This window comes from Hylobates moloch, unplaced genomic scaffold (assembly GCF_009828535.3).
Source record: "Hylobates moloch isolate HMO894 unplaced genomic scaffold, HMol_V3 SCAFFOLD_6, whole genome shotgun sequence".
Classification (NCBI taxonomy): Eukaryota; Metazoa; Chordata; class Mammalia; order Primates; family Hylobatidae; genus Hylobates; species Hylobates moloch.
Genome location: NW_026652281.1, coordinates 39,286,115 through 39,430,293, shown reverse-complemented (window position 1 = coordinate 39,430,293; position 144,179 = coordinate 39,286,115). Strand labels below are relative to the sequence as shown.

Genomic DNA, 144,179 nt, shown 5'->3' with positions numbered 1-144,179 from the left:
TGGGTGTCAGCAGCGGTGGCTGCAGAACAGCGGATTTTCGTGAGACCACAAATTCAGCTGTCTGATAGTTCGTCTGAAAGTTTTGTCTCAGAGGAGTACCCGGTTGAATGAGGTGTCAGTCTGTCCCTACTGGGGGGGTGCCTCCCAGTTAGGCTGCTCAGGGGTGAGGGACCCACTTTCGGAGGCAGTCTGTCCGTTCTCAGATCTCCAGCTGCGTGCTGGGAGAACCACTACTCTCTTCAAAGCTGTCAGTCAGACAGGGACCTTTAAGTCTGTGGAGGTTCTTGCTGAGTTTTTGTTTGTCTGTGCCCTGCCCCCAGAGGTGGAGCCTATAGAGGCAGGCAGGCCTCCTTGAGCTGTGGTAGGCTCCACCCAGTTCGAGCTTCCTGGCTGCTTTGTTTACCTAAGCAAGCCTGGGAAATGGCGGGCGCCCCTCCCCCAGCCTCGCTGCCGCCTTGCAGCTTGATCTCAGACTGCTGTGCTAGCAATCAGCAAGACTCCGTGGGCACAGGACCCTCCGAGCCAGGTGCGGGACACAATCTCCTAGTGTGCCGTTTTCCAGGCCCGTTGGAAAAGCGCAGTATTGGGGTGGGACTGACCCGATATTCCAGGTGCCGTCTGTTTCCCCTTTCTTTGACTAGGAAAGGGAACTCCCTGACCCCTTGCGCTTCCCGAGTGAGGTAATGCCTCGCCCTGCTTCGGCTCGCACACAGTGTGCTTCACCGACTGTCCTGCACCCACTCTTAGGCACTCCCTAGTGAGATGAAACCGGTACCTCAAGCAGAAATGCAGAAATCATCCATCTTCTGTGTCGCTGGGGCTGGGAGCTGGAGACCGGAGCTATTCCTATTCGGCCATCTTGGCTCTGTATAAAGTATTTTATTTCTCCTTCACTTATGAAGCTTAGTTTGGCTGGATATGAAATTCTGGGTTGAAAATTCTTTTCTTTAAGATTATTGAATATTGGCTCCCACTCTCTTCTGGCTTATAGAGTTTCTGCTGAGAGATCAGCTGTTAGTCTGATGGGCTTCCCTTTGTGGGTAACCCGACCTTTCTCTCTGGCTGCCCTTAACATTTTTTCCTTCATTTCAACTTTGGTGAATCTGACAATTATGTGTCTTGGAGTTGCTCTTCTCGAGGAGTATCTTTGTGGCATTCTCTCTATTTCCTGAATTTGAATGTTGGCCGGCCTTGCTAGGTTGAGGAATTTCTCCTGGATGATAATATCCTGCAGAGTGTTTTCCAACTTGGTTCCATTCTCCCCATCACTTTCAGGTACACCAATCAGAAGTAGATTTTGTCTTTTCACATAGTCCCACATTTCTTGGAGTCTTTGTTCATTTCTTTTTACTCTCTTTTCTCTAAACTTCTCTTCTTGCTTCATTTCATTCATTTGATCTTCAATCACTGATACCCTTTCTTCTAGTTGATCGAATCGGCTACTGAAGCTTGTGCATTTGTCATGTAGTTCTTGTGCCATGATTTCAGCTCCATCAGGTCATTTAAGGACTTCTCTACACTGTTTATTCTAGTTAGCCATTTGTCTAATCATTTTTCATGGTTTTTAGCTTCTTTGCCATGGGTTCAAACTTCCTCCTTTAGCTTGGAGTAGTTTGATCGTCTGAAGCCTTCTCTCAGCTTGTCAAAGTCATTCTCCATCCAGCTTTGTTCCGTTGCTGGCGAGGAGCTGCGTTCCTTTGGAGGGGGAGAGGTGCTCTGATTTTTAGAATTTTCAGCTTTTCTGCTCTGTTTTTTCCCTGCCTTTGTGGTCTTATCTACCTTTGGTCTTTGATGATGGTGACGTACAGATGGGATTTTGGTGTGGATGTCCTTTCTGTTTGTTAATTTTCCTTCTAACAGTCAGAACCCTCAGCTGCAAGTCTGTTGGAGTTTGCTGGAGGTCCACTCCAGACCGTTTGCCTGGGTATTACCAGCGGAGGCTGCAGAACAGCGAATAATGCTGAATAGCAAATGTTGCTGCCTAATCCTTCCTCTGGAAGCTTCATCTCAGAGGGGTACCCGGCCATGTGAGGTGTCAGTCTGCCCCTACTGGGGGATGCCTCCCAGTTAGGCTACTTAGGGGCCAGGAACCCACTTGAAGAGGCAGTCTGTCTGTTCTGAGATTTCAAACTCCATGCTGGGAGAACCACTACTCCCTTCAAAGCTGTCAGACAGGGACATTTAAGTCTGCAGAGGTTTCTGCTACCTTTTGTTCAGCTATGCCCTGCCCCCAGAGGTGGAGCCTACAGAGGCAGGCAGGCCTCCTTGAGCTGCAGTGGGCTCCACCCAGTTAGATCTTCCTGGCCGCTTTGTTTACCTACTCAAGCCTCAGCAATGGCGGGCGCCTCTCCCCCAGCCTCACTGCCACCCTGCAGTTCCATCTCAGACTGCTGTGCTAGCAATGAGTGAGGCTCCATGGGTGTGGGACCCTCCGAGCCAGGCACGGGATATAATCTCCTGGTGTGCCATTTGCTAAGACCGTTGGAAAAGCGCAGTATTAGGGTGGGAGTGACCCGATTTTCCAGGTGCCATCTGTCACAGCTTCCCTTGGCTAGGAAAGGGAATTCCCCTTGTGCTACGAAAGGGAATTCCCTTGGCTAGGAAAGGGAATGACCCCTTGCGCTTCCCGGGTGAGGCAATGCCTCATCCTTCTTCGGCTTACGCTTGGTGGGCTGCACCCACTGTCCTGCCCCCAGTGTCCGACAAGCACCAGTGAGATGAACCTGGTACCTCAGTTGGAAATGCAGAAATCACCCGTCTCTGCATCGCTCATGCTGGGAGCTGTAGACTGGAGCTGTTCCTATTCAGCCATCCTGGAACCACAGTCAGTCCTCTACTTCTTAAGGTAAAGTGCTCTCTACACTGATACCTATATTGTTATTCTTTATTTCTTACGCAGTATATATTTCTGTATATTTTCATAATACAATGGGGGTTAAAAGTAATAAGGAAAATAAATTGTTATAAATTTGTATGTTAGAACAATTTTTCCTGTGCTGAGGCAACTAAAGAGACATTTTATCAGTTTTCTTATATAAAATATTTATTGGTTTAATAGTTTTCCTATAGAGACATAGTGCCTGTAGTACCTTGTTTCTCTAACCAGTGTTTTCTATCTGCAGACAGAATGTTCTACTGAAATGGGACAGCAGGCCCATTAGATGGCGTGTTCTATGTCTAAAATGCCTTTTAGGGAACCATCTCAAGACTGCCATTCACATTAAAAAGCACTGTCTTTACTTGGCTGGCATAGGGGACAGACAGGAAACTTGGAAGGGCTGCTCTTTATCTGAAAATAATTCCACCTCCTTGTTTTATCTCAGCCATGCCAGAGCTTTGCTTAAATAGCAAGGTTCAGAGTGTGAAGCATGATCCTTTGTTGACCTTTATTCCAACACCCAGGCTGTAACATGTTTGGCCATCTTAGTCCAGCCAAGTCAAAGTGACTCCAAGAGGCCATGGAGAGAGTGCACAGAGGCCTGGAGAGTGCTAAGCGAATGTCCTGGTTTGGACAGCTCACAGGGGAGAGTTTGGCATTTAGCCTTACTCCCCACTTCCGCATCCCCTGCCCAGAAGTCTAGACCTGTGTCATCTACTTGATTCCCATGAATTTGTCCATCTTTCCACATTTATTTTTAAGCTGCTATTTTGCTCAGCTGCCATAAAGCACCCTATAGCCCTACCTCCTGGAAGAGACCAGAGGCTGAGGCAGGTTACAGGCTGGGATGAAAGTCATGAAAATGGTGCAATGACGGGAGTGGGAAGCCAGGCAATTATGAGTCCTGTCACAAATACAGTCATGCTACATGTAATGACATTTCAGTCAACAAAAGATTGCATATGCAACAGTGGTCCTCTAAGATTATAACGCCATATTTTTACCGTACCTTTTCTATGTCTAGATATGTTTAGATACACAAATAATCATTGTGTTCCAGTTGCCTATTCAGTTCAGTTACATGCTGCACAAGTTTGTATCTAGGAGCAACAGGCTATAACGCACAGCCTAAATGTGTAGTAGGCTATCCCATCTGGGTTACGTCAGTACACTCTATGATGTTCACACAATGACACAATTGCCCAATACACATTTCTCAGAACATATTCCCATAATTACACCATGCACGACTATACTTCTCTGTCAAAAGTTTACCTGATCCAGCTCACTCCCTTCTTCCAAAGCGTTAGGCTGCATTTTTCTAATTACTATTAGAAAGTTTGTTCAATGATCAAATTCACATCTAATGAAAGAAATGAAAATACAAACTGCATTGAAATGCCATTCTTACCTAACAGATTGGCAAAATGTCACACTTAAAGAAACAACGACAAGCAGATTCTAAATAGCTGTATGTGTGAAAATTTAAAGGACCTGGAATATCCAAAGCAGTCCTATCAAAGAAGAACGAAGTAAGAAGACATACAGTAAAGTGTAGTATTGGCATAAGTATCGACAAATGAGAAAACATTTGGCTAAAAGATCTAAACAATTCACGAAAGACGATGTATAGGAATGGTGAATAAGCACTGCAAAGCCATTCAACATCATCAGTAATCAGGGAAATGCAAATGAAAGCCATAATGAAATTCTGCCAGACATCACTAGAATGGCTAAAATTATAGACTGGCTGTATCAAGTGCTGGCAAGGATGTGAAACAATTTGAACTCTCATCTGTTGCTGGTTGGAGTGCAAAATGGTGCAACTACTTTACAAGACATCGAAGTTTTGAATAAAAGCAAACATACACCTACCCTACAACCCAGCCTCTCCTATTTACCCAAGAGCAATGAAAACATATATCATATGTCAATAAAAAATAGTTCATGTTATTCATAATAGCCAAAAACTAGTAAAAAAAAAAAACTGGGTGTCCATAAACACAAACATGAATAAACTTGTATGTGGTATAATGTATCCCAATGGGATCCTATTCAACAATAAAAACGAATAAATTACTGATCAGAATGAATCTCAAAAGCATTATTCTACATGAAATAAGTCTTACATTAAAAAGTAAGTATTACGAGATTCAATTTTCATGAGGTTAGGCAAAACTGCTCTGTTGTGGAGAAAAAATCAGAACAGTTCCCTCTTGGGTGGGAACAAGGAATGAGCAAGAGACACATGGAACCACTGTATGGAAATCATGATGTTTTATGTATTGACAGGGATTTGGGTTTCACAGAGACATCTACTTGTAACAATCAGTGAAAATTTGTGCACTTCCTTGTTTATAATTTTACATCAAAGGAAAAGAGTACACAAATATTGAACTCTAATGATAAGCATACTGAACTATATTAGGACATAATTTATTATCTAATTTATTCTGAAATACAGTAAAAACTATGAACTGATGAGAGAATAGAGGAATGGAAAAATGATTAGATATGTGATAAAGTATAGGACAACTCTATGTATACAACTGTAGATATATATATATAATTGTGTATATGTAATTGTAGAATATAGGTGGTAGGCATATGGTTGATCTTTGTTAAAATCTTTCATCTCTTCTGTTTGAAATTTGTAACTTTTTTTTTTTTTTTTTTTTTTTTTGAGACAGAGTCTAGCTCTGTCACCCAGGCTGGAGTGCAGTGGCACAGTCTCGGCTCACTGCAAGCTCCACCTCCCAGTTTCACGTCATTCTCCTGCCTCAGTCTCCCGAGTAGCTGGGACTACAGGCGCCCGCCACCATGCCCGGCTAATTTTTTGTATTTTTAGTAGAGATGGGATTTCACCATGTTAGCCAGGATGGTCTCGATCTTCTGACCTCATGATCTGCCTGCCTCGGCCTTCCAAAGTGCTGGGATTACAAGTGTGACCCACCGTGCCAGGTGTGTTGTAACTTTTTTTTTTTAAGCAAGGTGCAGAACTATATCTATAGTATATTATCTTTTATTTAAGAAACAGGAAATAATATATATCATCATTTGCTTACATTTGTCTAGAGAGATACTAGAAAGATAACCAGGGTAGATGGGGACTTGTCAATATGTACTTTTGATATTATTTTACTCTTTGAATCATGTAAATATGTAACCCATTCAAAACTAATTTTAAAAAGACGACCATTTGCTCAAGGAAGGAATTAAAGACTTAGGGAGTCTAGTTGACCAGCTCTTCATTTCTCCTGCCCTCTATGCTTGAAAACCATTCATTTTTAGGTTTTTGGAAGAGAAAAGGCAGATGGTTGAGCTCCTGGGAAGTTTGCCTTGAAAACTGTAGAATTTAACAACAAAATTACAATACTCCCTCTCTCTGTCTCTAATCAGTTCAAAGTGGGTTTTCTAGCACAATTTGTTTTAGCCAAACCTTTTTCCACCCTCCTGTCCCCACCCCACACTCACACACACTGACATATATACTCACCCGTATAGGGCTAGGCTGAGTGATCTCAGGGAGTCATCTCCAGAGTGTCCCTGTGGCCTCCTTTCCTCAGGACAACATTTTTCAATCAGGTACACAGGATGGCAGTGATGGTGTGCAGATATCTTCACATAAATGCCCCCTCTAACCCACCTCATCTAGTTTCTCAGGCAAGGATCCTCCCTAAGGGAGCTGCTGTGTAATGTTTTGCTCAGAAATGAGGTGGAGCTGCAGTGACAACATGACACTAGAAAGGGAAGTCATCACCAGGGTGTACAGGAGTTTTCCTAAAGCTCAGCAACCTAAGATTGATATGATTATGTTCGCCTGTATCATGCAACACATTGTCACATCCCTTCAAAAGTGAGCACCCAGCCCAGCTGCCAGCCCAGATTTGCCAGAGAATGCTTGAACACCGGTGAGGCACGAACCTCAAGGGCAACCACAGTCGACACAGTCGGCCTCAGTCAGGGCTCAATGGTCTACCAGATGCCCACAGCATATAATGGAACAAGAGATTAGGAATTTATGAGACTAGAAGATGAGAGAGAAAGCATTTTTCTCAGGTGGATGGAATGCTTGTTGAGACCAATTACTCTGAGGAAGGGCCAAGGAAGGGCAAAGACATTGACCCCAGAGCTAAAAATTAGAGCTATGAACAGCAGCCAAGAAAATCCAACTGATTATCCTGCCTGTAAAGCAGAAACATCAAATGACAGATTAAATTAGAGCAGTGAATTTAAAATTGAGGATGTGCTATCTGTCTTTATCAGCTCACATCACTAATGAAATCCAAATCTCCGTGGAAGGCAGCCAGGAAAATACAGGAATAGGAAGAATGTTAAGAGGAGGCTGGGCTTAGAAACGAGCATCTTGGGAGGGGTGAGATGCTTGAAATTAATCAGTGAGCCTTGCCGTAACCAGCCCCAGTCTTCTGCTTCCTCTTTCCTGGAGCTGAGCCTGGGCTCTGGGAGAGCCAGCGCCCATTTGGGAAAGACTGGGGAAGAGAAATCACTGGAAGGAAGGAAAGGAATTAAAGAATGAGGAAAAAAATGATGAGGGCTGCTCTGGAGATTGTTCTATACACATGATGGGGCTGCCCCACGTGCTGTGGGACAAAGCAGCTCTCTGCAGCACCCAGACTTCAGGTGGGGTGGGGGTCCTCCTGCACCCTGCAGGGGTCCCACATTTGGGTCTTCTCTGGCTGTCAGCCTGTGGATTACTGTAGAGCAAAGGTCCCTCAGTCCCTGGGCCACAGAGCAGTACTGATCCATGGCCTGTTAGGAACTAGGCCACACAGCAGGAGGTGAGTGAGGGCAGCTTCATCTGTATTTATAGCTGCCCCCCATTGCTTGCATTCCCACCTGAGCACCATCTCCTGTCAGATCAGTGGTGGCATTAGATCTCATAGACAGGCAAACCCTATTGTGAACTGTGCATGTGAGGGATCTAGGTTGCACACTCCTTATGAAAATCTAATGCCTGATGATCTCCCACCACCTTCGGAAGGGACTGTTTAGTTTCAGGAAAATAAGCTCAGCGTTCCCGCTGATTCTACATTATGGTGAGTTATATAACTATTTCATTACATATATTACAATGTAATAGTAATAAAGTATACAATAAATGTAATGCACTTGAATTATCATCCGAAAACCATCCCTCTACCTTGCCCCTTGTCCATGGAAAAATTGTCTTCCATGAAACCAGTCCCTGGTGTCAAAAACGTTGAGGACAGCTGCTATAGAAGATGCACCATTCTGTCCCAGCCTTCCTGTTCAGCCAGGTTGGGAAAGCCTTGGCTCTCACGAAAGCACAGCTGTGGCAGCCTAAAGCCTTATGCTTTGGCCTACACTAGATATTATCATTCCTTTCATTTCTGCCAATCTATGTAAAAGAAACGATATATCCATATTTTGTTTGCAATTTCATATCTTTACCTTTAGTCATATTCATTTCTTCTTCTGAGATTTGCCATTTTTCTTTTGGGTTGTCTCTTTTATAAAATTAATTTTAAGAAACTATTTAATCTGTTAATGTTTAAAGGCATAGAAGTCAGGAAAGTTAATCAATTTTGTTCAGTTCAATATCCTCACAACTAAGAACAGTGCCTGACATATAGTATACATATTTAATATGTACTGATGAATATAGAATATTAAACCTTTTTCTTATGTTAAGAATGTTTTCTCTTAGCCTATCAATTTCTTTACAAGTCTCTAGCTATATAATGATTTTGTTGTAGATGTTGATGTTTTTATAAGGAAATAAATATCTATTTTCTTTATAAAAAAGAAAGAAAGTACAGCCAAGTCTCAGCACACCCAGTGCTAGCTCTGGTCAAAATAGAATTGTGCCAGGAGAAGCAGACAGTAGACCTTCCCACTCTTTCATTCTCTTGAACCCTTCCCAGGGCTTTTGAAGCCTGCCACTCTGACTCTTTGTCTATCTTGGCAATGTCTTCTATCAGGGAAATTCAGCTCTCAATTATTTTCACCTCAATATAAATGAAACAGCAGAGCATGGTAAAAGCACATGAAGGGGAGGAGCAAGGGGTCAAAAAATTAAAAAAATTAAATATGAAAAGCACATGAGCTTCAGCATCAAATGGACCCGAGTTCAAATCTGGCTCTTCCACACACCGTGAAGCATTGAAAAAATAACACAGTATCTCTTGAGCCTTGGATCCTCCATCAGCAAAATAAAGATAATACCCATCCTATTGCTATGCACTTTAATTAGGAGCGATGTGTGTAAAAGTGCCCAGTGAAACAATCACCCACAAGTGCTCCTTAAGCGTTTCCTCTCCTTCCTCAACTTTGTCCAGAGATTTCCTCTTCAAAATGCTTGTAAATGTCATCCATTTATCTCTGTTCAAGGAACCATAGCCATCAGTAACAGATGAGTTATCTTTGAGACAAGGTAGGATGCAGTTTGGCTTCAGGTCACCCCTGCTAGAACATTCTTTCACACATCCCCACTCACCACAAAACCCACACCACTGCCTCACTGATGCCATGTTTAATCATGCCTCTTACCTAAAAGAATTCCAGAAACTGGCTTTAGAAAATCCAAATATCAAACAAAGTCATGGAGTGTTTCACCTAGGGAAGGAATGCTGAAGAATTGCCTTACAGCATTGGTGCTGCTGGCCAGACCATCAGGTGGTTCGTTACTTAAGATAACCATTGCAAACCGACCCCCATGTCAATTCCCACACTTTGCCTAATCAAAAGATCCCTAACTGGCTTTTTTTTTTTTTGAGAATCTGCCAGAGGATCCTTGCACCTCCACTGTCTTCCTTGTGCTCAGACACAGGTGCTGAAATAAAAGTCTTGTCTGGGACATCTGCTTGGCTCCATATTAATTTTCATTACATGAGGAGCCAAAAACCCTGTGACCTATGACATCATCAGCCCTTCCAAAGGCCATCACACCACATAATGTCAGGGCCGGAAAACTGGCAGACATAGGCTCTGTCCTTGGTGACTTTCAGTCAAAATCCTACCCATAGTAACATTGTATTCCAAGTAGGTTTTTCAAATTTTTGAGTTTGAATAAGTTTAGATAGGCTTCCTGATCTCTAAATCTCTAGTGCTCGTTTTTCTAAGCTCCTTTACCTGATACTAGAATTAACTGAGGGATTGACACAGGTGCATTTGAACATTCCCTGCCTCTCATTTCTTCCTCTCAGTTTCTGCTGTGATCTCTACAGCCTGGGTATCTCTGAGGCTTCTGGGCCTTGACACTTGTGGAAGACTGAGAATCGTCCTTCAATATCTGTTATGACCTGAATTATGCCCCTTCAAAATTCATATGTTAAAGCCCTAACCTCTGATTCCACAGAATATGACTATCTTTGAAGACAGTGTTTTAAAAGAGGCAATTTGGTTAAAATGAGGTAATGAGAGTAAACCCTAATCCAATATGACTGAAGTCCTTCTCAGCAGAGAAAATTTGGACACAGACATGCAAAGAAAAAGAATGCCTTGTGAACATGAAGACAGCCAAGAAGAGAGGCCTCTCAAGAAACCAACCTGCTGACCCTGGATCTTGGACGTCCCAGCCTCCAGAACTGTGAGAAAATAAACTTCTATCATTTGAGCCACCCAACCTGTAGTATTTTGTTATGGCAGCCCCAGCACACTAGTACAATATTCATTCTCTCCTTCACTTTAGAAATAGAGTTCTTTCAGTTATAGCTAAACATATGAAAGACTAAATTTCCCAGCCTTCCTTGCAGTGGGGTTGGGCCATAAAACTAAGTTGGAGCCAGCAGGATGTGAGGTGTGAGTGGACGCTGCATGGCAGCTTCCAGGTCTTGCCTTTCAAGTAGAAGCTACTTGCACTCCGTGTGTCCCTTTGCCTCCCTCCTGCTGGCTGGGAGATGGCTACAAGCAGAGAAGCTTCCTTGGACAGGGGACAGGGATGGAAACCACATGTTGAAAATGGCAGAGAGGTCTCCTCCGACCCTAGATTACATTCCTGTGTTCTCAAGGAGTTAAATAAGAGAAACATGTTAAATCTACTGTGGTTGGGGCCTCTTTTTTTTTTTTTTTTTTTATGGCATCGTATTAGTCTGCCATTGGGCTAATATGGAAATTCCACCTCCAATGCCCAGATCTTCGAATTCCAGGTTCCCTAGGAATGCCTGGCTCTGGGAAGAACAGAGAGTCCCAGAGCTGAGCTCCAAGTGGAGACTCTCAGGGATTGGCTGGATGGAGGCTCGGTGGAAATTTATCTTCTAACAACTTAGTAGCTGTTTGACATAAAAACACACATAAATTGAAGGAAGAAATATTTTGGTTTGTTCCTAAATAACCACAATTACTTAGTAATGGGATGTGTGCATGTTGGGCCCTGCACAGCTTCTCAAACTTTGGAATCGGATTGGACTAACCACCCCAATTTCAATACTTTTTATTGCAGCAACCACTGAAAACCCAGTTTTACAAAGATATGATCTCATCAAATGGAATATAGTATGATTTAATATTGAAACTAAACCACATTGAGCTAGTCATTCACACAATACCCAACAGAGGTTTTCCTCAAAAATTTAAAATGTTCCATGGAAGTGCCTGTGAGTTTCTGCAGCACCCCAGGGGTTTGGTGGGGAGCTCAGTGCACAGTTTGGGAACCATCGGCCTAGTCATAATTATTTAGTTATCTGAAGTTTACCAGGGCTCAAATCTGTCAATGATTTCCACACTGGTAAAACCAGTGAAATTGTGGTGCCTACTTCTTATGGTTCTTGTGAAAATTAAGTGAGATGATCCATTTTTAAATGTCTAGCACAGGATGTGACCGAGAGAAAGCCCTGGCATTAGTTTTCTGTTGCCATAACAATCACCTTAAACCTAGAGGCAGTAAACAACATCTATTTGTTGTTTCTAAGTTCCAAACATTGTTTCCAGCAGGAGGCACAGCTTAGCTGGGGCCTCCGCTCTAGGGGCTGACTGGGCGGCAATGCCGGCGTCAGCAGGGCTGCAGCTTCTTAAGAGGCTCGAAACACAGTCTCTCATCGTGGACAGAATTCGTCCTCTTGCAAATGTAGCACCGAGGCCCAGTTTCACTGCTGGCTGTTGGCCAGGGACCACCCAGTTTCCTGTCATGCTGACCCCCTCCACAGCAGTTTGTGTGGCAGACAGCAGCTTGCTCCTTCAGAGCCAGCAGCAGGGTTTCTCTCTAGTCTGAGAGGACAGTGTCAGAGTGAGATACAATCATAGGAGCGGCATTTGCCAGATGAAGTCATCTAATCAAGGGAGCGGCATCCATCAATTTTGCCATATTCCATTGAATAAAAGCCAGTCGCAGGTTCCACCCACACCATTATAGACAAGGTTATCAGACAGCGGCACGACTCATGGTGGTCATCTTAGCTTATGTCTGCTGCAGCCTGGAAAAGTGGCATGTCCCCTTCAAGAGTTCCCTTCTCCATGCTAAATATGCCCAGGTGTGTCAACTGTGGCCTCTGTGGCAATGTTAAAATTCTTGGCACTACTTCTGTGCCGGCCTCAGAAGACATTTGCTCTGGGAAGAAATGGGGGCAACACTAGCTTTGTTGTTTAGGGAAGATGGGTCCCATGAGGAAGGGTAGACAACACATGGGAGGCGCTTTCTGTTTAGTTTACTCACTTTTACACGCACTTACTCCACACATTTTACCGAACAATTTCTATCATCCAGCCCCTCATCTGGCCCTGAATGGGGACCAGAGAGTAAGAAAGAACCTCACAGTCCCTGCACGGAGCTCCCTAACCACTCACACTGGGTACGGATGCCAGCATTTGAATCATTCCAGTGCAACACAGCCCATTTCCCAGCCTTGTACCTCCTTTGGGTCAGGGAACTGCAGCTCCTTGGGAAGAGCTGTGGTCATCCATTTAATGCAGATGTGGCCAGGAGCAACTCGCCCTGGGGAGAGGGAGAGGGAAGTGGCAGAAGCCGGTGACGCAGAGGAAAGGGGTGTGTGTGGCCAGGCATCAGAGCCCTTGCGCTTCAGGCCTCTCTCCCGTTGTGTGTTCCTGGATTTCTCTAAAGCTTAGTTTCTTCATCTACCCATTCTGGGTTGTCTGAACTAAACTTCCACCACTAAAAACCCATTTATATTACTCCCAACACACACACACTTTGATAGCGTGTCTTTCCAAATCATGTGTGAAAAAACAGTCAATTGATTTTCCCATGAAATCAGCAGTATTAAACTAGAGTTGATATCTTTCAGTCAGACACTGAGAAGTGAATGTTTTGGCCTGGCACAGCCAGCCAGGCTGTATCCAGCTGAAGGGAAGACATCAAGAATTGAAGAAAGCTGATGGCACCCAGTACTATTGATGCGGCCTTCCGGGCACACCTGATATTTCTTCAAAGTGGTATGTGAGCTACTGGGTATTCCTAGAGATGATTCAGGTGGTACATCAGTTTTATAGGTGTGCATTTATTTTAATTTGTGGTAATAAAAAATTGCAACTAGCCCATCAAACCAAAGGGATCATTTTCATTTATAATAAACAAAATGAATTTTGTTCCGGGAGTAAATAAACACAAGTCCAGGTGATAGGCAGCTACGGGGCACTGTCAGGGCCAAGTGCAAATGACCGGCATCTAGGGAACCCTGGCTGTTACCCCCAAGGACACTTCACCCCTACATGCTGTGATGCTGTAAGATTCCACTTTCTTTCTCAGGAACGCCACACACATACCCATCCCAGTGACTCTCAGCTTCTACAATAAACAGGGCTCTTAGACATGCTTGGAGAATGGTGCTCAGAACAGCCTCTCTGGTTCTCCAGCCACTCGACTTCTATGGGCTGGATTGATCAGCTTCACACGAGCATGAGCTTCTCATCCTTATGAGTTGCCATCAAGTGTCAGACTATAGACTAAAACATGACAGTGGTCAGGAAAGTTTGGTCTTGAGATTTAAAAACTAACGATACAGTTTTCACTAACAATCAAACACAAGGCTGTTTCACTCAAAACCCACTGATTGTTGCCGTGATGTGACCCCTGAGCCTCCTCTGGGTGATGCATTACCATGCATGCTTTAAAGACGTTTTTTCAGAATTTTTCCTGGCAAGAATTTGACAGTGAAAGAGTACAAAATAAGCCTGGATTCTTGACGCTGGAGATAAAAGAAACAAATGAGGTCTGTCTGGGGCACATCCACAGGCCCATTGCCAGCTCGGCGCACGCTCAGGCTCTGAGCAGAGAACCATGTTGTGCTCTCTTGATTGATTTGCACTCGCTCTATCCCTCTGAAGCATATTTTTAAAGGGAGGAAATTGGTAAATTTATATCTCTTATGGATGAGATATTTTCTATCTATAATAGTTTGGAAATACTTTTTAACAACCCAGATGATGAGGTAAAAAAATAAATCTTTCTTTTGGCCTTAGAGTTCCCCAAGAGATTGGAAATGAATAAGGCCTCACAGAAAGTCCAGGAGAACAACGCCACAATTTCACATGTCCAGAGAGATTGTGCTACCTCATTATCATATGCACCTCTCCGGGAGGCAGGGAGGGTGGGCAGAGGGGATGCTCAAGGCTGGTCATCTGGAACTCAGCCTCAGCCTGGGGAATAAGAAGAGGGAGATTCGCATTGCACAAAGGCAATGGCATTGATAATGGCTTGTTGACAATTGACATCTGCTTATTTATTCCAAAGCAAAATGTGCCAAAGTTTGAGAAAAATAGAACTGGTAACAGGAAAGCCACCTGGCTTAGTTCTCTGAAAGATGTGGAATACTTTTTACCCTTCCAGTGCTTAATGTCATTCTGGAAACTTCTTCCACCATCTTTTCTCCTCTAACCTCCATGCTTCTAGGATTTGCTTTCAGCTTCCTAAATTCTAAGCTCCCTGAAGCAGCTCCGGCTTTCAGTGTCTGTTGGTCTAATGTGTCGGCCCTTGGGCTCACAGCTCCTGTTTTGCCACATCCCTCTGGGCACCTGGACGCCCAGGAGAGGAGGAGAGCAGTACGGCTCACAGTGGGAATGAATATTCTGTAAGTCCTGGGAGACAGGGAACCAAGGAGTTGGAGGGGGAAGTGGCTGATGCGCTTTTTCTTGGGAACCTTTCCTTTCATTTACATCACTGTTGGAATTTTTTGGAACATATTTGCCTTATGAAGGTAATTTACAGCTTTTTAATGCTAGTCATAATAACAGTTACTGGAATATTTTATACCAGTGCAGCTTGAGTTAAATTTCAAGGACCTATCCTATCCATTAGTTTCATTTGTCCAAAGCAATTCCAGCACGGACACTTTCAAGGACCTCCCTTATTTGGGAATCTACGAGGAGGTGGTATGAACTGATGGAGTCCGCAAGAATTAGCCTACCTTCATGGCCACAAGTGAAGCCATGTCTTCAGACGGGTGGCCCACAGATGACAAACGGATGTTGGGAAGGTGATTGGGAGGGGGCCTTAAAGGTTTACGGGAAAATACTGACAGTGAAAGGGGACAGTCTTCATAGTCAAGCTGGGACAACAGGACTATCCCAGAAGTATGGTCACCGGTTCAAAGTCACAGGAACCCTGCTCGACTTTGCTTCCCTGCCTGTCTCAAAGTCTTTTTTCTGCAACAGATTTATTTTGTGATGTTGGGATTATACAAATTGAGATTTATTTAGGTGCATGCAATGCACTTGGGATAAGAGGTGCAGCCTTCCAGAAAATTCATCTAAAAAGGCAGCTGGGGAAAAGAAATGTATTGCTCATTGAAATTGAACTATATGAAAAGGTATTGGCAATGTAATTCAAAGCCAGAAATGTAATGCTGTTGAAATACAGAAATAGTTCACTATAAACTGCTTTGCCTTCAATATCTAGTCAGCCCAAGGGCAGCCATCTTGGGCTACTTTGTTCGTTATTGATTATAAGGCAAGGGGCTGCTCAGAGGACTTGGCACACCTTGCTGGTTGAAGGTAGGGGCAGAGGGGGCAAAGCGGGTGAAGAGGTTGGCTAGCACAGGAGAAAGATAGTTTGCTGTTTGGGGTAGGGGTGCTGTGAGCAAGTGACACAGTGTCCCAAGCATCAGTGTCTTACCTGCATGTGGCAGGGGTCACAGATGGTCACAGTGCATCTCCTGTAGGATTTGGGCATCAGCTCTAGTTCAAACTGGGCCCCTAAAAGACTCAGGCAAATGTAGGGATAATTAGAGGACTGGTGAGGCAGGACTGGTGGGGCAACCCTAGTGGGGCTCTAGTCAGATGATTAAAGAGTCATGAGTTGGTGCCGGAGGATGGAGCGATTTCAGGTTCCACAAGTCTGTCATTCAAATGGTCTCCAATTAGTAGAGCCCACCCAGAGGGGCCAACTTAGATGCCCATTTCTTTTTATGAATACCAACCCCATGGCAGTGTGGAAGATGGATTTGAAGGGTAAGGGAGCCAGAGTAAGGGACACCAATGTTACCTCTTCCTATCTCCTTTGCTGGGCTCCAGGTAGGCTCTGGGCATAGCTGTGACTTCTATTTTTTCATTAAACCAATAACTAAAACCATTTGATATGAGTCAAGAGTTTTCTAGGTGCAGGGGATAGAAAAAATTGAGACAAAATTCGCATCATCAAGGAACTTTCAGTGTTGAGAGTGGCAAAGATGAATCAACTATGATTACCAAGTATGAGAAATATCAGAGAAGGGCAAAGAACTTTGGGACTTGGCTGAGGGGCAATAGATCAGAAGGTTTCAAAAAGACTTAATGTGTGCTCCTGACCTGAGATTTGAAGTGTGGGTGGGAGGTAGTAAAGGAAGAATGAAGAGCAGCCCCAGTATAAAGAATACCATGTCCAGTAGCAGAGAAGCCTGGCACACAGGGTAGCTGGAAGGGGTTCCATAGATCTGGTGAGGGCCTTTGTGATGGGGAGGCAATGAGACTAGAGGGAAGATGCTGGAGAGATCACACACAAAGGGCTTTGCATGCTAATATGAAATATGCGGATGGATAGAAAGTCCATCTGTATTAGTATCAGTCTGAGTTCTCTAGAGAAATGGAACAAATGGGGGTAGGGGAAGCAGCGGGGAGAGGAAAGGGGAGAGCGGGAGAGGGACAGAGTGTGAAAGATCATCAATCTATTTATCTAGAGAGATTTACTATAAGGTATTTGTTCATATGATTATGGAGGCTGAGAAGTCCAAGATCAACAGTTGGCAAGCTGGAGACCCAGGAGAGCCACTGGTATAGTTTCAGTCTATGTCCAAAGGCCTGAGAACCAGGAGAGCTAATGGTATAAGTTCTAGTTCGAGTCCAAGTCTAAGGCAGTAAAAGATTGATATTGCAGCTCAAAGACAGGCAGAAATAATTCTCTCTTACTCAGGCCTTCCAGTCAGGCCTTTAACAGCTTGGATGAGGCCCACCCACACTGGGGAGGACAATCTGCCTTACTCAGTCTACCAATTCAAATGTTACTCTCTTCCAGAAACACCTTCACAGATTCATCCAGAAGTAATGTGTAACTAAATATCTGGGCAACCTGTAACCCACTCAAGCTGACACATACAATTAATCATCACACCAACAAACTTTGAAGAATTTGAAGCAGTGCTGGACGGGACCACATTTTTGGGGGGGGAAGAAACAGAGCATTTAGCACCCAACTCTTAAAGTATGACTGTGCAGATAGAGAGGAAGACAGGACTTCAAGGCACATCTGAAGGGTAAATCTTCAGGATTAAGTATGGAAAAAAGTAAAATGAGGGCATGGAAGATGATGCTGATGTCTCTTGTCTCAAGACTGGCAGGGCTGTGGGCATCACTAAGATGGGTATGAGGGCAAGCGAGGAACAGGTGCGGCAAAAAGCAATGAGTCCAATCTGGGGCATCCAAATGGGAATGATCAGGAGGCAGTTGGGTATATGGGTCTGCAGTTGGGGATGGAAATGTAAATTTGGGATTTATCTGCTTCCTGAGGGTAAGGGTAGCTGTGGATTTGGATAAGTTTGGATGAGAGTCCCCAGAGAGCAAGGGTGTGGTGTGAGAAGAGCAGGAGGCAGAGGGTGAAATACTAAGCCTCATGGATGCTTAAGGTGAGGAAGAAAAGAGAACCCACGAAAGAAAATGAAAAGGAGGTAAAGTCAGAGACGTGCCACAACATCCAGGGGACAAATCAAGAAGCATGTTTGTCAAATGTCACTAAGAAGTAGGATTACCACATAAAACGTTGATTGTACTAGGCAATATAGAGGTTAAGTTTTTGTGGTCGACCCAGGTAAAGGAGACTTATAAGACTGCAGTGAGCTGGAGAATGAATGGGAGGTAGGAAATGGCATTAAGAGGAGACGTATCTTTCAAGAAGCTTGCTAGTAAGAAGACAGGAAGTATGGTAGCTGGAGGGAGGAAATGTTTGTTTTTAATTGGGAGAGACTTGATGACGTTTAGCCTGATGGTGGGAGAAAGCCAGACAGGAGTGACTATCAATGGAGCAAGTCCCTGAAGAGTTGAGAAATGATGGAACCAAAGGCCCAGAGAAGGGACTAGCCTTGTAAAGGAGGAGGGACCAGAACTCTCCTGAGACTGAAGGGCAGGTGCAAAGAGTATATGCCAAGTTCAGAACTATGAGAGTCTAAGATTCTGTCCTATATGCAAGTTAACAAGACAGCTTGCCACATTTCATAAATATTGGCAGAAAACACAGGCTTCTGGGTTTAAGGCAAAAAACAGATGATTACTCTCAGCAAAAATAGTAGGCAGAGTAACATCTGGCACCAGTTCCCCAAATCCCAATTCTTACAGGGTAACATGATCAGGGCTAAGTGTTGCCAGCACATGTGGCGGGTTGCATTGTGGGGAAGGAGCCTGAGACTAGGAAGCCCTGATCTCCTATAAGGGTTTCTGGAAAACCTGCCCATCTTCCTTTCCAGAAAGAGATATCTGTGTTACCCAGAAATATAAGCAAATCTGCCCTGAGGAGGCAAGGGAGATGTCCCTATTTTTACTAATTTGTAATGTAAGAGACATTTCTATCTTTCCAAGGCTCTTGCTTATCCTAACATTCTCGGGAAGACAGTCTAAATCTAATTGGCTGTTGGTGCTTAGACATCTAATGACTTGAGGGATTCGTGGAGAATCATTCCTCATATGTATGCCAACACTGATGAACTTGTGGCTGGCTGAGAAAATAGCTAAGAACGTTGTTATCCAATGGTCTCCATTTTTCTTTTCAGTAAAATAGCAGGTAAGGTTATCTGAAAAGAAAGGGTGCTGCAGTTGGAGAGGAGGCTTTTAAAAAAGCAATTGAGAATAGAAAAATAACCGAGGAAAATGTGAGGGGTCATTGGCTGAAACCCATGGAAAGCTTGTCTAGCACCAAGGGCTAGTCAAGGTTGGTGACTATGACCCACATAAAAAGTGGTGCCTTGCTGGGCATGGTGGTCTGCCTGTAATCCTAGCTACTTGGGGGACTGAGGTGGGAGGATTGTTTGAGTTTGAGGATGCAGTGAGCTAGGACTGTGCTACTGCACTCCAGCCTGGGCAACAGAGCAAGACCTTGTCTGTCTCTCTATATAAACATAAATAAGGCTTCCTAACCAGTGCTCAGTAGTGGGAAGCAGCAGAGACATCAGGCTGAAGGTGAATAGAGGGGCTGGGGGTACTGGAGGGCAGTCACAAGGGAAACTATGAGGGTTGAGGGCAAGACGGTTTAGAACAAAAGCCAGGGGCACTGAAGTAATAGACCGTGAGATCCAGGCAGTGCTTCCTAACCTTTTGTACCTAGCGGCACACCAGGTAAATGGACTGCATGCAGCTGGAAGCAACTGACCTAGGGGCTCCAGCTGCCCCAGGAGACTGAAGGAATTTCTATTGCTATAAATCTGTAGCTCTTTCAGAATATCTTGGAAGGAAAGCTTAGAGCTAGGACAAGATGACATTTGCTAAAATTTTGTAAAGAATTTTTGTGTCTCTGACGAGGGATATCAATCTTTTGTTTTCTTTTTCTTGTAATGTTTTGGTCTCAGGCTTAAAAGTCAGGATGTTGTCCCTCATTTCATGAGCTGGGAAGTGTTCCATTCTCTTTTATATTCTAGAGCTTGTGTAGAATTGGTATGGCTTCTTTAATGTTTGGTAAATTTCATCAGTGGATCTATGCTGACCTACAGTTTTTGTTCGTGGGCAAGCTTTTAACTACAGGTTCAACTTAATAGATACAGGTCTATAGATTAAAAACAATTTCAATAAAAGTCCCAACAGGATGTTTCTGGTAGAGATTCACAAGTTAAGAGTAAAATTGATATGCAATTGCAAAGGACCTACAACAGCCAAAATAATTTTGAAAAAGAACAAAGTTGAGGCATTCTTACCATGAGGTTTCAAGACCTGCCCTAAAGCTACAGCAATCAAGACCACGTGGCATGAGTGTGAAGGCAAAGATATAAATCAATGGAACAGAAGAGAGTCCAGAAATAGGTCCACATATATATGCTCAATTGATTTTTTAAATGAAGCTGCTGTGGCAACTCATTGGAAAAAGAATAGCCTATTCAATAAATGATGTTGGCAACAACTGGACATCCATTTGCAAAAACCAACCACCCCCCCTCACCAAACTTAACTCTTTTCTCACAACATTTACAAAAATCAACTTGAAATGGATGATAGATCTAACTGTAAAAATTAAAACTATAAAAATTCTAGAAAAAAACAGACCAGAAGAAATATTTGTGGAATGTATATCTGATAAAGGACTTAATCCAAGATACATAAAATAACACTTATAATTCAATAACAAGATAAACAGTGTACATTTAAAAATGGGCAAAAGGCAAAATATTTGAAAAGACACTTTCCCAATAAAGGGATACATAAAAAGCAGCTCAGTATCATCAGTCTATAGGGAAATGAGGTCTACAACACACCTACTGCAGTGGATCACAAAAAACAAAAGCTGGACAATACAAAGTGCCAGCAAGAATGTTCAACAACTGGAACTCACAAACATTGCTTGTGAGAATGAAAAAATAGTACAGCACATTGGAAGACATTTTCGTATCGTTAAACATACACTTACCATAATACTCAGCAATTTCTCTTCTAGATATTTACCCAGGAGAAGTGAAAACACCTGTTGTCACAAGTCTTGTACTCAAGTCATGTACTTGTATGTGTAATACCTTAAAAACTGGAAACAGCTGAAAAGTCCATCCAAAGATGAATAAATTGTGACCTATTCTTACAATGGAATTCCACTTGGCCCTAAAAAATAATTAACTATTTGCACATATAAAGCATGGATAAGCATCAACAGCATCATACAAAGCAAACGCAGCAAAACACAGAAGGCTACCCACTATGAGTCCACTTATATGGCATCCAGAAAAAGGCAAAACTATAGGATTTGAAAGGGGAGGAAAGGATGGACTAAAAAAGCGGGGGAAACTTTGAAATAATGCTCTGTCACCCAGGCTGGAGTGCAGCAGCGCAATCTTGGCTCACTGCAACCTCCGCCTCCCAGGTTTAAGTGATTCTCCTGCCTCAGCCTCCTAAGTAGCTGGGGCTGCAGGTGCCCGCCACCATGCCTGGCTAATTTTTGTATTTTTAGTAGAGATGGGGTTTCACCATGTTAACCAGGCCTCGTGGTGGTTATATAACTGTATGCATTTGTCAAAATTCAAACTGTATACCTAACAAGAAAGAATTTGACTACATGTAAATAATACCTCAACATACCTAAGAACACTGCTGAAGCAATTAAGGAAATACCTAAATAAACAGAGATACGATGCTCATGGACTGGAAAACTCAATATGGCTAAGACGCCAATGTTCCCCAACAAATGTTGGTTGTATTCCAAGTGTGGAAGGTTGGTTGTATTCCAAGTGAGGAAAGAAGCTATGAGAAGCCTTTAAGTGTGGATATATCTCTTTTATATATTTCATGGCTGCTGTGTGGAGAACATATACTTCAGTGGAAGAGGAGCACAGAGCTCATTCAGAAAGCTTCTTCAGGTGGGGCCTGATGGTGGCTCAGGTCAAGAGGGTAGCAGTGGAGACGTAGAGGAGGCCAAAACTGGGATATGTTTTGAAGATGTAGCTGACAGGACTGATTGACTGGTCTCTAATAATTTCAGAGGTTGCCGCTCATCCCTTTCTACATATCCAGAGCTCCTTGAGGTCATGGACTCTCTTCTCCTCCCCAACAGTTGCTCACTCAGTAGCAAGCAGAGTGTGCCGGGGTTCTGTAGGCACAAAGAGACCCAAAGCTCCTCTGCTGATGGATTTTTGACTTTTAAAATAATGGCTATCATCTCAACCTTCATTCAAAAAGTCAAATCTGTTCAGAAGTCTGGTGCTCCCATTGACAGAATCATATATGTGCACCTGTAACTTTCTCCCAAAAAATCTTTGAGAGTTCCAATAGAGGACAGAGCCATTGTTCCGATCCCAACCACACCTTCTCCTTGCAAGCCCTGCTCTTGTCTCCTTGGTGGGTGACAGGAGCTCACACCTCCTGTTCCTGCAGCAGTGCCAAGGTGGTGTGGAAATACTGTTCACACCCTGGGAACTTTGTGTGTCCAGGAGCTGGCTCACAAAAATGCCTGGGGTGGGGAGGGGCACAGAGGTCCTGGAGGGGAGCAACAGGGAGGGCAGTGGTCAGGGAAGGCTGACAACCACTGAAGGCTCAGCTGCCGGGCATAGCTTTCCTCTCAAAATTGAATTCCCCTAGGCCATGGTGCCCTAAAGTCTACCTGTCAGGTATGATGGAGTCCTCCCATTCCTAGCCTGTCCGCTTGCCACCTCTGGCCTGGGTCAGACAGGGCACAGCAAGTGTCCTTGCTCTGAGATCTGAGTTCTCCCAGGAGCCTGGTTGCTGTGAGAGCAGGTGGTGGGTGCAGGTGAGCCGCAGCCCCAGGGGGCAGCACTAGAAATGCCCAGGCTTGGGAGACTTTAGTCTTAATGCAGCCTCAACTCACTGGATGAACTTGGTGTGTCCCAGCACCTGTTTCCAGGGGACAAGGAGTAGGAGGAGCAAGGACCAATCTACTGTGGGTTCTCACCCTTCATGAAAACGTAGCTGATGCCTTCTGGAGACCTACAGCATCGCCTTCATGGCACTGGCTGACAGAGTTTGGATATCTGTCCTCCACCCAAATCTCATATGGAATTGTAATTCCCAACTTGTTCTGATTTTACAGGCTTATAGGTGTAAGGAACTCATCTCCAGATGTGGCTTGGGATTGAGGTAATGCTGGAACGAGTTACGACTTTTGGGGTCATTGGGAAGGCATGACTGCATTTTGCAATGTGAGAAGGATATGAGATCTGGGAAGTCCAGGGGCAGAATGATACAGGTTAGATATTTGTCCCCACCCAAATCTCATGTTGAGTTGTAATCCTCAATGCTGGAGGTGAGGCCTGGTGGGAGGTGTTTGGGTCATGGGGGCGGATCCCTCATGGTTTGGTGCTGTCTTCACAATAGGGAAGATCTGGTCTTTAAAAAGTGTGTGGCATCTCTCAAAAAAAAACAAAAATGAGATAATGGGCATTCACAGCAACCTGGATGGAAATGGAGACCATTTTTTCAAGTGAAGTAATTCAGGAATGGAACACCAAACATTGTATGTCCACACTCATATGTGGGAGCTAAGCTATGAGGATGCAAAGGCATAAGAATGTTACACTGGACTTTGGGGAGTTGGGGGAATGGGGTGGGGGGGGTGGTGAGGGATAAGACTACACACTGGGGCCAGGCGCGGTGGCTCACGCCTGTAATCCCGGCACTTTGGGAGGCCGAGGCGGGCAGATCACGAGGTCAGGAGATCGAGACCATCCTGGCTAACATGGTGAAACCCCGTCTCTACTAAAATTACAAAAAATTAGCCAGGCGAGGTGGCGGGCGCCTGTAGTCCCAGCTACTCGGGAAGCTGAGGCAGGAGAATGGCATGAACCCTGGGGGGCGGAGCCTGCAGTGAGCCGAGATCGCGCCACTGCACTCCAGCCTGGGAGACAGCGAGACTCTGTCTCAAAAAAAAAAAAAAAAGACTACACATTGGGTACAGTGTACACTGCTTGGGTGATGGGTGCACCAAAATCTCAGAAATCACCACTAAAGAGCTTATTTCATGTAAGCAAACAGTACCTGTTGCCCAAAAAACTATTGAAATAAACATTTGTTTAGAAAGCATGTGGCACCTCTCTCCCCCAACTCTCTCTTGCTCCTGCTTTCACCATGATCACCATGACCATGCCTGCTCCCATTTTGTCTTCCGCCATGAGTAAAAGCTCCCTGAGGCTTCCACAGAAGCCAAGCAGGGTCAGTGCCATGCTTGTACTTTCTGCATAACCATGAACCAATCAAACCTCTTTTATTTATAAATTACCCAGTCTCAGGTATTTCTTTATAGCAATGCGAAAACAGCCTAACATACTGGCCATGGCCTGGAATGATCTTATTCCTTTGTATGCTTGTTTATAGTCTGTCTCCACAGTTAGAATGCAAAACCCACCTCATCTGCCTTGTTCACCACTGTCCTCTAAAATAGCGTGGTAGACAGAATTCTAAGGTGGTCCTCCCAGATACCCAGCACCCGATGCACACATACCACCTCCCAGTTATTCAAGCAAACGCCCATCTGGATGCTGCTGTGAAGGAATTTTGCAGATTTAATTAAGGTCCCAAACTAATTGACCCTAAAACAGGGGCCTGACCTAATCACAGGAGCCCTTTAGTACAGAGAGCTTTCTCCAGCTGGTTGCAGATGAGGAAGAAGAGGGTCAAAGCTTGAAAATGAAGGCAGCCACAGGGCAAGGCATGGGAGCAGCTTCTAGGCTCTGAGAGTGATTTCTGGACGGTGGCCAGCAAAGAAATGGGGACCTCAGTCCTACAACCACAAGGATCTGAATTGTGCCAATGAGTGTGGAAGCATATTTTTTCCCAGAGCCTCCAGACAAAAGACTCATCCCAGTTGCTCAACACCTTGATTTAAGCCTTGTGACACCCTGAGCAGAGAACCCAGCCACACCGTGCTAGACATCAGACCAACAGAACTGTGAACTGGCAAAAGAGGGTTGTTTTCAGCTGTTAAAGTGTGGTCAACCTTATGTGGCAAAAGAAAACTATTACAACTGGTCATTCCAGTATCCAGCATTTACAAGGGGCTCATTATATATTGCTTGAATTACAGGAATTATCAAATGACTTGGAATGTTTATGTCTTGTTTGATATTGTCTGTAAATAGGAACAATAATGCTTTCTGAATGACAATGTTAGGATTAAATGAGATAATACATTGTAGCATGTATAAAACTTAGTCCACAGACAATTTTTATTTCAAGTCCTCATTTTGCCAGTTTGCAGAAACTTAATCTCAGCCAATTTTGAGGGGGTAGGAGTGGTTATGGAGAAGCACCTTTGTGTCGGGGTAGACAGAGGAGCACTTGGCCCTCCCCTGCCACATTGGTGTCCGCTGGGCCATACATTACCTGGCTGTGCCTGCTGGCCATGCCACACTGGAATGTTACCATGTTCCTTTTGTTCCTGTCTGAAAGGCACCTGCAGGCCTAGAGGTGTGGGTACTACATGTCCTTCACAGCCTACTCCCCCTGTGTGCCCCTAGCTCATCCTCTGATATGGTTTGGCTGTGTCTCCACCCCAAATCTTATCTTGAATTATAGTTCCTATAATCCCTACATGTGGTGGGAAGGAGCTGGTGGGAGGTAATGTAATCACGGGAGCAGTTACCCTCATGCTATTCTCATGATAGTGAGTTCTCATGAGATCCGATGGTTTTATAAGCGGCTTTTCCGCCTTTTGCTTGGCACTTCTCCTTGCTGCCACCATGTGAAGACAGACTGTTTGCTTCCACTTCCACCATGATGTAAGTTTCCTGAGGCCTCCCAAGTCATTCTGAACTGTGAGTCAATTAAACTTCTTTCCTTTATAAATTACCCAATCTCAGGTATGTCTTAATAGTGTGAGAACAGACTCATACACGTGGGCCATACAAGTCTGTTACTGCTGCCCCGGGGGCAAGATGTCTTTGTTCTCAAATGCCTCTAGTTTATGTACGTATCTGTTCTGGTGGATCTTGGAGAGGATGGGGGTATAGTTGTGGGGGTTCCCCCAGCACCCACAAACCCCTTTTCTTCTTGCTTCCTTTCACCACTCAGGCTCAAAGTTGGGAAGCTCTGCCCTTGTTCTTCACACTTTTTCCCGATTGCCTTCAGGGACTGGATTTTTGAAACAGAAGTTTGTTTTTGGTGTGTCAACTCTCCTCTGGGGCAGACTTCTGAGTGGAGAGTGAGGAGAAACATCAGCAATGTCTTGAAGATATTGATCCCACTACAATTGCCAACCTGCAGGGCACAACACTAGCATCCAGCTGGTGCTGGTGACTTGAGGCTCCTGCTTCTCCCCAGTCCCCTTCCCATCTGAATTGCTTTCTAGATCTAACATTGTTTCTCCCCATCAGTTTGTCTTTCCCTCCTAGGTTCCTCTTCCGGCAGCTTTCCCCTCCCTCCTTCTCCCTTCCCGTCCTGCCTGGTGGCTCCCACATGAATTCTGCACAGGATTCACACAAGAATACAGGTCAGCTGGGAAATTCTTCTCTCCACTGGGCCCCAGTGCCATTGCCATCTTTTTTACTTAACCATCCATCTTGTATAATTACTGCTGAACCCTGGGCTCAAGTTCTCTTGTGGGTCCCTGAATAAATCTGAACAAAGCCCCAAGGAAGAATACTAATCTCAAGATGAGTCGAACCCAATTGCCTTTGCAGAGGGCATCAGCCTGTTAATGTCATTTGGCTTCTCTCAGAATGAATGATCCCAGTTACAATCCAATTGTTCAGCTGAGAACAAAACTGTTCTCGGTCCTTGCAGTTTTGTTCTGTGGGAAGTCATGGGCTGCCCTGGCTGGGTACCACTTCTTCAAGACTTCATTTGTGACGCCAATCTTTCCTCTTCAGAATTCTGAAATACTGAGACCTGAGTTTTATACATAGCACGGGTTAAATTTGAAAGACTAAATTAATTTCTTTGAAGATTCTTCTTCAAGGATTGCTCTATACTCAGCAAATCTTCCAACTTGGTCTTTAAGCCTAGTATGGGTTTCCTAGCTAATGAAGTGGCCAGGCACCCAAGCAGCAGCATTTCAAGCAGCAGGAGTGGGACGGTAGCACAAGTAATGGGTCTGAACATTTATCTCCACAGAAGAAAGCCCATGTCACCACCATGAGACACTGAAGTGGGTTAGAAACAAGTATACACAGAGCTTTATTGTTTATAAGGGGGGTCCCTATATGCTGTTTTATGTGTTTACTCTGGCATTTGTACAGTTTCTACAAAGCTCTAGAAAGAATTATGAGCCAGGGCCGGGGCCTGAGCTCTTAGCTCTGCCACTGTTAAGTTCCTAATGGGAGTTGAGAGCTTGGGTCTTGATCCCAAGATAATGACGAACCTGTCCTTCTCCTGTCAGGCTGCACCTGGGGGAAGGTGGTAGTTGCTGGGGTCATGCCCCTCTGTACAGCCTTGAAATCTTTTGATGTTCCTTTCAGGCCCCCTTATGTTCTCCAGAGATGACCAGTCATCTGGCCAAAGCATGAGGGCGAGGAGCCTGGCCAGAGTGACCCCCCTGACCCGCCTGCCCTCAGGAAACCATTGACGATGTCCCATCTCCCTCCGCACAGTTCACCCTGGCCACATGCTATGAGTCAGCAATGGAAGAAACAGGATAAAGAAGCCAGGATTCTTTCTAACAGCTGTAGGATGGTCTCACCCAGCAGCAGGTCTGACCCTCCTGCTTCGGCTCCTGACAGCCAAGGGACACATTCCAGGAACACATTTGGGTGGAGATAAATGTGTTCAAAGGTTCCTGAGGCTATGGAGGGAGCTGGCCAAGCTCACCAGAGTGCACTCATCACAATCCTCTTCTGCCTGCCCTCACTCCCAGCAGAATCTCCTCAGCGGCCACCTTTCCATGGCAGCTTTCAGGAATGGTGGCTGGAGCCGTGGGCCCCCAACCAAGGGTGTAAGTGAATCCTGGCCCAGACAGATTTGGAAACTCCAACTGTACCCCTACCATACCATGACTGAGTAGCTCCATTGCCTGAGGCCTTGCACAGATGCTGGTATTGGCATTCCAGCACCCCAAAATGATTTGTTCAGAAGGAACCCTGAGTCAGCTGGTGTCAGCCAGAAACTGAAGTCCTCTTCGGTCTGCTTGGCCCAGAGGGGAGAAACAACTCAGCTCAACCTGGCCATTTTCTTTCTTATTCAAACCTTTCTCCCTCCTCTCAGATGCCTCTACTGGTATAGAAACCCAAGTGTTACTACAGCTTTTTGGTTTATTGGCTTTGAGTTTGATGCTTCTGCCTTCCAATTAGACGTTAACGATTTGATTTTTCCTTGCTGGTTATATTGTTCTAAGGTGCTTTACTTACCCCTAGAACAGTGTATTCATATCTAGTTTTCTGTGTAAAACTTCTCCAACAGCATGAGGCTTCACGCTTACGCTACCCTCAAATGTTCCTGCCCATTCCCATTGTTTTGGGGGTGGATGGCTGCTGTTGAAGAGTCTTTTGGAATTGTTGAGCTGCCTTAAGGTTACCACTGCCTTCTTACCCAAAGCGATCTCAAAACATTCATGGGAGATTGTTGATTCTCCTCCTTTTGGTTCTCTGAGAAATGGCAATGTGACCGTCTCAGCCCAGAAAGGCATCAGGTATTTGTGTGGCTGCAAACCCCTGCCTCGCCCAAGCAGACAGCGATTCCAGGAAAGGGAGACTCACTTGCGTTACTTCCCAGGGGTGTGAAAGCTATGGGAACAGCCTGCCACGAGAAGGGGCCTGCAGCAGAGCTGGAAACAGGCGTTAGATCCAAAGGGAGAATCAAGTTGCTCTGCCAGGACCCTGGCTGATCCCATTCATCACAGGAGATGGATTTTTAATATCTATTGCTCAGCTCCCACAAGAACCTTGTCTGAGACAGTGCACTCACTATCAGCAGAAAATAAAGCAGCAGGGAGTGGGAAAAGTTTTTGCTCTGTAAGAGCCAAACACTGTTCAGGATATGCACAAATAATGCAAGCTTGTTTGAAGCAATGATTTCAAGGGCTTCGCCTACTTTTGACTGTACAAACAGATGAGGGAAAGGACAGAGGTCATAAAAAGCAAGAGCATTGAGAATATTAGGTCTTAGTCATCCATTTGGGAAAGACTAGGAGTCAGGAAGTGATCTGCAAATGCCTGGAAATGTCTGCAGACAGTTGAGCAGTAAGATGGCATACGAACTCCTGGAGGAGTGGAGGGAATGAAACTTTGGGCTTGCAGAACACCTGGCCTTGTTTGAACACCTCCCGGCTCTGAAACCATCAGGATGTACCACTGATTCTACTCTGTTCCCCAAAATAACTACAACCTGAGCCAATGAGATTATCCCCCAGGCATGCTATAAAGAGTCTGTGGGTAAACACTGAAGACATGATAGCCAACCAGTACCTCTTGACTTTTGCAGGGTGAATGACCCCAAACACAGCTTGGTTTCCCTTCATTTCTCCTTCTTCTCCCCTCTACTCCTCCATTTCCCTTGCAGTGCTGCTATTGATGGTGTAGTTCGCCATCAGTTGGTAAGGTTGATTTGCAAACTCAGCCCTCAGGAGATTCATCTCCTCACACCCGTGGCCTGTCTCCAGGTGCTCTGTTCCAGCCTAGAATGCCTTGGGATGATGTGTTTTTGCTTCAGGTACCCACGAATGCAAAATGCATCCTAACTCAAAATGCACTGAGTGTCTTAAGCACTAACTTCAGTGGAGACTCTCATCCCCCCCCAACCCCCGTATCACCTGCCAGGGACTGATACTAGTCCCCAAACCACGTAGTCTCAGTGTCATTTTTCGATCTGTGGTCTTGGGGAAAAGTCTATGCTGCTGTTTCTCATTTGTTTTGTAAAGCAACCTTTCTTGGGGGTTCTAAGAGTGAATTTGACATTGGGCAGACCATCATCACTCTGAAGCAGTACAGTGAAACCACCTTGCACTGCCGCCTCCCTGGTGTAACTAGGATGTGGTTTCAGAAACTGCAAATGTGGTGGCATAAACAAGGTAGAAGTTTACTTTCTCACATACAAGTCTGGAATTAGGTGAGCCAGAGCTTGTGTGGGGGTCTCAGCCAAGTAGGGCCCAAGGCTCATTCTGTCTTACCACTCTGCTATGTGTGGCTTCCATCCCCAAGGCCACCAATCAAGTTGTTGTGTTCACGTTTCAGTCCCAAGGAAGAAACGTGGGGATCGGGAATGCCCTCTCCTATGAAGATGCTTCTCAGAAATGATGTGCACCTCATGCCTCTGCCCACATCTCTGTGGGGGAACTTTGTCACAAGGCCACAGCAGCTTCAAGAGGGTGGGAAATACAGTCTTTTCTTCTGGGGAATCCTCTGCCTAGCTTAAAAAAAAAGTATGGAGGGAATTCTTTTATAGAATAAGGATGAGCAGATATTTTTTAGAACATTCAGTAGTGTCTGCAACACACCCTTTCTTCCATTCCCTACAAAATACGTGTTTTTATATTATCACATTAAATTATCTTTAATCATTATTGTGCGCAAATCCAATCCATCACAGAGGCTGCATCCGCATACAGACTCCAAAACTTCTAAATTGGATCAGAATCTCTTGAAATTTCCCCCAGTGTCTAGCATTGCATTTCCCACTGAAACCCACAAGCCTTTTTTTTTTTTTTTTTTTTGAGACGGAGTCTCACTCTGTCACCCAGGCTGAAGTGCAGTGGCGCGATCTCGGCTCACTGCAAGCTCCGCCTCCCGGGTTCACGTCATTCTCCTGCCTCAGCCTCTCCGAGTAGCTGGGACTACAGGCGCCCGCCACCACGCCCGGCTAATTTTTTTGTGTTTTTAGTAGAGACGGGGTTTCACCGTGGTCTCGATTTCCTGACCTCGTGATCTGCCCGCCTCGGCCTTCCAAAGTGGCCTTTCTTAATCAGATAACAGTACTAGCAGTCTAGTTCATAATATCTTCACTCAGACAGCAGATACACACACACAGGCTCCTGAATTTCTTTTCATTCTTCCAAGAAAAAAGAAAGATATAACCAAAGATGTGGTTTGTTGCTAGAATGCCTGTGGTTTTCTTTTTTAACCAGAAGGTAGTCATTTTCCAGTCTCCAGTTTAAGAAGAGACAGAGGATCTTCCTCTAAACAAGAATTACCAGAGCTGTGTGCCTTGTGACACATTTGGGCTGTCTAAAAACAGTACTGACTTATTCTTTTAAAGGGAAACTGCTTTTTAATCATAAAAGTAACAGTATAGATAGAATATGGGGAAAATGGTTAAAAGAAAAATATGAACTATGTATTATCTATAAGCCCATTAGTCTGATACAGGTACTCCTGCCACTAGGAAAATCTTTTCAAATAGGAATAATTTTATAAAGCATACATATATCTTTGACATTATTTCTTAATATTTTTTGTATTTCCACATTAGTTTTCAGTGAGGCCATTATTTAATAACACCATAATGGAGCCAGTATATCATAACTGATGTAACTGTTCTCTGTTGGGGACACGTAGGTTGTATCCAGTTCTCTTCCTTTGAGATAGCAATAGGCATCTTTATAAAGATTCATTGTATATTTTGAATTATAGGGATTCAGAGTTTTGTTTTCTAAACAAGTATTTTTAAACGAATCTGTTTTTATTATATAATACATTGACAAGTTAAAAACCACTAATTATAGAGTAGGGCATAAGATGATCTCTTCCCAGTGTTATCTTTCTGTTCTTATTCCTCTACTGACCTTTCATCACAACTTTAAACAATGTTTATGTGACTTTAAATATCTACAGCTGATGGCTCCTGAATTTACATCATCCTCTTGAGGATTCTGTGTGCATAAGGCCTAGCGGATTTGTTTTGATTTCCTGCTCTAGTTTTCTTCACGTGCCTTGCCTCATATTCCACTCTCTCCATCTAGTTTCCAATGCCATTAATCTTCTAGACTTCTTGCGTTTTTTGTGGGGGAGGGATACCACCTCAAATAGTTTTTTTCAAATGACTGTATGGGGGAAGGGGTAGACTTCACAAGTGCTTTCATGTTAAAACATGCACACCTTCCCATCCAGCTCATACACACACACTCTTGATTGATACTTTGACCGGGCATAAAACTCTAGGACTAAATTCATTTTTCCTCAGGACTCTAAAGACAGTCTTGTAAAGACACATCTAACATTGGTGCTGAAAACTGACCTAACAGTCTGATTCTTTTTTCTTAAGATCCAAGAGACTCACTTGACAGCAGAGTTTCTTAAGCTTACCATTATTGACATTTTGGGCCCAATGGTTCTTTGTTGTGGGGGTCTGTCCCACATATTGTGGGATGTTTACCACCACCCTGTCCTTAGCCCACTAGAGGCCAGGAGCACCTCTTCCATTGTGACAATCAAAATGTCTCCAGACATTGTTAGATGATCTCTGGGGGGTAAAATTGTCCTCACTTGAGAACCACTGCTGTATAGCAAAGGGAAACCAGCTGGGGCTATGGTAGGCTCAATAATGGTCCCCCAAACACGGCCACACCCTAATCCCTGGGGCCTGTAATATGTTACCTTAAGTTAAGGATTATGAGATGGGAAGATTATTCTGGATTATACAGTGGGCCCAGTGTAACTACAGGGCTGCTTATAAAAGGGACGGCAATGGGATGATGAAAGCAGAGGACAGAGAGAAAGAGTCCTGCAGACGCTATGTTGCCAGCTTTGGAGAGGGAGGAACAGCATAAGCCAAGTAAGGCAGGAAGCTCCTGTGGGCTGGAAAGAGCAAGGATTCTCCCCTGGAACCTCCAGAAGGGACAATAGCCATGAGGACTCATTGTAGACTTCTGACTCCCAGAACTGTAAGGTAATAAATTCGTGTTGTTTTAAGCCATTGTGTTTGTGTTAATTCATTATGATGGCAACAGAAAAATTCACATAAGGTCTATGACCAAAACAGCTACTGGTTGTATCAACATGCTACCTGCCCAAGATACCTGCTCAAAGGCAATATTCTGCAGAATGCAGTACTGTCCATACAGCATGAAGTATGTGAATTGAACCAAAGATTTTATATGGTTCTCTGCCCCCAGTAGGAAGACTATACAGATCGAGGAACCAAGAGGTAGAAATAGGAATGGTCCCACTAACCATCACTCCTCATAACTTCGAAATTTGTACTTCTCCTTCCTACAACTCTGGGTTCTGCAGGGTAATAAGTTCTAGTCCCCAAAGGGGCACGCTTTATCTGGAGAGCATGAAAAGAGTCCCATTGAAATATTAACTACAGCTGCCACTTGTGTATTTTGTATTCCTTGCATGCAGGGAGCAGCAAGCACAAAAGTCAAGACCAGCAAGTCACTGTCTTGGCAGGGATAATTGACCCTATTTTCAGCAGAGAGCAGGGTTCCTGTAATATATGGCAGCTGGGAGAAATTCCTGTGGATCCCACGTGATTCTCTTGGGCACCTCTTTGTACTGTATTCAATTGTGAGTTCAAATGGACAAGTAGAGTAGCTCTCCCCTGAGAAGAGCAGAGTTTCCAGCATGAAGATTGGAATTGTCCCACCTGTAAGACCTGAGGCCAGTGGAGGTGGTATATACATCTGAGATTGTGAAGAATTCTGAATGGAAGAGGGTATTGGTGAGTATACATTGTGTCCTCAAGACCAACTGCAGCAGTGAGGGTACATCTGTTCAACTAACCTGTTTTCCCTCAGGAAAAGAGGCCCACTAGGGTCCTGCTGTCTGGATTTATATAGAGTGAACCGAGGTGGCCCAAGGAGTAGCCTGTGGCAGACACTGAGATAAGCCAACCAGAGTTCCCATCAGGAAAGGACCTGCTGCCAAGCTGTGGGGACTGTAGTAGGCAGACAGCTCCAGCTGTCTGTGTCTTCCAGATCTACTGCAGCTACAGAGGGGGCCACCTCTCTAGAGGTTACATCCTCCTCCTCCTGTGTAGCCCTTAGCCAGTAACTGAATGAGGCAAAGGTACTGAGGCCTGCCTACAGACCAGCATGGACAGTCTGATAGATGATACAGTGGGGCCAGGGAATAGGATGAGAGGCCCAAGTGCATCACGTGGGTTCTACATGCATTCCTCCCTAATCCACTGGGAGTTCAACTTCTTCCTCAGCCAAATCGTGCTCCTGTCCCCTTTCCTTTTCTTCAGGTATTGATGCTTAATAAACATCTCATATCTCATCTGCTTCCAGAGAACCCAGCCTGTAACAAAAACACGGGTCCACAACAAGAAAGTTCATGGCAATCTTATTCTTACATTCAAAATCTGAAAACAAGTCCAATATCCATGAACAAGTCATGATAAACCAATTGTGGCATATTCATAAAACTGAATACTACTCAGCAATAAAGTGAAACAACTGCTGATATGTGCAGCAGCATGGATGAATTTCAAAAACATTTTCAACATGAAAATGAGCAAAACGTGCAAGATACAAAAAGTACATATTGCATAAATTCATTTATATGAAGTCAGATGACAGGCAAAATTAATCTATGGGGATAGAAGCTATAAAGTGTTGCCTGTGTATGTGCCAGGGGGGTGGGGTAGGAATTGACTAGAAGAGGCCCCAGACAACTTTCTAAGGGGTTCTAGATCTCATTTTAAATGGTGGTTACATGGCTGTATACTGTTTCCAAAACTCATTGAAAAGTTAGTATCTGTGGATCTTACTGTATGTAATTTGTGCTTCAAGTATAAATACATTAAGTAGACCTGGGAATACTGAATTACAAATATATACTTAACATATGGCTGTAAAAGAAACAGATCAGTGGAATTTTAGAAATTATGAATTAATAACAGAGATAGTCATGATGGTGTTATAGCACAGATGAGGGTCTTTATTTAATCCATGGTGATAGCAGAGAGGTAGGGAGCTGCAAGGTGACATTTGAGCTGGGTATGAAAGGAGAAGAGGGAGATAGCCGGGCAGAAACTGGGAGACCATGTTCCTGAGAGGAGGAACACAGCACAAACACAGAGTCCTGAAATCAAATATCACACCCAGGAGACTGAGCAGAGCTGTGTGATAGGGGCCTGATGGGGAGGAGGCTATGAAATGAGATGGAGAAGGATAAAGGGCCAAATCTCAGAGAGGGTCCTGCAAAATCTAGGACAAGGAAACTTAGAATTTGTCCTATCAGTTCTAGGGAATATGTTCATTAGGACTTTGTGGTTGCAGATAACAGCAAAATCATCACCTGCTTTCCTCTCCTTCTTTCTCCTCCCTCAACCCATATTTCCTTGGTCTTGGGGTCTTTCTCAGATAGTTGATCCTCAAGGGATGGATCACTCATAGCTCCAGTGAAAGTCCCAGAAGAAGAGCTGGATTCACCCTGGTGGGGTTGGCAGGGCATCCCTGACCCAGCCAGTGGGGATGGAGTAAACTGGGACAGGCCTGGTCACAATGCCCACCCCTTGAGTTGGGAAGGGGGTGGCAGATAATTCCTCAAAGTGAAACTGAGGGGCAAAAAACATTTACTCTATAGGGAACTACTGAAGGGATGTATTACTGATGGTTTTAGAAGGATGGTTGCTGGCAACAGTGTAGAAAGTGGATGGGATGGGGGAAATGGCAGCTAGATAGATGGGTTTGAGTCTTGTGAAGTCCAGGTATGAACTGGAGAGGGCTGTGAGGCTAGAGGAGAGAAGTCACACTGAAGAGGTGTGTAGGAAGAAGAATAAGCATGCTGTAAAAGCTACTTGCATATGGGGAGGAGGAGAGGGGCATCTAAGTGGACTGGCTGATTCTAGATTTGGGGATGGTGGCCCATTGCCACGGTACTGCAGCCAGAATGTCACCCAGCTTTCTGCAGCATTTTAAAGTAATAAAAAAAACACAAAGAGCAGAGAGAAAACACATCTGATAGAACAAAGAGAAGAGGATCAGAAGAGCCCGAGTTTTATTCCCTTCTCACATTCTTGTCAATGTTAAAATAGAAATGTAAATTTTTTAGCAAGAATAGTAGGGGGGACTCTAATTGAATCAGCATGTATTAATTATGCATTAATGAAGATTATTCCACAATTCATTGCAGTCCCCACAATCAGTTTTCAAGCAGGAAGCAAGTGTGGAATATGATGTTTCATGATAATATCTATTAAAGAAAGAGTCCTCAGCACCACTCTTATTAGAAATCTAATCAGGAGTAAAGTACTTGACACACTGTTAGGGGGCTGACAAACAGCCAGTTGCTGTGGCCAAACAGAATCATGGGCAGAGACTGACTCCAGGCCACAGTGGGCCATACAGCACCTGCAGCCTCGCCAAGGTCTGGAATGGAAAACTAGACATTTTTCCAGAAACACCTTCGACTTCTCTGTAACTCAGGTTTCTTATCTACAAGACGAGGTTAGTGATACCAGCCTTGCATGGGGGCCATGTGCATTAAATAAGAGGATGCATGTAAATAGCTGGCCCTTGGGGATTCCCAGAAGTGGGGTATTGCTTTTGGTTTTCTATTTTGGTGAAAGAGGGACTATGCCAAGGGCTTCTATTCTCCTTACCTAAAAATAAATCTTGCTGCACAGGACAGATAGCCAATACAGAGATTCTGCCTGCTGCTGATTTTGTCTTTTCTTACTACACACTCAAGAGCCTTGACAAAAACAAGAACTTGGACCAAAACATCATTGTTTGTTGATCCCCACCTTCTGACTGGTAGACCACAGCGACCTTCTAAGAGTCAAAGACCAGTAATTCACTGAATGGCTATGCATTTCCTTCTTCCAGTGCATGGTTCTCTTGGTGAGTGGCTACAGGCCCTTGAGGAAAAGGCTGGGGGTGGGAAGGAAACTTACAGGATCCTTTTATCATTGGGTCCTTGCTCAGGAGTATGTCACACCTCTCTGCTCAGGAAGTTCTGGATCTGTGACCCATCTGAGCCCCGGGCACTGGTGGGGGACCTTGATCTATGAGCTTGGCTCCTGTTTGTGAGGCACAGAGCTTTTCCTGCTTCACAACCCATGCAGCACCTCCACGGGCTTCCCATCCATCTTAGTCCTAGGGATACTGGGACCTATCAACTGCCAACAAAGGTCCCTGAAGGTCAAACATTCTATATGCCACCTGGCCACATACTCATGAGAGACCTCACCAGCTTTGCCTCTAGCAGATAATTGCTGCTCCTTGGCCTCTGCCACTCAGGAATCTAAATATCCACATTGAAATCATTAAATAGGCTCTTTCAATGGCAGCAGCTCCCTTCTTTGTCCTGGCGCTCAGAGGACAGCCACCTCTATGCTTTTCCAAGATGTAGGCTGTCGGAGTTCAGGTTCCCGGGAAATGGAGCCAGAACGGGGTTTATCTGTGAAAATCACTTACTGGGGCCTGCTCATGGGAGAAGGAGAGTGAGGGAAGCAGGACAGTGCAGGGGGTGCTGGACACTCATTCCTGCCTGGTCCCCAGAGTGCTGGAAAGTGAACTGTGCCACAGAGCTGGTACCACTTTGAGGCAAGGGGGCCAGGTTAGAGACCTTGGGTCAGTCTTTGGCCTCTGTTTGCCTAGGAACATGATTGGAGTGGCACGATCTCTGGTGAATGGCTCCTGTTTGGTGGAAGGGGATTCTATGGAGAAGGCAATAGCACTCAAAACAGCTGGGCAATAGAAGCTTCGGCCTCACGAGGGGAATCTTGGCACAGCACCAGCAGTATCCACCATGGGAACATTTCCTTACCCATGCTGCATGCTGTGGTAAAAGAGAGCTGCATCCCTTACTCGTGCTCCATGCTGTGGTGAAGGAGTGGCCTCTGGTTCCTTCAAGGGACACAGAAGCACGTGAGCTGGGAGCAAGTGATAATGTGACTCCAATATTCTTTCCCATATCCTAAGTCTTTGGAGTCTCCCTCTGCATTACACCAAGGCATATGTATCATCTCATTGCTGCTTACTGCAGACCACTATGCCCAATGGAGAGGAGAGGAGGAAGTGTTCCAGAAAGAGGAAAACAGGACTGTACAAAGACTCAGATCCAACACCACATGGCAAGTTCAAGGACTTGGAAGACATTCGGCATGACCAGCTTGAAGAAAGGGAGGGGGGAATGGGCGAAGATGAGGCTCAAGAAGTGGAGGCCGTATCATATGGGGGCTGGAGGATGGTAAGGGGGTCAGACTTTATACAGAAGCACAGGGAGCGAGTCAAGGGTTCCAACCACGGAAACAGCATGATTATACCTCGTCTTCAGTAGTTTCATTCACTGTGAGTCAAGATTGGATGTGAACTGAAGGAGGGCAAGAATGATCAAGGGGAAAGCAGTCTGGAGGCTGTCAGGGTCACCCAGACAGGAAATGATGGGTATTGGCAGAGGGAGCTGTCAGTGGAGATGGAGAGAAGGCATTAGATCCAAGAGACTGAAAGCACGATGTTTTTCAAACTGTGGGTCTTGCCACATTAGTAGGCATAAAGTTTACTCAGTTGTGACTAGAATTTTAGTGAAACAGAATGAAATAAAACCTGAGAAGTCATTGCATGTGGGAAGAGTAAGTATTGCTTCATACAGTATTTGTTTCAGGTATGTGTGTATCTGCACATGTTTTATGGTATAAAGGGTCACAACATCAAGCTTCTCCCTGTGGGTCACGGACGGATTTCAAAGCTGCTGAGGCAGAGGAAGCTCTATTGCACCTGATAGCTAATGGGATGTGAGGACTGAAGGAAGTCCAGGAGTGGTTCCCAGATCTCAGGGTCCCCCAACGTGGTGGCTGCATTCACTGAGGCAGGCATAGAAACTACTGGATGGGGAGGGGGGGATTAAGATCCCTTTATAAAATTGTGGGTAGGCTAATAGGCAGAGGTTATATGTGGTATGGGGATAGAGGGTCCTTGGGAAACATGGTGCTTCCCCAAGGGGTCTCTCTGCAGTCTGGCTCCTCTGCGGTATCTCCTGCCCTTCAAAAACAGGGTTGACTGCTCCTAGGCAATGAGCAAGGCCTCGGGACCGGCCTTTGACCCAGTTCCCTCCTGGGTCTTCCCCTAGTCTGGGATGCTGACTGGCCCACACATGCATCACCCACTCTGCAAAGGAGGCTGTCGGCAGGATCAGTGCTGGAATTTCAGCCTCATATCTCATAGCCTGCTCCCGGGATGATGGATGGCTTCTGCGCGGTTGGCCATTGATCCCAGTCATAGCCGAAGAGTAAAACAACCCTTGCCGCCACATTTACATTGCGGGCTGACATGTGTCTGCAATGCGGCGCCAAGGCCCCCAGGGACTGCGCCTGGCCACCCTCTGCCGTGTCAGGGCACGGCTCAATTCCTCCTCCTCTAGCCTCTTTGTAAATGGCCTTTGTCAGCGTCTCCTACAAGAAGCTACCCTCTTCATCAATCAGAATAAATGGTCTGTTGGAAAGAAAGATTCCCCTTCCCAGCCAGCTGAAGAAAAAGGTTTCAGGCCTGAGCACTCCCTATTCATTCTGGGGCGGCCACCAGCATGCTCCCAGGTCTGGAGCTGGGCTGTCTGCCCTTCAGATCCTCACCCTTCCCCCTCCCACACACCGACCTGTTCCTGGTCTGGTGCCGCCTGCGGCCAAGGACTCACCTCCAACCAGATGGCATTTGGTCACCGAGCAGAATTCAGATTTGGGTTTATTGTAGAGGGGTCACAACTGCCCAATTTCTAGTCATAATAAAAATGAAATCTCCCTATGTGTTTAGTACTTTATGTATTCATTTAGTCTTTGATTCTTTATGCAATGCACTGAACACCTCCTTCCTGGAGGCAGGAGATTTTCAAGACAGTTTCACATCTATTGTGTTGGAGAAGACGCAGTGTGAGGCGGGGAGCATAGCCCTGGGGCCAGGCTGCCCAGGATTCAGTTTTGCCTCTGCCACCGCTGGCCAGCTGTTCAGCCTCAGGCAAGTAAGTTGCTACCCTCAGTTTTTTCTTCTATAAAACAAGGATTGTATGGGTACTTATCTCACAGAATTGGTAAGAGGATTAAATGAATAGATGTGATATACCTGAAACATGGGAGCACTGTGTAAGTGATACAAATCATCAGCATCAACAACAGCATCATTATCATTATTTGATTAAACCTGTTAAGAGAGGAAGATTAGGCCTGATTATGCCCATCTTATAGATGGAAGGACTGAGGCCCAAAGGCTTAAAGATGTGAAGTCTTTAACTCACGGACCCAAAGTTGGCAATTAACACAGCCAGAAGTTAAACACAGGTGTCCTGACTCCAAGCCTAAGGCGTTTTCCACCTCAGTTATATAGTTCTATAGAATGAAGACGGTTCTTTTATCCGCATTATTTAAATTATAAAAAAGCATACAGAATTTGCCGCCTCCCAGATAATTTAACCAGCCTCCTCTGTGGACCATCTCCTCCTCATGGGCAGGGTAAGTCATCCCCGTCCCGAAATGAAAACTCCCTAGGGATCATCTCCAGTGAAATTGCTTTCAAAGTCAGGGGAATGAGGGGCAGAGGACGGGTCACTGGCCTGAGGGCCACCACCCAGCCATTCATGCAGCTCTGCTAGGCCACCTGAACAAGTGTGCCCTGGAAAAGATAGGCTCTTAAAGTTGAGAATAGGTTCCCAGGTTGCTGGTGATACACAGCAAAGCACCGGTTCTTATTTTCCTGCAACTTGTGCTGGTGCTGACTTCCAGCACTTCCATAAAGCAGGCTGCACTGCTCCACAGCCAGGGATACAGGTGGCTTGGATTCTGCCTTCTGTTCTGCTGGGGGTGGGAGGGCAGTGTGGAGCCAGGCGACTCATTTGAATAGAGGGAACAGTTGAGCCAGGTTCACATAGGCATGAGGCACCCATGCCCTCCCCACAAGGGATCTTCTCCCCGGTCTCATCATTCTGAACTTGGCCATTGTCACAGCCAGCCCAGCTCTGCCTTGCTGCACACCCTCACCCAGGCACCTGTGGCTGCCTCCCTTCCTCGCTAGACTCTGACACAGTGTCCCATATCCCAGCAGCCAGATCCAGCTTTCCAAGGGCACTCCTTGGTTAGTACTTTTTGTTCTAAGCCTTGACCTGATGGCCCACCAAAGACAAGGAGATTGAGCCTCCCTTCACCCCACAGCCCTGGGCCAAATGGGCTTCCTCATCCCTCCAAGAAGAACAAGCCCCCTTCCTCAGGCCAGTTCCTATCCACACATGTGGCTCACAGAGCCAGTTTCTGCCTAAGGCTTTCCCCTGCTACCATCGACCATCCAATTCCCTTCCTGGCGCCCCAAGTGTCAGAGCTGACCAGTCTCTCCCAGTCCACTTCAGAGCATAATATAGTTGACTGCCTTCTGAGAGAGCTAGCAAAAATTCCTGGGCCTCTTTTTCTGGGGAGAGGGGAATGTCTGTGCAAACAGGGGAATGTTTGTGCCAAATTGTTAGCCTAGGAGAGGAACGGCAGGCAGTATTGGGAGCTGGGGTGAAAGTGCCTGTGCATACTAGTCATCATCCTCCTGCCTTTGAAACCATTTTCACATAGGATTTCCGGAAAACATTTTCCTAGGAAATTTTATGTGCCATGCTTCTAGAATACTGAATACATCAAAAGCAAAACCACCACCACCAAAGAAAGGAAAAAGGCATTTGCTTCCATTTGTTGTCAATGCTGGGACATTCTCATTAAATACCTTATGGGGTGAAGGCCAGACCCATAGAGAGCAAGGGTTCCTTCCTGAGGCACTAAACACCCCAACAAATCTCAGGAGCTAATGTCCAAGCTGTTCAAGGTGAAAGGTGATGACCGTGAAGAGTATCACTGCAGTTTTGGAGGTGGCGTCGGTGGTGACTGTGATCAGCAGAAGTAGGGGGATGGCTGCTGTCACAGAATTGTGCAGTCACACACCCTGGAGAGGGCTGGATACTGAGAACATCTCCCCAAGTGCTGGCAAAATCACCACGTTGTGAATTAAAAAAAAAAAAAAAAAATTGGACAAATGATGGTGTGGGGAAGGAAAACAAAGTACTGACTCAAGATTCATGAGTACCCAGAGTGTTTTGGTCTAGGAATTTTATAGGTTCTCTCCCCTCTCCTGCCTTCTCTCCCAGCTGCATTCAAATAAGGAAGTCCTTTGTGGAGCCAGTTATTAGCCTTGCAATATGTTTTGTTGCGGTTGGCAACAAGACAACTTAGTCATGTTCCCCCAGATTTACCTTCTTTGTATTACTTTTCTTCCACGTTCTCTATCTCAGCTCTCCCATGAGAATAAAATGTTATTGTTTTAGGTTTTCTCAGACTCAAAGCCTCTGCTCTCAGTCAAACCAATTCTGTTTCCATGCTATGAGATAGAAGTCACAAAGACAGATGTGGGCAGAGAGCTCACCACGCTCTTCATTCGCTGTCAAATACAATTTAATGCCCAGGGAGCACCCACACTGCTCTTGCTCCCTGCCAAGAGGAGGGTTCTTTACTCATCGAATCAGCACTGGCCCTGATGGTGTTGCTGCTACAGCAGTGGGTGGTGGGAGGGAGAGACCGGAGGCTGACGGGGCCCAGACACCTTCTCCTAGTTTCCTCAAGTCCCAAGCTGCGGGCTGGGTTCCATATCCAGTTTCAAAACTCTAACTTCTTTGGGACATCTAAGGGCAGATTTTTCCTATTGTTTACCAGAAACCTAAGAAGTCAGTACTTGTAATTTCCAACCCGGAGGCACTGAGTGGGGAATCTGCAGAGCCTACCTGTTCTTCTCCCATTCTGCAGACAGGGAGCCTCATCTGGGAAGAGGGCTCACGGTCCTGGGTGTGTTTTGCTTCAGGACGAGAGAGAATTCCCAGTATGTACATCAATCCCATTTGCTTTCCAGAGAAGGAAAAGCCATGACTTGGTGTCTCAGGTCCCCATGCAGGGATTGTTCTGAGGGTCCCTGGAGGGACACAGTTGTGTAAGAGGTTTCTTGTGAGAGAAAGATTTCTCTTTCTTGACACAATTGCCTCCAGCAAAAATCACTTTAGAGCTGAATGTGGAGCCGCAAGTCTAATGCTGTAGCCTTCAGTGTAAAACTTGGTTGAATTCTGTTTTATGCCGTTGGAGGGATTGAAAAGCCTCTTCCCGAGACAGATAATCTATCTGTTCCTTTTCCATTACCAGTTTTCTTCAAACATCAGTGGAAGCTCCTTATTTAGAAACACTTTAACTTTCTCCGCGGCCCCTCTTTGAGCTATTTTTGGCCCCTTACTGAAGAATGGAAGCAAAATTACATTTTAAAACCAACCATTAGTTTATTGACACAGCGAAGGTTTGTTAATCAAGTCAGACTTTTTCCTTTCTTGATCAATACATATCTGGCTTGTCTTGCTAACAGACATTTACCCAATTACCTGCTTTCTAATCGCAGTCTCCACAACCTTTAAAAATTCAGCTTGTTTCATTGATTCAGGTAACAGCTAAATTGGTATCCAGTCTCTTGCAGAATAGATTTAATCTGGCCTGCAAGATTTGATTGAAATGCCTCACCAAAACCAATGCCAGATATAATTTTCTCACTCTTCACATTGCCCTCGGAAGTTACACAGACCCCAACATGTGCCAAGTCCCAGCATGGGAGATATTTAAGTCGGATCTCCATTCATCAGTTCTCAGAGACTTCCAAGTAGACAATGGGATACACTTGCCCCATAAACATCTAATTCCAGGTGCCTACCTCCTTGAGATGAATTCTTAGAAATGGAATTCCTGGAGCAAAGGGGCAGTTCCTTAACATGTATAACAATTCCATTTGTTGCAGAACCAAATAGATGAGAACATAAATATCACCAAAATATAACTATGGGAAGCAATGTTCCCATTGTAAATTTAATAAATTTCCTGAGAATCAGTGTGATAGGGTAATAATCTTCTAGAAATCTTAAAAACAATTTGTCCTCAAGTACTCATGTTGTTGATATTTGCCAAACCATATTGTGAAAAAAATTTAATTTGAAATGGAACTGTAGACTGCAACTCATTCATACAGTGGAATCACTTACCCTGTCCTTGGGGATTAAATAATGAAGCTAAAAGCTTTGTAATCACCAAGGGGAAAAAATCTGTTATCTACATCATTAGTTTTAACCTCAGCCTTGCAAAAGGAGAAAATGCAAGTTAATTCATTTGCAATATCAATTCTGAAATTGTAAGTAGAAAACTTAGAGGGTCTGATATTTTATACTGTAGAAGTGTGACATAAATAAAAACTACAAATAAGTTACATTATATATGCAACAGAGGCCCAAACTCCTCGTCCAGTGTAATGCAAACAAGGAACAAGGTAACTCACTGTAAGATGCCTCAGAGGCCACGGGAGTCAGGGTTCCTGCCTGGACTCCACATAAATCATCCAAGGCAGCTGTACAAAGGGAGCCCAAGCCCAAAATCTGGGCTTGAAAGTATGGAAGAGGAGAGAATAAAGCCCATATGGAACCATGCTTTATAGTCTTGTTTAAACCTTGCTTATAATCTTTATACTATTGTTTAATATAGCGATATTAGAGTTATAGTTAGATGAAATGCCTTAGCTTCCCCATCTGAAAGTGGAAACAATAACTATAAGATAAATGCAACCATAATAAAGGGCTATTTACAAAAAAAAATCAGATGGCTATTTCCTTGCTGTAAAAGTCTGCATTATACAACAAAATAGAGGCAAATGCAAGGACAACAGATAAAAGAACTGTACGTCATGGAATTTTCAGGTTTTACCTTTTTAAATCAGTCCTACTGACCTGAGAAGATGACCCTCAAAAACAGCTGACATTGGTGCCTGGAGTTTCATGAAATAGGAAGTAGGAAATTTAGATAGCTCAGGGCCACACTTTTCTGGCTAAATCCCAGATACCAAAACCCAACTCCATCCTGCTGGGCTCAGCTGGATCCAGAGGGCTTGTAATTTCGTAGGTCACAGCGTGAAGTTCCTTATTGGGTGGAACTGCCCAACTGAAGCATTGGATACCACTCTAGGGTCCCAGAGGGAGCTCTAGAAATATATTCTTATTAAGTGCACATGTACCCTAAAACTTAAAGTATAATAATAAAAAAAAGACTGCAGTGATAGCTAATGCAGAGCATGTGTTTATTGCCTCATTTAATCCTCCCAGCAACCCACTGAGGTTAGTTATATTGTCCTTATCTTATGGGTGAGATAAAGCACAGGAAGCGTAGGAAACTAGAAACTGCCTGAGCTAGGAATCTCGCTCCATGACTCCATGGAAAAAGTAGCAGGATCTTTTTTGGGGGGTGGGGTGCAGGGATAATGTGTATTTTTTAAGTTGGAAATTTTTAAAGACTATTTACATATAAAATTCACCTATTTGAGTGTACAGTCTGATGAATTTTGGTCATTGTATACAATCATGTAGCCAGACAATCAAGATACAGGACAGTTCACTCCTGAAAAGTTGCCTTTGGAACCAAACCCCCATCCTCTACCCCAGGCAAACACTGATCTGATTCTGTCATAATAGTAATGCCTTATCTAGAATTCGACATAAGTGGTCTCATAAGTATGTAGTTGTGTTTGACTTCTTTCACTTACCATGTTTGAGATGCATTCATGTTGTTACATGTATTAATGTTTTGCACCTTTTTATGGCTGTGTAGGGTTTCATAGTATCAGTATGTCACACAGTGTCTCTATTTACCATTTGATGGTACTAGATCCCTTCCAGTGTGGAATATTGTGAATGATGCTTTTATGAATATGCTCTTGTCTTTGTACGGATATATGTTTTGTTTCTCTTGAAAAATTAACCAGGGTGGACTTGCTGAGTTGTATGTTAAGTGTATGTCTAACTTTGTAAATATACTGCCATCCTCTTTTCCAAAGTGGTTTACCATTATACATTCATACCAGCAGGGGGTGAGAGTTCTAGTCGTTTACATCCCTGTCAACATTTTGTGTTGTCAGTCTTTTTAACCTTAGCCATTCTAGTAGGTATATAAAACCATCTCATTATAGTTTTAATTTCTATTTATTAGTGATGATTTTACTAGTGATATGTTTACTAATTTTGACTAGAGATATGGAATACTTTCATGTACATATTGGCCATTTGTGTATTTTCTTTAGTGAGGTACCTGTTCAAATCTTTTGTTCACTTTCAAACAATGAGTTGTCTTCTTACAATTCAGTTTTGTAATTGAGTGTATATAGTCTGGATATGTGACTCTGTCCTCTACACTTTGTTGCTTCTGGAAGCAAAACCCATTTGTGTTTTAATACAACAAAAGGGAGAATAAATATAAGTCAGTCCACACCGAGGCACATCCTCAAACTCTTGAAAGCCAAAGATGAAGAGCAAATCTCGAAAGCAGCAAGAGAAAAATGATAACTACATGTGGAGGAACAATGAACAGACCAATGGCTGACTTCTTGTAGGAAAATATAGAGACCAGGAGGGAGAAGAAAAACACCTTTAAATGATAAAAGAAATTTAAAAATCATATGGTCAACCTATAATTCTATGCCCAGTGGATTTTAAAACACATGCTACCCATACACTGGGAGCAAGGTCAGTATGTCAACACAGACAATGGAGGTTTTCCAAGTTTCTGATGAGGTGAGTTAAGGTGGAGAATTGGAATCTATGGTCCCTGAATCTGCAGGAATTAAGAAGCAGCAGATAGTGACACTGCCTGCCATGGCTTTACCCTCCAATCCCTTGTGGTATTGGCTGTGCTAGAGCCAGGCCAGCTGGTCAGTGTGTTTTGAAAACATCTCCTACAGCAGCTGCCAATCCTACTGTGTGTGCTCAGACATGGGAGGACCCGGGTCTCCTGGTGAACATATGACTTCTTAGGGGACTTGAAAATGATTGGCCTGGCTGTGCTGCTGACAATTTTTTACCCAATACTCAGAGGTCATGAGGCAAATTAAGTTTCAGAGGTCATGAGGCAAACACCACGATTTTGGTTCCACTTTAAAAATGTCTTAAGCATCATCTTTTAGTCTTCTAAATCATTTTCACTGAACAGTTCAGCAGGACCTGCAGTGTCTTCATGGCATGACAGAGGCTTTAGCCTAAGGCTCAAACTGAGATTCAGACACATCTGGTATATTGCACAGAGACCCAGAAGAAATGGATGGCATGCTCATATGGGATGCTTTGAGAAGAGTTTAATAAGGCACTATTTAAAAATGTGTGGGCTGAGTGTAGGAAACTCTCAAGGATAGTGTGGTTCCCCAGAGATTATAAGAGCAGAAGCTATTTCCACCTTTTGGCATGAAGGAAAATGGGGAGGGAGCAGTTTGTGAAACCTGGAGATCAAGACCAGAGCTGTGGGAGCTGGCATTCAGCATCTCTGTCAGAGGTTGGTCACAGAGTTCTTGGAAAAAAACCTCACTGAATGGAAAGACAAAGGAAACTCAAAAGGCTTGTTGATCTTGACATAAGCACATGACTGATTCCCTTAGGAGTCTCCCAGAAATAACTAGAGGAGTGAGAAGGAAGAGGGATCGTGCCCGTGTGTGAAGCTGAAGCCACGGGCCCGTGAAATGTGAGTTATTGTTAATATGACCTAAGCTGAGACTGGGCAACCTAGAGAGCTGGGGTCCCAATTCTCCTGAAGTCCTCGAGCATGAGCAGTGGAGGCTTACATCAGAGCATCTGCCAGAACCTCAGCCAGCCAGAGTAGTTAATGTTTTTGTAATTTGAGTTTTAATACCACAAGTAAAATATTTCTCTTTAAGAAATAAGAATGGTATCTCATTTTATTTTTGAGTAGTGACTTTCCAAACAATCAGATATCTAAGCAGCTCCTTTTCCATCTTCCTCCAGGCTGTCCACCATCGTCTTTCCCTTAGCTTCCATCTTTCCTTGTGACATGAGGAATTGCTAAGGATTTAGATCACTACAAACCCAGCACTTCAACTTTCCTCAGGGGACAATTTGGCAGGTTGAGCCCTTTTTGACTCATTTTTAGCCATTGATTTCTGATGCATCCTTTCTTCTTGTTATAACTGAGGAAATGTCAGGACCTTTGTTTTGAAATCTAAATGGCACTGTCTTTCAAAGTTGATAATACCTTCAATGTAGAATTGGGAACATTGAGTGCTTGCTTTAATTGTACCCAGACTCCCAGGTTAGCATATAACCTGGAGGCTCTTTCTTGGAAAGAACACTTTTTGTGGAAATGATGCCAAGGAAGAATAAAAGTAGTTTATCAGAGGGAAGTGTTTCATGCTAATGAAGAATTAGAGTCAACTTCTCCCGAGTTTATCACAGCAGCATCAACCCAGGCTGACACAGAGTAGGTGCTGGCTGAGTGTTACCTGAACAAGTCTAACCCGCAGGAAAGTTGGGCTCTTATTACCACCGACATGAATTGTCCAGTGCTGGACCAGGGCACACAGGAGTCAGGACCATAGACGTAGGCTACTCTATTTGATGACATCTGGAACAATCTATGCATTCACAAGGTGTTTGGTGAAGTTTAGAAGTTTCTTTCTTGTCATTCTTCCACCTATGCCATGACCTCTTCCTTTTTTTCTATCTCTGTGTCACTCCAGTTCACTTCTCTTCCCAATTTTGGCTTGTTTAGACTTCACTCCCCAAACATGGCCAAAAAAACCATAGACTTTAAGAGAATGAAGATGTATTAGCAACTCTGTATTCCAATGCCTTCATTTTACAGATGAAGAAATTGAAGATTAATCATGTTACATGATTGGCTTAAGGTCATATAACTGGTAATATTTATAATTAAATGAGTGTAATTACAATTGTGATTATGTAAATAAGTGAAAAATTATTTATCATGTGCCAGACACTGCTAAAGTGATTTACAAATAACACAATCCTTTCAGTGACTAAAAAGGTAGGTATATGTGATGGTTGTTTTGATATGTCAACTTGGCCAGCCCAGTCTCCAATTATTCAATCAGATTGCTATTCTGGGAGGACTGGCATCAGGAAGATGGCAGAATAGGACTCTCTCGAGCTTGTCCCCCACAATTTGAACAACTACCCATGCACAAACATACCTTCAGAAGAACTAAGGAATCAGGAGAGAGATTACAGCATCTGGGGGTAACACAGAAATAAGAGAAGATACATTGAAGAGTGCAGGAAGAACAGTTTTGCATTACCCTCACCACCTTCCTCCCAACCCCAGGCAGTACAACATGTAGACAGAAACCTCCTGTGTCGGGGAAGAAGAGGGAGGTGAGCACTGGACTTTGCCATTGACTCCAACACCAAGTCCACCCCAGTAAAAACCAACACGGGGACATGGCAGGTCCCCATGGCCCCAGGCTTCAGACTGGTACCCATGGACTGAACTTCCTGGTTCACACCAGCTGCCATGGGGGATCCCACAGTTTCAGGCCTGCCCTGTGAATTTCATCTCCAGGCCTTTCCCATCTTCAGGCTGACCCTGGCAGCTGCAGGTTCCAAACCAACTTCAGCATTGGGTCAACCTCAGCAGCCCTGAAATTCAAGCCTACCCTAGTTCCAGGCCAACCCCCACAAACTCAGGCTCCAGGCCACCCTTAAAGCCCCAGGCTGACCCCCACAGCCCCAGACTCTTTGGCCAGTATCTGTGGACTGAGCCTCCAGGATTACCCTGGTGCCAGATCTGATCCTGCATTGCCAGGCCTGCCTAGTAGATGCAGTCTCTGGGCCTGTCCCACTGCCAGGCTGACCCCAGTGACCCTAGGCCCCAGCACCAGGCCAGTCCCAGCAGTTCCAGACTTTACGCCTTCCCCAGTGCCAAGCCAGCCCCCCATGGACTCAGACTGTAGGGCCACCTCACAGCCAAGCTGGCCCCAGTGACCCCAGACTTTGGACTGCCACCAGAACCAGGCTGGCCCACCTCAGCACCAAGCCAGCCCCTGAAGTCCTAGTCATCAGACCACCACCTGCAGACCCAGCCTCTAGGTTGTCTCCCTGTGGATACAGGTTCCAGGCTTACCTAGCACCAGGCCAGCACCTACAGCCCCAGGCTCCAGCCCAGCTCATTTCCAGACTATCCTTGAGTCAAGTTAGCCACTAGAGCCTCCATACCAAGTCTGTGCTTTTCAGTTTAAGGAGATTTTAGGCTGAGATGATCGGGTTTTCTAAATATACAATCATGTCATCTGCAAACAGAGACAATTTGACTTCCTCTCTTCCTATTTGAATACCCTTTATTTATTTCTCCTGCCTGACTGTCCTGGCCAGAACTTCCAACACTATGTTGAATAGGAGTGGTGAGAGAGGGCATCCTTGCCTTGTGCCGGTTTTCAAAGGGAATGCTTCCAGTTTTTGCCCATTCAGCATGATATTGTCTGTGGGTTTGTCACAAATAGCTGTTATTTTGATATATGTTCTATCAATACCTAGTTTATTGAGAGTTTTTAGCATGAAGGAAGACAGTGTGGGGATTCCTCAAGGATCTAGATCCAGAAATACCATTTGACCCAGCAATCCTATTACTGGGTATATACCCAAAGGATTATAAATCATTCTACTATAAAGACACACGCACATACATGTTTATTGCAGCACTATTCACAATAGCAAAGACTTGGAACCAACCCAAATGCCCATCAATGATAGACTGCATGAAGAAAATGTGGCACATACACATCATGGAATACTATGCAGCCATAAAAAGAATGAGTTCATGTCCTTTGCAGAGACATAGATAAAGCTGAAAACCATCATTCTCAGCAAACTAACACAGGAACAGAAAACCAAACACCGCATGTTCTCACTCATAAGTGGGATTTGAACAATGAGAACACATGGACACAGGGAGAGAAACATCACACACTGGGGCCTATCGGGGTGTAGGGGGCTAGGGGAGGGATAGCATTAGGAGAAATACCTAATGTAGATGATGGGTTGATGGGTGCAGCAAACAACCATGGCACATGTATACCTATGTAACAAACCTGTATGTTCTGCACATGCATCCCAGAACTTAAAGTATAACAAAAAAATTAAATAATCTAGAAGTGTATAAATTCATAGACACATAAAACCTTACAGGACTGAATCATAAAGAAATGGAACATGTGAACAGATCAATAATAAGAAGACTGAATCAGTAATGAAAAGTCTCCCATCAAAGAAAAGCTCAGAATCTGATGGCTTCACTTTTCATTTCCAAACATTTGAAGAACTAAAGCAAATCCTCCTCAAACTCTTCCAAAGAATCAAAGGAGAGGAAATACTTCTGTATTTTATGAGGGCAGCATTATGTGGGTACCAAAACCAGAGAAGAACATTACAAAAAAAATTAAGAAAAAACAAGTTAGACTGTCCCTGTTTATAGATGACATCATCTTACATATAGAAAACCCTAACTCCACCAAAAAAACTTTTAGAACAAATTTAGTAAAGTTTCAGGATACAAAGTCAACATATAAAAATCAGTAGCTTTTTTATACAGTAACAACTATTCAAAAATTAAATCAAGAAACTAATCCAATATACAACACCTACAAAAAAAAAACACTTAGGAATAAATTTAGTCAAGAAAGTAAAAGACCTATAAATTGAAAACTATAAAATATTGATGAAAGAAATTGAAAAAGAAATAGACGTGTGTTCATGGATTGGAAGATTATTAAAATGTCCATACTACCTAAAGTGAAATACAGGTTCAATACCATCTCTATCAGAATTCCAATGACATTTTTCACAGAAATAGAAAGAAATACCCTAAAATTTGTACGGAACCACAAAAGATCCTGAATAGCCAAGGCAATCTTGAGCAAAAAGAACAAAGCTGGAGGCATCACACTCTCTAACTTCAAAATATTCTGTAGACAGACAGTAACCAAAACAGCATGATACTGGCATATAAATAGGTACATACACCAACAGAATAGAAAAGGGAACCAGAAATAAACCCACACATTTATAATCAATTTTTTAAAACAAAGTTGCCAAGAACAGATAATAGGGAAAGGACAGTCTCTGCAATAAATAGTGTTGGGAAAACTAGATGTCCATGTGCAGAATAAAATTAGACCTCATCTCATAGCATATAAAAAATCTGCAAATGAATTAAAGACTTAAACATAAGGCCTAGAAACTGTAGAAAACTATGAGAACACAGAGGAAAAGCTCTATGAGATTGGCCTGGGCATTGAGTCTTTTGGATACAACCCCAAAATCATAGGCAATTAAATCAAAAGTAGACAAATGGGATTATGCCAAACTAAAAAGCTCCTGTACAGCAAAGAAAATAAAAGTGAAGAGACAACCTAGAGAATGGAAGAAAATATTCACAAACTATACACCTGATAAGGAGTAAATATCCAAAATATATAAGGAATAAAAAATACCCTCAATTGTAAGAGAATAACCCTATTAAAAATGTACAAGGGACCTAAATAGACATTTCTCAAAGACAGACATACAAATGACCAATGGTTATGTGACAAATCACTCAGCATCACTAATCATCAGAAAATGCATTTTAAAACCACAAAGATTAACTCACACCTGTTAGAACTGCTATTATCAAGAAAACAAAAGTACTGGTGAGGCTGTGAAGAAAAGGGAACTCGTGTACACTGTTGATGGGAATGTAAATTAGCACAGTCATTATGGAAAACAGCATGGAGGTTTCCCCAAATATTAAAACAAGAACTACTCTATGAAGTAGCAATCCCACTGCTGGGTATATACCTAAAGGGAATAAAATCAGTATGTCAAAGAAATATCTGCACTACCATGTTTATTGCAGCACGATTCACAATAGCCAAAATATAGAAACAACCTAAGTGCCCATCAGTGGATGAAAGGATAAAGAAAATATGGTATATATACAAGAGAGAATACTATCCTACCTTTAAAAAGAAAAAAATCCTTTAATTTGCAACAATGTGAGTGAAACTGGAAGACAAACTAAAATAATCCGGGCACAGAAAGACAAATATCACATAATCTCACATGTGGATTCTAAAAACATTGAACTCATCTATGTAGAAGAATAAAGTGGTGGTCCATCAGAGGCTGGGGACAGGGAGAGAGTTAGGGAGTGTTGGCCAAAGGATAGTTTGAAAAGAAAAGTAAGTTAAAGAGATCTATTATACAGCATGGCGACTACAGTTAATAGCAATGCATTCCTTAAAAATCGATCAGAGTAGATTTTAAGTGTTCTCACCACAAAAACAATAAATAATGTGAGGTAATACATATGTCAATTAGCTCAGCTGAGCCATCCCACAATGTGTACATATTTCAGAACATGTTGTTCCTACTATATTTGTATTGGTAAATTTTAAAAAGAAAAAGGAAAAAAACAGTAATCTGTTGCCTTGAAAGTATTTTTTAAGATGTAATTTAAGTTCATAGTTAGTTGACCTTAAGTAATGGAAATATCCTAGATTATCTGGATAGACCTTAAGGGCAGGGCTCAGGCTTCAGAGTGAGACATGGGGGTTAGGGGCAGAATTCCAAACATGGACAGGACATCAACTATGGATTTTGCACTTTCTTGGCCAGCCACAACGGCATAAGCCAGTTCTGATTAATACATGTTTTAAAAACTATATTTGCTACTGGTTCTGCTTTTCTAGTGGGACCCAACGACTATAGCACTATTGTTATTATGCCCATTCTACAGATGGGAAAACTGAGAATGTGAAGAAATTAGTTAATATGTCCAAGGTCACATAACTACATTGTAGCCAGGATTCAAAGCTAAGCACCCTGATTCCAAAATCTTGGGTCTTATCCACCACTGCCTCTCCAGGCTACAAAGTGACATAAATCATTGTCTTGCTCCTAGCTTGGGTGTTTTTTGTTTTTTTTTTTTTTTCATTAAAAAGTGCTTAATTAGTTATATATTAGCAACAGCAAGCCAGGAAGCCATGATGAACTGAGCTTAGCAGCTGAGGCGAGATGAGTAGAATAGCTCTAGGAGGGGAGAGAGAAACCCACCATTATCCCTCTGCTCTCTACTTGGAGCTGACCCAAGCTTGGCACTGGGGGATGCCTCAATTTTAAATCAAGTTCATAGTTTTTATTACAGGGTACTGGGCTTATAATTTATAAATAAAGACTGTACTGAAACTTAGAATAACTGCAAGATTTGTCACATAAGTGTGACCAGGAAATTTATGGGATACTCAGCTTCTTCTCCAGGGAAGGAACTCGACCAATAAATACAAATGGAACGTGGAAACAAAAATAGACTATTACAGTCTATCATTGTTGGACATTTGGGTTGGTTCCAAGTCTTTGCTATTGTGAATAGTGCCGCAATAAACATATATGTGCGTGTGTCTTTATAGCAGCATGATTTATAATCCTTTGGGTATATACCCAGTAATGGGATGACTGGGTCAAATGGTATTTCTAGTTCTAGATCCCTGAGGAATCACCACACTGACTTCCACAATGGTTGAACTAGTTTATCGTCCCACCAACAGTGTAAAAGTGTTCCTATTTCTCCACATCCAAAAATGTGGCACATATACCCCATGGAATACTATGCAGCCATAAAAAAGGATGAGTTCATGTCCTTTGTAGGGACATGGATGAAGCTGGAAACCATCATTCTCAGTAAACTATCACAAGGACAAAAAACCAAACACCGCATGTTCTCACTCACGGGTGGGAATTGAACAATGAGAACACATGGACACAGGAAGGGGAACCTCACACACCGGGGCCTGTTGTGGGGTGGGGGGAGGGGGGAGGGGAGAGCGGGGAGGGATAGCATTTGGAGATATACCTAATGTTAAATGACGAGTTACTGGGTGCAGCACACCAACATGGCACATGTATACATATGTAACTAACCTACACGTTGTGCACATGTACCCTAAAACTTAAAGTACAATTACAAAAAAAATAGACTATTACAAAAAATGGATGCAATGACACAATTGTACGAGACAAGCCTGTTGTATATAAAACTTAGCACGCTCAATGCCCTAGAATTTGGAAGCTTTGTTCGGAGAACATAGAACTGTTTTATCCTCTTCAAGGATTCTTTACAGTTTTAGGTGCTTGGAGCTGTAAGCTCAGAGATACCTGTTTCTTTGAAGTTACTCATGGAGTGAGTGACTATTGATTGTCAATATGGGAAGAACAAAATTCAAGCAAACAATTTCTTTGTTCCTCGACTTCTAGAAATAAAAACTCCACAAAACATATAACATAAAATTTACCATCATAATCATTTTAAAGTGTGTGGTTCAGCAGCATTAAGTATATTCACATTATTGTTAAAATAGATCTCCAGAACTTTTTAATCTTGCAAATAAACTCTACCCATTACAAAACAAGTCCCAAGCAATCACCATTCTACTTCATGTCTCTATGAATTCAACTAATTTATATACCTCTTATAAATGGAATCACACAGTATTTGCCTTTTTGTGACTGGCTTATTTCACTTAGCATATGTCCTCAAGATTTATCCATTGTTTTAGCATGTATCCAAACTTCATTCCTTTTTAAGGCTGAATAATTTTCAATTGCATGTGTACACTACATTTTGTTTATCTGTTCATCTGTCAATAGACATGGGATTGTTTCCACCTCTTGGCTATTATGAATAATGCCACAATAAACATGGAGGATATGTATATTTCTTCTTTTAGTTCTTTTGGATATATATCTAGAAGTGGGATTGCTGGATCACATGGTAGTTCTATTTTTTATTTTTTGAGAGCGTGCCATACTCTTTTCCATAGTGGCTGCACCATTTTATGTTCCTAACAGCTCAGAAGGGTTCCAATTTCTCTACATTCTCTTCTTTCCTTGCCATGTAAAGCAAGCCTCTGTTTCAATATGAGAATTTACGCATCTTTTCCTTTCCACTATGGCAAGAACACTTCTGCTCCTGTGACAAAGTGCTTCTTTCACTAATGGAAGTTTCACTGAACCACTTGCTGAGAAGGATGTGCTTTCTCTAATCCATACAGGGAGATAATTGTCAAAAGTGTAAAATGCAGAGAATCAGGCAGAGCTGCTGCTAGACTGGTAATCTCGGGTCTTGAATGTGCACCATTTAAAATTTCTTGGCTTCCTTCATGAAAGACAAAGTGAAAGAAAGCAAAACCAACCCCAAGTTCCATAGAAAGCAAAATAAGTTTCCATTAACCTGAGTGGTGAAAGAAAGCAATTGCATAGGGTTATATTTGGAAAAGCCTCTTTGCATTTCAATAGTGTGCCACCTACAAATATAACCAGCAAATGGAATTCAGGTTAAATGGATAAGATGCAGCATCTAACTGAAGGACTGCAATACATGAAAAACATGTATTTATTAGGAGATTACAGTTATGTTCCCTGTTTCTGGGAGATGGCACAAAGGTGCAAATGAGAAATGCAATGTTGGAGCCATATGTGCATTTACACCCAATCATTCTGTCGGAATTCCACTAAGTTTCCCCAAATTGCCTTCTTTGAGAAAACTGTGTCACTATTTACATGGGTTCTTTTCTCTTGACATTTCTCTGTTGGTGCTCACTGTCACAGAATGTTGTGTTTTCCTCCCTTGATTCAAGTCCAGGTCAGAGGCAGGTTAGAAACAAGTGACATATCCATGCAAAACCAACATTGCTAGCTGAGTTTTCTAGATGACAGCAACCTGAGAATCATCGTGATCCTCTACTCTTGACCAGAGACCCCTTCTCTCCATTCATATTAAGTTTTCCAGGTTTTCCTGAGACATAAACAACCATGAGTAGGTAGAAATCACTACAAAGAAACCAAAGCAAGCTAATCCTCACTGTGTCCACAGCCAGCCTAGGATCACCTTGGAAGAGTCTAACCTCATGCCATCTGGTCCAAGCAATGAGCACATTGTCGTAAGGACACAGGCTATGGGGGTGAAGGGACTGGCAACTGTGTGGCAGGACTGCCTCCCCAGCTGGCTCAGCCTGACCATCAGAGCTTCGTGAATGCACCTCAGCCTCAGGAGTATTGCGAGCACTTGCCACTGTCGAAGTCTCTGGTAAGGTGGGGAAATGGCTGGAAATATGAGAGGGGAATATTTGAGTGTCCCAGTCAGCTTTCCCATATCTTTTCATGTGCTCATTTGCCATCCATAAATCTTTTTTTTGGGAAGTACCTGTTCAAATCTTTTGTGCCTTTATTATCGAAGGAAACAAAAAGGTAACCCACAGAACGGGAGAAAATATTTGCAAACTATTCATCTCACATGGGATTAATAACCAGAATACATAAGGAGCTCAAACCATGCTATAGGAAAAAGTCTAAATATCCAATTTTAAAATGGGCAAACAATCTGAATAGACATTTACTCAAAAGAAGACATAAATGACAAACAGGTGTGTAAAAAGGTTCTCAACATCACTGAACATCAGAGAAATGCAAATCAAAACTACAATGAGATATCACCTCACTTCAGTTAAAACGGCTTTCATCCAAAAGACAGGCAATAAGAAATGCTGGTGAAGTTGTGGAGAAAAGGGAACCCTTCTACCCTGTTGGTGGGAACATAAAGTAGCACAATTACTGTGGGGAACAGTTTGGATATTCTTAAAAAAAACTAAAAACACATTGCTACCATATGATCCAGCAGTCCCACTGCTGGGAATATGCCCAAAAGAAGAGAAATTAGTGTATCAAAACAATATCTGCACCCATGTTTGTTGTAGCACTGTTCACAATAGCCAAGATTTGGAAGCAACCTAAGTATCCATCAACAGATGAATAATGTGGGATTCATTTACTAAAACAATTTTAAAGATGGCAGATTAGAGGTAGTGTTAGCATGCCTTTCCCATTTGGAAAGATAAAATAGGGAGCAGAGATTCACACTCTGAATTTTTTTCCAAGAAGCAATGCAGGAACTTAGGAAAAAGAAATGAAACCAGAATCTTTGAAAGAAGCAGCAAGCTGCAGCCTACACCATGAGCCAGGTGAAAAACTGTAAGTTCCTAGAGTGTGAGAGGGGGAGAGACTGCCTCCAGGCTATACACCCCCACCAGGGAACCTGGAAATCCAGTCCATGGGGGAAGCCTTAACCCTATCCAGTGCTGGAACTGATATAGGGAACAGTGAGGAATACAAAAGTAGGAGCAATGAGAATGGTCTTGTGCACATTCCCAGTCTCCAGGATGGACCAAGGGAAGCCATTACTGATTCTGCATCACAGGGGACCTCACAGAAGTCTGCCAACTAACTCAGGCAGCAGTTGCAGGTTGAAAGAAGCTCCCAACTGAAATTCACAATATAATCTCAAATGGGGATGAACTCCCTTGGCCAGAACTGGCAAGTGAGTGGAAAGTAGTGTGCTGTAACCACGGGCACAGGAGCTGGGCACCCCAGCATTGTAGGCAGCTGAGGAGGTGCATGGCCTGAAAGCCACAGTTGCTGTCTCTAATGGGAAGGCTTACGGCCTTGTCCATTTCAGTTCTGAGCATAAATGGCCTGGAAATTTAGCTAGCTGCTGCTAGCAAACAATGTTGGTGAGAGACCTGCCTTGCCAAGTATGTGGGAGCTGGGTGAGGCTTGCTGCCACCTGCTATACCCCACTCCTTGCGTGAACTCTTCTGTTCAGCAGAAGCAGCTACACTCCTTCCTGGAACATTAGCCCAGTGGCCAGAGAACCTCCTGCCTCCTCAACCCCCACAGGGGCCTCTGCTTGCCCTGCATGTGGAGAGCCAGCAGACCTGCCTGACCCAGCCCCAACCTGGCTTTGCCCCTTTACCCACCCTGGTAGCTTAACACAAAGAACAGAAACTTTTGGGAGCCCTGTAGTCCCACCCGTCACCTGAGAAACCAGGATACCTCCCCTGGGTAACGTATGGCAAGCACAAATCCTACCACTTCTACCACAGCTGGTGCTCTTTTGCAAACACCACCTCCTGGCTGGAGGCCAAGTGACAGAGTCCATTACAGCCTCTACAGGTATAGCAACACTGCACCCAGGAAGGGGAAAACTTGTGCATGACCTCAGCTATCACCATTGCCTGCACCACCCTGACTAACTAGGAGGTCTGAGTCTGTCCACGTAACCAGTTTATTACTAATACAACCAGCATTTGAGAAAGCCAACTCACTAAGGCTATTTACAACCAAGGAATCTCATCGAGTCTACATCACTCCCCTACTGCCCCTATCAGAGCAGGTGCTGGTACCCACTGCTGGGAGACTTAAGGACTGGTCACATCACTGGTTCCTTTTCAGATATTCCCCAGTACCAGCCTGGAGTGTGGCAGCCCTACTGCATGGCTAGACCCAGAGGAACAGCAGCATTCACATTGTCTGGCCTTAAGGGACTCCTACTCCTGGAGGAAGAGAGGGAAACATATCAAGGGAGTGCCCTTTGAGACAAAGGAATCTGGATGGCAGGTTTTGAGTCCCAGATCTTTCCACTGGTGAAAAGTTTCTTTCAGTAGAGGCACAGGTGCAGTGCTGGGCTCAGCAGGGAAAGTCTGCAGCTCTCTGCTAACGGCAGCCCTGATGCTCATGAAGTATCTTGAGGAGACTTATTTTCCACCTCAACCACTACAGCAGAAACAACTGGGGCTTCTCTCATGGGAGCTCAGCACGGGCACACCTATAGACAACCCTTTTGGAACACTTCAGGGTGACTGCATCTCCACAGACGGAGTGCCCTCCAGGTTCAGGCTTGAATAAGAGGTAGAGTCACAGTTTCTCTCTACTTGGAATATCAACATTTCTGCATATGAAAAGAGGTGCCTGTCTGATCTGAATAGCTGGGAACAGTGGGACAGGAGTGTGTCTGAGAGGTAGATTGCTTTTCTGCTGGCCTGGCAGGGGAACTTAGGTGGCTCCCACCCTTCCCCCTGAAAAGGCCCCAGTGTGTTTCACTGAGAGCTCCTCCAGCCACTGGTGACTGACCCACCATTGGGTATTGCATTTGCCAACCTGCTTTAGCCACAACTAACTGGTTTCTACCCAGGGACACCTCCTCTTACTGGGAGGTGAACTATTCAAGCCTGGACTAATTCAGCCCAGTAAATTAAATACTGGAGAAAAAATAAAAAGTTCACACCATGGGGGAACGAGGTAAGCACCAAGAGACCTCTGTCATTCTGATCCCATAGGAGACAGTGACCCTGCTCACACAGTGAGCACATTGCTGCTGCAACAATTACCTGAGAAAGCCATCATACAGAGACTTTCTATAACCAAGGAACTCATACAATACAGAGTCTTCACCCTTCTCCCCTGAAAGCACCAAGAGATGAATTCAGCTACAAAAAAATTATAAACATTAAAGCCATATATTTAAGGGGGGGAAGGAATATTTTTTATAAAATCAAAAACAAATTCAAGAATCATTAGGAGAAATAGTATAGCCAAATAAAGAACCAGAAAAATAATTCTGGTAATATGACAAAACAGGATTCTATAACATCCCTAAGAGATCGCAATAACTCTCTACCAATGAATCCAAACCAAGATGCAATCCTAGAAATACCAGATAAATTCAAAAGGTTTATTATAAAGCTACTCAAGGAGATACCAGAGAAAAGTGAAAACCAACATAAAGAAATTTAAAAACAATTCAGGATCTGAATGAAACATTTTCTAAAGAGATAGATACTTTAAAGAAAAACCAGTCACAACTTCTGGAAATGAAAGGCACATTTAAGGAATTACAAAATGCAGTGGAAAGTTAACAATAGACTAGAATAAGTATTCAGAAAGAATTTCAGAGTTTGAAGACAAGGATTTCAAATTTACCCAAGCAGACAAAAATAAATAATCAAAAGAAAACATCTAAGAAATATGGGATTATGTAAAGTGACCAAATCTAAGAATAATTGGTGTTCCTGAGAGAGAAGTCTAAAGGTTTGAAAAACTTATTTGAGGGAATAATTGAGAAAAACTTTCCTGGCCTTGCTAGAGATTTAGATATCCAAATACAAGAAGCTCATCTCTGGCTGTATTAGGGCTCTCTAGAGGGACAGAGCTAATAGGATATATGTACACATGAAAGGGAGTTTATTAAGGAGAATTGACTCATATGGTTGCAAGGTCAAGTCCCATGATAGGCCATCTGCAAGTTGAGAAGCAAGGAAGCCAGTAGTGGATCAGTCCAAGTCCCAAAACCTCAGAAGTAGGGAAGCCAACAGTGCAGCCTCAGTGCAGTCTACACCAGTCCAAAAGCTGAGGAACTTGGAGTCTGATATTTGAGGGCAGGAAGCATCCAGCACAAGAGAAAGATGAAGGCCAGAAGACTCAGCAAGTCTGCTCTTCCATCTTCTCCTGCCTGCTTTATTCTAGCCATGCTGGCAGCTGATTAGATGATACCCACCCAGATTGAGGGTGGGTTTGCCTCTCCCGGTCCACTGACTCAAATGTTAATCCTCTATGGCAACACCCAGGAACAATACTTTGCATCCTTCAATCCAATCAAGTTGACACTCAATATTAACCATCACACTGGCCTTGCTAGAGATTTAGATATCCAAAAAGAAGACACTCAAAGAATTCCTGGGAGATTCATTACAAAAAGGACTTCACTAAGGCATATAGTCGTCAAGCCATTTAAGTCAACATGAAGGAAAGAATTCTGAGAGCAGTAAGATAAAAGCACCAGGTAACCTAAAATGGAAAACTTATCAGACTAACAGCAGACTTCTCACTAGAAACCTTACAAGCCAGAAGAGATTGGGGTCCTATCATTAGCCCCCTAAAACAGAATAACTGTCAGCCAAGAATTTTTTAAATCAAGCAAATCTAAGTTTCATAAATGAAGGAGAAATAAAGTCATTTTCAGACAAACAAATGCTGAGGGAATTGTCACTACCAGGCCAGCCCTAAAAGAAATGTTAAAAGGAGTTCTAAACCCTGAAACAGAAGGTCAATATGCACCAGAATAAAATCTCATGAAAACATAAAACTCACAGGGCCTATAAAACAACACAATGAAGAAAACAAAGTATCTAGCTAACAACTAACATGATGACTAGAACAGTATCTCACATCAATATTAACACTGAATGTAAATGGCCCTAATTCTCCACTTACAAGACACACATTGGCAGAATTAAAAAAAAATCACAAACCAAGTATCTGTGGGCTTCCAGAGACTTACCTAACATGTAAGAATTCACATAAACTCAAGGTAAAGGGGTAGACAAGCATTTCATGCAAATGGAAACCAAAAGCAAATGAGAATAGTTATTTTTTATCAGATAAAACAGACTTCAACAGTTAAAAAAAAAGACAAAGAAGGTAATTATAATAAAATCAATCCAACAAGAAGATATTACAATCCTAAATTTATATGCACCTAACACTGAATCTCCTAGATTCATAAAACATTTACTACTAGAAATGAGATAGACAGCAACACAATAGTGGAGGACTTTAACACTCCACTGACATCACTAGATGATCAGAGACAGAAAGTCAAAGAAACAATGGAATTAAACTACACTCTAGAACAAAAGGACCTAACAGTTATTACAGAACATTCTACCCAACAACTTCAGAATATACAGTCTTCTCACCAGCACATCTATCTCCAAGACAGACCATAGGACAGGCCACAAAACAAGTCTCAATAAATTTAAAAAATAATTGTATCAAGCATCTTCTCAGACCACGGTGGAATAAATGAAATCAACTACAAAAGGCATCATCAAAACGATACAAATATATGGAAATTAAACAATCTGCTCCTGCATGATTTTTGGGTTAACAATGATAAAGGTGGAAATTTAAAAACTCCTTGAAATGAATGACACTAGTGACACAAGTTATCAAAACCCCTGAGACACAGCAAAAAGCAGTGTTAAAAGGAAAATTTACACCACTAAATGCCTACATCAAAAAGTCCGAAAGATCACAAGTTGAAAATCTAATGTCACACACCTCAAGGAACTAGAGCAACAGACCTAAATCCAAAGCTAGTGGAAGGAAAGAAAGAAAGATCAGAGGAGAACTAAGTAAAATTAAAACAAAAATATACAAAAGATCAATGAAACAAAAAGTTGGTTCTTTGGTTCTTTGAGAAGATAAAATTAATAGATCATTAGCTAGATTTACCAATAAAAGAAGGGAGAAGATTCAAATAAACTCAATGAGAAATAAAACTGGAGACATTACAACTGACATCACAGAAGTACAAAAGATCATTTGAGACTAGTATGAACACCTCTATGCACATAAACTCAAAAATCTAGAAAAAAAAATGGATAAACTCCTGAAAACATACAACCCTCCTAGACTAAACCAGGAAGAAATAGAAACCCTGAACAGACAAATAACAAGCAGTGAGACTGAGTCAGTAATTTTTTTAAAGTGCCAACAAAAAAAAAAAAACCCAAGAGCCATATGGATTAACAGCTGAATTCTACTGGACATTTGAAGAATTAGTGCCAATCCTACCAAAACTATAACAAAAAATTGCAAAAGAGGGCATCCTCCCTACCCCATTGTATGAAGCCAGTATCATCCTGATACTGAAAACAGGAAAGGACACATCAAAAAAGAAAATTACAAATATCCCTGATGAGCATAGATGCAAAAATCCTCAGCAAAATAACTGAATCCAACAGCACATCAAGAAGACAATACACCATGATCAAGTGGGTTTCATCCCAGGAATGCAGAGACAGTTTAACATGAAAGTCAATAATAATTGTGATACATCACAAACAGGATTAAAAACAAAAAATGTAAAACCATTTCAATATATGCAGAAAAAGGATTGATAAAATCCAGCATCCATTTTTGATAAAAACACTCAACAAGCTAGACATAGAAGGGACTTACCTCAAAATAAGAAAAGTCACATGACAAATCCACAGCTAACATCATACTGAATGGGAAAGAGTTGAAACCATTCCCCAAGAAGTGGAACAAGACAAGGATGCCTACTTTCACTACTTTTATTCAATATAGTACTAAAAGTCCTAGCCAGAGCAATAGGGCAAGAGAAATATATAAAGGGCATCCAAATTGGCAAAGAGGAAGTCAAACTATTGCTGTTCACCAGTGATATGATGCTATACCTAGAAAACCCTAAAGACTCCTCTCAAAAGACTCCTAGATTTGACAAATGAATACTATCGAGGGAACCCACCCCCAATATTTCAACGTAAGTTCTTTCTATTTTCCATAAGTGTCAGCTGGCTGAGAAATAAAGAGAGTACAAAGGGAGGAATTTTACAGCTGGGCCTCCGGGGGTGACATCACGTATTGGTAGGACTGTGATGCCCACCTGAGCTGCAAAACCAGTAGGTTTTTATTAAGGATTTCAAAAGGGGAGGGGGTGTAAGAACAGGGAGTAGGTCACAAAGATCACACGCTTCAAAGGGCAAAAAGGAGAACAAAGATCACATGCTTCTGAGGAAACAGGACCAGGGCAAAATCAGAAACTCCTGATAAGGGTCTATGTTCAGCGGTGCATGTATTGTCTTGATAAACATCTTAACAGAAAACAGGGTTCGAGAGCAGATAACTGGTCTGACTTCAAATTTACTAGGGTGGAGTTTCCCAATCCTAGTAAGCCTGAGGGTAAAGCAGGAGACCAGGGTGTATTTCAGTCCTTATCTCAACCCAACCACTTAAGACAGACACTCCCAGAGCGGCTGTTTATAGAGCTCCCCCTAGGAATGCATTCCTTCCCCAGGGTATTAATTATTAATATTCCTTGCTAGGAAAAGAATTTAGCAATATCTTCCCTACTTGCACATCCATTTATAGGCTCTCTGCAAGAAGAAAAATATGGCTCTTTTCGCCAGACCCCGCAGGCAGTCAGACCTTATGGTTGTCTTCCCTTGTTCCCTAAAATCACTGTTATACTCGTCTTTTTCAAGGTGCACTGATTTCATATGGTACAAACACATGTTTTACAATCAATTTGTACAGTTAACATAATTATCATAGTGGCCCTGAGGTGACATACATCCTCAGCTTATGAAGGTAACAGAATTAAGAGATTAAAGTAAGACAGGCGTAAGAAATTATGAAAGTATTTGGGAACTGGTAAACGTCCATGAAATCTTCACAGTTTATGTTCCTTTGCGGTGGCTCCAGCTGGTCCCTCCGTTTGGGATCCCTGACTTCCCACAACAGAATTCAGGTTATGAAGTCAATGTACACAAATCAGTAGCACTGCTATACACCAACAACCAAGCTGAGAATCAAGTTAAGAATGCAATCCCAGCCAGGTGTGGTGGCTCGCGCCTGTAATCCTAGCAGTTTGGGAGGCCAAGGTGGGTGGATCAGAAGGTTAGGAGTTCAAGACCAGCATGACCACCATGGTGAAACGCCGTCTCTACTAAAAAATAAAAAATTAGCCGGGCATGGTGGTGTGTACCTGTAATCCCAGCTACTCAGGAGCCTGAGGCAGAAGAATCGCTTGAACCTCGGAGGCAGAGGTTGCAGTGAGCCGATATCATGTCATTGCCCTCTCACCTGGGTGACAGAGCAAGACTCTGTCTCAAACAACAACAAAAAAAATGCAATCCCTTTAACAGCTGCAAAAAATTAAAAATACCTAGAGATATATTTAATCAAGGAGGTGAAAGATCTATACAAGAAGAATTACAAAACATTGCTGAAAGAAATCCTAGGTGACACAAACAAATGGAAATACATCCCATGCTCATGAATAGGGAAAAAAAATCAATATCATTAAAGTGACCATACTGCCTAAAGCAATCTACAGATTTAATGCAATTCCTATTAAAATACCAACATTTTTCACAGAATTAGAGAAAACAATTGTAACATTCATATGGAACCTAAAAACACAAACAGCCAAAGCCAATTGTAAGTATAAAGAACAAATCTGGAAGCAACACATCACTGGACTTCAAATTATACTACAAGGCTATAGTTACCAAAACAGCATGGTACTGATATAAAAGTAGACACATAGACCAATGCAACAGAATAGAGAACCTAAAAAATAAAGCCAAATATCCACAGCCTTCTGACCTTTGACAAAGCATAACAAAAATGTAAATTGAGGAAAGGACACCCTATTTCATAAATACTGAGAAAACTGGTTAGTCATATTTAGAGAAATAAAATTGGATCCCCATCTTTCATACTATTAAAAAAAATCAACTCAAGATGGATCCAAGATTTAAATCTAAGACCTGAAGCCATAGAAATTTTAGAAGATAACCTAGGAAAAACTCTTCTGCACCTTGGCCTAGGCAAAGAATTTGTAAGACCCAAAAAGCAAATGCAACAAAAACAAAAAATGGGACCCAATTAAAGTAAAAAGCTTCTGTACAGCAGAAGAAATAATCAGAGTAAACAGAAACCCAAAGATAGGGAAAAAATATTTGCAAATTATCCATCTGACAATGGACTAATATTCAGAATCTGCAAGGAACTCAAACTAGCAAGAAAGTAATCCCATAAAAAAGTGGGCAAATGACAAACAGACATTTCTCAAAGGTAGATATACAAATGACCAAACATATGAAAAGGTGTTCAATGTCACTAATCATCAGGGAAATGCAAATTAAAACCACAATGAGATACCACCTTACTCCTACAAGAATGGCCATTACTAAAAGTAAAAAAAATAAAATAGATGTTGGCATGGAAATGGTGAAAACAGAATACTTATACACTGCTGGTGAGAATATAAATTAGTACAACATCTTATGGAAGACAATATGGAGATTTCTTAAAGAACTAAAAGATCTGCCATTCAATCGAGCAATCCCACTACTGGCTATCTACCCAAAGGAAAACAAGTCAGTATATCAAAAAAACACCTGCACGCGTTTATTGCAGCACAATTCAAAATTGCAAAGATATGAAACCAAGTGCCTGGCAACCAGTGAGTGGATAAAGAAAATGCAGTCGCTCTTGCTGTTCTGTCAGAGATGCCCAGTAGCAGTACCTCACTTCAGCCTTAATTTTTTTTCTAGTTTGCCAGAGCCAGCCTCATCATTCCACCTTATAGTTACCAGCAGCAGCTAGGCAGTGCCCGCACATCAGAGCTACTCACGTTGGGAATAACGAAGGAAACAACTCGACCCACAGAGAATGGAGAAAAGCAAGGCTAGACAACAGCCCATCCAGGAGCAACAGAGCCAAGGGTACCTCCCCCACCCAGGAAAGTGATGATTGAATGGGCCACTCTGAGAGCCCAGGCTTCTCCCAAGGATCTTTGCAACCTTCCAGTCAGGAGACACCTTCGTGAATCCATTCCACAGGGCCTTCTGTCTGACACACAGCGATGTGGAGTCTTGGTAGAGCAGCCGCTCGGGCACACCTGGAGATGTGGGAGCCTTAGATACTCAGGTTCAGGGCTTCCCAGCAAAAGTAACCACAATGGTCTAGCAAAGCAGGAGGTTAGACCCCTGTACACACCACTAGGAAAGAGACTGAATACAGGGGGCCAAGCAGGGATAGTCTGCAGGCCCCACTTTCATGGCATCTTACAGGATAATACCCACTAGCTTGGAATTCCAGTCAGCTACTGGTGGCAGCCTTGTGCCTCCTTGGGTGGGAGTTTCTGGGGAAAGGGGCAGGCTACCATCTTTGCTGTTTGGGCAACTTAGCATTCCAGCCTTCCAGAGTCCAAGCCAACCAGGGGCAGAAGGGATCCCCCAGCACAGCACAGCACAGCAGCACAGCTACCCATTCCTCTTCACTGGGCAAGACCTCCCAACGGGGGTCTCCAGTGACTTCCTACAGGTGCATTCGGGCTAGCAACAGGTCTGTATCTCCCTGGGAGGGATCTCTCAGAGGTCAGGGCAGGCTGCCATCTTTACTGTTTCACAGCCTTCACTGGTGATACCTCCAGGTACTACAAAATCCAAGGCAACTATAGTGGGACTGGAGTGGGTGTTCAGCATATTACAGCAGCCCTATGGAAAAGTGTCCAGACTCTTACATGGGTACCTGTTCCCATATCTCCTCACTGGGGAGGTCCTCCAGGCCTGAGCCTCCAGGGACCCTCTGCCAGAGCTACTAGGCCAGTAACAACTTGGAAATTCCCTGGACAGAGCCTCTAGGGGCCACTGAAAGCCTCTCTGCCACTGCCTCTGCAGTGGAACCAACCTTGCAACCCTTGGACTAATAAAGGAGCAAATACCCTAAGTGCCTTATCCACACCTTCAACAAGCTGCAGTTGGCCCAAGCAGAGGGGGCCAGTCCATCTCCTATGGGTCCCACACACCCCCTATTGCTTGTCATCAGATAGGGAACCCCTGGCTTTGGCCCACAGCACAGACTCTCCATGCCGGGTCGATTGTCCCGAGTGGTTGCTGACCCACATCTCTCTGGGATAGAGCCCCCAGGAGGCAAGCAAAGTGGTAAAGCAGCAAGCCAGCTGATGTGGAGCCCAAAGGGTTTGGTGCAGGAGCATCTGTAGTGGAGCATGGCCAGGGACAGTCATCCTTTTAGGCTCAACTTGCTCTCATAAGAAACTATGACCCTAGGGGAATGGTCGAGCCTGATCTCTGCAGGGCAGTCTTGGTCATCAGTCTGGGCTGGTCTGACCTGAGCACTCCTTGGTCTGCTGGCCTCTCCTGGGGCCCCAGCCTGACCATGCCTGCTTACAGGGTAGTCTTGGGTGTCCTGGGGCCCACACCGTAGCTTCTGTGCCGGTGGACCATGCCTGAGCAGTGGAGAGCTCCAGTGAGGTGGTTCCTGTGGCCATGCACCAGCCCTCACATTCCCTCCCCATACTCTAGCTTCCCACAAGCCCACAGTAAGTCGCCACATCACTTTGCTGGTGTGTCTGCGTAGGTGGATTTTGCTTCACTTGCCCTGCCAGCATGTAAGAGTGCAGTATGCCCCTACCCCCAGCGACCACCGTTGCAGACGAAGCCTTGGTGGGCACAGAGCCAGTAAGCCCCACCCCTGCCAGCACCCTGCCCTTGTGCTAATGTTGGACAGAAAATGGGATCCTCCCACACCCTGAGCGATCACTCCTGCTTGAGGGACACAGATAAGGCAGCCAGACCTGTGCTGGCCAGTCCCATGCCCTAAGCCAACACCACCTCCAGTGCAACGTACACAGCCTCCAGCAGGGGGCCCCTGCTCCCCGCCTCTGCCACAACTATAGTGAATGCCTACAGGGAGGCAAGCACCCTCGCATCCGCTAGCACTCTGCTAAAGCCGCCACACTTCGCACCCCCTGCCCAGTGCAGTGGACTCCAAACCTTGAGCCAGAGAACAAAGTTGGGGCCCAACAGTAGTCTGCCAAAGTTAGAGCGTGCTGTCCAGAGTTGGGAGCTAAGCACTGGCCTCCTAAAATCTCCCAGAAACAAAGCCAGTTGGCTGAATCCACCCTACACCACAATCAAACCCTCAAAGTCAAACAGGATATCCAAATGTCAGCAACCTCAAAGATTGGAGGTAGATAGCCCACAAAGATGAGAAAGAGTCAGCATAAGAACACAGAAAACTCAAAAAGCCAGAGTGGCTTCTTTTCTTTAAATGATTGTATCACCTCTCTGGCAAGTGTTCAGAACCAGCTGAGGCTGAGATGGCTGAAATGACAGAAGTAGAATTCAGAATATGGATAGGTACAAAGTTCATTGAGCAACAGGAGTATGTTGTAACCCAATCCAAGGAAGCTAAAAATCATGATAAAACATTGCAGAAGCTGGCAGACAAAATAGCCAGGATAGAGAAGAACATAACTGACTTGATAGAGCTGAAAAACAAACAAGCATTTCATAATGCAATCACAAGTATTAATAGCAAAATAGACCAAGTGGAGGAAAGAATCTCAGAGCCTGGAGAATGGCTTTCTGAAATAAGACAAAGAGACAATAAATAAAAAAAGAATGAAAAGGAACAAAACCTCTGCGAAATATGGGATTATGTAAAGAGACCAAGCCTACAACTGATTGGTGTACCTGAAAGAGATGGGGAGAATGATACCCACTTGGAAAACATTTCAGGATATCATCCATGAGAACTTCCCCAACCTAGATAGAGAGGCCAACATTTAAATTCAGGAAATGCAGAGAACCCCAGTAAGATACTTCACAAGAAGATCACCCCCACGACACATAATCAAATTATCCAAGGTTGAAATGAAAGAAAATCTGTTAAAGGTAGTTAGAGAGAAAGGTCATGTCACATACAAAGGGCAGCCCATCAGACTAATGCAGATCTCTCAGATGAAACTCTATAAGCCAGAAGAGATTGGGGGCCAACATTCAAAGAAATTCCAACCCAGAATTTCATATCCAGCCAAACTAAGCTTCACAAGCAAAGGAGAAACAAGGTCCTTTTCAGACAACCAAATGCTGAGGGAATTTGTAAGGCACCAGACTTGCCTTATTAGAGCTCTTTTTTTCTATTAGAAGGAAGCACTAAATACGGAAAGAGTTTTAACAGCCACTACAAAAACACACTGAAGTACACAGACCAGTGACACTGTGAAGCAACCACATAAACAAGTCTGCAAAATAACCAGCTAACACGATGACAAGATCAAATCCACACATATTAATACTAATCCTAAATGTAAATGGGCTAAATGCCCTGATTAAAAGACACAGAGTGGCAAGCTTGATAAAGAAACAACACCCATTGCTATGCTGGCTTCAAATGACCCATCTCACATGCAATGACATACATAGGCTCTAAATAAAGGGATGAAGGAAAATCTACCAAGCAAATGGAAAACAAAAGAGCATGGGTTACAATCCTAGTTTCTGACAAAATAGACTTTATACAAATAAAGATCAAAAAAAGATGAAGGGCATTATATAGTGATAATGGGTTTTATGCACCCAACACAGGAGCAGTCATATTCATAAGGCAAGTTCTTAGAGACTTTCAAAGAGACTTAAAGTCTCCCACTATTACCATGTGGGCGTCTAACACCCCACTGACAATATTAGACAGATCAACACAGAAAATTAACAAAGATATTCAGGACTTGAACTCAGCACTAGATCAAATGGACCTGATAGAAGATATCTACAGAATTCTTCACCCCAAAACAACAGAATATGCATTCTTCTCATTGCCACATGGCACATACCCTAAAGGTGATTACACAATCAGAAGTAAAACACTCCTCAGCAAATGCAAAAGGTCTGAAATCATAAGTCTCTCAGATCAGAGCACACTCAAATTAGAAATCAGGACTAAGAAATTTACTGAAAACCATACAATTACATGAAAAGTGAATAACCTGCTCCTGAATGACTTTTAGGTAAATAATGAAATTAAGGCAGAAGTCAAGAAGTTCTTTGAAACTAATAAGAACAAAAACACAACATACCAGAGTTTCTGGGACACAGCTAAAGCAGTACTAAGAGGGAGATTTATAGCACTAAGTGCCCATATCAAAAAGTAAAAAGATCAAGTTAACAACCTAACATCACATCTAAAAGAACTGGAGAACCAAGAGCAATCAAATCCCAAAGCTAGCAGAGGACAAGAAATAACCAAAATCAGAGCAGAACTGAAGAAGATACATGAAAAGCCATTCAAAAAAGAAAAATCAGTGAATCCAGGAGCTGGTTTTTGGAAAAAAATAAAATAGACCACTAGCTAGATTAATAAAGGAGCAAAGCAAAAAGATTCAAATAAACATGATCAGAAATGAAAAGCAGGATGTTTCCACTGACCCCACAGAAATACAACCATCAGAGAATATTATAAACACCTCTATACACATAAACTAGAAAAACTAGAAGAAATACATAAATTCCTGGACGTATACATCCTCCCAAAACCAAACCAGGAAGAAATTGAATCCATGAACAGATCAGTAATGAGTTCTGTAATTGAGGCAATAATAAATAGCCTACCAAAAAAAGAAAAGCCCAGAACCAGGCAGTTCACAGCCGAATTCTACCAGAGGTACAAAGAAGAGTTGGTACCATTCCTACAGAAACTTTTGCAAAAAATTGAGGAAGAAGGACTCCTCCTGAACTCATCCTATGAGGCCAGCATCATCCTGTTACCAAAACCTGGCAAAGAATCCCAGCACTTTGGGAGGCTGAGGCGGGCGGATCACGAGGTCAGGAGATCGAGACCATCTTGGCTAACACGGTGAAACCCTGTCTCTACTAAACATACAAAAAATTAGCCTGGCAAGGTGGTGGGCACCTGTAGTCCCAGCTACTCGGGAGGCTGAGGCAGGAGAATGGCATGAACCTGGGGGGCGGAGCCTGCAGTGAGCTGAGATTGTGCCACTGCACTCCAGCCTGGGCGACAGCAAGACTCCGTCTAAAAACAAAACAAAACAAAACAAAACATGGCAAAGATACAACAAAAAAAGCTTCAGGCCAATATTCATGATAAGCATCGATGCAAAAATCCTCAACAAAATACTGGCAAGCCAAATCCAGCAGCACATCAAGAAGCTTATCCACCATGATCAAGTAGGCTTTATCCCTGGGATGCAAGGTGGTTCAACATACACAATTCAATAAATGTGACATCACGTAAAGAGAGGACAAAAAACACATGATTGTCTCAATAGATGCAGAAAAGGCTTTCAATAAAATTCAACATCCCTTCATGTTAAAAATTCTCAATAAACTTGGTACTAAAGGAACATGCCTCAAAATAATAAGAGCCATATATGACAAACCCATAGTGAACATCTTACTGAATGGGCAAAAGCTGGAAGCATTCCCCTTAAAAACTGGCACAAGACAAGAATGCCATCTCTCACCACTCCTATTCAACACAGTACTGGAAGTCAACATAATATTGGAAGTCCTGGCCAGGGCAATCAGGCAAGAGAAAAAAACAAAGGGCATCCAAATAGGAAGAGAGGAAGTCAAACTATCCCAGTTTGCAAATGACATGATCCCGTATCTAGAAAACCCCATAGCCTCAGCCCTCAAAACCTTAAGCTGATAACTTCAACAAAGTCTCAGGATACAAAAATCAATGTGCAAAAGTCACTAGCATTCTTATACACCGACAACAGGCAAGCCAAGAGCCAAGTCAGGAACAAACTCCTATTCACAACTGCCACAAAAAGAATAAATTACCTAGGAATATAGCTAACGAGGGAGGTGAAAAGGTAACTACAGAGAGAACTACAAACAACTGCTCAAAAAAGCAGTGACACAAACAAATGGAAAAACATTCCATGCTAATGAATAGGAAGAATCAATATCGTGAAAATGGTCATACTGACCAAAGTAATTTATAGATTCAAAGCTATTCCCATTAAACTACCATTGACATTCTTCACAAAATTAGAAAAAACTATTTTAAAATTCATACGGAGCCAAAAAGGACCCCCAATAGTCAAGGAAATCCTAAACAAAAAGAACAAAGCTGGAGGCATCAAACTACCCAACTTCAAACTATACCACAGGGCTACCATAACCAAAATAGCATGGTACTGGTACAAAAACAGACACATAGACCAATGGAATAGAGAATCCAGAAATAAGATCACACACCTACAACCATCTGATCTTTGATAAGCATAACAAAAACAAGCAAAGGGAAAAGGATTGCCTATTCAATAAGTGGTACTGAGATATCTGGCTAGTCACACGAAGATTGAAACTAGACCCAATCCTTATACTATATGCAAAAATTAACTCAAGATAGATTAAAAACTTAAATGTAAAACCCAGAACTATGAAAGCCCTGGAAGACAACCTAGGCAATACCACTCAGGACACAAGTACAGTCAAATATTTCATGATGAAGATGCCGAGGTCAGGAAATCGAGACCATCCTGGCTAACACGGTGAAACCCTGTCCCTACTAAAAATACAAAAAATTAGCTGGGCATGGTGGCATGTGCCCGTAGTCCCAGCTACTTGGGAGGCTGAGGCAGGAGAATCACTTGAACCCGGGAGGCGGAGGTTGCAGTGAGCCAAGATCAGACCACTGCACTCCAGCTTGGGTGACACAGCGAGACTCTCCATCTAAAATAAATAAAATAAAATAAAAAATAAAAAAATGCAATTGCAACAAAAGCAAAAATTGACAAAAGGGATCTAGTTAAACTAAAGGACTTCTAGCACAGCAAAATAAACTATGAGAGGAAATACACAACATACAGAGTGGGAGAAAATTTTTGCACACTATGAATCTGACAAAGATCTAATATCCAGCATCTAAAAGGAACTTAAATTGACAAGAAAAAAAAAAAGCCCTAACAATCCCATTAGAAAGTGGGCAAAGAGCATGAACAGACATTTTCTAAAACATGACATACATGCAACCAACAATCATTTTAAAAAGGTCAATATTTCTGATCACTAGGGAAATGCAAATCAAAACCACAATGAGGTACCATCTCATATCAGTCAGAATGATTATTAAAAAGTCAAAAATAACAGGTGCTGGTAAGATGGTGGAGAAAAAGGAATGCTCATACACTACTGGTGAAAGTATAAGTTAGTTCAACCATTGTGGAAGACAGCATGGCAATTCCTCAAAGACCTAAAGATAGAACTACCATTCAGCCAAGCAATCCCATTGCTGGGTATATGCCCAAAAGAATATAAATAATATTATAAAAACACATGCACATGTATGTTCATTGAGGCGTTATTCACAGTAGCAAATATGTGGAATCAACCTAAATGCCCATCAATGATAGACTGGATAAAGATAATGTGTTACATATACATCCTGGAATACTACATAGCCATAAAAAATCAATGAGATCATGTCCTTTGCAGGGACATGGATGGAGCTAGAGGCCCTTATGCTTAGCAAATACAGAACAGAAAACCAAATACTGCATGTCCTCACTTGTAAGTGGGAGCTAAATGATGAGAACACAGGGACACACAGAGGGGAACAGACACTGGGGATCCTTGGAGGGTGCGAGGAGGGAGAGGATCAGGAAAAATAATGAATGAATACTATGCTTAATACCTGGGTGATGAAATAATCTGTACAACAAACTGCCATGACACAAATGTACCTACGTAACAAACCTGCACATGTACCCTGAACTTACAAGAGAAAATGTATATATACACTATGTAACACTACTCAGTCATAAAAAAGAATGGAATAATGTCTTTTGCAGGAACTTGGTTGGAGCTGGAAGCCATTATTCTAAGTGAAGTAACTAAGGAATGGAACATCAAATACTGCACATTCTGACTTACGAGGGGGAGCTAAGCTATGGGTACACAAAGCCTAGAGTGATATAAATGAAATATGGAGACTCAGAAGGGGGAGATAGGAGGGGGAGTAAGGAATAAAAACCTACATATTGGGTGCAACGTACACCACTCGAGTGATGGGTGCACTAAAATGTTGAACTTTACCACTATACAATTCATCCGTGTAACCGAAAACCACTTGTACCCCCAAAGCACTGAAATTTTAAAAAATTAAGGAAAAAGAAAATGTGGTACATATACACAATGGAGTACTATTCAGCATAAAGAATGAGATCCTGTCATTTGCAACAATGGATGGAACTGGAGATCATTATGTTAAGTGAAATAAGCCAGGCACAGAAAGACAAGCATCACACGGTCTCACTTATTTGTGAGATGCAAAAATCAAACTGATTGAACACATCGAGATATAGAGTAGAAGGATGGTTACCAGAGGCTGGAAAGGGTAGTGGCAGGGGCAGGGGTGGGGGTGGGGGTGAGGGGGATGCTAATGGGTAAAAAAAAATAGTAAGAATGAATAATACCTAATAATACCTAGTATTTGATAGCACAACAGTGTAGCTATGGTCAAAATATTTTAATTGTACATTTCAAAATAACTAAAAGAGCATAACTGGTTTGTAACACAAAGGATAAACTCTTAAGGGGATAAATACCCCATTTTTCATCATATGATTACTATGAATCAAATGCCTATATCAAATTCTCTCATGTACCCCACAAATATATACACCTATGTACCCACAAAAATTAAAACAACAAATCTTTTGTGCCTTTTTTTTCTCTCTGTTTTGTGCCTTTTTACTGGGTTGCTAATTTTGTTATTGAGTTGCCACAGTTTTCTCTTGAAGCACCCTGGGACTCAAGGTCTGCTGGAGGCAAGAGGCAGAGTGTGAAAACACTGGTTCCTGAGAGTAGTGTCGCAGCTCCGTGCAGGGTTCATGATGCTTCTGACACTTTCTGGTCCATGAAGCCCTGGCCCTGGTTTGAGCTTTCCGTCCTTTGCCCTCTTCCTCAGAGCACAGTCTGTAGGACCGGCTGTCAGCCTCCCTGATGGCAATCCCCTGGCCCCTGCACCTGGGCAGTAGCCTGGACGGTTTTCACATGGCCGTTACCCTCACTGACATGGATGGGCCAGTGAGTTTACTTTGGGGTTTTGACTTAGTTCTGAATGTATATCTTGGCTGCCCATTCTATGTCTCATCCTGTCCCAGCCAGCACCCCAGTTCTGATACAGCCACACACATCATCAACAAGACCGAAGGATGTCAGGAGAATATTGAACGTTGTCTGGAGGCAGAGATCCCACTATTTCATTTGTTTCATGGTATGTCTTTTTTGGTGGTTAATCCTCCAAAAAATGTCAATTTATTTCTTATATTGGAAAAACTCATACCCCCCGCCCCACCACCACCACCACTCTGCCGTGATGCCCCTCTCCCTCATCTAAATCCCACTGTCACTTCAGGCCCAAATTTACACCTCATTTACTCTGTGAAGCCCACCCTTAACTCCCTCCATCCCCTGACCTACTCCAAAGGCCACTGGGCACACTTTCTAGAGCTTGTGCTCACTCTCTCTCACTCGCTGTCTTTTCTCTGCAATCTTTAGAAAACACTGATTTCTTAACATGCACCACTACCTCTAATACAGAACTTGGGCATCTTGAAAAGTTGTTTTTAATGTTTTATCTCTCCTGCTTAATGTCCAGCTCTTTGAGAGAGGGGAAATATGTTTTCTTATTGTAACAGTGCCTTGCATATAAGTGCTCAATAATGGTTTATATTTCATCTAATCAAATTCTGTGTTTAAAGATTTTCCCCTTCACTGTGCTAGTGCCATGGAGAATGCGCCAGCAACTATGCATACGTGTGTGAGTTAGGTGGGAGGGGAAGGGGGAGGGGGGAGAGAGAGAAAGAGAGAAGGAAAAGAGATTATCATTTCCTTACCCTTTTCCAGATGAGGCAGGATCCCCCCCAGCACTACCTCTGCACATCAAGGCTGCTTACTGCCAATGCCTGCCACTCTGCCTAAGCATTTTCCTTGCTGCAAGAGCCTGTGCACCAAGCAAGTGGCAAGTGCCAATGAGTTAATGCTCATGGAGGCAGCCCTCAACAAATGATGGATGGGGAGCTGGGGGGTTTTCTGGATCAGCATCTCTGCCTTTTTGACAACTCCCTCTCAAGGGTGTGCTAACTCTGAGGTGTGTTCTACACTGTCTCCCAGAGATCTCTGGTGGTACTGAGCCCCAATTTCTCACAGCAGTAACAGGCTGTACAGGCCCCTTATCGTCCTCCTTCTCCCTTTCTCACTCTTCTGTTTCCTTATCGGGGCTTTCTGGGATCAGCCTCCAAATAAACTACTTGCACTTAAATACTTATCTCAGGGTTGGTTCCTGGAAGAACCCACATCAAGACGATTTGCTTTGCATTCTTTTGGATGGTCTTTTCCTGTGTCTAAAACAAAAGCCAAATCCTGAACACTTTTCTGAGAAAGCTCTGGTCGGTGCCAACTGAGGCAGGAGGACTGGTTGCGGCACCTGGTGTCAGGCTTTCTTGGCATCATGTTAGCCGTCCTCTCAGGGCACTCTGGGCTGCTCTCCACAGGGCGCTTCCACCGTCGGTTCCAGGTCTGGTTGTTTCTAAAATTCAGAGCCAAATGTAGTAGCACCCAAGGGAATTCACTGGGTCTGGCATGACGGCTTCACACAAAGCCAAGCAGCATCTGAGTCTCTGCCGTGAGTGGCTATAGTACACTACACGTTGGACAAAATTTTCAGGGACCTTCACCAAAGTGCAAACCAAAGCAATCGTTCACATACGCAACATTCGCCCAGGTACTCTCCCAGGTAAAACAGACAGGAATATTTATCTAACAGACTGGCAGAATGCCTTGAGAAAGTCAGACAAGATTCTCGCAGCAAGGGCCAGTCTCGTATCAAACAAATTCTAATATATCCACTTTATGAGTCTCAGTCCACTTTTAATACAGTAAAATTTCCGTCTTTACTGGCCTGTTTCATGTTGAATCCATAATGGAACATGACCCAGCTTTGACATTATTTGTAGATATAAAAACATGGTGCTCTGGAAAGAATTATAAATGTTTCACTGAGCTTTAGTAGGAAAGTCTTCTCTTGAAAAATGGAAATCAATGTCTAGCATAACATGTAGCACTCTTAGAAATAAGGCAAATTCTGTACAAAACAGAGTCTTGCCTGAAACAAGCTTGAGTACATCCAATCCAGCAATTGTTATTACTAATAGCTGAAGAAGATTCTTACTAGAAGAAAGAAACAGGAATGCTGGATCCACATTGCAATGAGAACCATATGTGACATGCATTCGCATCAATAACTGTCCTCGCCATTCATATATTAGCATCTCATACATTATCACTGAGGAATTATTGAGAACATTTGGTCCACTGTGACCGGGGACTCGCACCTCTTCTGGGTGGGACCAGGATCCTCTTGTTGTCAAGCTCTGTGGATGTCCCACAGCTGTCAAATGTGCTCATTATCCCCGTTCATTCTGAGGCTCCTCATTCACTTGTAGAAAATTCTCAGCTTTTTCAGTTCAGTGTTCATGATGACAGAATCTCTGCTAGACTGTGAAGAGTACTCTGCTTTCCGTCACTGTGCCCTACAACTCACTGGCTGCTGGTTACAGCCTGGAACAGCATGTCTACTGCACTGTGGGGCAGATTGGCCCTACGTCTGTGTCCTCATGAAGCTACCCATGCTGCCATCATGAGACAGTTTTATTTTAAAATTATCCACACTTGCTTTCAGGCAAGAGGTGAGTAGTATTCAAAGCTCAAAAATTTTTTAAAAAAAACTACTGGAATATGAAATCTGGGACTAATTACAGTCTCAATTTTGGATGGCTCAGTGATTCTTTTCCATCGCACTATCTGTGGGATTCTCTTTGGCAATGAAATCATTAATGTTGAGATAACTAAATAACAGTGCTGACCAGCATACCTCTTTGGCCTAGGTCTTTGTCAGAGCTGAGCCCTCTTGAAATCTTGAGTTCTGAGTTTGGGTCAAACTAATTTGTGCCTCTGTAAAGGTCTTGCTTCGAGTTGATGCTTGTTTTTAAAACAATTAAAGGCAGAGCTAATGTAATAGATCTCCAAAAAAAAAAAGTTCCCAAGATAATGAAAATCAATTGGATAATATTAACGTGTGGAAATGGCTTTCAGAAATGGTTTGAGTGGTTTGTCATGATACAAGTCAGACCTCAGAGGACATTAAGCAAATGTTACAGATGTATTAGAGTACGAGGAGTCTTTACTTGACCATATAACTTTAGATGCAGATGACCTGTCATTTCCCTTGGACTTATTAAACGGCTCCAATACTCAGGATCCTATTTAATGGTGGTGCTTGAGCTTCTTAAATGTAATGGAATAGCTAGAAATGATTCCCTGGACTTCTTTGCTGGATCTCAGCAACAGGTCAAAAGGCCAGGCCAAAATCACTTCTCATCATGTACTAAAATCCCAGCCATGCCAAGGACCTCATGCTGTTTATTGCCACCTGCCCCACATCATCAACCTGCTCCTTGCGAATAGCTCATTTCTATTAACTTTGAACATTTAAACACGCAATGATCAAGGCTCTTCTGTCTTTTCACAGTTGGATTCAACAATTGCTGGCTTTAATTCCTCACTTCTCATTCATTCTTCAACCCAGATGCAGCCTGACCTGCCACTCCATGAAAACCGCTCTTGCACAGATCACAAACAGTCTCTTTGTTTTTAAATGCAATAGACACCTTTCAGTCTGAATCTCACTTGACCTCTTGGCAACTCTGGGTGTTTTTGATCAACCCGGGATTTCACTAGGATGAGGCAGAAGCTGGCAAGTCAAGGCAGCAGCTCCCTCTGACTGAGGGAGATTATACAAGGTGGGTCCTAGAAGGCTACAAGGGTTTAGAGTCATGAAACACACATCACCCTCTCACAATTCTGCCTATGCTGGTGCTAGAAATCCCACTGGGACACCCTATGTTGTGTGTTGAGGGAAGGAAAAACCAAGACTAGCTTTGCAGCATGTATTTTTTATCCCCTTTCTCCTTTTTAAAATTCTCCCATTGGAGTAAGGATAGGACAACAGTCTCCAGGCAGCAGGCAAAAATATGAGCATCATCCTTCCAGATGAGTTTATGCTAAGTGTATCAAACATAACATGCTAAATTGTTAGTAAACATTTGAACTGATGGAACTAGGCAGGATTAGCTATCATTTGTGTTTTCCCCTCTCTTTATCTTCAGTCAAATGTCCTTCCTCCACATCATACCCCTGGTCAGCTTAATGAATTTCTATAATTAGCCATAACTTCTGATCTATAGCTTTGCCTTTACCTTTGCCAACATATTTGTCTGTACCATGCTATAGCCATGGCCTCTAATCCAGCTAGCATTCTGTGGCACCTATAGAATTGCAGTCATCAATTTGCTCGCTTTACAGTGTGCTTTGTTTTCCTAGACAGCTTCTGGCAAGTAGTTATATGAGGCCATGAGCATCATTCTATGTGACCTTCTCATTTTCTCCTAAGCACCTAGGTAGCCATTTTGCAATTTGCCTTCTTTCGTAATGCCTATTCTCTTCCTGCTGTCTAGCCCACTATTATCGAATAGTCTTCTCTGCTAGAAAGCCCTTCTTGTACACTGTGGTGCTTAATAAATGTTTTAGTTGAATCCCAAACCTGTCCCCACTCCAATAACTTGCATTTTTTTTTTCCCGAGTCTGCCTTCTAGGATTACCAAAAAAAATACCTGTGCGTTCTGTGAGAGCATGGTGTGTTTTACATGGCAGTCTCTAGAGTGAGTGAAGACTGATTCCATGTCTCCATTTAGGGCAGCCACCTCAAAACACCCCTTTCTTTCTCCTTTCCATTGTTCTTATTTTAAAAAGACAAACCCCGGAGTCTTTACAACTGCTTATAAGGCCCTATTCCTGTTATTGTTCTGCACAAACCTCCTATACTGTTCTCCCGCTCTTGGGCTAGGGAGCCACCCCAGCCTGCCTGCTGTTCTCAGACACGCCAAAGTCCCTGTCCCTCTGTCTGAACTGCTCTTCCTCTCCCTTCCCCCGGGCTCATTCTGCACCTCCGTCAAGTTGGCTTAAACTTCCCCTCTGCCCCAGCAACCTGCACATTCTGCCCCAGAATTCCCCATGGCCCAGATTCTGACTCTATCCTTTCGCCCATAGCAAATTATATAACTTCTTTACTAAGTTTATTTGCTTAGTGTCTATCTCCAATGCCTCACCATGAGGACGGGAATCTGCATCTCTCCAATATTTATCCCAAGTGCTGAGCAAATGTCAGGTACACAGCAGGTATTCACCTTATTCATTATTGTATGCATAAATGAATGGAGGTAGATATAAGGAAGTAAACATGCATTTCAAAGTAAATTTCGACAGGTTGTCTTTTCCTAATAAAACACCTCCAGCTCTACCCACACTCTTCGTGTGTTTCTGCATCTCAGCGAAAAATTGACCCTTGCACGAAGCGACCAAAGAGGTTCAATTTCCAGAAACCATAATTTTGACAAAAGATCACGTGATGGGGTAGGGTGGATTTGGAAAGGAAGAGTTGGTGGAAGCCCAGCTGGAAAAATCAGCTGGATGGGGATAGATTCAGGAGATAGTGGTGAAGGGGGAAGAAGCAGAATTGCACACAGATCTACTGAACAGCTGGACACAAGGCAGTAACTAATTCAGAATGCTTGACAGAGTCCCAAGCAGGGAAGGTGGTTGTTGCTGTGGATACATTTAGTTTGAGTTGTGATGGACTTTAATTGTGCTGAGACAGGCAGAGCAAGAAGATCAGGATACCTTGTAAACTGTCTAGGTCCAGAGACCAGCTGATCTTAGGGAAGATGAAACTAAGAAAAATGACAGGAACCTGTGATTGCATCAAGGTTGCATGGTTGGTGACACTGTGGTGCCTGCAGGAGATGAGCTTATGTTATAGTATTGACAATGGACGTATTCAAGGTTGTGCTTTCCCCTTAGCATTCTCTGGGTTAGAACTCCTCACTCGCAACTTTCTAAAATAGGTATCGGGGGCAGCAGATTGAGCCAAGCTGCTTGGAGCAGCTTCTCTGTGTTACAGGATGTGAGATGTCAGAGCAGTTGACATGGTGACCCATCCACAAGGAGCTTCTGGTTTAGGGAGAAGACAGGTGTGTATGCAGACAGCTGATACAACTTCCAGTAAAGACAGTAATTCTATTTGGAGGAGGTGGAGGTTAAGCCAATATAGGAGACTAGGCAGGATCTTAGTAGGATGTGGGAAATTAATTCCTGGCAGGGGGCAGCAGGGGCAAAGACTTAGGGATACTGGGACAGAAAAATATGGTGGATTTTCCATTCAGTAAAACACATGACACACTTCAGGAGCAGCAGAGGGGGATAAAGACAAAGGAAAGTCAGGTTCAGTCAGGGAGAACCCTGAAGGCCAGTCTCAGGGCTCTGGGCAGCTTTTCTCTGGCAGCTATGATAAGTCACTGGATGTTTATGAGCAAGTATATAAATGGCTCAGTACAGTTTTCCCTTAGATGTTGAGGACTGAGGAGTAAGAGGAGCCCATTTATGGAGGAGGCTGCACAGATGTGAATGCCCCTCGGGTCCAGCTACCATAAGAGACTGAAAACAGAAGGTGAAGTTGACTGTATACCGAAGCCCGGGAGGCTGCTCCCTCAGCTGCAAGTTCTGGGTCATGCCTGGCCTCTCTGGACTTCTGAGGCAGGTGGCTACAGGCCACAGAGATGAAGAAAGTACATCATAGCCCAGGAGAAATAGCAATCATGTACCTGAAATTTATGTCCCCTCATGAGATTTTCTACCTCATATTTTTTCTGCCAGCTTCCAAAATCTTTTTTCTGGTTTTGTGTTTAGTCAAATTTAAAAAAAAATATTTAAAAGGAAAACTAATAGACACAATGAGTGAAAAATAAGCAGAAGGGAGGTGTAAATCATAAATCAAAGTGTTGCGATGAAACACGTCTACTTGAGAATTGTGGTCATAAAGGTATTATCTAATGTCTGATTGGATGGTCCACTTCAAAAAATAAATATAGATGATGACAACTTCTTAGCTGTCTGTGTATGTCCTCATAAGCCCGACTTCTTCAGAGGTTACAGGGCATGAGTAGGGAAATTGCTTTAAAAATAATCCTCTGTCATTTTTCAATTTCCAAATAAAATTGGTTATTTGGCTCAGAAAGTACTTCGTGAAAGATAAATCATTTTTAAGAAACACTGAACTGCTATTAAGTTTTATTCCTTATGTGGTAGACACCCCTGCCTTTAAAACAAATAATGTACTTTACAAAATGAAGTATAGCAAGGGCATTTGTTCTATCAAAGTTGACAAGAAAACATGTTTAAATGAAGATGCCATCTGTTTCCTGGCCTTAACACTGACATTTCCCTGTTCCTTCCATGCACCTACATACCTCAATGTACATCATGTATTAATAACAGATAGGGTGGCAGATGCTCCCATTTCTGCTGCCTTTGGAAACATGTAGCAGATTGTATTTAGATATTCCATGATTATATTGCCTCATATTGAACAACTATTGTAGACTTATGCTCCTCTAAGTAGCTAAAGCCTAGTACCTGCCCATGGCCTTTTATGTTACCTGAAGGGACAGGCTGTGGAGCTGTATTTAAAACCAAGAAGGTATAGCAGCCCTGCCTGACTTCCTCAGACTTCTTTGTTCTCTCTTCTGTAATAGGCAACTCTGGCCTTAAACATTCTATTTTTGAGACACCCTCTGTCACCCACACTGGAGTGAGTGGTGCAATCATAGCACATTGCAGCCTCAAACTCTTGGGCTGAAGCCATCCTCCCACCTCAGCCTCCTGAGGAGCTGGGACTACAGGCATGTGCCACCATGCCCAACTAATTTTTATTTTTATAGAGACAGGGTCTTGCTATGTTGCCCAGGCTGATCTCAAATGCCTGGGGGCTCAAGTGATCCCCCTGCCTTGGCCTCCCAAAGTGCTGGGATTACAAGCCTGAGCCACTGTACTCAGCCTTAACAGACATTTTATGTGTTTTTAAAATGTATGTTTTGGTAAACTGCCATGTATCCAGAAATACTTCTTAACTCAAAATATCATGTGTAGATGTGCACATATGTGCACACACACACCCAACAGGATGTTGAAATTGCATTTTTCCTTAAAGATTTTTAACTAAAGTACAGAACCATCCCAGTACTTGAAGTAAATCCAATTCGAGTTTGACAGCAATCAATCTCTACATTTGTTTCAGTAACTCCACTTAATCCACTCACACACATCTCTGTCTTTTCGTACTCTTTGGAGTGTTTATACTTCAAAAGCAATGCTAATAAGCTTTATCATTTCAATACAGTTAGCAGCACAGTATGTGTCTATTGGTGAGAATATTGGTGTCTATTTATAGACCTGTTCTGACAACTCTGCTCTTCCACCATGTATAGGACATATTTTCTATCACATTATTGGATTCAGGTTTAAAATGCAGCATTAGTGTATTTATTAGCTTACATTGAAGGCTCTCTGTTTACGTGTAATCATACTTTTTAGCATAAACACCTTTGGTGAGCATAATGTGTCCTGCAGTTACATGTGACAGTTCTACTTCTCCTTCACCTTGTCTGATCTTTTATACATTTGCTGAATACCTTTCTGCAACAGGACTTGAATGGTCATTCCTGTGGCACAATATATCTAATCAAAGGTGTGCCCTGGAGAAGATGGAAATATTAATGTTGATATTCAAGGAGAAACAGGGGCTCGGGGCACTGGAGAAGAGGAACTAAGGAGCATGGGCTGTTCTGAATTGTGGGTGTTACTAGGAATACTACCCAAATAGTATCTAAGTTACCCAACAAACATGGCTTCACAGAGCATATTTCAAACACTCATTACCATTCTGGACAATGTCCAGAAACACTGCCAATGAGGAAAGAGCTGAGGGGCCTTTCCTCCTGCCCACCCCAGCTGCAAAACAAAAATGATTTTTAAAAAGAGGGGGAAAAACTGATCCTATATTGTTCCTGGGCACAGAGTTAGGATTAAAGTGAAGAAGTACAAAGGGATTGATTTTAGCATTATAATAGGATGCAATTTGTACCTAGAGTTGCCCACTAGTGGGACGAATGACCTTGGGAACTCCATGGCACGGATGTTTCCGTGGGGTGTCGCAGATGTTCTTCAGTATTGGAGGATGAAATTGGCCCAGAGCAATGGTTCTTGAAGCTGGCTGTACTTCGGAATCACTTGAATTTCTCTGAACTGAAGATTTCTGGGCCCCACATCAGACTTCGTAATCAGAATATCCAAGATGGGAGCTCTAAATATACGTCCTTTATAAACTCCCCAGGCAATTCAGATGGACAACGAGCATTGGGAACCACCCATAACATTGAACTCTAAGCTGTCATTCCGGATGGAATTTCTGCTCCAGATGCCTACGACAGTAACAGTAATACCTTCATCGTCAGATCTGTTTCTTTTTCCGTGCCTGAGCTTTGCTTTCCTTGGTCTTGGCTTTACTTTCAGCCAGACTCTCTCCAAGGGGTGGTAAACCGACAACTAACAGCTCCAGGCTAGTCCCTTCCAAGTAATACTCATTTGCCAAAATCTTATGTTTTACATAATATAGATGCATGAAACTAGGAAGAAATTTAGGGGATTATGTGCTATTAACCCACAATTATATGAAAGTTTGCTTCCTTACAGAAAGGGAACAGCTGGTCTCATTTCCTCCTGAGAACAGCACAAGATAAAATGAGTTGGGTTTAGACACAAAGACAAGTACCTCATCACTGAAAGTCATTTAACTTCAACTATGTTACTGAGGACAGACACAAATATTCCCTTCCAGGAATCTCTGGAAACTATATGGGTTTCTCCATGCTCAAGAGGGCTAAGTCCTGCCTACAGGTCAGATGCTCCAATGGCACTAGATTCTATATTAACTTTCGGCCCCCCCAAATGCATCTGCAATTTAGACTGCTTCCTCAGGTCTGACTTCAGTGTCTCTCTAGGATAGGGTGTGGCTGTGTCTGGCAGCAGAGATTGTTGAAGTGGTGGCCAAGGGCCTGGCTTTAATTTTCACATATAAAAAATTGTTTTTGTTTTTCTTTGAAATCGGGGAACAGGGAGGTGACTGGACTTCATAGTTGTTTTGTTCATTTATTACCTAACTCCCCTGCCTGGAATGAGACAGACTAATTTGATTGGGTCAAGGATATATTCCCCAATGCCTAGAACTTTCATCCAATAAATAGAAAATAACTGGCTTTAAAGCTGGGAAGAGAAGGGAAATATGTGACTAGCCTGTGGCTGCTTCTCACCAGACTTGGAATGTGGAGTGAATGCAGCACCTGACCCAGCACAAGGTCCCCTTCCCTCCCCACCAGAGCAATGAGCACCAAGAAGAGTTGGTGGTCTGCGAGCTGTGCTCACCTTGTGGAGAGGTCACTTGGTTCAGCCTCAAACTGAGTCACAGGCCACTGCATATCAGCCATATCAGGAAGCTGAGAAGGTGGCAGGGAAGAGCGGATGGTGGGCCAGTGCCAGGTGGGGTAGGGCTCTTCACTACACAGCAAGTAGTTGCTCCATGCAGTGTCCAGAGCTCCGTGCTGTCAAGTCAGGGAACCAAAGACAGACATTCATTAAGCCGGTGTCAGTGCAATGTGACTTCCTGGGCTAATTGATCAAAAGCCTGCTTGTCTTCTCTTCCTCCTTTTGCTTCTCATTGATCTCTAATAACACTCTCATCTTCGGACAGATCAATGTTGCAAATGAAAAGCAGCTATTTTCCCTATAGAAATCCAAATTCACTGGACCTTCCTTGGCCCTTGCTAAGATTGTATTTGACAGAGAATGCCCTGTCTTCATGGCAATCAGTTGCAAGAGTGATCGAGGTAGAGACTTGAGTGCCAGCATGGGGATGGTTTGAAGATATATTCCACAGGTAACCTGTCCTCCCTTGGGAGTGGTCAGTTCGTCTTGACCATGCCCAGCAAAAAAGTTTTTGTAAACAATCTTTCACAATTTACACTAAGGAGACAATGGAGTGGATATCTTGGTTTTTTTTTTAACCTAGAATTTTTTGCCACCCACTGTCTAAACATGACAGACCAAATCTTCTAAAGTGTTTAACACCCACAGCCTGGCAACTCGGAGTAGAAAAACTCATGCACAATATTCCCTTTCAAGAGTATTTTTAGTTTATTCCATGAAGTGACTTGTTTTATTCTTGTAAAAACCATTTAACTGTCAGCAATGGTTCATGTCTACTAAGTTCTGCAATTCCCACGAACAACTCAGTTCAAGACAATGAACAGCTTCATCTGAATTTGTTTGTCTCAGTCATAGCAGGCTCACAGACACCTGGTGGGTGTCCCTTGGTTTACCAAGGGAAGCAGTGGCATCTGTTCTCCTAGAATAAAAGTCCAAATCCTCTAGACTAGAGTACATTTAGTTCTAGCTGGTGTGGTATATTTGCCTGACATAATGTGTAGGATGTATCATTTTCTTCGCGGGGGAAAAGACAGCAGAGCTAAGCTGGGTAATTTGAAGAGTTTTAAAAACTACTCACAGTGATGTGGGCACAGTGTTAAGAACTAGAAGGAAATTCCCAGGGCTAGCAACAGCAGGGAGTCACTACTCTTGGTCAGAGAGGGGATGGAACAGTTACAGCACCCCAGGAAGAATGGTTGCAAGTGGAGCTGGCATAGCCCAGAGCTCGCCCTCTGCCCACTCTCCAGTCTCCTGCCAGCAGCTCCTGTCAGCCAAACCCCATCAGAAGCCAGAAGGCAAGGGAGCCCGCTGAGGTAGCCTCCAGGGGCACAGAGCAGGTTAGCCACAGGATCCCAAGGCAAGTGGAAGATATGCAGCAAGTGACGAGGATGGAGGGAGACAGGGGTGATCCACTGAATGCTCCCATTCATCTTTGTTCATTCCTTCATTCAGACATGTTACTTGCTAAACACCTATAAGTGAAAGCACCTTGGAAGACACAGGTGAAGCATGGTAAATGGTCCCTTCTTTCAGGGTGCCCTTAATTGAATGGGAAGACAAGGCATCACCACACAGAATGCCAAAATAAGCGCTAAGCTGCCAGGCAGAGCACTGCAGAGCTCATTGGTGGGACAGGAGTTTGGAGGTGGGAGAAGGCAGTGTGGGCTCTGGAGGAAGGTGGGTGCAGGTGGGAGTGTAAGAGGATTTCAACAGGTCCCAGGTGGGGTGGCAGGAGAGTCCTGAACTCTTCAGTTTCTGCCTCGGCACCTCTGTGGAGTGAAGGACTGGCCTCATGATTTTTTAATGAGTTCTAAGACTGTAGAAAAATTTTAAATACATATACCTTTTTACTGAGTATTTACAATGTGCCAGGCGACTTACTATAATCTTTTGTCGAGGCCTTACAGCACTGCCTTGATGGATGTTATTTCCCACATTTTATGGATGAGGACAAGTGAAACTCTCAGAGGCAGGGTGTTTTATCTAAGGTCACATCTAGTGGTACAGCAGCTTGGATTCAAAGTCAGTTGTTTCTGACATCAAATTCCAAGCTACTAACCTCCTTAAGGATAAAGGACAATTAGCAACAGTATCAGCCTTGGTTGAAACATTTTTCTGATATCCTCATGTGCTCTCAGATGCCTGGCAGCTAGAACCTGGTCCCCAGTTTAAGGAGCTGTCCAACTTGTAAAATTGGTTTCCACATGAGCTGTCTGCACTTAGGCGCAGTATTCGCATCCGAGGAAGTCTGCATGGGCTGCTGTCTCTGTATTATCCCTGTTTAAAGTCCTCTAATGACTTCTCATTTGCCTGGAATCCATGAACTGTATAGACAGACAATGGCCCCCTTCTTCCTCTGATATGATTTTCTACTATCCACCATGTTCTCACTCAGCCCCAGCCACACTGGCTTTTTCTTTGACAAGTTATATTCTTTCCCCCATAGGTTCTTTGCCCTAGGTCTTCCATCTGGAATCTTCTCCCTGTAGATCTTTACGGATTGGTTCCTGTTATTCACTCAACAGAAATGTCCGAGTCCTTTTTCTGATCATGCCCCATCATGGTTCCCCATTCAATCTCTGAATCACCACCTTGTCTTATTGTCACTGTAAGATTCATCACTGTCTGATATTTGTTATTGGCTTACTCTGTCCACATGGGGGCTGGAAACTTTTACTATCTTGTGCAATGCTAGGTAACTATGCCTCAAGTAGTATCTGGATCCTTAAATGTTTTCCAAATGAATGAATTCATGGAGATGAAACCTGGCTCTGCAAAGTAGTAACAGTAGTATATATTCAATATTTTATACTTGCCCATGTATCAAGTGTTATTTGTACTTATATTTGAAGATGAGCAAAGTGAAGTTTAAAGATGTCCAAGGATGGGCATTTGTGTTGGTTCCAAGTCTTTGCTATTGTAAATAGTGCTGCAATAAACATATGTGTGGATGTGTCTTTATAGAAAGATTTATAATTCTTTCGTATATACCCAGTAATGAGATTGCTGGGTCAAATAGTATTTCTGGTTCTGGATGCTTGAGGAATCACCACAAAGCTGCAAAGCATCACTCTCAGCAACCTAACACAGGAACATAAAACCAACCACCACATGTTCTCACTCCTAAGTGGGATTTGAACAATGAGAATATGTGGACACAGGGAGGGGAACATCACACACCGGGGCATGGCAGCAGGGGCAAGGGGAAGGAGAGCATTAGGACAAATATCTATTGCATGCGGGGCTTAAAACCTCGGTGATGGATTGATGGGTGCAGCAAACCACCATGACATACGTATACCTACGTAACAAACCTGCACGTTCTGCACATGTATCCCAGAACTTAAAGATGTCCAAGGATATGCAAGCAACAGGACTATAACATACAGCTCTTGAAGCTAAGTCATTGGCTTTACAAATCCACTATTGCTGCTTGTATGTGTTAATGGCTGTGATTGCGAAGCTCCCAACCCCCACAAGTACAGTGGCTTAAATTAACACTTTCCTCTAACGTGTTATTACAGAATTCAGTGTCTGTCAGTCAGAAAGCGATGTCCATCCCTGGATCCAAGCTGGCTGTCCCAGTTGTTGGCATTTCCTAGCCAGCTGAAAGGAGGAAAGAGGGAGTGGAGAGCCCAAAGCTTCCTTAGGAAGACATGATGGAGAAGTTACATACGCCGCCTTCACAAGAGATATAAGAGAAGCTACTTTGGGGACTGTGTGCCCAATTAAAACTTGGTGAGTTTTGTTACAAGAAGGAAGAGGAGAATAGATGTCGGGGGCAATGAGCAGTCTGAGACCTTGTCACAAGCCATCAGATACAGGTTATCACTGTCTCAATCTTACATAGGAGAAACAGGGGCTCAAAGAAGTTAACCATTGGCCAGCCTTAATGAAATCGTTTTTGCCATTAGTGAAAGAGCAGAAATCATAATATTCCATTTTAGTTCCCCATTTCATCATTTCACACACAGACAACACTTCATGTTCTATGCTCAGATGAGATTTAGCCAATTTTAATCCTACTACATCATTCAGCCTTGACCTCTTAGAAGTTTAAGAGTGATTAAAACACTCTTAGAAGTGTTTCAATCGAAATGGACAAGGAAGTAAGTAGAGGTGAGAGTCCAGAGGGCTGGGACCCTGTCTGACCCTTTGACAGCACAGCTTGCCTCCTTCTGTATACTGGGCTCCTGGGGAGACTGCCTTCAAAGGCCATATACCCAAACAAGGTAGGACCCAGGTCTCAGGCAGATGGGGTTGAGTGTACACTGGGGGCTTTGTAAATGAGAGTCAGGTTCTCTGGTTGCTGACCAACGAACAGGTCATCAGTAGGCAGAGTAGCCACAAGCTCTTGTTTGCTGGGACAGTCCTTGTTTACAGCTGTTGTTACAGTGTAATTAAGAGTGCCCCTCTCAAAACTGTGCCAGTTTAAATAAGTTATAATGTACCCTACCAATAGGCCTATGTTGCTGCTGACACTCAGGCTTAAATGTTTTGGGGCAAAAACACTTTGGAAATGTTGAACAGCTAAGCAGTAGAGATGCCTGACATGCCTTAATACAAGTCTGTGGATTTGATTGCCACTGTGAAGTCCCATGAGAAATTGCTAGTTATTTCCTAGTTCAAATTAGTGGAAATTCCATTCTGCTGGGGAAACCCAAACAATCTAGTTATAAAGGTAATTTTGTTGTCTGTTCTTAGGTTATCAAACAGTGTGTCTTTGTTTTATACTGTAAATTAATGATTAAAATATCTAGAAACAGAAGCATGCATAGTCACAAATTATCCAAACTACGTAAGACTTTATAAAAATCTGTAAGACACATTCAATAAGTAACCTAGAATTCACCTATTTCCCATCTATGCCCTTTGTTTTCAATGACACTCACTTTTCAGAATACTGAGTTACACTGCACATGGAATTTCAGAAATGTTCTGAGTTAATCAAAATGTACTCAATTTGTAGCATGACAGTTTTATTTCCCAGGGGTCATCACCACCACTCCATATCTAAGAACCTGATAAAAAATCCCAGAGATCTGTAAAATGAGTTCTCAAGGAACTTTGATTTGGAGTAAGAAAGATGTAGCTAAAGATCAACACATAAAAGCGTCTGCTTCTTGAAGTTGGAAAGAAACACAGGAAATATTCATTATCTAAGAATGGGTAAAAGAACAAAAGCTACTTAAGGTGAATTCACTTACAATAGCAACCAGAATTTCATAGTACGTGATGAAAACAAAGGTTTGATACAATTAACAAACTAGATTTTTGTATAACTTTCCAACAAAATTGTAGTTCAGCATATACCATATTTTACTTAGTGCTTGATTTTTTACAACATGACCACAAAGAGGATGACTTAGCCTCACTTTTCAAAGCCTCAGCATGTGCAATTTTGAGCAGTTCCATTCACTTCCATCAGACATCACTTCTATGAAATCCTGAATATTTCACAAGATTTACATTTTTATTTTGCAGATCAATTGACATCGTATTAACAGTGCATTGTTGAATATTCCAGACCACCAATCATACTGGAATCTAAATAGAGACACTGATATGATCGGTGGGAATCAACACTAAATGGAGAATATTTGAACAGAGAATAATTTCATGACTGTTTGATCTATTAGATAGTATCTTTCAAGTCCCTCATGTCAACAAGCAACAGCAGCAAGGCCGTAAGTAATGAACTCTGGACTTATCGAGGACACCCTGTACTTTAGGCTTGAGTCCTAACTCCAACTTGCACTCTGGTCTTGAACAAGTGACTTTGTCCTCCAAGCCCAAGAAAACCAGATTATTTTTGTGGGATCCAAGGGGTTCTGTAAAAAAGCTTTAATGGACATATTCTGAGGGCGTGTGCTCATACATTTCCTTCAATTCAAGAGTCCAAACCTCGAATCTAAGGTCTTTCACATGCTTTCTAAAGTTGCTCCCAGCACTCACATTCTCTGGTTTCCAATCAAATTCTCAGTGGGGAATAAAAGTAGAAGATTAGATTAAATGCGGGGTGCAGCAGGGGGTGGGAGGTGCAGGGGGAAGTCTTTGAACTATTACCTGTAGTCAGTGTTGAAACGTAGGTAGGTAATCCATCTATTCTAATACATAATCTATTCTCCAGAAACTCCTTGAAACTTGTTTTAAGGAAATACAGAGGCTGGGTACAGTGGCTCCCAAAGTCCCAGCACTTTGGGAGGCTGAGGCAGGCGGATCACCTGAGGTTGGGAGTTCGAGAGCAGCCTGACCAACATGGAGAAATCTTGTCTCTACTAAAAATACAAAATTAGCCAGGTATGGTGGCACGTGCCTGTAATCCCAACTACTTGGGAGGCTGAGGCAGGAGAATCCCTTGAACCCGAGAGGTGAAGGTTGCGGTGAGCCGAGATGGCACCATTGTACTACAGCCTGGGCAACAAGAGCAATACTCTGTATCAAGAAGAAAAAAAGAAAAGAAAAGAAAAAAATAGAAAGGAAAAAAATGGAAAAGAAAAAATGAGAAAGGAAAAAATGGAAAAGGAAAAAATAGAAAAGGAAAAAATAGAAAAGGAAAAAATAGAAAAGGAAAAAATAGAAAAGGAAAAAATAGAAAAGGAAAAAATAGAAAAGGAAAAAATAGAAAAGGAAAAAATAGAAAAGGAAAAAATAGAAAAGGAAAAAATAAAAGAGGAAAAAATAGAAAAAATAGAAAAGAAAAAATAGAAAAAAAACAGAAAAGAAAAAAGAAAAAAGATTTTTTGAGTTTATGGTTTCAGGGGAGTCAGGATGCTGTATAGAATACTTAATGACGTATATACAGTTGCAAATCATTAGAAATACTGGGCACTCAGCTGAATCTATTTTTAAGGACTTAAAACATCATTAACTACTATCGTATATTAGTAATTATGACTAAAATATCACTGTACTCATCAGGCTAGGAAGACAAAAATAGCATGTACTATTTAATATGGGTAGAGTGAGTCGGCTTTCTGAGAACAGTAACTTGGCCTCTTATATAATTATTCCAAACCTTGGCATCATCATAGCTGTAACTTTATTAAAGACTAAACAGTAAACTAAGAAAACCTCAATGTGATATTCTTGTAATAGCAAATACAAGAAATAAATTGTTTTGATGGACCAGCTCCACTTTCAAGGCTCTTTAGAATCTCCTTTGATGGACTTACAAGATTTGAGTTGCATTTATTCATCATCTGCTCATCAGGAATGGAGGGACTCAGGATACGGAAATCTGGCATGATAGTACTACATTAGTGTATGGCTGAACTCATGAAAGCTTGAGTGACAAGGTTCAGTGGTGTGTGGGCTAAAGCCAAGGGTTTTAGGAAGTTATTTTTTATTTAGCACTCTTAGCCAAACAGAACCTGTCTGTCAGTGTGGGGTTTGAGAACTTTACGTAAAAACTTGAAGCAGGTTATGGAGACTGTTAATTCAAATAGAATCAGAGGCTAGGACATGGAAACTTGTTAAAGCAATTTACTGAGCTGATTTCTCAGAAATTTTTCGAATTTTAAAGGACACCAGGAGATCAAGTTTGTTGGGCTCCTGAGCAGACCATACTTCATAACAGATGGTAAGAGACATGTAAATGATTGAAGCTGTATAGAAAAATAATGAGCAGGCCGGGCACGGTGGCTCACACCTATAACCCCAGCACTTTGGGAGGCGGAGGAGGGCAGATCACTTGAAGCCAGGAGTTCTAGACCAGCCTGGCCAACATGGTAAAACTCTGTCTCTACTAAAACTACAAAAATTAGCTAGGCGTGGTGGCACACACCTGTAATCCCAGCTACTCAGGAGACTGAGGCATGAGAATTGCTTTAACCTGGGAGACAGTGGGTGCAGTGAGCCGAGATCATGCCAGTGCACTCCAGCTTGGGCAACAAAGTGAGACTGTTTAAAAAAAAAAAAAAAGGTGGGGTGGGGGGTATAGTTTACCAATTCAAGTATGTGCCAGTATTTAGATTAAAACTGAACATAAAGTAACTGACAATAGGAATTACTTTCTATTGAACTGCCATGAGATTAAAATCAGATTTTCAAAAATTACACTGAAGTGAAAGTAAATTAACAGTCTCAGAAGACATCTGCAGGTTCTAATGGCTATGTAAGGATGGACATTTTTGTTACTTGCTTCCCCAGCATTTATTTCTCCCTTTTTAGTAGTAGCTCCCATTTTTCATTGGGATCCATTCCCTTCTTCACTATCAGCCTATGGGACGCCATCCAAGGCTCCACGGGGTGGACTCTGCTCAAACACGCGACTCTGTATTTAATCACGCCAATCATGACACCATCTCCTTTTGGTTACAGTGACTCAAAGACTAATGGGTGTGACCAGAGTGGACGGTGAGTCGCTGGACTTTCTGGGAGTCTACTGAAGAGACTTTCTAGAGCCAAACCTAAGAGGGTGTGAGGATGTAGCTGCTTTACTACCTTGAGAGCAGAACAGGGAGATTTCAGGCATCGTCTGGAGAAGCCTGAGGATGAAGACAGTCAGACATTGAAGAGAAACTGAATCCTAGAGGCCCCATTTAAGCCCCGAACCCAGCCATGCTGAATGCCAGGTAACCCTTGACTCTTCAGCTCTGTGAGGCAATAAATTCCCTGCTTAGTTCCAGCTTAGACTCCGTTTCTATCACTTAGAACAAAATAATCCCGATTAAATGTACTTGCCCTTGAGTTTTGAATATATTTCAGGATGAGCACATCAGGCAGCTGTCTCTTAGTTGATCAAATTTCAAAAACTGCTGAGAATAACTACAACCGGTGCTTGTGTTGCATGACTCCATGGGTGCTGTTCAGAGACTACCCAACAAAGAGATTCCCCAAATCCTAAGGAAGGTGCAAGAAGGTATGAACCCCAGTTCTCTGGAATCTAATTCTGGTCAGTGAGGCTCTGAGAAATCTATCTTCCAAAAAAGCCACTAAAGTAAAATGGGAGACCCGCCAGTGAACTAAACCTGAGATTAGAATTGAGATGTATCCTGCCTGAAAAAGATCTTACAGTTCAAGAATATTTTGTAAGCTAAGTATTACTATTTTCACTTAACCAAAACTAAACAACCAGCATGAAACCTGTAAGTGTATTTTTATGAAACTGTGAGACTTGTCTTATTATACGTAGTAAAAATATGAATTTTAAGTCATTGGCCCACTACTTTAATATGGATAGTTTTGCCTTACAAAACGCTGAAGGTAGACAATAGTAATGACAGATTTTTTTTTTTTTTTTTTGAGACAGGGTCTTGCTGTGTCACCCAGACTGGAGTTCAGTGGCATGATCTCAGCTCACTGCAACCTCTGCCCCGCCAGGTTCAAGTGATTCTCATGCCTCAGCCTCTGGAGTAGCTGGATTTACGGGTGCGCACCACGATGACTGGCTTTTTTTTTGGGGGGGGGGGGGGGGGGGGAGAGATGGAGTTTCACCATGTTGGCCAGGCTGGTCTTAAACTCCTGACCTCAAGTGATCTGCCCCCTCCGCCTCCCAAAGTGCTGGGATTACAGGTGTGAGCCACTGCACCTGGCTGAATTTCTAAGAGATGTAAGTCCTCCCCCATAAAAATCTCACAGATTTGATCCTAACTGGTAAGTTGAAAAAACTCATTGTAAGCTCAGGCTTCTTCAGGAGAGTTTACAAAGCTGGGTGGCAAGGTCTTCCCCATCATCATGCCAGTTACAGGACGACTGGTGGCTCAAATGGATGGCTGAGGACTCCTAGAACCTTCAACAGCTGTCTCCTAGTCCCCAACTACTACCACAAAATGTCCTCCCCATAACACCCTAAAATGACATCACTTAGAGTTCCCTTTGTGTTGTTGAACACCTGCAGGTTCCTAGCTAGCCAAACTTGAATGTGGTTACTTTAGCCAGCTTGCTGAATCAAGCATGGAACTGGGGAAAGTGGGAACAGGAAGTCAACGGAAAGCATGTTCCTCTTTGGATAGGATTAAATTGGTGGAGGGAAGGAATCGAGGAAGCAGCATGTATTCAACTTTCTCTTCTACCATTTAGAGGCACTTACATGTTATTTGATCTAACCTTTCATTCAGCCCTTTATGGTAGGCATCATTAACCGCCCCCACTTTTTTTTTTTTTTTTTTGGAGACAGAGTTTTGCTCTTGTTGCCCAGGCTGAAGTGCAGTGGCGCAGTCTCGGCTCACAGCAACCTCCACCTCCCGCATTAACCCCATTTTTATAGATAACTCATCAGTTATGTAACCCATCAGTTATGTTTGTGTTTCACAGTGAGATAGAACTACAGTGGCTTTCTACAAGAAAAGTGTTTATTTTCTCATGTAACCAGCACAGAGGCAGGAAGGCCAGATATAGCATCATCTGAACAAGATTGAAGTAAGAAAGAAGTGGTGAATGGAGAGTGGAGGAACTAACAGTACCTAGCACAGCTGATGAAAGACTAAGTAGGATACTAAATGTCGACAGTCAGCAAAATAAATAAAGCCAGGATTTGAACCTTGCACCGAACCCAAAGTCAGTGTACCCTCACCCATATTATAATGACTCTGGATGAGATCCTAAAACTGGAAGGCACAGATTACCTTAGGTTCAGCCATCAGCATGTAGGAGCAATTACCAAAATAAGCTCTTCATTTCCACCTTCCTCCTCAGGGCTAATTACCACCGCCATCGCTTTCAGCACCTTATCTACCCTTATGTTGTGATTTTCCTCCGATTTGGTCTTAAGGCTGCTCTGGAGAGTGTCTGTAAACTCTAGCCCTGTCCTGAGGAGGCTCCAGGGGACGTGGTCGTGCAGTGGCATGATCTTGGCTCACCGAAACCACCCCCTCCTGGGCTCAAGAAACCCCCCCACCTCAGCCTTCCAAGTAGCTGGGACTACAGGCATGCGCCACCACTCTTGGCTAATTTTTTGTAGTGAGGAAGTTTTGTCACGTTGTCCAGGCTGGTCTAGAATTTCTGGGCTCAGGCAATCCACCTGCCTCAGCCTCCCAAAGTACTAGATTACAGGCATGAGCCACTGCACCCAGCCAGGATACTTCTTTATCCTCGTAGATGGCATAATGCCTAAGTGTGACCCATGACCAGGTGTCCCTCTCATAGGAAACACTAGCAGAAGCCCTTGTGGCTCTTTTCTGGCCCGGGTCCAGTTTATTCCTACCAGGATAGTCACTCTCCGGGAGAGCCCTGCGCGGGAGAATTAGATTCGGGTATGTTGGTCAGGTGAGACACAGAGGGGGCCACAAAACAAAATATATGAAATGAGAGAAGCATTTTATTACTTACACGAGTCCCCGAGGACTGATGGGAAGTCCAGAGACAGCGGGCGCTCGACCAGCAGGTGGGAAGGGAGAGTGACGGCTTGAGACCAGGCCTCTATAAAGGCCCATGGGCCTTCCTCTGGGAGTCGTGGATTGGCCAGTTTAAATAAAACAAGGGTGTATGCGGCTGGGGGTGGGGGGGGGGGGGGCTTATTTATCTGACTCCGGTGTTGACCTTAGGTTTCCTGATGGTCAGCAGCTGTGGAGTGAGTTGGGCGTTGGGTTGGTGAGATGAGAAACACATGGGCTCCTCCAGGCATGGTGGCTCATGCCTGTAATCCCAGCACTTTGGGAGGCTGAGGCGAGTGGATCACTTGAGGTCAGGAGTTTGAGACCAGCCTGGCCAACATGGTAAAACCCCATCTCTGCTAAAAATACAAAAATTAGCTAGGCGTGGTGGTGCACGCCTGTAGTCCCAGCTACTTGGGAGGCTGAGGCAGGAGAATTGCTTGAACCAGGAGGCGGAGATTGCAGTGAGCCAAGATGGTGCCATTGCACTCCAACCTGAGTAACAGAGCGAGACTCCATCTAAAAAAACAAAAAGAAAAAAAAGAAAAGAAACACATGGGCTCTATCATGCCCCTCTAAGGAAGAGAAGTCACACCTAGACCAAAGGTGGCAGGGTGTGACTGGGTTTCACACAGCTGATGCCGGGTCTAAAAGTGGACGCTGAGGCAGCAGCTATAGTAGACAAGTGATTGACACCTTGAAGATGATGTTTCTAAAGTTTCTTCCTTCAAGAGAACACATGTGCATTGTCTTGTGCTCAGCACCAGCAGGTGTGGACACCAATCACTCTTCTCACAAAAGCCATCTTTTTAGTTGCCATTGCCAGGGTCTTGGGGGAACTAGAAAGAAGGTCAGGAAGCTAATTAGGGCAGGGATGCACGCTTATGGAAAATAATCTCATGCTGAACATCGTGATGAAAATTTATCCCTTGAGTCCTTCTTTGAAGGGGGTTTTGCTTTTCTAAGTGGTATTAACTTCATTGTATTTAGCCAACACACTCAGGAAAGCATTAAAAGAAAGGGTGACTGTGATGTTTTTTTCCAGATTAAGTTGTCAACCTAATTTTACATAAGTCAATAATAAGAAAATTCTGGCAGATGGCTTCTATGAGCAGGTAACATTTCCTCTCCTAGTTATCAATATGGCCCAGGTTCAAAATGGCTAAATGTAGGATGGGAACAAGTGTAATGTGCTTCTAAGTTAATTGTTTTATTTTGAAATAATCACAAACTTACAGAAACATTATAAGTATGTTACAAATAACTCCTTTTTTCTGGATCTATTTGTAATTCACCAACCTGATTCCCATCACCTCTAAATACTTCAGTATGTATTTCCTACAAACAAGGACATTCTCCTGTAGAAACATGACGTAACTATCAAAATCAGAAAAGTAACCCTTTTGCCATCTAAACCTCAGCCGTCCTTCCATGTTAGCCAGTTGTCTCCTACGTGTCTTTTATGGCAAAAGGCTCCAGTTCTGAATCATGCACTGCATTTGTCACGTCCCTTAGGTCAACTTTAGTCTGAAACAGTTTCTCAGTTTTTGTCTTTTCTGACCTTGTATCTGTGAGGATTACAGGCTAGTTACCTTGCAGAGTGTTCCTCAATTTGAGTTTTTCTGACGTTTCTTCACAGTCAGATTCAGGTGATGCATCTTTAGAGGGAATATCACAGAAGTCCTAAATGGCTCTTGTTCAGGTGGCACAGGATTTCCATTTGATGGAAACATCATTGATGATGTTTCTTCACTTTGACACTTGAGTCAGGTGATGTCTGCCAGACATTCCCATTGTAAAGTTACTTTTCTCCTCTGTAATTAACAGGTGTTGGTGGAGAAATCGTTTGAAATTATGTAAGTATCCCATTTATCAAACTTTATTTTATTCACTTATTTATATCTGAGTGGACTTACGTTTCCTATTTTGTTCAACGGGTTATAACCTTTCATTATTATTTAGTTTGTTGCACAAATTGTCCCGTTTGGCCAGTGAAGGCCCTTTCTAGCCAGTTTCCTAGTCTTTGTGATATGTTCCCATCATTCTTTGATCACTTCCTTTTCTGGCTCAAGATATCCTAGGCTCATCTTTTCTTTTCCCAAGCCTGAAATCAGCTATTGCTCCAATAAGCCCCGGTTTCCTTTAGTGGAAGGTGATTTTTACAGATCAAGATCTGGGTATTAGGATTATCACTACTCCTAGGCATCTTAGCTGACAGAGGTTGGCACTGGATCTGTGTTACAGTAGGTAGCTAGGCAGGCATGAGCAGGGCAGTGGAGGGCTCCCCCTCAACACATACCAGGAGTGTCAGGCGACCATCAGGTGATGGTCAGACGGTTGTTAACTGTTTCTCTGAATAATTGGTCACAGCCAGCGCCAGGGAGAGGTAGTCTCCTAATAGACAGAAAACATCTGAAACTGGTCAGCAGCTTCCCAATAAGATCTCAGGAGTGGGGTGAAGTAAAGCAAGATCCCGGAAGTATGCCAACATATAAAACCCTAGGTCAACAGGTCAGGCTGCACATTTGGTTTCTCAAGTTCCTCGTTTGACCCTCTTCCAAGCTGTACTTTCCTTTCCTTCCTGTTCTAAAGCTTTTTAATAAATTTTTACTCCTGCTCTGAAACTTGCCTTGGTCTCTCCTTCTACCTTATGCCCCTCAGTCAAATTCTTTTTTCTGAGGAGGCAAGAATTGAGATTTGCCACTGCTAACTTGAGGATAACTTGGATACCTGCCACCACTAACATCTGTGTACACACACACATTTAGAGCTACATTTATACATCTATGGATACGGAAAACCATGGATTCACACTGATACATTGAATTCCCATTCAATGCCGTGGCTTCCATCTCATTTCTCCCTCTCCACATTTGTAACTCCCTTCACTAATGGTGAAAAATCTCAATTCCATATGATTAATATATTTTGTATTTTATCAAATCCCCTGGATGTAACCAGCCTCCCACTGACCCATCGCCACGTGCTCCCCTGTACTCACCTCTTGTGGGTCCTAGCTTTCTATAACTGAGCTGCCCCTACAGGGATGCCTTCCTCACCCAGTTTGGCTCTGACACCCTGCATCAGCCCCCCGACTTCCACCCTCTCCCTCCCACTGTCTGGCATCCTCAGCTTGGGGTTCGATTCCCTGTGCTGGGCCATTCTCTTCAGGGACACTGTCCATACTTACTTGGGCTCCAATACTCTGTAGGCCTTGAACACACCATGCTGAGTTGCTCCTCTGCAGGACTGCCTCCTCACCCTGTCCTGATGCAGGCACTGCACTCTGTGCCACTGTGGTTCCCTTCACCCTGGCACCCATACAGTCTTCTCTCTGCCCTACCTAATGGCTTTAGCACTGAATTGTTCAGGAAGGAAAGCGAATGAGAAAGAAGTCATGATTTGGATTAAAACAAAATTTGGAAAATAGCTTTGGAACTCGAAATGAACCATGACCTTTGATTTGAAAGAAAGAAAAAGAGAAGCAATTTTGGAAGCCTCCAGGCCAGTGGTCATTTCCTCTGTAGAGGGCAGTGGATTAAGTGGTATTTATGTGTTTAAAGGAGCAGATCCCTGCACAGTAGAAGTGGTTTTCCCCCTAATAGGTAAAGGAGACAATAGGTCTAGAGAATGCCCACTGTTGGTCTAGCCTTGGAACAACAGAGGGGGTGCATCAGCTTAGTTTCCCAACACCAGCTGCACCCATAGTGGATGACCACACACATCCTTCAGAGAGGCCTCAGGACCTCCTGGCCCATGGCTGTGGCTTCTGTGGCTGCCCTAGCAACTTGGCCCTCAAAGATTCTTTTCTTCTGCTACATAAAAGATAATCTCATAGGAGGCTCCATCATTTATCTTCAAAGCTTTAAAAATAAATTTGGGCATTGTGTTTAGTGCACGACTTACATGAAACTGCCGCTGTTTAGGAGAGTGGATTTAAGTATATTCATGAATTCTGTGAGAATCTAGATGGTTGTTTTACACTAGGCAGAAATTTCAAATGATTATAAAGGAAAACATGAGTCTTTTAAAATAACTTGGTATGTTTATTTAGAAACACAGGAGGTAATGGAAGTTTGTATTAGTATGTTTTAGCAAAGCCTTATTAAGATAGGCACTGGGAACTCCTGACAACACCATGGCACAATGACTGGCCTCTCGGGCTGTGTACCTGGCCTCTCGTCCTTAAGCAGAGCACAGCACAGCCTAACAGCCCCTCTCAAGAAATAGCAATGAGGAAGGAGTTCGTGCTATGTCTGCAAATTCCCCAGGGGAAAAGCCTTGGTTTGTTTTAGAAAACATATTTGCTTGTTTTTATATTTCTAGAAAAGATTAGCAAAGTTCTTGCCCTTTAGAGTTTTTAAAAAGGTAAAATAGAATTGTGATTGGCGGAAATGTTAGCACTTAGTTTCTGTCTTGAGTAAAATCATAAAGCAAGATTCTCCAACCCATGGCCCACAGGCTGCATGCAGCCCAGGATAGCTTTCAATGTGGCCAAACACAAATTCATAAACTTTCTTAAAACATTATGAAATTTGTTTGCATTTTTTTTTAAAGCTCATCAGCTATCATTAGTGTATTTTATGTGTGGCCTAAGACAATTTTCCTCCTTCCAATGTTGCCCAGGGAAGCCAAAAGACTGGACACACCTGTAGGTCAGAACACTCCTCGTCTCAGAGGGGCCTCCTTCCTGCAGTGCCAGCGAGGACCTGCGAGGCTCTGCTGGGATGTGGATGCAGACAGGCCGCCCCACCTCAGCCTCACTGCCTTGTAAGCCCTGAGGCCCAGGAATGTGCGCAACTAGAGACTCCATTCTTAGTTTGAGGGCTGGAAGCAGTGGGATCATGAGTGGGTATTTCCAGGTCCTATAATAATAGAGAATTAAAGAAAACTGAAGCCCTTCAGCCAGCCTCAGGACCCCAGAGTCCTGTGTTCTCTGTTGTGATCAAAGAAACAAAGTAAAGTGTGTCCTGAGAAGTCACTCGGCCCTAATTATGGCAGGACTCAAAACAGAGGGAAAGAAAGTAGTGATCCTGTGACAGGATAGCTTGCTTATAGGGTGGCTTTCTAAGCAAAAACTATGAATAAAGTATAATCGAAAATTTCTACACAAAAATCTTTGAGGATAAATGGAACTGTGTTCACTGAGCACTTAAAACACATACACACGAGGCATAATATCGGTGGATTAACTTTGCTTTAAGAAATAACATAGATCGTGCAAGTCCCTGTGTGGTTAGGATTTTTGGCAGAAAAATTAAGCAATCTTTGTCCAAACTTTAGTGTGTGTAAGAATCTCCCAGGAAACTGTTTATAATTCAGATTCCTCAGCTCCGCCCCCAGAGATTGCTTCACATGTCCACGGAGCAAACTGTAATAGACAACAAATTAGGGAGAAAAGAGGAAGGGCATCATAGTCGGCCAGGACTGTTCAGTGTGAAGGAGGCCTGGGGAGCCCAAGTCCCTCACTGTTGAGCTGCAGATAGCCAGGAGAAAGGCATGGGTGTACCTCCTTTGAAAAGAACAAATTTACTAAATTATAAAAGTAATATATTATATTCAGTTAGAGAAAAGAAACAACTAACACTATTATCCAATTACTCTAACATGTTAACGCTATTATTACCTCATTCCCATCTTTTTAACAGATACCTAATTTTACACAATCACAGGACATGCATTTATAAATTGTCTCCTCCTTTCCTGTTTGATTGCACATAAGCCCTATTCCATGTCTCCTCCTGGTCTCCCTAAACATAATCGTAATGAGCTCCATGTTGTCCTATTGGTTTCAAGGTCGCTTACTTTATCATCATCCAACTGTTGAACGTTTACTTTGCTTCCAGCATTGCCATGTTGAATACCTTCATTCCTAGAACCTTTGACCTTCTGGTTCCAATCCGAAGGTAGATTCCCTTCATCCTTCAGATCTGTTTTTTATTTACCCCACTGAATGCTCTTCTCTTGTGATCATCCCAAGTCAGGGCCCAGGTACAGCCTACTGGCCTTGAGAGCAATGCTGCAAAGGGCTGGGGGCAGTGGAATTTTCACCGAGTCCAACTACTGAAGGATGCTAAGAAAGAAGGGAATTTTTTTTTCTATGCTAGAGATTGTCCAGATCTCTGGAATAATTGTAAAAAAACAAACAAACAAACAAAAATAAACAAGAATCTCTCAGGGACCAAAGAAGAGCTTATAGAATTAAAGAAAGGAGGCTTTTTGAAATGAAAGGAAAGGAGAAAAATGGAAAATAAAACACAACCTGAAAGCTTGAAAAATGATAACAGCTAATGCTTATTGAGTTCTTTTTTTGGGACTTTGGGGGACCTGAGGAAATGGTGTCCCTCTTTCCTGATCCACTTCTAAACAAACAGAGGAATAAGAGAAAGGAGTGGCAGATAGTGGCCAAAGCTGCACCTTTGTTACTGATATAGGCTGAGGAAGGAAACAGTTTATTTCTGTAGGCAAATGCTTTTCTCCAGGGCCACTTCTAGGGTGCGCAAGGTCCTGGGCAAATATTTTTGTTGGGTTCCTGTCTACACAAACAATTTGACTTAATATATTACAAAATTCATGAGCCCATGTGTGATACTGTGATTTGTCAATGAAGATTTAGATCAAATAATGAATGAAGAAGTCCTTCCAGGTGGATGGAAACATTAGGAATGAGGAAAACGTGTTCCTACCCCACGCTGACTATATGCCAGATCCTAAGTACTTTATATATGTGAACTCACTCATAATAACCCTAGACAGAAAACCGTCTGTCCATGTTCTACAGATGAGACAACAGGTACATGGAGGTTGAGTAAGCTGCTCAAGGATTCACAGCTAGAACGTGGTAGGACTAGGATTTAAGCTCAGTCAGCCTGGCTGATGAAGGAAAGAAGGAATGAAGGAGGGACAGGAAAGAGGGAAGAAGGGAAAAAGAAAAGTGAGAAAAGGCAAGTGCCTGTCACCTCTAGAGCAACTGGCAGGATTGTTTAGTTCCTTCCAACTTGGAGTCTGTAAATAAATATTGCCTCAGCTTCCCTCTTTTTAAACTCAAGAAAGTCTGCCCAGAACAACCCTAAATTTGTATTCCCATTTGATAGGAAAAAATATTCTTTTTAGGTGCACTCAAGCTTATCTTCACTTTTGTAGAGATCATCTCTGACATTAACAAGTTGCCAGAGAATGCTGTTACTCAATTTATAAGACAAAATGTTCCCTTCATTGTCTTTATTTTTTTACCCAGCAGGTTTCCTACTTTAAGACCAGGAGGCAATTACCGGCTCCTAGTGATCATCAATCAGTGCTGTCATCCTTAAAGAGCTCAAAATTTCATCCTGTACTTCTATTTTCATAAAGTGCTGGCTGCAGAGCAAGCTCTCAGAAATGTCCCTGCTTCCCTGCGCCAAGTTTTAGGTCTTAAAACTGACCCAAAACCGAAGCAGAGAAACAGCAACTCACAAACAGAAGGCTTACTCTGCTTATTTGAGTCATTATTTTCCCACTTTGCTGGTGGAAGACTATCTGGGACAAAGCAGGTTGTAGGCAAATGCTACCTATTCAATGAAGGCCATTTTTTCTGACCTCACCGTAGCTGCTGCCTTGACTCACAAGAGAATTACAGTGAGGACAGGCGAAAGGAAAGCAGGAACAGTATTTGGCATAGTAGAGAAAACTGTTGGTAGTCAGAAGAACTAAATTCAAGTCCTAGCTCCAACACTGGTTGGCTGTGTATGATCTTGGGCAAGCCACTGTTTCTTCCTTAAGGGAGCTAATATAGTGATTATTTAGATCATTAATTTTTTATTGATTCTCGCACAAAGCAGTCAATGAACAGACAAGCATCTTTCGCCAAGTTGCTTTGGCAACATTCTCTCAGGCTCCAGTTAGGCGCCTGTTCCTAGAGATGATGACGCTATGGGTATTCATTAACCAAAGGGATTAGCCATCTGGGATAGAGACCAATTAGGACAGAATAAGATCATGTAGAGTGGATTTAGTGTGAGACACAGCAGGGACCCGATGTTTATCCCTGGTCAATCACAACTTGCTTTCTACCCAGGCCTTACCAGTCTGTAGAAATACAACAGGCTTCCTTTGACCACATCATTGTTCTTACCTATTTACAGGTGTGGACAGTGGTCACTGACACTGTGGCCACCATAGGGGCTAGCAAGAAAAAAAATGGTGGAGGCAGAATTCTGTCTGCAGTGGATATAAAAGTAACATAAATTGCGTCTGCTGAGATCAGGTTTTTTTTTCCAGGTAAGAGAGTAAATCAATTTAATGTTCAGGCTCTTCTCCTTAACCTCTTCAGGCTTATTCTCTGTGATTGTTAATACAGATAATTACCAACTTGTAAGTTTTCTGATCCAAATGTTTAGTGTTTTCATCTCCCATGAAAGAATGTTTAAAGGGTTATTGAGCTTACAAGGTTAGTCTGCAAGAACTATTAGTGATGTCACTAAAATTTATTTTGTTTTACTTACCTTGAGTATTGACTCACTCACCTATGCAGTAAGCAATACAACAAAGCAGTTAAGGGCATTGGGTTGGAATCCTGACTCCCTTACTCGCTATGTGAGCCTTGGCAGCTACTTAATCTTTTGATGTCTTTGGGGAATTATAATAGTGTTTACTTCTAAGTTTTATTAGGATTATATAAGGATTAACTAAGATGTTGCATTTAAAATGACCCAAAAATGTTCCCAGCACATAGTATGCACTCAATAAATGTTAACTAGTTTACTGTCACCGTGCTGCAACATTATTTTGTATCTCTTCCGTTCTTTATAACCAAAGAGCTTACTTAAGTAAAACAGAGGCTCACTCAAATTCTCTCAGTACTGGCTTGTGTGTGTTGTTATAAGGATATCCATGTTTGGTGTGGGTGGCAGATCGGGATAGAAAGTAAAAAGATACCTGAGGAAAGGAAGGAGCTATGACTACTTCATTCTGGTGTTCCACTGGTCATGAGGCTCAGCTTCCTTCTCTCCCACTGCAGTTGGCTTCCTCTTCAATCCACTCTTAAGTATTTTCTCCCATTCAGTTTTTAACTGTTCTTAGTTTCTGCTTCCTCATCACTTCAGCATGTCCTGACTCCTTACGACTTTAATATCCCTCCTCCTGCAACCCTTTTGCTTCACCTCCCCATTTTCTGTTAAGAATTCCCTATTTCCCAACATAAACTAGTGAGAGAAGTTGATAGGCCTGCCTTATCTCCAGCACCGGGTCGCTGGTCAACCCCTGAATGCAGGAGCCTTGAGTCAGGTGCCCAACAGTCCAATCACCTGTGGCTGGGAGGAGTGGGGTTTTGAGGCCTGTTGTCCCATCCCTTTAGCAGGGGATATGGTGTTGAGACAATTCTTCCTCGATTTCTTGTATTCCTGCACATCTTCTGAGCAAGAAGCACAAACCGCTTTGTCCTGTCCTGTCTTTTCAAAGATGTTTGTATAGCAAATAGTCTTAGGAGACAGATATATTGTCCCCTACTCTCCTCCCAGGTCAGAGGACAGATTTGTTTCCTGAGCAAGATGAGGATAATGTCTTATCCTGGGGCAGATTTCTAGCAGTCCCCTAAGATTGGGGTTTCCTAAGCTCAAATTTCCTCAGCTGTGACACTAAACTCACACTGTGTGTGTGCAGCACTCCCGAGGCACATTGGGGGGAAGGCAAACTGATGTAATTATGAAACTCATGCTGTCCACTGTGCTATGAGAAATGAAGTCCTTTGTCTCTGATCCAGGGGTCTTGTATATACTCCTGGGACCTAGGAAACTTGTTAGCTTGCAAGCAGGGGAAAACCCTGAATCCTTTGCAGTCCTTGACAATGAGAAGGGATATTCTCCTTCAGGTAGAATGGTCCTTGCAGGCACTGTGGTAAATCCATCCAATGCAGCATTCTGTTCTGCTTCCCCTTCTACTGAGTTTCACCTACATATAAATTAAGCTTTAGGCAGTTCTTCAGGGCCTTAGTTTTGGGAGAAAATGCATTATACAGTAATGGGGGTTGGGGAAAGAAGAACCCAAAGTATTGTGCAACATTTCTGTCCTCCCTGAGTGAACCTCGGTTATGCTCAGATTTGGCACTTCTGCTGTATCATAGTGCTGCTGCTAAGTTGAGAGGGGGTACTGTCTTAACATGGCTGTGCATCTGCATAGCTTTTATTTCGTTTAATGTCCAGTGCACTTTAATTTGGCCCATTCAGCTTCTGTGAGAGTCACAATACAGCAAGTCTGACAATTTTACAATGATGCTTACTCCTTATTAAGCCCTTAGTAAGATAGTTTGCAGGGTTCATTGTGTTAGTGCTGGTACGCCAGCATAGTTACAAAAAAAATTATACAATATTTTGTATCAGAGCCTACATAACCAGCAGAAAAGCAGCGCTTCAGAATTGCCTGCTTTATGTTCTGTTTTCTGGATGAAACCACACTGGATGCATATGTGTGAATGCTGTAGCACAGGGAGAAGAGAAAACAAGCAAAAATAAAGCACAGGATATAAGGTCAAACACTGGAGTTTTGGTTCTTCTATTCAACTCACCCCCATCTCTAGAAAATAAACTCTTGGCTGGCGCTGGTGGCTCATGCACTTTGGGAGGCTTGAGGCAGGTGGATCACCTGAGGTCAGGGGTTTGAGACCAGCCTGACCAACATAGTGAAACCCTGTCTCTACTAAAAATACAAAAATTAGGGGGGGCATGGTGGCACATGTCTGTAACCCCATCTACTCAGGAGGCTGAGGCAGGAGAATCGCTTGATCCAGGGAGGCAGAGGTTGCAGTGAGCCGAGATCGCCCCATGGCACTCCAGCCTGAGTGAGACTGCATCTCAAAAAAAAAAAAAAAGAAAAAAAAAGAAAAATTCTTTTCAAATTTCCCTGGTTGTAAGACATCATGGCCTGCTGTGGGCCATAGGGCATACGACCTCTTAAGGGATAGGCTCAACCCTTCAACCTATAACTATCTCAATATAGCTATAGATCCTTTGGGCTTGAGAGTAGGTGCTGGTAGCTAAAATCACCTTAGGGGGCTCATTCTTTCCTTGCTTTTGTTTCTAGCTTGGGTAATCACAGAAGAGACACTAAGGCCCTGTGTGTCAGGCATTCCCCAGGCTAAGATGAAATCCTTTCTAGTGAGTGAATCCAGCTGTACTGGGGGTGGGCACGTGTAACAGTCTCTTCATTACAATGGACACTTCAGGAGGCCAGGGATCTTGTCTATCTTGTACACAGGTTTGTGAGAGTAGGCACTTTGTACATATTAAATGGACAGCAGCTCAGGTTATACAAATATTTGTTGGATTTAATGAAGGTGTTTTTCAGTGGATTGAGAAAGTATTTCCATTTTATATGTCCTAATATACTATTTTCATAAGCTCCCCAATTTGAAAATTTTTAAACATTTTCTTTCAGGTAGTATTTACTCATTTAGATGTGGGTTGTAACCAAGGTGCTCACTTGTGAATAGCTTCGTCATCCAACTGAGGCTAGAGCTTGCTTCCCAGACAAGGTTGATCTTGTAAGCTCCTCATCCCTATCTTCATCTGCTTTAAAGGTCAATTTAAACGGAAATAAAAAGTCTAACATTCTAGAATGGCACCAAACCTAGAATACTGCAATACCAGGGTTGGGGGATCCTTGGTCCAGGTAAAGAGGAAGAATTATTTGTTGGGGCCAAAAGCCAGTCGGTATGATGGCATGTAGACAAGCCCCTTTTAACGGCTGTCTGTAACACTTGGGTTCTCTTCACAAGTCATTGGGACTAGACTAATAGAACTAGGGCACAATGTAAACGGCTGGATTTTTAAAAGAATTCTTTAAAAAAAGGATTTAAAATGGCATTTATTAAGGATTGAAATCAAAAGGAAAGCCCCTGTCAAGTGTCACTTCCTACGAATAAAACAACTTGGGGGTAGGTTCTGTACTCTTTGGATATTTGCAGTTGTGGAGGGCAAATGTCCATGGCTTATAGAGGAACTGAAATCTAGACCTTCGGAAAGGGTAGCACAAACTGCCCGTAGAAAGATGTCTGCATAGTTAGCTCTCGATGGCTAAGAGACAACAGGATGCTATACACCTTTCAGGCCTGGGACAGTTTCTGCAGAACAGTTTAAGAATCCCAGATTAGCAGGCAAAGGTAGGAAGTTCTCATTAGATCTTACTGCTGACTAAGAAACTTCACTCTTCAGGGCCACATTAGAATCTTGGTCATCAGTACACAAATATATTAACATGTTAGCAAAATAATATAGCAAGGAAAAAATATTTCTCAAAATTCTGAACAGATCCTAATTTTTTCTGATAAAACAAAACAAAAAAACAAAACAGACTGCATCTCAAGCAATGTACTTAAATAATAACACTGATAACACTGATCAGGTAAGCTGTTCCTACTCAGGAAGGCAGCATGAAGTGGACAGAACCCACAGTATCTCCTTTAAGAACCAGGGCTCTTTGACCATGTCTGGGGCTCAATTTTTTTTTTAATTTGTAAAGTTGAGACAATAAATCAACCCTGCAGACTTATTATGAAGATGAGCTAAGATAGAGAGCCTACACTATGCCTAATATTTAGTGTTTCATAAATAGGAACTATTATTATAATGTAAAAATGCATTTAAAAAATGAATCTTCGTAAGAAGAAACATTGTTATAATCTAAGGAAATTACTGACAGTAAGAAGTAGTATCTTTCTAAAAAGATAAAGACCTCCTCCCTGTCAATGTTCACTATAAAAACTGTATATTGATTATATACTAATAATATAAGATGCAATAAATTACCAACTATCTTTATTAGTGTATTAGGTTTGTAGCCTTTTAGCAAAATTAATAGTATGAAAATTACATTTTATTTTGACTTAATAAAGTTCCCCTGTCAAATTCTCAACTCTTGAAAGGTAATTAATATGTTTTTAAGAGTGTTTTATCTGAAATGTTCATCAATCTCCAAAAAGTGGTGCTATAAACAATGATGGAAACCAAGTATAACATATTTCCCTATGACTTTGCACATCAATGAAAAACATTTTTTTTCAAACCCTTATTCATGCACAAATAGTGGTAGTACTGAACCTATACTTTAGATTCATTACTTTATACAGAAAACAGAAGCAGGTGATTACGTGACTTTGTCAAGGTCATGTTATTTCAAACGCCACAATTTTGAGATGGGAAAAGGTGGACTCCAAAAATTATTAAAATGAGCTTGACACTGACCACTTAAATTCTAAGGCAGATTATTAAACAGATGGCATGTAAGGAGTTAGAAAAAAGAGGCAGTATGGATTCACTAAGAATGAGGCGTTAGCAGCTGACTTCATTTCCTTTCTTTAATATACTAGCACATTAGGCCACTTCCAAAGACAGCGCACAGTGCATCTGTCTGCCAAACACGACAAAATTTTTAGTGTCCGTTTTAGGAAAGATGAAGAAACAGGGGCATATGAAGTGACTGGTAGTTACTGCAACAACTGTAACCGAATTACTAATTAACGGATCACTCACCTTAAGTGCAGTGTATAGTGGCATTCCAAAGAGGGTCTGTATTGCATCCCATTCAATTCAACATGTATCAACAACTTAGAAAAAGCCACTAAATACCAAAGGTATGCTTTATCAAAATTGGAACGGATGCAAGGCTAAGACGGAAAACCTGAATTCACAAGAACCTTCACAAATTAAATTCAGTAAGGATGAATGCCGTCCTTCAGTTAGGTTAATAAGAGACTGTTTAAGTAAAGATTAGGCGGGGACTTGGCTTACCAGCAATACCTGTGAAGCTCGGCAAGAGACAGCAAACAGTATGACAGCCTGGCTAATAATGATGGTGGTAATAATAACATATACCAACCATAACAGCCACAGGAGAATAACTCTGAAGTTGGCAACAGTGCTCCTGAACCCTGCCCTAGTTCGACCACAGAACTGTGTTTAACTCTGAGCAACATACTTTAAGAGAAGGAGTGAAAGAGCCAACTCTAGGCTGGTCTGGAATAGATACCATGTAAGAGTTCAGAAAGTGTGAAGCCTGAAGGAGGATATGAAGAGGTGACCACACAGGAGAAACAGGACTATCTAATTTCACATGTGCTGTTTATTATAGAGAAATTTGGAGACAATCTTCCAACAATGAAATTCATCCTTTGCAGGGGTGCCAAATGGCTCCATCCAGCAGTGGCTGAATGAAAATCATGATGAAATTATAAAAACATTGACAGTAGAGGTATACCACTGATGTTTCTAGCTCTGAGACTATTTTTCTAGTACCTATTTAATCTATTAGAGGAGAATCAGAACTCTAAACTTTCTAAGCATCTAAACAAAATTAGTTTTTATCTAACTTTGTAAATTTTTTTGAGACAGGGTCTCACTATGTTGCCCAGGCTGCTCTTAAACTCCTGAGCTCAACCAATCCTCCTGCCTCAGGCCTCCTGAATAGCTGGGATTATAGGTGCGCACCACGATGCCTGGCTAGTCTTCGTCTAATTGAATGGCGTAATTTATCAGCACCCAATTGACCGTTCTGAAATGACTGAGTTCTCTGAACTGTTTGGGAACCACGAGGAATCTTGCTAAACAGTTAGATTTAATAATATTTCCATGCCTGATTTGGAGAAAACCACTGACGTGAGGTGGGCTCCCTTCCTTATTAAGGCTTTCTGCAGTCCGGAGTCAGTGTGGAAATCAGGTTCTGCTGAAACCTACGGGATAGCTAAGCATGTCAGGGAGGAGAAGGCAAGGACTCAAGAGACCCTACACTATTCACAATAGCAAAGAGTTGGAACCAACCCAAATGTCCAACAACGATAGACTGGATTAAGAAAATGTGGCACATATACACCATGGAATACTATGCAGCCATAAAAAATGATGAGTTCGTGTCCTTTGTAGGGACATGGATGAAACTGGAAACCATCATTCTCAGTAAACTATCGCAAGGACAAAAAACCAAACACCGCATGTTCTCACTCATAGGTGGGAATTGAACAATGAGAACTCATGGACACAGGAAGGGGAACATCACACTCCGGGGACTGTTGTGGGGTGGGGGGAGGGGGGAGGGACAGCATTAGGAGATATACCTAATGCTAAATGACGAGTTAATGGGTGCAGGTACATATGTAACAAACCTGACATTGTGACATGTACCTAAAACCTAAAAGTATAATAAAATAATAATAATTACCCTACAGCAGTAGGAAGTCCATCAACTACTTCTGTCTGGCTCTTTCTAGGGCTTTCTTAGATTATAGTTCAAGGACTTTTAACATCACATGCTCAGTAGTGTTATCTGTCATTAACTCTAAATCCTTCAGGGGTTACATTATAGAAGTGATACAATTACACAATTAAATATTAGAAATGACCACTGAGTATATTCTGTTTATTGTTTATGATTTACACAGAAAACGATGGGCTGGGGTTGTAGAACAATAAACCAACCATTACATTTAGACCTGGGCTTTTGAAAAACTTGCATTCCATTTTAACAATTCACATGTATCTAACAAATACATAAATCCAGATCACAAATAATCTTAAGAGTTAGAGATAAACAATTAAGAAACACAAAAGAATAAGAAACACAAAAGAATACCACATAGATCTACCTTTAAATATCAGCATTCATATTATAAGAAAATGTTAAAAAAAATAAAATTAGGTTAAGTCACAACATAAAATACAGAAATAAGATAAATGCTATTTTATTAATATTCATACTTATTTCTAATTTCCCTTCATATAGTCTTAACTTTTTCAAAAGGATCCAAGATATGACCAAATAATATTTTAGTATCTGAACTTGCCAGCCTTAGCTTACACCAGAGCTTGTTACCATGAAAATTCTAAAACCTCAATTTTCTTTTTCCTTTTTAAAATTTAAGCCAACTCTTATTCAACTTTTCTCCTTCACAGCAGCTGTTTATAGATAGTAGGGAGCCAAGAATGAAGGACAGTAACAGATGGAAAGCAAAAAGTACAACAGCTATCTTAAGTTCAGCTCTCAACATTGCTGGTTGAGTTTGGAACCAAAACCTCTTAACAACTGGCAGATAATAGCTAAATCTTAACAGACAAAGAAGAAATATTTTCTTTGGGACAGCTGCTATCTAGAAGAAACCAAGGTCCCTTAATATAGTCTAAATATAATGTGTGGCTTATTATAGAGAAATCTTTAGCAACGTAAGTTTAACCAGTAAGTGTCACAACTGATCAACAGTACTTAAAAGGAAACAAACAAAAATCACACTAGCCACAAATTTCCACCATATACACATGAAATTAATTTTAATCTGATTTGACTCCTTGACACTAACTGATCATTAATGAAATATGATATGGAAAGATCACAGAATAGAAAACAAGCAAAGATTAGTTTATACAATGGTGACTATATACATCAGAGGGAAAACATGCTAGCTAATGCAACATTAAGGCCTGAATGTAAGCATTTCCAAAGTCACAGAAGCCCCAAAGAACCCCTAAATTACAAATTCATCACATTACATGCATGCAATGTTCACTTTTGTTTTACCCATAAAAGGATACACAGTATTTTGCTGTAAATACCAGACACATTTACAATATATGCAAAAATTAGAATGCAAGTGTTATGTTCCTTATATTTAAGCCTCATATGTGCCAACAGTGAAAATTCATCTATTTTTAAGAATGAAAAAAGGAGACGGGATATAAATACTCAGAGAAATTACACAAATAAGACGTAACTCTGCATTTGGGAAGCCATATAAATATTCCTTTTATGTGCCCAAACTAAATTATCAATGTACCAATTAGATGGACGTACACTCACTATGTGCTTTACTATTTTACTTGCTCAAATGTTCTAACAGTCATCATTCTCTAGTGTTAACATCAAATCACATTTGTAAGTGAACTATTATGTCCATGTCTGCACATACTCATCTACTGTGTGTGATCACCTGAAGGAGACACTGTGCATCTTAGTTTGGGGTTATATAATTACAAAGATGACCCTGTGCAAGTTTTCAGACCTTCCAAAATACTGTAAAGCAAAATTACCTTAAACTAACTATATCCAATATTAAACAAATGTGCCATGAGTGTTCTGGGCCTTCAAGTATAATTTTAACCAAGGAGAAACAGGTTGGGTAAGAGGTTAGAAAGAGTTTCATAAGGCCATCTAATTCAGCTCATTGTACCAAGCCCTGAGCACACTAGAATCTTTGTATGCTTTATTAACCTTACGTTAAGCATATCCACTGGTTTCATTACGGATTTTACTACCTAACCTTATTTCAGGGGGAGTTACGTCTATGATTTAAAACTTTTGTAATGTTCTGGCCAAAATTTTAGCCTTCATTTGGCATTCTGAAAAGTCCTAATTTTAAACAAAAATGGACTTTCTGAAAAATTTCTCAGCATATGAACCAAGAGGTTATGATACAGTAAAACCAAAGGGACTAGTGAAAAAGCATACTATAGAATTTGTTTCATTTCCATTGAAACCAGATTTTACTACTGTTGGGAACACAGTCTTTACATTTGATGCAAACAGGACAGCTTAATTATAATCACTTAGTGGCAGTATTACAGACAAAGCCAATAACGTACGGCACACAGATGATTATTTATTCTGGAGAGAGTCAACTGATAAGCTTGGCTTTAAATTAATACAAACATATTCAACTAAAGAAAATGGATGCACTGTCTCAACATTCAGCTTGAAAATGTTTAATACTTTCTGCAAACCTAAATTTAGTTTAGAAAGGTTAATATTCTTTCTAAACTATGGCATATACTATATATAGCATTTTTAAATATATTTATATATATTTGCACATGAGATTTAGAAGGAATTTGCAGATTTACTTCGATACACTGATCTCATTTCAACTGTCAAGGTTTAGGGCGCTTCTGCAATACTGTCATTTGAAGGTGGGGCATCAGGATCAGGCTCAGAGGAAGGAGCTGCAGATGCTTCAATAACCGCAGGTGGGAAATGACGGCGGCACACAGGGCATGTTCCCGACTGGAGAAAAAAAAAAAGTTAAGAGCCACCAGAATCATCTTAACTGCCACACAAGTAACTTAATAAAGAAAAAACAGTATCATTATCCTAATAATAAGAATCTTAACAACAAAAAACAAATGTCAAATCCACACAATGCAGAAAGACCTAATTTTAATACTTTTTCCTCTGTGCCCAATCAGACTCTAGTTTCTTTGAGGGTAAACGATGTCTCTTATTCTGTTCATATCTTTAAGGTCATTCATCCTTCTTCATTTAGTGAGTTTTAATTAAGAGCTGCTAAACTCCGCAGTGATGCAACGGCAGAGGGTGAGCAAAGAATCATGGCACATGCCCACATGGAGGTCAGAGTTTAGCTCAACAATAATCTGAATTGAATTATCATTATTTAGTCTATTATGCGTTTATCAGAGAAACCACAGACCTACTTTAATTCACACCAAATCATTTATGATTTATTTATCATTTATGATTTGGTGTGAATTAAAGAAGGTCTACGGCGAATTAATGTAGGTCTATGGGAAATTAAAGCCTCATTTTAGGGTAGCACAGATATGTCAAAGCAGATGGACTTCAGACTTTCTTTCTAAGCCATGACATTTCTTTCCAAAAAGAGATAGAGTGTTAGGTGCCTTTTAAATGACAAAACAATCAACCACAGGCCATGGAGAGAAGGTACGAAGGGGAAAGCAGTTATACTAGGAGCACAACATTCTAGGACCAATGGACGATTACAGAGCTATGTTATCTGATAACAGATTATCCCCCTGCAAATCTGGTCTTTTTCCCAAAGAGAACTCCCTGCTGGAAGGGAGGCTGAAGAGATCATGATGTTGAAGGCGACAAAGAACTGTATCTTGGGAACATTCTCCCCAGAAAAAAAGCAGGAAAGGCTTCACACTAAGGTATTTCCTGAGAGCAGAAAGACTGAAGACACTGTTACCTTGGGTTATAGCAAATTCTCAAGTATAATTCAAGGCTGTACAACATATATTGTTTACCGTTTAAGAATTCATTTCAGGCCAGGGGCTCATGCCTGTAATCCCAGCACTTTGGGAGGCCGAGGTGGGTGGATTGCCTGAGCTCAGGAGTTCGCAACCAGCCTGGGCAACATGGTGAAACCCCGTCACTACCAAAATACAAAAAATTAGCTGAGCGTGGTAGTGTGTGCCTGTAGTCCCAGCTACTCAGGAGGCTGAGGCAGAATTGCTTGAACCTGGAAGGCAGATGTTGCAGTGAGCCGAGACAGCGCCATTGCACTCCAGCCTGGGTGACAGTGAGACTCCGTCTCAGAAAAAACAAAAACAAAAACAAAAAATTCATTTCAGCAAACATTTATTGTGTACTTGCCATAAAGTTTGGGCCCCAACAGTACTATTTTAGAGTCAAATAGATGAGCGTGGTCTTGGTGAACTACATACTAGCTATTTAAACTTAGACAAGTAACAATCATTAGAAAACAGGAATAAAGATACCAATAAGTACTAAAGTACTGTGAGAATTAAAGGAGAAATCACGAATCATTAAAGAGGAATCATCTAACAGTGACTGACACACAGCAGGCACACAAAACACTGCTTCTTAAGTCTCTGAAGCTATTGTAGGAGTTTAAAGACAGCATTTATTAAGGACAGAAAAGGTGGAATTTAAACTGCACCTACCTATATCATCTAATCTTACAGATGGTATAGGGAAAAATCATGCCAGACTTCAGGAGCAAATGCATAGAAACATGAGCAAGCGTACAGAAAAGTAAATCTGAAGAAACAGGTTGGGGTCTAAATCACAGAAGGCCTTGAATGTCAAGATTAAAACTTCAGATTATTCCGCAGGTGACTGGAGGTCCCTCTGTTTCTTTCATGAGAAGGGAAGTACATTATCAGAACTACATTTCAGAAAATGCCTTTAATGATGGCATGATAGATAATGAAGATTTGGAAGAGTGAGGGATAGGAAGGGGGGAAGATGATGAGAAATTAGTTAATGGGTATAATGTATGTTATCCAGGTGATGGGATATCCTAAAAGCCCTGACTTGACCACTGCATAACCTATGCATGTAACAAAGTTGCACATGTGCCCCACAGATTTACGCAAATAAAAAAGAAATGAAAAGAAAGTACCTCTACAGGAAGTAAGGAAATAAAGTAGGTCACTACAATAGTAGTTAAGACAACAAGGGTTGAAGGTCTAATGTATGGGAGTAGAAATGAAATGAGGGAATAGACCTCACAGACTCAGCCATGCTCAAAAATCTTAAGAGTTGGTGGCTCTGCATTTTCTGCTTCCCCAATAATTTTAGTAACACCTACTTCCACTACCACCACCATCATGTACAGACACTGAAAAAGTCATTTTCTACTGAATTCTAACTTTCATTAGTAATAAGTTTACCATTGCTTTTCCTATACTATATGTTTACTATGTGCCAAACACTATATTAAATTGATCACTTTAACTGTTATAAAAACTTTAACTCTTATAAAAACACTAGAGGTTGGTATATTGTACGGCACAGCCATCTAGGCCGTATTAACAAAATGCCAGATAAACAGGTTAAGAAAAATCACCTAAAATATTATTCCCCAAATTACGTTCTGGGAGAAGGGAGAGAGCAAGGAAAGCAGTATTTTAAACTAATTCAGAATCCAGCATTATACCTCAATCCAGAATACCAGGAAGTCTCATGGGACTTGAGACACACATGATCTCTACGCAGGCAATACGCCCCAAATAGTGCACATTAGCACATGCTGTTTACTGAAGACTGCTAGCTGGTCTTTGTAACTTGCATCATAAGTTTGTATTTGTGATTTTGTTGTTAATAAAATAAAAACATCTCTAATTCTAGTAATAGCTTTCATCTGATATGATTTGTAAAATATTTACTGGGCACTTACTACCTGACAGGCACTATGGGTTATCTCATACAGAGATATTTTATAAAAGAACAGTGAACATTTCTAAACTGGATTTCAGAGATTTTAAGCAGAGTTTTGAGAAGAATGAAGCGGCAAATAGAAATAGAGGAACAGCAAAGAAAGGAAAAGGAAAGAGAGGGAAGGAAGAAAAGGAATGGGAAAAGGGAAGGAGAAAAAAAGCACTGGTTATAGTGAAGAAAGGGAGTTGTATTCCTAAGTAGATAATTTGGGAAAGTGACTTGGGAATTCCTAGTGAGCTGGATGGTTAATATCCTTTATGCAAAAATAAGAGTTCACAGAGAAGACAGAAATAAAACACTTCCTTTATTTAAATAATTCAAATATGCTTAAGATTTATTGGGTAAATATTTGAAGACAATATATGAAAACTGGAATAGGAGATACTTGGTAGTTTATTAAGTATCTCTCATATACATTTCAGAAACACCAACCTGTATTAGCAGAATAGCTGTATATTGTTACAGTACTTTGAGTAGTGCCAAAGGCTTCTCTGCTTTAGATACTTTTGAAAACACCAAATTTCAGGGTTATGATTAAAATTCGAATCAGCTTTATTCTAAAATGATTTTTCAGATATTTAATCACTTCCTAAAATGATTAAAAACGTTATTATTCTCTATATTGTTTTTAGACAATGTTAGTAAAATACTTTCATATTATCCCTGATCTATAATCATTAAATGTAACCAGTTTTTAACAATGAATTAAAAAGTACTACACATTTGTGGCTAAAACAGGTTTAAAAGATACTACTATTGGCTGGGCATGGTGGCTCACGCCTGAAATCCCAGCACTTTGGGAGGCTGAGGCAGGCAGATCACCTGAGGTCAGGAGTTTGAGACCAGCCTGACCAATATGGCGAAACTCTGTCTCTACTAAAACTACAAATAATTAGCCAGGCTTGGTGGTGGGTGCCTGTAACCCCAGCTACTTGGGAGACTGAGGCAGGAGAATCGCTTGAACCCTGGAGGCAGAGGTTGCGGTGAGCCGAGATTGAGCCACTGCACTCCAGCCTAGGTGACAAGAGCGAAACTCTGTCTCACACACACACACAAAAAAAGATACTATTATTATTCATTTGCAGAAGACACTATTAAAGTATTAATTTTTAAATTAATTATTCTATCACTCACCTTTTGTAGCCAAATTGAGACACAAGGTTTGTGAAAGAAATGGTGACAAGGCAACTCTGTTGCTATATCATCCTTAATATACTCACTGCAACAGATTGGACAGCATTGTTCCTGACCAATAGCTGAAAACAACAAATAATTTAGATCAATCACACGTAGTTCAATTTTAATAAAACTGAAAAGCAACATATTATACTCATAGAAGATACCTCTGAAAGACGAAAGAGTCAGTCTTTGATCAGTTAATTGGGCAGGCATTTCTGTCTAATACTTGGCAATCTGGAATCTAATAAACACTGCTTTTGTAAAAAAGCTGACAGGAACATTTGTCTCAGCCTATCACTTGAAAATTAAAAACATTCTTGTACTAGGTGAAAGTTTGTGAATATCTGGTTTCTATTAAAAAAAAAATCTAAAGTTTCTAATAATCAAGAATTTAATTATCTAGGTACACTGATAATATACTTAAATGTACAACGTGTTCTTCAACATGTGAGATCAACTTTGCCCTTACCAGTGTGATCTTCAAGAACAAGGGTCTCTGGAAGACCATCAATGCTTTCCTTACTGGCTGGTGGATTGGCCACCTCAACATCCACTGCAAGAGACTCTAAATGTGCCAGAGCAGTCTGAAAAACAAAAGGTACAGTTCTTTGTTAGAAATACCTTAAAACAGTAACAGAAAACTATTTTTTAGGGTATCTCCAAAATTATATCACCATTATTCTCTTTTTGTTTCTTTTGCTTTAGTCCTTTGCTCCTTTTGCCTTTTCAGAAGGAACTACCACGATCACCAACAAACCAAAACATTAAATATACACACAGAGCCCAACTTTCTACATGTGAAATAAAAATATACCTTGTCTCAGCCGGGCGTGATGGCTCATGCCTGTAATCCCAGCACTTTGGGAAGCCGAGGCGGGGTGGGTCACTTGAGGTCAGGAGTTCAAGACCAGCCTGACCAACATGGTGAAATCCCGTCTCTAGTAAAAAAAAAAAATACAAAATTAGCAGGGCGTGGTGGCACATGCCTGTAATCCCAGCTACTTGGGAGGCTGAGGCAGAAGAATTGCTTGAACCCAGGAGTTAGAGGTTGTAATGCACCGAGATCATGCCATTGCACTCTAGCATGAGCAACAAGAGCGAAACTCCATCTCAAAAAAAAAAAAAAAAAAAAAAAAAGCAGGTCGTGGTAGTGTGTGCCTATAATCCCAGCTACTGGGGAGACTGAGACAAGAGAATCGCTTGATCCTGGGAGGCAGAGGGTGCAGTGAGCTGAGATCATCACGCACTCCAGCCTGGGTGACAGCGCAAGACTCTGTCTCAAAAAAAAAAAAAAAAAAAAAAAAAAAATCTACCTTGTCTCAGTAGTCATCTACTTTTCCGTATTTATATTTTGAAGGAGTGGTTACTTTTTCCAACTGTTGGTTCCTATGTGAGATCAATAACATGAAAGAAAGTAATAAACATTTTGGAAAGGTTCACTTCATGAAAGATAAAATGTGGCTGAGGTTGCTAGAAGCTCCAAGTATGGAAGCAAATAATGCACTCCTGAATGGCTGTATCTACTACTGGCATGGATTTGGCACACCCACAATACCAGCTCACAAGTATTACTACGTTATCTGGGTTGTGAATTTCATTTACAGGTTCAAATATCTGTGTCAAATTACTGTTCTAAGAAGGATGAAAAGAACATCAGATCATGTGATCATCGGGGATGCGTCATCCTCATCCTTTCCGGCTCTAATTAGACCAGAACGGCAGTTGAGACTTTTGTCTTTTTGTCTGCAACCTGTACAATTACTTGTTCTTGGTGCACATGCTGCTTCCCCTGCCTGGTGCTTTCTGTCCATCCTTTAAGTCCCATCACTCCCTCAGGGACTGCATAAGTCCTGTCTCTTCCATGAAGCCTATGTCAGTGGTCCTAGACTACACTAGTATCCTTCTGAACTGCTACTGTATTCAAAGAATTGGTACGACACAGTTTAATTATTACTTGTTAGTATTATATCCTAATTACAGCATCATAAGATCATGAAGCTATGAAAGACCTTGGCTTCTTTTTAGGGATGAAAAACTTGAAGGAAATTTGACAACTATCAAAACTGGGCCTCCCCTCCTCGTTGGAGTGCAGAATATTGCCACTGCTACAGAAAACAGCCTAACAATTCCTCAAAATTAAAAACAGAATTATCACATAATCCAGCAATTCTAGTTCTGGGTATATACCCAAAAAGAACTGAAAGCAAGGACTAAAACAAGTATCTGTACATCCACATTCACTGCAGCATTATTCACAAGAGCCAAAAGGTGGAAGCAAATCAACTGTTCATTGATGGATGGATGAATATGCAAAATGTGATGTACACATACAGTGGAATATTACTCCGCCTTGAAAAGGAAGGAAATTCTAACACATGCCACAACATGGATGAACCTTGAAGACATTATCCTAAGTGAAACAAGCCAGTCACAGAAGGATAAGTACTGTATGATTCTTATATGAGATACCTAAAGTAGTCAAATTCATTGAGACAGAAAACAGAATGGTGGTTGCCAGGGGCTGGAGAGATGGGAAAATGGGGAGTTACTGTTTACAGCAATGTGAATACACTTAATTACACTGAACTGTACACTTTAAAAAACTGTAGCAATAGTAAATTTTATGTTATGTTTATTTTACCATAATAAAAAAAAATGAACAAGCCGGGGTTCCCATATAGAAGAAGAATTCTGCCTGATAGCTTAGCTAACACTCTATTCTTTTGGATGGCAAACATAATATTTATACATGCCTAAGGTCCTACCATAGATATTCCCAAAAAGAATTTGAGATGACTTATAATAGGGATTACAACTTGCTTTGGGCCAAGCCCAAAGCAAAATCAGGACTAAAAAAGGAAAAACAAAAGGGTTCACCAAGAGTTAATAAACATAATTAATATTATTGAACACCAAATTTGACTCTGGATATGCAGAGAAACACTGCAAAAGGAAAGAAACACTGTTCCAGTAACTGAATTATTGCTTCTCAGCTCCAAATACACCTTTCATTTCTGCCCTTTGAAAACCGATTTGGGCCTTTTAAATATTTTTCCTTTTGTTAGCTGACATGATTTTAAGTTTTGTCAGTAGAAGGCGCTGGAGAGACACAAGGAAAGGACTTTGCTTCATGGTTCCCTTGGGCTTGCCCCTGCAGTGTGCCAGGCTTCCCTGTGCACAGATGGCTTCTCCAGCATCAGGCTCCTCCAGCGTGGGTGGCTTCTCCAGTGCCTGGCTCTTGAAGCAATGCCGCTTATCCAGTAACTGGTAATTGCAGCACAAGGTGGCCAGCAGCTTCTCCTTGTACTCATCTTAGGTGGTTCTGCAGCAGAGTACCTAGAGGCTTGGTCACATCACTGTGAAGTTTCTCTTGCCCCAGAGGGCAGGTTTTTGCCAAGTTCCAGAAGGCAAATTTCCAGCAAGCTCTGGTACTGCCGGCACAGTACCATAAATACTCCTCCATAAGCCATGGCTGTGTCCTTCCCAATAAGGTCTGGCTCTCAGCCTTAGAGGGGAGGGAAGTAGAGTGCTCTATCTCAGCCCTAAAGCTGTTCCTTAAATCTGCTAATCCTATATTCTTTAGAGTTTGCTTTACTTCCTACTAGCCAATCCCTTGGTATTCTAAACTTCTGTTGTAGTTAATATATACAGTAAATTTTCCCTGTTCAAATTACTGTATTTCTCTCTCTTGGGACTGAACTCAGACTGGTATAGAATTCATATTAAGAGTGGTCCCAGGACACAGAACTGCAAGAAAAGGATTTGGGGGTTGGTTTGGTTACGCCTGTTGAGCTTGAGCTCAGTGCTGAGCTCCTTGCCAATGAGAATGGGATGCTATTAATCCATAGTTTGTAGTGGCATCACAATTAATCAAGGTATCACTGTGGTTGACAGTGATGAAGGTCCAACTGAAGCATGTGTCTTGAGAGCCCAGATAGCTGCTATACTTGACCTTACGGCACCAGTGATCTAACTGTAAAAATCTTGATGTGAGATGGATTATTAAGAGTGCCCTTGTGCACTTACAGAAAAAAATTACAAACTCAGGTCTCTTAAACCTCACAATAGGGTATGAGAGCCAGAAAGCATCCACGACAGCCCTAAAAGATGCTCTTGCTCCTAAAAGTCAAACACAAAATGCAATTGTGTGGATTGCTAAATGAAAATTAGAGTTGATTTCTTAGTCTCATCAAATTTCTCAAAAGTTTTAACACTGATTGGTTAAGGAATAAGATTCTGAAACCTGGAATGAAGACATCTGGCTGAACTCTGAGGAAACTGATAATTTTGAATCCCCAAGTCACTCTGAGCCTCCTGTTACCAGTGGAAATAGTGTGCCCTCCACAGACCAGGCTTCCTCTGCTTGAAAACCCTGTGATAATCTCACCTGGAGTGTGAATCTCTTACTGCTTTCATGCCCAACAGTAAAGTTACCAGAAAACTACAGCAGACAAAAAAAGAAAGAACTGAAGATATAAACAATGTAGGTCTGGGTTACCCTACCAAGTAAAGAATCCTAACCAGCTGAGTGAGCTTCTGGCTGAGGGCAGGGAAAATATGACTGTGTCATGGAAGAAGGAAGTTATAGCTATCATTCATTCACAGTCTCATGAGCAAATACAGAACAAGGATTAGTAACTTTGCATATTTTATGTGCTTGTTTTATGTATGTGCTTACTTGTATATGTTAACAGTTTACTTTTCCTCTTTCCCATTTCTATTTCAATATGCCAGTTGTTGGAAGTTAAATTTGCAATTTAGTCTTTATATAAGAGAATATTCAGTGTTACTATGAATGTGTGGAGTAATGCATAACTAGTGATGGATACAATGACTCTTGGAGCTAGCCATCTGCTCATTCTGGGGAATGGGTGAAACTTCATTTGTAGTAATAGCTGTATTTTGTTGGGTGGAAATACAAATGTATTGATGGATGGAAATTTAAATGTGCATTGAAAGGTATATATGGAAGCCAAGTTACCAAAGTGCTGGAATGTTCCATTTATGGAATTATTGCTCCACAAATCCAAATTCACGATTGTGTCGGCTCTGTGAAAATCTGGGCCGTTTAAATACTTTCCCTCCTAACAGCTGGCATGATGCTAAGCTTTGTTCACAGAGGATGTTGAAGAACACTGCTGGAGGAAAGGGCCTTCCTTCTGTCCCAGTGTGCTTGCTTGACAGAGCACACTGGGACTAGTGTGAGGTTCATGGCTTTCTCTAGCACTGGACTCCTACAGTGCACACAGCTTCTCTAGCAGCCAGTTCCTGTAATGCACTTAGTAGGTGGCAGCCTCCCCAAGCATCTATGTTGGACAGTTCCGCAGCACAGCACTTCCAGTTAGACACCTTCCTATGAATAGCTTTCCTCAGCACCCTAAGAGAGCTGACTTCCAGCAAGTTTCACCAGCACATATCAAAGTGACTTCTCTCTCACATAGCAAGCCACAGCTGTGCCATTTCCATCAAGGTCTAGACCTCAGCCCTGAGATAGACTAGGGACTCTTCCTTGGGTTGTCCTAGCTTTGCCTGACAGGTGGTGGCTGCTCCTTATATGCGCTTTTCCCATATTCTTTGTAATTATCTTTATTTCCTACTAGCCAATCCCTTGTTACTCTACTTCTTTGTTCTAGTTTAGAATTCTTTATATTGAACTTTCCCATTGTGAGATAGGAAATGGAAGGTAAGATCCTGTTATCAGTCCGTTTCCTTCTCACATAGCTATAATTATGAATCTCCTCCAATTCCCCATATGTACTACTCAAGATAGAACCTGCTTGCAAGAACTCATTTGTGCTACACATAAACAAAGGATATTATTTATAGTAACCTTCATTTGGGGAGGTTATTCCAGGCTAATTATGCTTTGATGTATGTTTGTCTCAACGGGTTCATTATCTCTTTCTAATGATTATCTGCACATTTGCAGTGCTAATAACACCTGAAATTTCATATATGTGAAAATAACTTATTGCCTTGGTACTGTCATATATTTAAGATGATCCAGGATCACTTATAAGCAACAGAAGCAAAAGATAGCATTTTAAGCCACTGGTATGAAAACCTGTAAAAATTAAAAAAAAAAAAAAACTATCTATACCTTTAGGCAGTACAATGTATTTACAATAGTTAGTCCAAGAGGCAGAAAGACAACTAGTCTAAATCACCCAATCTAGAATACATATAGGTTTAAAGTAGTATAATCCTTTATCAGCACAAAATTTTGTTCTAAAGAATAAAATACAATTCCGTTTTTAAACAATGAAGATAGTAATACCGATTCTGAATGATCACCACTGAATCCAGATTTGTTCACTGATTACACCAGTTAGTTGACTATTGATTTGAATAAACCTATATGAATATACCATTTATTGAGAGCTTCCCAATACAACTAGGTATTTTGCTAAAGGCTTTAACACAATCTCACAATAACCCATCAGGTAGATTTTATTATTCCCATTTTGTAAATGAGAAAGCTAAAGCTTAGAGAGGTTAAGTGAATTGTCCAAGGTCACACAGCCTAACTCTTTAACACAAAAGCCCACCTTCTTAACCTCCACATTACAGCCTTCCTAGTGCCTACACCTGGGTGTATGCAGGTGCTATAGTGAGTATGTAAAGACTTCACAAGGGGCCCGTGGGTATGGACAGTCTTAAGATAATCAGTTTCAATAAGCTTTCATAGGTAAAATCTTTCTTCAAACTGATCCACGTAAGAATGCACCTGCAGTATATCATGCTGGTTCTCTGTTCTAACATTCTGTTTATACTTGCCTTTCTTCCACTTTATAAATAAAAGCATACTTCTTACCCATTCAGAGGGACAATCTGAAGTACTGAGGTAGAACTGAACTCTAATGACTAAGTAACAAATCTTTTGGGTGGCTTCCAATCCTTTGCTTTTAAAATAACAAAAAACAAAAAAAAACGGAAGGAATCTAAAGAATATCTAGACAAGTTGATGTAAGTCTGGGCAAATATCTCAAAAGAATTCAGTGACAATGCCATAATAAACTCCTTCCATTCCTATTAATTTATTTAGGTGAACAACGTTTTTCAACCTTACATTCATATGATGAAAATCAGAAGTAAATTTATGCTGAAATATGTCTCATTCTGGTAATAAATAAAATTCACTCATAACTGGGAAAGGATAATGCCTCCTTCTCATTAGATTCACTTCCTACAAAATACTTATCAAAATTCATAATTTATTTTTGATTATTTGGATACTATTAATTGTAACTCAATTTAACTACTTTTTATATTAAAAATTTTAAACATTTTTTAGCGAAGAAGTATGATAAAGTAAATATTACTACCTAGATTTATGCTGAAAAATTTCAGATGTCAACATAAACGTGCAAGGGGATTTTTTCAAAATCCATTTTGAAAAGTAGAAAAGTTTCAAAAAGTTAAAGCTGTTTAAGGTTTTACTCTCTCCTCACTCAAATTAGAGACACAGATATAAGGAGACAAATACATATTGCCAGTATTTTCACCAAAAGCCACTACCTGAAAAGAATGACCAATCTAGTATTGGAAAAATAACAGAAATGAAAGCAACTACTTCCAAAAAGTTATAGGGCTGCTTGAGAAACAAACAAAAACAAGCAGTTTGTTTTGTTTTTGTTTCATTTAAAGAGTGTTAGTGTTAAATATAAAAGAAATAATCATAAATTATTTTTGTTTCATTTTAAAAAATGATTAAATAAATGCATACCGAACATAGAAAAACAGATTTCTGGAGAGTGACAGGAAGACAACTGTACTGATTTTCTAGGAGTGAAACATCTCAATCAAATTCAAATAAATTAAATCAGAGCACTAAAACGTGAAGAAGCTGATAAGCTTTAGAGGAGAGAGATGCTTAAAGCCATTAAACAGAGGCAGAAGTATAGACTGGTAGGAATAATGCCACTGAATTCACTATTGGTAGAAGCCAACAATGTTTGAAACTGCAAGTTCTTGCTTGCCTTTTGTTTTAGTTCACTGCTAGTGCCTTTACCTAGCATGACCTCTCAAGACCAGCCTCTCTGGTTCTTCTTTCAAGATGCCAAATGTCACATTCCCCACTAGTAACAAATACTAAAACATTTTATTCTCAACATTTCTTTTTAAAGTTATCTTCATATTGTAGGTAATCATAAACCACTAGCATAAAATGAAAGACTAAATGTTGTGAAATCAGACCCTAGAACAGATCAAAGAGTTATTTAGCACAAGGAAATGAGTGATCCTTAATCTTTATATATTTCTGATGCAAGTTGCCATGCTACACCATTATTTCTTATGTGTCAGAATTTGCCAAGGCAGGTTAAATAATTTAGCAAAAATCCTAAGTGTATCCTATCTCATGATGTTCTTTCTGACTTTTTTCCTAGTATAGAGTATTTCTGCTATGGTTACTTTGAGAAAAACATTCACCATAAAGTGTAATTGAAAGCAATCTCCATGGACAGTTACATATGTAAAAAAAGTGATGACAAAGCAGAGCTAGCATAAATGTACGTGAACATGTATATGCATGCATGTGTGTGTGCAGATGGACAGATATCTAATATCTATAGATATCTATATCTATATTAGATATCTATATCTAATAGATATCTAACATATAATATACAATATATTAGAGATAATTTAAAGACAAATTTATCTGATAGATATATCTAATATATATTATATATTAGAGAGGTAATATATTAGATATATAAATATATTATTAAATATATCGATATTAGATAGGTACCTGCTATCTAATTTGTCAATCTAAACTAGACTTTCTGGCTGGGCAGGTGACTCATGTCTATAATCCCAGTGCCATGGGAGGCCAAAGTGGGAGGATTGCTTCAGGGCAGGAGTTTGAGACCAGCCTGGGTAACATAATGAGACCCTATCTCTACCAAACAACCCCACAAAAAACCCAAACCAGGTCTGATGGCCCATATCTGTAGTCCCCGCTACCTGGGACAGGCTAAGGTGGGCTGATCGCTTGAGCCCAGGAGTTCAGGGCTGTAGTAAGGTATGACTGCACCACTGTACTCCAGCTTGGGCGACAGAGTGAGATCTCGTCTCAAAAATAAATACATAAACTGGACTTTCTAATCTCAGAAAATTTAAAGACAAAATACATTATAATGCTCCTAAAAGTTCTTGCCAATTTTTTGTTCTCTCACCTGTGGCTCATTCACCAGTCATTTCTGTACCTATATTTTGGAAATCATTTTGGAAATAAGTGATTTAAAGAAAGACTTATTTTAATGAAATCCACTGGTACAGTAGTAGTTCCCAAACATGAAAATACTTGGGCTTTGAACTTAGGCAAATACATTTAAAAATGGGTTTTTCTGTTTTAGTTAAATAATGAAAAGAAGGCAAGAGAAACTTAGGCAGCAAATATGCCCCATTTATTAAAGTGTGTATATGTCTGTTGGGATAAGGAGGAGCAAATTTCCTAACTGCATTAGGCAGCTGGATAGTATTTAGAAGCCATGAGAAAAAAAGAGATTTGTAATATATCCTTAGCTTCAACTGCATTTCACAAATACACCTGTGCAAGTGTATGTAAGATACTCACTCTCATACTTGTATAATTCAATAGAGAAAAAAGTATATTTTCTAAATGTAAGCAAAACATTTTCCATTCTACAGTAAAAACTGAGAAATACTGAAATGTAAGGCAAACTAGCAGGACATCAAGTATAATTTGTATGAACATACTGGTGACAATTATTATTCAATAACTGTTACTAAACTGATGGGAAAAAGATTCACCTTTTTTTAAGAGTAGTCTAAAAATCCCTTTAAACCTTTATCATTTTGTATCCCATCAACTTATATATGGACATCAGAGTTATGAACATACCTCCATAGCCTGGGCTAAGCGTTCTTCTAGTGCCATGTAGGTAAGGAACTGAGGATCCACATATGAAATAGCTTCAGCAACTCCTAGTCCATCTGCAAAGCCATCAAATAGGCTGAAAAAATAAAAAATAAAAAACAGAAAAAACCACTATGATTTGGGAAATCTTATGCTGAGGACATAATTATATTAGCATACTGACAAGCCGATAAACATGCTGTGAACAGAAGACCTTAAAATATTTTAATACCAACCTCTAGGGTTAGGGGCAGGAGGGACCCAACAGAAAAGTGAGGTGCTAAAGATGAGTAGTTAAGACACCACTACCTCATCCAACAGGCTGCCAAACTCAATGCACAAAGTTTGTAGAAAAATTCTCTTCTGTGTTTCTAGCTCTAACTCTAGAGACTGCTTAAAGGTACAGGTTGAGCATCCCAAATCTGAAAATCTGAAATCCAAAATGTGCCAATGAGTATTTCCTTTGTACGTCATACTGGCACTCAAAAAGTTTCAGATTTTGAACAATTTTAGATTTTGAATTTTCAAATTTGGGATGCTCAACTGGAAGTATACGTAAATATTCCAAAATCTAGGAAAAGAATCCCAAATCCCAAACACTTCTGTTACCAAACATTTCAGTTGAGGGATATAGGACATTTCCCCACCCGATTATTTCCCACATATTTCTGCTTCTGTTTTTCAGTTTCCAATCTGCATGTAGGTGAGAATATGATAAAGAAAATAACTATATTTATTTTAATTCTATCATTACTCACGGCCTCTTTTTTCTTTTCTCATTTTGTAATGCTTAATAACTCTGGATTTTAAAATATTTTATTATTTCAAGCCTTTCTCATTAATCTATCTTCTCCTCTTCTAAGATTAGGCCACCTCCATTATTATACAGCTTGAAAAATATCTAGCTCCTAACTGCTCATTTTTAATTATAATTTTCTCTAAAAAACCATTAAGCTCCTAGAAGGAAAACATGTCTCACTTTGGTCCTACTCTCCTTCCTCCACCCCTGAACATATCGAGATTCCTCCTTTTCCTCTAGTCTTGGAAATACTAAGTATTTCAAAATTTGAAAACCGTAAGTATGTCCTTGGTCCTCTTCTCTCTAATCTTGCTCCCTTGTAAATTATTAATATATTCAAGCCCATTTTCTTCAATTATCCTCTCTGCAGGTAATTCCTAAATCTCTACCTAATTCCTAAACTTCCCCTGAAGCTCTTAACCTACATTTCTAGTTGTCTGGGGGCACCTTGAGTAGATGTACTCCTACTATCTCTTAAGTCCAAGAGATCCAAAACTGAGCTTATTTTGTCTAAAGACAAACTTGTTGACTTCCATATTCTATTTGAATATCATAGTCCTAAACATCCACAAACAACCTAGCTCAAAAATAGTTTTGATGTCAACCCATGTGCCATAATTAAAATTACCCATCTGTTGCCAAGAGACACAGAAATGGTTCTTAAAAAGAATATGTTATAGTTTAGCAGTATCTGGAAATCAAGTATCACACGATACAAAGCAACAGACATGCTCATATAATCACAGATTTTGGAATTAATATTAAGAATTACTGAATCCATCCACCCTTGAAATACTGAAACTCCCTCACCTAGCAGTAAGATGTAGTACAAAGAGAAAGAGCCTGTAACTGACTCTTCCTTCATCTATAAAACAAATTAAATGAGTAGGTGTGCAAAGGTACCTGGCATAGAGATGGTACCACAGTAGACATTCAAGAAACAGAAGAAACATTCCTTCCATGCAGAAAATACACTGCTTTCTAAGGTGGTATGTACCAGTGCGGGAAAGAACTACTAGAAGCTTAAAACACATGAAGTATTCCTACTTGTAACTTTTGCTCTGTTGCTGTAATTCTGCCTGCTGAAACAACATAAATTGTGTCTTCCTTCTCTTTGCAAAAAAACTCTTCAAACGACTGAAGACAACTATCTCCCAATGATTCTTTTCTTCTCCAGGCTAAGCAAATCTAGACACTCAAAGCATAATATCCGGTTGTAATTTGGCCACTACAAATAATCAGTTAAAAATTCTAAGACCATGTACTTGGCAGTCACCATGGTAATAACTGTTTCAGGCAGGGTGTGGTGGCTGTAATCCCTGTTGGGAACAGGCCCCCAAAATCTGGCCATAAACTGTCCCCAAAACTGGCCACAAACAAAATCTCTGCAGCACTGTGACATGTTCATGATGGCCATGATAGCTATAACACCCACGCTAGAAGGTTGTGGGTTTACCGTTCACCAGAATGAGGCAAGGAACACCTGGCCCGCTCAGGGAGGAAAACCGCTTAAAGGCGTTCTTAAATAACAAACGATAGCATGTGCCTTAAGAACATGCTTCTGCTGCAGATAACTAGCCCAACCCATCCCTTTATTTAGGCCCATCCCTTCGTTTCCCATAAGGGATACTTTTACTTAATCTATTATCTATAGAAACAATGCTAATGACTGGCTTGCTGTTAATAAATATGTGGGTAAATCTCTGTTTGGGGCTCTCAGCTCTGAAGGCTGTGAGACCCCTGATTTCCCACTTCACACCTCTATATTTCTGTGTATGTGTCTTTAATTCCTCTAGCGCCGCTGGGTTAGGGTCTCCCCAACCAAGCTGGTCTCAGCAAATCCCAGCACTTTGGGAGGCTGAGGTGAGAGGATCACTTTGAGCTCAGGAGTTCAAGACCAGCCTGGGCAACATGGCGAAAGTCCATAGCTACAAAAAATACAAATATTAGCCAGGCACTGGTAGCTCAGACCTGTAGTCCCAGCTACTTGGGAGGCTGAGGCTGGAGAATCACTTGAGCCTGGGAAGCAGAGGTTGCAGTGAGTCAAGTTTGCGCCACTGCACTCCAGCAGGGGCGACAGAATGAGACACTGTCTCAAAAAAAACATAAAACAAAAAACAAAAAATTGTTTCAGACAAGAACCACTAATAGGTGCTAAAACTAGTGGATGGAAGTTTGATAGTTTAAGAAGAAACAGGTTATTTACAGTCTCAAAGTATCTTCATGCTAGAAGCCTACTGACTACAGTTGACCCTTGAACAGGGGCTTGAGCTGGGTAGGTGGGTAGCCTTAAACTCAGTTTTTTTTCCACCTCTGCCACCTCTGAGATAGCAAGACCAATCCCTCCTCTTCCTCCTCAGCTTACTGCTCAACATGAAGACAGCAAGGATGAAGATCTTTATGATGATCTACTTCCACTTAATGAAGAATAAATATATTTTCTTTTTACGATTTTCTTAACATTTTCTTTTCTCTAGCTTGCTTTATTGTAAGAATACAGTATATAATACATATCACATACAAAATATGTGGCAATCAACTATTTTATTATAAGGCTTCTGGTCAACAGTGGGCTATCAGTAGTTAACCTTCTGAAGAGTCAAAAGTTATACTTGGATTTTCCAGTGCACAGGGATCAGCAACCCTAACCCCTGTGTTGTTCAAGGGTCAGCTGTATAAAAGGATAAATGACAACTGTAAAGAAGCCGGGCGCGGTGGCTCAAGCCTGTAATCCCAGCACTTTGGGAGGCTGAGGCGGGCGGATCACGAGGTCAGGAGATTGAGACCATCCTGGCTAACACGGTGAAACCCTGTCTCTACTAAAAACACAAAAAATTAGCCGGGCGTGTTGGCGGGCGCCTGTATTCCCAGCTACTCGGGAGGCTGAGGCAGGAGAATGGCGTGAACCCAGGAGGTGGAGGTTGCGGTGAGCCAAGATCGCGCCACTGCACTCCAGCCTGGGGGACAGAGAAAGACTCCGTCTCTAAAAAAAAAAAAAAAAAAAAAGAAATCTGAAAGATAACACCATAACCAAATCAAATTTTATATCACCAGTAATGGGTTGATTTGACACCACGTGTTTTCTGATATGTACTGCAAAGGACAAAACACCACTTCCAGGGTGTTTCTGCTAAAAACTCCAAACTCAAATCTATTCATGACAGACAAATACAACCTAAGGGACATTCTAAAAAATAAATGACCTGTACTTTTTAAAAACGTCAGGGTTATGAAAAACAAAGACTGAGGAAATGTCCACATTAAAAGAGACTAAAGAAACTTGTTAACCAAATACAATGAAAGATCTAATACAAAGATTAGACCAGAAAAAAATTTCTCTAACGGCACTGGTGGAACAACTACGAACATCTAAATAAGGTCTGTAGATTAGATAATATAGTATCAGCATTAATTTGCTGACTTTGACAATTTTACTGTGTTATATAAGAAAATGGTCTTGGATGTCGGAAATTCATTCTAGAATAATTACAAGTAAAGAAAGGGACATCACGCCTGCAACTTACTCATAAGTGGGTCAGGAAAAAACCTTACTATAAGTATAAGGAAAGGAAAGACAGAATGGTAACACAAACGTGGTTTTAAAATGTTAACATTTAGGAAATCTTAGTGAAGGATATATGAGGATTTTTGTACTATTTTTGCCATTTTTCTGTAAGTATAAAATTATATCAAAATTATTTTTAAATTCTATTAAGCCACAGTTATATCCACACAGAATTAACTTCTCGCAATCTTATTAGATTAATAAAAACTCAATTTCTTACAGGAAGACAGAGAAGTTAGGGAGTTATCAAAGAATAAACAAATGGTAGAGTTGGGATTTGTCTGTATCTAAAATGATGATTTCTCTGTGTCACTTCCTACCACACCAAGCTATCAGGTACTCGAGTATTCTGAACACTAATGCAACTCCGATGAAAACAAGTAAACAAACTTGACAGAGGACTTTTTCCATTTTCCTTTAAACTAAACTAAGGAACCAAAAGGCTTCACTTTTTTCCTAAGCAGTGGCAAAACAAAAAAATGTGTGCCAAAGTTTGACTTTAGAGACAAAAACTGCTGCTCTTTGCCATGGCTTTCCCCATAGCATGCTATTTTAATATGGAAATGAAACCACATTTTCACCTTCTCAACCTTTAGACACTGCCACATAAATTAATATAGTACCACATAAGCAAATAATGAGGTGTTGACATAGAGCAACCTTCAAAATTTGTGTCTTAAAATTAATGCTAAAATGTTTTCTTAAATTAAAAAAAAACTACTTTGAAGCTCTGGACGTTTTGGGACCACTAGTAAGGTTTCTAAAACCTTAACACAACAGCCATATCTAGAAAGATCATCAGTGAATTAGAACCTAAAGTAACAGTTCCTCAAATTTAAGTTCAAATTATATTCAGAGGCTGGGCATGGTGGCTCACACCTGTAATCCCAGCACTTTGGGAGGCCAAGGAGGGTGGATCACTTGAGGTCAGGAGTTTGAGACCAGCCTGGGCAACATGGTGAAACCCTGTCTGTACTGAAAACACAAAAATTAGATGGGTGTGGTGGCAGGCGCCTGTAATCCCAGCTACTTGGGAGGCTGGAGCAGGAAAATCACTTGAATCTGGGAGGCGGAGGTTGCAGTGAGCCGAGATCACACCACTGCAGTCCCGCCTGGGTTACAGAACGAGACTCCATCTCAAACAAACAAACAAACGAACAAATTATATTCAGTAAAGACTTCCATTATTCCTTCAAATATTTAGGTAAAACAACCTTTTTGGAAGTATTTGGAAATATGTATCCACACCTTGAAAAATACTACATATCTCAGTAATGTCACCTCCAATTATTTGTCCTAAAGGAAAAACCAGAAGTATAGAACAAGTTTTATGGAGGATGGGGAAGAAAAAGTTCACTGCACTATTTCAATGAGTCAATAATCCGTTAAATCTTAGTGCCCCTATAGGAAGGAGCATCTTCATAATGGAGCTGTAAAAAATTATTTTTAGAGTCTTGAAAATGTGCAACAGAAAATATTCCTTCATATGTAACCATAATTGCCTCCCAACACGCACAGATGATGCTAAACAGATGATTCTTTCAACTGCTGAACACTTTGAGCAATTACTTTGCATAATGGAGACAGAAGACTTCTGAATTAATAAGGAGTGTAGTAAAAAGGTAATGGGGAGACAGAGGGAGGAAAGGAGAGAAATATCAAGATCAGCAAGACTGGGACTAGGTAAAGCCACTTATTCTCCATAATGTATGGGAAACCAGAAAATGTGTTTTAGAGTATGAGAATGTTTAAGGTAGAATTACAAATTGCATGGCTATAATGAAATCCCATTTCTACTTCCCCAAAATGGTGATAAAAGTCTGTTCTCCACACATTTTTTCCCCCTTGGGGAGTAAGAATAGGAAAAGGCAAGGAAGATCTCAAGAAGATGTTCAGTTTCCCATCTGGAACAATCTGGAGAAGTACAGAGAAGTAGCTAGCACACACAGAAAGAGAAATTAAAGACACAAAAGATGCCTTAAAACATATGTTTTGGAAACCTGAAGAGATATCAGGAGATATAAATGAGTTTTTTCTTATTTATTTTTCTGAATTTTCTGTAAAGGAATTTTAACTGGAAAAACAACACAAATTCTTAAAAATATATTTGTACAGAGAAAGAAACAAGTGTAAATATACCAAGATATCTTTTTTGCCCCAGAAAAAGTAAAAAAAAAGGATCAGTTAGGACATGCTTTCTACATCTCAATAGACACCTGCTTTCAGTGGGTTACTATACACTTTAAAGATACTATGAACCAAAACAGTTAAATTCTGAGCATTGTATCATAAGAAGTAACAATTCCACAATACACTTCACTTACATGTCACTTTCATTTGAAGCTGACTATTCTTTGTCAAGCATACAGTAAATTAAATGCTTTCAACATCTTCTGGAAAGTAAAATTTTATCTTCCATATTTTACATACAGAGAAGGAAAAGGAAGAACAGGGAAAGAAAACTATTCTTACGGTTTTCTGATTCAACCACAGGTTTTAAAATTGAAGTGGTATTCATTAAGAAGCTACTTCTGAAAGAATTATGCTAAGTGCTACAGGGCATATAAAGCAAACTTTTAAAAGTCAGAAATCCAAAACTCAAAAAAAGTATATAAGTAACTAGGATATAAGGTGAGTTTCAAGAGAGCTAAAGGTCAAAGGAAGAGGTCACTGGCTGGAGAAGTAGGAAAGGGTCCAAGTAGGAAGGAACATTTGAAATGAGCTTTGAAGAAGAGGAGGACTAACAGATGGGAAAATTATAATATTTCTCAGCTAGCAGAGATTTAATTTTCATAAATTAGAATCATGAACTCAAAGAGCCTAATTAAGCATCCTAATAAAATCGTGCTACATACCTCCAATCCACATCTAAGTCTTCACTCACACTGGAGTCATCCTCCAGGTTATTGTTACCATCCAACATGAAAGCTGGCTGTGCAAATTCATTGGCAGGTTCATTTCCCTCATCACTGCTGCTTTCATTGACTTCATTGTACTGTAACCAAGGAATTTCTCCCTCTTCCAAAGATGTCTGTTCCCTATTACAAACATTTTAAAGGAAGAAAAAAATATTATTTTAAAACATACCATAACACTGCCTTTAATTCTATTCCATGCAGGTGGATTCTGTTGAGTTCTAAGCTCTTGGTACTTTTATAATTCTAAAAAACTGTCTTCCTTAACTGCAGAATTACGTAAAAAAGGAAAGAAATCAGTTATAGGGTCATATACGTATACAGAAATAGTTTCTAATTACATAGGAACATATTTATTTGATTTACAAATTATCTATGCTGCTTTCTTCTTTTGTAGGAGAAACATAAGAAAAATCCATCCCTGACTACTTGAATTTTGAAACAATGCTCTTGAGTACTTTCCCTTCACAGTTAAAATCTGAATTCCTCAACCTGGCCTTCAAATCCCTACATAACACATGCTTTCTGCTCAGCCCACTTCTCCAATAGCATCTCTCATCACTCTTCCCCAGCTACTACGCTCCTACTGTTCTTTCTACTTTTACTTTTGCAACACGTGGAGATCATTCCTACCTTGGGGCCATTTCCTCTACCTAAAATGTTCTTGCACTGAATTTTTACTTTGCTACTTCCTTCTTGATGTTCATGTCGGATTACAAGTCACCTCCTCACGGAGGCCTGTCTTGAACATTCAGTTTAAATAGCTCTCCAGTTACTGACTACCACATAACTCTGCTTATTTAAACTATAAAATTTATTTTTGTTTAACATTTTCTTATTTGTTTACTATCAGTCTACTCCTACTAGAAACTAACTAAACGGGAATAGAGACACACAAATCAATGGTACAGGTCAAGAAAATAAGGAGGAGATAAAGGAAGCATTTCAAAACAGGAAGGAAAAAAAAGGACTCATTAGGCTAGGTGCAGTGGCTCACCCCTATAATCCCAGCACTTTGGGAGTTCGAGGCAGGCAGATCACTTGAGGCCAGGAGTTGAGACCAGCCTGGACAACATAGTGAAATGCTGTCTCTACTAAAAGTACAAAAAATTAGCTGGATGCATGCCTAATTCCATCTACTGAGGAAGCTGAGGCATGAGAATCGCTTGAACTCAGGAGGCAGAGGTTGCAGTGAGCTGAGATCACACCACTGCACTCCAGCCTGGGCAACAGAGCGAGACTCTGTCTCAAAAAACAAAAACAAAAAAGGACTCATCAACAAAATGTACTGGGACAACTGGGTATTTGCCCGCAGGGAGGGAGGTTAAATCCCTTATATAAACTTTAGCTATACTTTTTTGAAGTACATGTGTATATGCACCCCCACCTTCACTTAATGAGTACCAGAAGAGTCATGAGAAAATTTTATAAAAATTTCAGTGTCATTCTAAGCATGATATAAAACCCTGAAGTCACAAACAGACTGATAAATTCTACAACACTCACATTAAAGAAAACACTCATGGAAAAGTCAAAACACCAAAAATTTGGACACCAAACTCAAACAGAAAAGTGAACTATAATACAAGAGAGACAAACGGCTTTTCCTTAATAAACAGAAGCTTAAAATGTAAAAATAAACTGTAAGAAAAAATCAATATATATCAACAGAAAGGAGGCAAAGGATATAACTAGTTGGCAGAAAAGGAAATTCAAATAGCCCTTAAATATATAAAGAGATGCTCTGCCTCATTTATAATAAGCAAAATGCAAATTAAAACAACTGAAATATATTTCAACTACTAGCAAAAATAAAAAATTCTGATAATACCCTCTGTGTTGGTGAAGCTTTGAAGCAAGGCAACTCATACAGTGTTGGTAAGAAAGTGACTAATTTAAGTTCTTTGTAGAGAAACCTGGCAATAGCTATAGATTAGGTTTATGCATACTCACTGACCTAGTGGTTTGGCTTCCAGTTATTTCTCCTAAACAAGTATGTACAATGTGTTGTTTTTTTTTCAGCATTACTTACAATAGCCAAAACTGTCCACCAAATGAAACTGGTATACTCATGTAGTATTATACAGTAAGTTCTCACTTAACTTTGTACCAGCTTCTTAGAAACTGTGACTTTTGTAAGCAAAACAAGGTAGAACTATGCAGATTTAAAATGAATAAAGGAAATCCTTATGAATATGGAACAATCTAAAAAACAGATCTATAAAAACAAATAACGAAAGCAAGGTGTACACATGTCTACACAATGTGCTACCAGTTGCATAAAAAAATGAAATGTGTACACATAATACGCTTTTATGTGTACGGAAGATCTTTAGAAGTTCAAAAACGAAGCTGGTTATAATGCCTTTTAATTGGTCTTACCATACTGTCTAAATTCACTTTTTATTGTGTACGAATCCTTATTTTTAAAACAACTGTAATTTCATCTGTTCATCAAGAGAAGTTCAACCAGAACTAGCTACCCAAGCAATAAACTGTTAGCAATTCATTAAATATTTCCAAAGCACTCAAACTTGTGTCATTAAACCTGTATTCACTCTTACCTGTATTTCAGAAACCATCCCTTTAATTATGCAAAGTACAATAGTGAAAAGAATTTTTTTAGTTTCATGAGTCATGTGACTGATTATTAAGGAGTCACACAGTTGTTTGTATATTTAGCCTAAAGACAGCTAAAACTAACAGATGTTTAGCGGATGCTTAACAAATTTTAAAACCTTCAAGGTTTTCTTAATTTCAACCAAAGTAGAGGTTATTTTCTCCCTTTGGTCAAAGCTCTATTGGTGTCTATCTAGACAACTCAAGCTTTTGAAAATGTACTAATTTATTCCCATTTTTTATTCTTCTTTCTGTTCCATCCCAGATATTAGAAGTTTTTTCGGGCTAGACTTAATTAGGTTGTCATAATTATGCAATTGACATTTGGTGTACTACATCATTCTGAATGAAATACATCATTCTGAATGCAAAATATATTAATTGGAAAGAGACTTGTGGATCTACACACATCATGATAATACAAAAACTACCTTACTAAATAAATAGTCTGAATCACTGTTAGAAAATAAAATCTAGGTTACAGAAAATAAATACGTAATCACGGATTCATCAAAACAAGGCTGCTAGCTCTAAGAGCAAGTCTAAGGATGAAAAATGTGTGAGTAAAACCGTAATTTGGCACTACAGTAATGTAAAAGACTAATTTTTGAAGAACTGGGCTTCTTAAATTACCAACATTCAATATCTCTGCTCTTCCTTTTTCTTTTGCCTAGAAAGTTCTTTCTGAACACTAATTCTCATCTTTAAGAACTCAGCTCAAAAGACAATTCCAAAGACACGTCATCCCTGACCACTTTAATTAATATCTTCATCATTTTACCTTCTTTCACATTACTGTTTTATTCCCTTCACAGCAATCATCACATGTGTAATGTACTGGGTTTGTATCTTGGTTATCATCTGCCTTTCCTACTATAATGTAAGCTTCATGAAGGAATGTTATTTGTTTTGCTTACTGATATAACTCCAATATCCAACACAATGCCCGGCACAAAGTAAATGCTCAATAAATATTTGCTGAGTGAATAATTACTAACACAAATGACATATGAATAATTTATACTTAGCAAACTAAACTAACAGTGATTAAAGGCAATCAAACATAAAATCATGAGGCCAGGCAGGCTGGCTCACGCCTGTAATCCCAGCACTTTGGGAGGCCAAGGCAGGCAGATCACCTGAGATCAGGAGTTCAAGACCAGCCTGGCCAACATGGTGAAACCCCGTCTCTACTAAATATACAAAAATTAGCCAGGCATGGTGGTGGGTACCTGTAGTCCCAGCTACTCAGGAGGCTGAGGCAGGAGAATCACTTGAACCTGGGAGACGGACGTTGCAGTGAGCCGAGATCATACCACTGCACTCCAGCCTGGGCGACAGAGAGCAAGACTCCATCTCAAAATATATATATATTTATTATATATATATATTTACGATATAAATTTATGATATATATATATCTTATGAAGAGGAAAAAATGCCACCTCAACCTACCACTGTCAAAACCAATTATGTTTGTGAATTTCTTTCTTTATAGATTTTTCTATATATTTTATTCCTAGATTTTCTTATAGGATTAATCTCAAGCTGAAAATGTATATGCTTTGAGAAGTACAAGTTTTAATATTAGTCTAGACTGAAAAAGTTCTTTTCCTAAAAAAAAACATAATTTACCAAAATAGTTCCCATGAGAGACTAAGAATTAGAATCAATTATCATAGAAAAAAATTAAATTATCAAAAAGATACTCTCCTACAACAAAACAAGAGGCCTAGATGGTTTCACAAGGGAATACTAACAAGCTTTAAAGGAATAAATAAGCTATTTAAGCAACAGATGCAAAGGACAGAAAAAGAAAAAGCATACACATTCTTTTAGCAAAGCAAGTACCAAACTGATATTGAAGAAACTAAAAGACAACTTGCATCTAGGAATTTCAATATAAAAACCCCATGTAAAATATTAGAATCCAGCAGCCCATTAAAATAACAATAAACCATGACTGTGATCAGATTTGGTTTATTTCAAGGAGCAAGGGAAGTTGAATATTAGCAAATCTAATTATAGAATAATTCCTCATGATCAGGGCAAAAGTAAAAAATCATCATGATCATTTCCATCGATGCTGAAAAGACTTTAATAAAATTCAACAAACATTCTGGCTAGAAACCCAAAAAATGGTACAAGGTTGGAAGACACCTATACCCATTCATTTACATCTTGTCTATGGCTACTTTTATACTGCAACAGTAGAGGTGAGTAGCTGCAACAAAGACTGGACACAAAGCCATAAATATTTATTATTTATTATCTAGCCCTTCATGGTATGTTTGACAACCCTTACAGTACTAGAGCTTTCCCATTAAAATGAGGAAAGAACAAAAATGTTTATCATCAATCACTGATATTTTGGAGATCTCATCCAATGCAATTAGACAAGAATATGAACACTAGCTTTTGCAACTGACTGTCTCCATTTCTGTGAACGAATCACTGATTTCCCTCTTGAGGCTGTCCTTTCTCCCCTGAGCAATGATAGTGCTAATTCACCCATTCCTAACTTAACCAAAATGACATTTTAGGTGCCCAACTTTTCTTATTAAAGCAAAGTGGAGACATATATTGTATCTCAATAGAGGATACTGAAATTTTCAGTATTTTCAACTTAATTTTCTTTTTAAAATACCAAAAACTTAATGAAAAAATCAGGGGGGCCTATTGGTTCTACATAAGGCTTATAAATACAATTAATGGCATATCCAATATTTGAATGTAATATAAACCACTCTTGTACAATATACAGAAAAATAAATCTCACTGTTGAACATACCCTTCCTGAAGAGATAATTCTTGGTTTTCTTCTTCAGGGCCACTGCTATCACTCTGTAGCTCAGGTTCATTCTCATCTTTTCCTGGCAGAGTCTCCCAGCTTTCATCACTTGAGGATTGATCTTTTTCTGTACCAGAAAATCGATGAGGCAAAGAAGCAGACCATTCCCCATCACTGCATTCAGAACTGCAAATCAGAAGAGAAATAAACTATCATAATGTGTTCAGTTATTTTTATCATTTGGGGTGTTAACTAGATGATATGGTTTGGATCTGTGTCCCCACCAAATCTCATGTTGAACTGTAATCCAAAATGTTGGAGATGGGGTCTGGTGGGAGGTGACTGCATCATGGGGGTGGATCCTTCATGAAGAGTTTAGCATTATCCCCTTGGTACTGTTCTTGTGATATTGAGTTTTCACCAGATCTGGTTGTTTAAAAGTGTGTGGCACCTCCCCCCCTCACTCTTTCTTACATCTGCTCCTGCCAAGTGAGAAGCCTTGTTCCCGCTCTGCCTTCCACCATGATTGGAAGCTTCCGGAGACACCCCCAAGAAGCAGAAGCCACTATGCTTCCTGTACAGCCTGCTGAACTATGAGCCAATTAAACCTCTTTTCTTTATAAATTACCCAGTCTCAGGTGTTTCTTTATAGCAATGCAAGGATGAACTAATACACCAGACATCATAGTATGGAGTGGAGTGTTGATGCCACATATGCTTTGTCAGGTGCTAATTCAATCTTCAGACTACTAAACAAATAAATGCATGCAGCAGAGTGTGACTCTTTGAAAAGAATATGGCATATGGCAAGTTATGGAATATATCACTTTACTTTTTCTTTCACTACATCCATGGTTACCTAGATAGGGGCTTGTCATATTTTAGACATATTTCTAAATAAATTTTTTTTTTTTTTTTTTTTTTGAGACGGAGTCTCGCTCCGTCGCCCAGGCTGGAGTGCAGTGGCGCAATCTCGGCTCACTGCAAGCTCCGCCTCCCGGGTTCACGCCATTCTCCTGCCTCAGCCTCTCCGAGGAGCTGGGACTACAGGCGCCCACCACCACGCCCGGCTAATTTTTTTGTATTTTTAGTAGAGACGGGGTTTCACCGTGGTCTCGATCTCCTGACCTCATGATCCACCCGCCTCGGCCTCCCAAAGTGCTGGGATTACAAGCGTGAGCCACCACGCCCGGCCTTATAAATAAATTTTTAAATACAATTTGGTAATCTTAAATGCTACCTGGAATAAATGTAAGTAGACTTACTGCATATCTAACATGACTAAAACAACTTTCAAATTATATACGGACAACTAATGACATATTTCCTATGAATAAATTTCTACTATTACCATGTAATAAAAAGTTAACTGTCTTTTTCCTTCCTTTTTCCCAAAGAACTTTTAAAGTGACATTCAAATGCATAAAAAGCAGTACTGGCAAAACTTTACTGTCCTTAGGTAGGACTCTGAATACAAAATAAATTTCAGTTCAGGCCAGGCATGGTGGCTCACACCTATAAATCCCAGCACTTTGGGAGGCTGAGGTGGGCAGATCACCTGAGGTCGGGAGTTCGAGAGCAGCCTGACCAACATAGAGAAACCCTGTCTCTACTAAAAATACAAAATTAGCTGGGCGTGGTGCTGCACGCCTGTAATCCCAGCTACTCGGGAGGCTGAGGCAGGAGTTCGGCTTGAACTTGGGAGGTGGAGGTTGCAGTGAGCAGAGATTGAGCCATCGCACTCCAGCCTGGGCAACAGGAGTGAAACTCCCTCTCAAAAAAAAAAAAAAAAAAGAAGCACAGAAAATTACTTTTGACTACATTT

General features: G+C 41.6%; 1 protein-coding gene and 1 long non-coding RNA gene across 2 annotated transcripts in view; both read right to left on the bottom strand.

The window, feature by feature from the left end:
* Nucleotides 1–25,119: 25,119 nt before the first annotated feature.
* Nucleotides 25,120–104,209, bottom strand: LOC116470362 (uncharacterized). The gene is made up of 4 exons (XR_004248590.2): nucleotides 100,842–104,209; nucleotides 99,244–99,465; nucleotides 97,608–98,490; nucleotides 25,120–26,100 (listed from the first exon to the last, which is right to left on the bottom strand). It is a non-coding gene; the product is annotated as an uncharacterized LOC116470362 (long non-coding RNA).
* An 8,799-nt stretch (nucleotides 104,210–113,008) lies between these two features.
* PJA2 (praja ring finger ubiquitin ligase 2) overlaps nucleotides 113,009–144,179 on the bottom strand; it is a 74,900-nt gene continuing 43,729 nt past the window's right edge. Inside the window, exons 5-10 of the mRNA XM_032156695.2 lie at nucleotides 142,355–142,540; nucleotides 136,885–137,067; nucleotides 129,651–129,762; nucleotides 120,249–120,363; nucleotides 119,735–119,856; nucleotides 113,009–115,660 (exon numbers count right to left, since the gene is read on the bottom strand). Of these exons, the coding sequence (XP_032012586.1) occupies nucleotides 115,535–115,660; nucleotides 119,735–119,856; nucleotides 120,249–120,363; nucleotides 129,651–129,762; nucleotides 136,885–137,067; nucleotides 142,355–142,540 (844 nt within the window). The 3' untranslated portion in view covers nucleotides 113,009–115,534. The remainder of the gene's footprint in view (nucleotides 115,661–119,734; nucleotides 119,857–120,248; nucleotides 120,364–129,650; nucleotides 129,763–136,884; nucleotides 137,068–142,354; nucleotides 142,541–144,179) is intronic.